The sequence below is a fragment of the Sceloporus occidentalis genome, unplaced genomic scaffold (assembly GCF_023333645.1).
Source record: "Sceloporus occidentalis isolate IW3139 unplaced genomic scaffold, rSceOcc1.0.p SCAF_7, whole genome shotgun sequence".
Classification (NCBI taxonomy): Eukaryota; Metazoa; Chordata; class Lepidosauria; order Squamata; family Phrynosomatidae; genus Sceloporus; species Sceloporus occidentalis.
Window position 1 is genome coordinate 13,109,940 of NW_028316987.1, and position 118,069 is coordinate 13,228,008.

The following is a 118,069-nucleotide window of genomic DNA, read 5'->3' on the forward strand; positions in this document are numbered from 1 at the left end:
GCTTTCAAGGTAAAAGACTTCAAGAGCATTTTACCATTGACTCCCTCTGTGTAGTATTAACAAGTACTAGCTATGGTGCCACTGCCATTGTCTGTGAAAGATCCTCTGCCAGGGTCACCTCTCAACACATGCACACACCATTATTGCTGATGCCCAGTAGCTGTTTGACACATTTACTCTGGCTCCTCAAGAAAAGCATATCTGACATTGGAGACCCTACCAGCAATGGAATACAACTGAATTGAATACAATTGTGATTGCCCTCTCAGGACCCTTGCATTTAGGGTAACAATGGACCTAGTGAGGGGAAGCAGCTGTCTTCTTAAACCTTGCTAGGTGTAGGTGGTATAAACCTTTGCCCTATCAATACTTAGAAACGCTTCCTTTCTAAAGATGTGAAAGCTGAAGACATTTTCACCAGAAAAATAGGGGGAAGTTAAGAATTTTTTGACATTGTCCTTGAATATTTTCTTTTATAATCTTCATCCTTTCCAAAGCAGGATGATAAGACCAATTAGCTGTACAAGCCAAGACATAATGGCCAGGTTAACCATCAAAAACAAGATACCAATAATAAAACAACAAGCAATTATATATAACTAAGAAAGAACAGCAAAACTAGAACAAGCTAACTGGCATGCCCGATTTAAAATTATCCAGGCAAATTAAAAAGTCTGCAACACAGCAATTAAAATAATACTAGTTTACATCGCAGAGAGGTTGTATGGAGGATCACTGCAACAGAGTGCACAGGAAATGCTTTACAAATGCATACTGTCCACCATTTCTCAGATGGGACATGTGTGGCCAAGCAACATCAGAGTGTGATCAAGATGGCAAAAGTTACAAATGAGGAAGAGCACACAAGCTAGGAGGGGCTGAGTTATTTTGGGGTACAAATATTTTATTACATTATGTTATAATAGCTTTTGCAAAAAGGCCAAAAAGCATGAACCTGGAAAGGTCATGATGATCTTTAAGTAATCTTCTCGTAAGTGGTCACATATGACCTGGTGGTATGTGTAAAGGATCCATGTATCTTAATGGCTGTGAGGATTGCTGCTTCCAAACCCCCTGCCATGTGCAATCAATGTCACGGCCATCAACCAAAAATATTCCTTTTGTAACTCTGAAGTCAAAACCATCAACCAGCTGGGAATCCTGTTGTCTCTGGGATTCCTGGAAAGTCAACTCAAACTGTCTCAAGTCAAGCTTGGCCCATAAATACCCCTGATTAGGCACTCCCATTTTGGTCCAGGCAAAAACTCTTGTCAGATTCAAGCTTGGCCCCTTAGTATTTCTGTACCAGAAAGCAGAGTACTGAGCTCTGTTCAGCTCCCAGCTTTCCCTTAGACTGGAGCCTGATTTCTGGAATTGGCAAGCATTGCCCATTGCAATCTTTGAATTAGTATCCATGGCCACCTTTTCATGTGTGTTTGTGTCCATATGTGTAAGTGCTTCGTGTGAATGTTGACATCCTTCTTGTGGTTCAAATAATAAAACTTAGTTATACTTAGCACTCTGGATTTGTCAGAACCAATAAACATCGGTTTATGTTCCAGCTAGAGTTACAATGGCCTTCTCAATGCTAAATTAATTTCCTCATTGAATACAAATTGTGGGTGCCCTCCCAGGATCCTAGGGTTTTGGGTAAGCTCTCAGTCCTATATATGGAAAATCATAGGCCTTCTTGGTGGCTGCTCTTAAACTATGAAACTTCCTCCCAAGGGAGGCTCAGTTGGCTTCTTCTCTGGTCTTTTTCACCAGCAGGCACAGACTATTTATTTAAGCAGGGCTTTGACTTTTAAGTGATTGGGGTAGAAAGTGGGCTTTTTAAATGGGTATGTTGTATGCTTTACTATGTTCTGTGTTTTTCACTGTTTCAGCCTATTTTATGGATTATTTGTTTAATAGTTTTTAAAAATATACATATTATATATTCATTTTGCTAGAGAACCGGCTTGGTATCCTGGTTTGAATGTTGGATGATGACTCTGGAGATCAAGGTTTGATTCCCTGCTTGAGCATAAAAAAAAAAACATTGGGTGACTTTGTTCAAGTCAGGACTCTCTCAGCCTCAGAGGAAGGCAATGGCAAACCCCCTCTGAAGAAACTTGTCAAGTGTCACCATAAGTAATGACTTTGAGGCACACAATGACAATGACAATATTGTGAAGACGAAGACTTTCATGGCCAGCATCCATAGTTTTTTGTGGGTTTTTCAGGCTACGAAGCCACGTTTTAGAAGTTTATTCCTCTTCTAGAACGCAGCCTCATAGCCTGAAAAACCCACACAAAACTAACTATAGTTTTAGTTATATTTTATTTAACTTAAGTTATAAGCCACTATGGGTCCCACATTGGGAGAAAGGTGAGATATAAAATGAATAAATGAATGAAATTTAGTTCCTGAACGTTCTGGGACTGTGGTTTGAAAAGTGACTATTATTTTAGATGAATAAAATGGTTAAAAGGCATCCGAAACAGAGATGTACCAAACAATGCTGTTGAATTCCTACTGCACTGGGATTTATTATGAATGCTGCTTAGCTTTGGGCCGCAAGGAATAACTGCAACTTATATGTGCTTGAAAGAGTCAGACTGATTCTCAGTTGTGTTAAGTCCTGTTTGAAGGAGCATCATTCTAAACTCAAGTTGCCTAGCAACTGTTGCCCAGAAGAACCGCCTTCTCGTTTTCAGAGCATCAGTGTCACTATATCTCTGCCCAAACTGAAAATAAATACGTGATTTCAGATCAGAACTAGAGGTGGGAAATCCTGTTACTGAAAAAGGTATGTATTCTTGGGACAAATAGAGAGGAGCGGTAGGTGGGCAGAACTGACCTTAAAAGTGGGAGTTGGATGTAACTTTGTGCGTATGGTTACCATGGATGGTGACATGAGCTTCAGAAATGTGTTTAACATATTGTCTGTTCCATCTTGGGTTTGTCAGCTTCGGTTCCATTATCATGAAATGGACACATCACGAATTCATTTCCAAAGGTCCATGTGGGAATAGTCTGGCCTCTGCCCTATACATGAAAGTAAGCACAATTAAAATAAATGAGACGTATCTTCTGAGTAGATGTATCTTTATAGGATTGTGTACAAAAAGATAGGCTACAATTTCTTTCGCTCAATCAGTCTCAAAGGTGCTACAAGACCCCTTTGCATATCGATATCCCAGACTAACCCAACTATGATATCCGCATTATACAAGGTGTTGCCTACCATGGTTTAGCCTTCGCCAACCTGGTATCCTCCAGATGTCTTGGAGTTGTATTCTAGCACATTTGAAGAGCATCGGTTGGGGAAGGCTAAACCATGGTGGGCAGCACCCATTCCTGTATAACGCAGAGACATAGCTGTGATAGTCTGGGATATCCATACGCAAAAGGATCTTGTATCACCTTTGAGACTGACTGTGCAAAAGAAGTTGTAGCCTATGCTTTCATAGACTTGGTCTACTTCCTCGGATGCATGGAGTGAACTGTGCCCAAGTCTACCAAAGCTTTGGACTACACCAAATGACACACCCAACCTATTGGCAGATTGCCTTGTACAGCAGCACTACTCAGCGTAGTGGTTTGTTGACTGGTCTATGAGCTGTCAGTGGCTGATCCAAGGCAAGTTCTCAGGAAAGAAAGAAAGAGAGTTGTAATCAGTGGGTACAAATATGGCACTGACCCCATGAACACTGGGGGAGAAACCCTACTGGTCCTCCACATACCTTAAGATGCACTGCCCCATAGCACACCATAACATCATGTTTAAGATTCGGACAAGCATGCTGGGTGTACACTGATAGGAATGTGTGTTCGCGTCTTTCTGTGTCTGAGGAGTAGAACAAGTCTATGAAAGCATACGCTACAACTTCTTTCACTCAGTGCCAAAACACACTGCAGAAATAGTCTAGTTTGATGCTGCTTTAACTAGCCTGGCTCAATGCTAGAGAATTGTAGTTTTGTGAGCTGTTTAGCTTTCTCTGTCAGAGCGCTCTGGTGCCACACAACCAACTACAACTCCCAGGATTCCCTAGCATTGAGTCACAGGGTTTTCTTGTTAAGTTTCTTCAGAGAGGTTTTGCCACAGCCATCCTCTAAGGCAGAGAGAGCGTGACCCAGTGGCTTTTTGAGCCTGAGTCGGGATTCGAACCCTGATCTCCAGAGAAACCAGGCTTTCTTGACAAGCTTCTTCAGACAGGGTTTGCCATGGCCATCCTATGAGGCTGAGAGAGCGTGACCCATTGGGTTTCCATAACTGAGTCAGGATTTGAACCCTGCTCTCCAAAGTCACAGGGTTTGCCTTTCCTATCCTCTGAGGCTGAGAGAATGTGACATGTCTGAGGCCATGGCTGAGCTGGCATTCAAACCCTGGTCTCCAGAGTCACGGGGTTTTCTTGTCAAGTTTCTTCAGAGCAGTTTAGCTCTTGCCATCCTCTGAGGCTGAGAGAGTGTGACCCAGTGAGTTTCCATGGCTGAGCCAGGATTCAAACCCTAGTCTCTAGAATCACAATATTTTCTGGTCAAGTTTCTTCAGACAGAGTTTGCCTCCTTCATCCTCTGAGGCTGAGAGAGTGTGACCTATTGGGTTTCCATGGCTGAGTCAGGATTCGAACCCTGATCTCCAGAGTCACAGGGTTTTCTTGACAAGCTTTTTCAGACAGGGTTTGCCTTTCCTATCCTCTGAGGCTGAGAGCGTGTGACCCAGTGTCTTTCCATAGCTGAGGCAGCTCAAACCACACAGCAATGCCTTTCAATGCACCACAAGGCTGCAGCCACCACATTCCCCTCAAGCAGCACCATCCTCCTCCTCCTCAGAGAGGCTCTCCCTGCCTCACACACAACCTTGAACCGAGGCAAGGCGGCGCAGCCATTGGCCGTCCCCTTCCCCAGGCGCTCTGCCATTGGTCGCCTCCCTCCTCGCCGGAGCCTAGCATGTTCGGTTGAGCCCTTATTGCAAAGGTGCCCAATAATAATAAATACCCCAAGAAGAAGGCTCTCCAGTCTCTTTCCCTTCGGAGGCGGCGGAGGAGGCGCTAGGCCGCAGCGCCTGCCCATCCTTCCTCCTCCCGTCCCTCTGCCCCTTCCTCCCGCCGGGGGCCTTGCGCTGAGCTGGGGCCCGGCCAGGAAGGGGCATGGCCGCATCGCCAGGGGGGCGAGCGGGCAGGGGCTGCCTTCGGGGCGGCGGAGGAGGCCGGCTCTGAGGAGGGTAAGTCAGGAAGGTAAGTCAGGCATCATGAGAGGGAATCATGGCGCTCCTGAGGGGAAACAAAAGAGCCCAGCGAGGGAGGAACGAAACTGCCCTTCTGGGGGTTGCCTTGTTGTTGCCTCCAGGGACATATAGATCCCCACCCGTTGGCAAGTTTCTTCGTCCACACTGGGGAAACAATAACCCGCTTTGGCACCGCTTTAACTCTTTCCGAACTCAGGGCTGTGGAATTCTGGGAGTTGGAGTCCCTGCTGCCCACTGCTTCCTTTCGGTGAGTCTCAGAGGTGCTGCTGCTGCTGCTGCAAGGTCTCTCTACATCATCATCATCATCATCATCATCATAGCAAATGCATCTGAGGAAGTAGGCTGAAGTCTAGGAAAGCTCCTGCAGTGCTACAAGATCCCTCTACTTAATAATGATAATAATAATAATAATAATAATAATAACAAATCTGAGAAGTATCAAAAGGTGCTACAAGATCTCTCTTAATAATAATAATAATACCAAATGGATCTGAGGAAGGAGACTGAAGTCTAGGAAAGCTTATCCCTCCAACTTCTTGCTTTCAGTCAGTCTCAAAGGTGCTACAAGATCTCCCTAAATAATAATAATAATACAGTATCTCTACATAATAATGATAATAATAATAATAATACAAAATGCATCTGAGGAAGGAGACTGAAGTCTAGGACAGCGCCTGCATGCTACAAGATCTCTCATAATTTCAGTGAGGCTCAAATGTGCCACAAGATCACCCAGTGCTACTTAATGGCATCCACCCAAGGATGAAACACAACCTAAGTTCGAAACACACAGTGGACCCTTGTTATCCACTGGGGTTTGGTTCCAAGATCCCCTCTCGATAACAAAATGCATGGATGCTCAAGTCCCATTAAATATAATGACATGGCAAAATGGTGTCCCTGATGAAAAATGGAAAATCAAGGTTTGATATTTGAAGTTTATACTTTTTTGGAGCATTTTCAAACCGTGGATGCTTGAATCTGTGTATTAAAAATCAGTGTATAAGAAGGGCCAACTGTAATCCATTTTGAGACCACTATAAGTGCCCTGGCTCACGTCCCAAACACACTACAGAAATAATCCAAGATTGCCCTCCTGCTCAGTGCTAGGGAATCCTGGGAGTTGTAGTGTTTGTGAGACCTTTAGCCTGCTCTGTCAGAAAGAGAGCCCTAGTGCCAGATCAAACTACAGTTCCCAGGATTCTCTAGCACTGAGCCAGGGCAGTTAAAGTGGTCTCAGAGTGGATGATTTCTGCAGTGTGTTTAGGATGACAGTCCTATAGGATGTTAGTTTAATCTCTTAAGTATGGGTGGAAATAGGGCAAAATAGGGGAATACTTCAGTTTGCTTGTTGTTGTGGGCCTTCAAGTCCTTTCCAGTTTATGGAGGCCCCAAGGGGAACCCATCATGGCATTTTCTTTGCAGGTTTCTTCAGAGAAGGTTTATTATGGCTAGCCTCTGAGGCTGAGAGTGTGTGACTTGTCTGAGGTCACCCAGAGAGTTTACATGGATGAGCAGGATTTGATTCCTGGTCTCCCAGTGTCCCAGATTCAGCATGGTGTAGTGGTCTGAACGTTGGAATAGGTCTCTGGAGACCAGGGTTCGAATCTCAACTCAGCCTCAGTGGATGGCAATGGCAAGCCCCCTCTGAAGAAATTTGCTAAGAAAGCCCCATGATAGGGTCACCATAAGTCAGAAACAACTTGAAGGCACACAACAACAACTTCCAGTGTCCTAGTCCAGTACTCAAACCACTACAGCATGCTGGCCAGTGCGGAGGACCCATTTATTTTGCTCTTTCTCAAAGCAGGTTTGACAAATCCTGGGAGGAGCATCAAGGAACCATACTGGAGCCTCCATGCTCAGGGACACACTCTGCGATGCTGAGGGGAGGAAGCAGTCGAGTCTCTCTCTCTGTGGCTTCAAGTCACCTGTCGACTTGTACTGTATTTCATAGGGTTTTCAGCCAGCGTGGTGTAGTGGTTTCAGCCTTAGACTATGACTCTGGAGACCAAGGTTCGAACCCTGGTTCAGTCATGGAAACGCACTGGGTGATCTTGAGTAAGTCACACACTCTCAGTCTCGAGGGAAAGCAATGGCAAACTTCCTCTGAACAAAGCTTACTAAGAAAACGCCAGGATAGTTTTGCCTTAATGTCGCCATAAATAAGAAAGGACTTGCTTCTCGTGAAGAATGATTGCTGTTGAAAAACAACAACGTTCCTTCAAGTCGCCTGTTGATTTAGGGCAACCCTATGGATTTCAGAGGGTTTTCTTAGTCAAGAATCCTCAGAGGTGGCTTTGCTAGTTCCTTCCTCTGAAATACAGCCTTCAGTACAGGGTGACCTTGGGAGTTGTTGGTGGCCTCCATCCAAGTACTAACCAAGCTTAGTTTCCAAGATGAGATAGGATCTGGTGGTTAGGTATTCAGTATGCTTGTTGACTTATGGCAACCCTATGGATTTAATAGGGTTTTCTTAGGCAAGGAATCCTCAGAGGTGGTTTTGCCAGTTTCTTCCTCTGAAATACAGACTACAGCATCTGGTATTTGTTAGTGGTCTCCCATCTAAGTACTAACCAGGGCTGATCCTGCTTCGAGGTTCAGACTGGAAGGATCTGGTAGCTTTAGGTATTTGTGTGTGTGTATATGAATTCAGATCACCTGTTGACTTAGGGCAGTGGTCCCCAAATTGCTCTTTAAGATATTTTGGACTTCAGCTCCCAAAAGCCACAGCCATGTTGGCCAAGAGTCTGGGATTCTGGGAGCTGAAGGCCAGAATCCCTTAAAGAGCACAGTTTGGGAACCTCTGACTTAGGGGGACCCCATAGATTTCACAGGGTTTTCTTGGTCAAGGAATCCTCAGAGGTGGACTTGCCAGTTTCTTCCTCTGAAATGCAGCCTACAGCACCTAGTATTTGTTGGTGGTCTCCCATCTAACCAGGGCTGACCTTGCTTATCTTCCAAGACCAGAAGGGATCTGGAGCCTTTTAGTGTATTTAGGCTCTCCTCCGGCCCTGTTTGTGAGGTCCCCAGAATCATTTGACTAGATCCTGTTGGCTCAGAGTGGTAGGCTGCATAGACCTTTGGTCTGATTCAGCCACTTAACTCTTTCATGTCCCTCTAAAGCAGTTTTCCCCGAACTTTGGTTCTCCAAATGTTTTAGCCAATAGCTCCCAGAATTCCTGACTGTTGTCCCAAATGACTAGGGCTTCTGGGAGTTGAAGTCCAAAACATCTGGAAGACCAAAGTTTGGGAAACACTGGGATAGAGGACATTCATGGTAGGTGCATGGATGGAGAGTCACCATGGGATGGTGATAGATAGAATGCCAGATTTGGGAAACTCGGGATAAAATTCCCACTCCGCCATGAAGATTATTAGTCAACTTTGGGGCTAGTACCATCTACACCACAACCCCATAAATTATTGAAAGGAGAATGGATTATAAATTTAGCAGATAAATGGACTGTTGTAGTTTTGATTGTAGTTCCATGTTCAAAGGCAGCATAACTCTGAATACCAATCACAGTGGGGAACAGGATTTCTTCCCTCCTTATCTCCTGCTTATAGCCTTCCAGGTAGAGTTTGGAAAAGTTCCTTTCTTGTCCCACAGTTCCCAACTCTGTTTCCAGGGTATCTGCTGGAATAGCCAGTATTGGTGTAGTGGATAAAGTGTTGGCCTTATACTTCGGAGATTTAGGTTGAAATCTCCACTGATCTGTGGAATTTATTGAGTGATCTTTTGGGTGGTGGTTGTGAAAATAAAGCAGGAGAAAGAGGAGCCATGGCTACCACTTTGAACCCTTAAAGAAAAGGTGAGATATAAATGTGAAGCTGAGGAAGAATTAATAATAGGCTGCTGTTGCAAAACAGATGCTGGGTTTGAGGAAGCCATATCTGAATAAACAGGTAGGGAAAGGTAATGGAACTGATCTTGGCTTTCCTGGTGAAGAGGTTAGGTGTAGGATGTGTTAGGTAAATTGCTCTGTGGGCTGGATTTTTTTAAATAGCCGGGATTGGAAAACTGTGGCCCTCTAAAATCTTTGATACTTTGAACTACAACTTTCACCATCTCTTACCATTGCCCATGCTGAATGGTGAAAATGAGATTTGTAGGCAAAAAATTCTGGAGAGCCAGGTTTCCCATTCCAGTTTTAAAGGGGGCAAAATTATAGAGAACAGAAAAGGCGGGGTGGTTATCAGAGAAAGGGTGGGGCTGGTGAAGAGGAAAAACTGGGAAGCAGCTACACGTTTGAAGGAAGAAATTGCAAAGTAAAGAAATGGAGAAAGTCTAGAAGTAAAGCCTGGAAAGAAGAGAAAGCTAGTGAATAAGCAGCCATTAATAAGGCTTACATTCAAAACTGTGAGGGTATGACTGAATTAAGGGGACTGGACAAGGAAATGGACTCCTTTGACTGGTTCATGGGTGCTCAGTTGGGGACCAGGAGAGGGGTTAAAAAGTGTAAAGATGGTTTGGTATGGTGGGAATGGAGGAAACAAATTCCTGGTAGGGGAGAAGAAAGGGTAAGAAAGGTTTGTTCTTGATATTATGTGCCTTCAAATCATTTTCAGGATGTTGTATGATGCATTATATGATGTTGTGTTGAACTACAACTCCTAATTTCTCTAGCCAACAAGTTGTGGTCTAATCTCAGGAAAGTTCTTCCAGTGTGAATCAGACAGTTCACAGTTAAGTACAATTTCCCCCTATTTTCAGAAGCACTAAGATAGGCTGAATCTCTTACATATTTTATGGTGTTTTTTTCAGGAGAATGCCTTCTCTCCTCTTCCCCCACTACCACTTGGGTATGATTTTGAAAATGCTCAGCCCCAGAACATGTTTCTACTGGCACTGCTGCTCTGTAATGTGTGGAATAAAGGCAGGGGTCCCTCTGAGCAGGTCTAGAGTATATTTTCTTTTCTGTTGAGCAACCTCTATATACAAGGGAGGGGTTAGGGTGATGGCATCAGTTTAAGCATCAGTTGGACTCGAAGTCTGAGGAATTGTTTCTGTGGCTTGGGAAGAAAATGTTTAAGGAAGATATTAATGCTTTTTATGCTGATGGATTTGAGTTAATATGGAGGGTTTGCAGTGGTGGAGGAATGAATGTTGGAGAAGAGCACTGGATTGGTGGAGCAAAAAAGCAAGAAGGTGGCGAGAGGAAGAACAGCTTTGTGGGATGAGATAAGCGCCGGTGAGTCAGGGAGCAGATTAAGGAGTGCATGGTACAAGGGTGTTGGTTGAGAGGCATGGTGGAGGGGAGAGTTCTGTAGTTTACTTAGAGGAGGTAGCAGTGGTCATGGAAAGCTATAGGAAAAAGTAGTCAACCTCACAGCCAGGATTTGGAGTGTGCTCCAGTCTGGTAAAAGCTACTTAAATATCAATGCAAATTAATAAAGCCTATTAAATCCACTACTGTTTGTAAGCCTATGGACAGGGATTGGGAGGAGATAAAATAGACTGGGGAACTTTAAAAACCTAAGGAGTGAACTGCTAATCTTCCTGCTGTGATCCTGCAGATGTGGCGAAGCATTTTCCTAATCAGAAGCCAGTTCTGCTTACAACTGAGACCACCACTACTCTGTCTCCCCCCTCCTTTTTTTGGCAACTGGGTCTAGACATGGGAATAGGGTGAGTGTATTGGTCTGATTCCAGATGGCTAGCTGTGGGAAGGCCTTGGATGTACAGAGGGATCCCATACTGTCTGGGGTTTCTTTGCCCTTTGTTAGGCTAATGAAGTCTGTGTCTGGTGTTGAAGGAATCCTTCCTCCAACAATAGGGAGCTGAAAGAGCCCCAAGTCATTGGCCATAGTTACAAGCTGGGCCCATCCTTTGTAAACTGGATTTTTTCCTTCCCACTGTTGTATTAAAACACAATCCATTGCTTTCCATAATTTACTTTGCCTCATTAGGTGCTGTAGTCCTTGTTCCCTGCTCCAAATGGAAATCCACCCTGCAACAAGCTATGCCAAATCTGGAAAAGACAAGGGATATCATAATTTATTTTAAAAACCTGGAACATTAGTAATCTACTTGCTTGTTTTGGATTCCCAGCCACAGTTGTCATGGGAAATGAGTTTTGCCTGCTTTCCTATCTAGACTTGGAATTAGGATGGGGGTACAAAGTGGTATGTGTTTTATTAGTATATTCAGCATTGGCAGAATGTTTGTCCCTCCCCCCCCCCCCTTATTTTCCTTTTCCCAGTGCAGAGAAAAGATTGCAGATTTTTAGAAGCCAGTATTCTTTTTTTTTAAAAAAAAACCAAACCTGCAGAGAAGTGAAGGAGGGAGAGAGCTGTATTTTATTATTGTTGGTGCCTCATTTTGAGTGACTCTGGTCCTAGTACAACATTTGGTTTGGGGAAGACACACATACCCGAAAACAGTAGATAACACCAGCCTGACTCCAAGGGTAGAATAAATTGAAAAGGTTTCTTTTTTTCTTTTAAAAAATAAGTGGACACACAAATGCAGGAAGCCAGCTTTTGAGCTACACTTATTTGTTTGTTAGACTTTGGGATATTTCAAATCAGTTAGTTCTTTTTGTGTATATTTTGTGTATATGTTCTCCACCTCACTCAAGAGCTTGATGTAAAGACTGAGGAACTCAGTCTGTAGCTGTTCAGCTGGACTAAATATCTCAACACAGTTTTCCATCTAAAAATGGATAAGGACTTGTTAATGTGACTTCTCTTTCTTCTCCACCATAATTGAAATGTAGATAAGCTGGGAACTTCCTTTTAGCCAAAGCCAGTACTGATATAGTACTGTTTTTGCAGAGGGTACATATTGAAGCACTCTTCTTTGAATATTGCTGCTTTCCTGAATTCATTTGTATTGACATAGACTGCATTTTCCCTTTAGGGCCTGGATATTTTCAGCAAAAGTGCGAGTGAGTCAGCAGATATTCCTAGATCTTGGAACTAACTATGCTACAGTTTTTGGAGGGTCCAACATGGTACAAATTAAAAAGAGATTGACTGTGCCTTCTGGGTGGATTATCACTGTGAGATGAGGGGACCACTCCTTTTTTCTCTCTTTTATAAACCCTTCTGAAGAGCTGTTTCTTCTCCTTGTTGTTTGTAGCATCTGTGGAAGGGGGTGTATACTTCTAAAGGAACAGGCAGATAGACAGTCTTGCCTTTTAGGGTGGTGGGTAGAAAGGCAGTGGACCCCACAACAAACTCTTTGTCTATTTTCAGATTTTTGCTTTTTCTCCTCCTTGGTCTTTCCTATATTTGGCAGATTGGATTGCTCTAATCTGTCAGATTGTTTTCTTCATGTTTACTGCATTCATTTTGCATATGCCCAATCTGTTAATGCAGTGCTGCCATTTCTAAGTACAGATACACTGGTATTTCGTGTCAGTTAATTTGCTTTCTTCTTTATAGACTCTTCTAGAATCCTGGTCCATTGAAGATGTTGGGAAATACACTTTAGTTTTTCTTCATGTGTTCTTGTGTCTCCTTATGAATTTACAGTGACAGCAGTGAGTACTGCACCTAGAAATGTAATGTTAAGAAATTGGGCAGGTATGCAAGCCAGTGGTGCTTTTGTAGGTGAAATTTGGTTGCTGGGTTGTGTTCTCACTTAGACCAACATATATTCAGAGGAAGGAACTGGACGGTCCAGTGCCTTTGGTCCTAAGTTTAACTAATGTTCTCTCCTACTATCAGCTTAGTGACAAAGCTGTTGACTGCCTGTGATGAGCACAGGCTGACCTGTCATAAGAACCTAAGAAGAGTCTTGTTAAACCAGACCAAAGGCCAATCTAGTCTGGCACTCTGTTCCCATAGCAGCCAATGGGAAGCCCATGAGCAGATGTGTGCAATAGCACCCTCCCGTTTGGGTTTCCCAGCAACTGGTATTCAGAGTCATATTGCCTTTTATTCTTTAGGTAATATATAGCCATCATGGATAGTAGCCATTGATAGCCTTTGTCACAAGTTGACATGAATACTCTTGGTCAGAATAATAAATTCTGCATCAAGGTAAGTTTGGCTTCTGTGACCTAGAAAAATCATGCAAATTGGTTTAACTTTCTCTTTGCTAATACCTGCTGTTTTGCAGAATGTGTTTTTGTTGTGCTCGTAATGGCAGGTTTGCCATTGTTACCCCACTGACACACAGTTGAGTAAGCTTTTTCATAAAGCAATCTAGCACCTGAGATTTTGATAGTTGTCCCTGCTACAAGCGCAAGGGTCAGAAATTTGTGTGGATGGTTGGATTTTTAATGTAACACTGAGATACTTAGGAGGCTGAATTAAGCACCCCTTACCACATTCTAGTTACTGTCTTGTACTCCCTCATAATACACAGCTCTGTTCTTAACCCTGTTCCATTCTTTAAAGAGCTGACAGGTTTCTGGGCAAGAGAGCAGTAAAATTAGATGTGTTTTAAACAAGTATAGAACCTGGTGAGTACTTAAAAACACTTAATAGATGATGATGATGATGATGATGATGATGATGATGATGATTCATAGGAAGACGGGAAAGTTGCTCATCCTCCACTTGGAAAGAAAGTTTCCATGCAAATCATTGTGTCCTTTTCTCTGTCCTCACATAGGGGGAACCCTTCCCATTTGAGCCTGGCCTCTGCTATGTTGCATTCTCAGCATCTTCTCCGTTAGCTTTTGCAAATGAAAATGGAGGAAATGACTTTGTCGGGCCTGGATAACAGCAAGTTGGAGGTAAGTCACCTCTCTGGAAAGAAAAACTTCTTGCAAAGATTTTGAAGGAACAGTGCCAGCAAAACCAGGCTGAAATGGACAGGTCCATGAACACCTTTGCTTAGAGGACCTGTAATCTTGGGAGCAAGGTTTAGCGTTAGGATCAGACAGGGCAACCCTTTATCCTAGAGCCTTTTCTTTGTGCTATGGTGTTACTAGTGTGACATTTGAAATAAGAGGGTTTTGTTAATACAGAGTTTAAAGTGAAGTGTAATACTTTCTTTGTCTGCAGTGAAGAAATCATTCATGGATATATTAGCTCTTAGTGCCACCCAAGCAAGAGATCATGTAGACTCAAATATTCACACTATAGCCCCTACCCAAGCTCCTTCTTTCAATTTTTATGTATTTGTTTATTTTTTGGTTGCCTTAGCCCAAAATTGGTATTTTTCACTCCTCTTTCTATTAGGCCTATTCATCTTTAATTAATCCTTTCTGTTCTTTTACCCTTTTTCTCCTGAGATTTGTACCTTTATAATCTCAGAGATTTGTAAAGTTTCACTTTCTTGTAGATCAAATCACAGTCCAGAGTTACTAGTAACTACAGCAAACTTCTGGTGTCATTAACATGCATATCCTGTTCTCTCCTTGCCTCCCCCTTTCTCAACCATAGCCTCTGAAATGGATCTTGTGCTTCTTACCTGATAATAACATTGCACAGCACTGGTTTGTAAGAAGAAAGAGGAAGAGAAGGACAAATCAATTAGACTTCTGGTTCCACACTACCAGTACCCTTCTAATCATGTTATATTGTACTTTGTTCCAGCCATGATGTTTTTATGTGGGTTTTTGTGTATGCTGCCTGGATATAACAGGCAATGTAGAAATATTTTTAAATAAATAAATGGGTTGGTACATTCATTGATAGATGTGATCAAAACAGGCTTTGATATGCATTCAAAAATTCAGATTTGCATTGTGATGACAAAAGAAAGTAGTTGAAGTCTGGACAGCCAATTAATGGTGGGTGCTTTCTGTGTTACCGAGAGCCAGAGTAATTGGAGGAAACACAGCTGATGCAACCCTTTATTTCAGTAGGATGCATTTGTGCCAATTACAATCAGCCCTTCTTATCCATGGATTTTTTATCCATGGATTCAAGCATCCACGGTTTAAGAATATTTTTTTAAAAAAGTATAAATTCCAAATAGCAAACCTTGTTTTTTCCATTTTACATGAGGGACACCATTTTGCTGTGCCATTGTATTTAGTAGGACTTGGGCATCCACGATTTTGTTATCCACAGGGGGGCCTGGAACCAAACCCCAGCAGATAACAAGGGCCCACTGTAATAGCTCACTACTATTTACATTTTGAGTTCTGGACTGAGATATGATTCTGGGCTTCAGCCCTGGGATGGAATATTGGCCCCTGTGGAGTCTTTCTCTTGTACTCTACTAGTCTTTTTTGTGAAATATCTTTATGCCACTACCTTTTTTGGTCTTCTTGCTTTCTAGGCTGTGGCTCATGATATTTACTCAGACTTGATTGAAGATGCTTGCTTGGGCTTGTGTTTTGAAGTACACCGGGCTGTCAAATGTGGCTACTTCTTTCTGGATGACACAGACCCTGATAGTATGAAGGACTTTGGTAAGTCTGCATTTGTAACCACTGACTGCTTTCTGGAAATTTTGAAGACATGGTACAAGCCCAATTTTCCCTGAATTTTTTTTCTGAAAAGACTAGACATTTTTCAGAAAAATAAAAAAATGCAATATTTTAAAAACCTCTTTACAAATTGAAAGTAATTTTGTTACTTAAGGAATATAAAATTCATTGTATATAATTTTGTTTGTCCTCAAATTATCGTGTTTGATACATTAAAAGTACTTTTCATCAGAAAATCATTACAAATTGAACTTTTCAAAGAGGTTTTTATTACAAATCAAACTACAGTGTTCCGAATTTTTGTTGTGCCAATTTGAAGAGCAGGCAAACAACAAAAATAAAAACAACACATCAACATTAGTAAAACAGAAAAATGATTTTATCTCCAGTAGTTTTCCATATTATCAAGCCAACATAATGCTCTCATTTCTGTAAAATGAACTAAGGGGCAAAACAGACCATCCTGAAGGAACAGCTTGAAGCCACCCCTAGGAGAGCCAAGTTGGGGCTGCAGCAACCGCACACTGTGGCTCCAATTTACCTTTTTGCCAGCCCAAAAAGAAGCAGCATTTTTGAGCTGGCAAAAAGCTGGTTGTTCCCTCCCCACCGCAGCTTTATGGCGCTCCTGCAGCATGTAAATGCTTTGCTGCCAGAATGCCGTTAAGCCAGCCCATGTGTTAACAGCCCGGCAGCTTCAGGGCACATGCAGTGTGTACACCACATCTCCAAGCCAGGAATTTTGAGCTGGATTGTTTTGGCTCTAAGTAAAGGAAGCAAAGACCATGAATTGTAGAGCTCTGATACTATATATCAATGATTCCTCAAACTTTGGTCCTTCAGGTGTTTTGGATACTTAACTCCCAGAAGCCCAAGCCAGCTTGGCCAACAATCAGGAATTCTGGGACCTGAAGTCCAAAATGTCTGGGAACTAAAGTTTGGAAAACCCTGCTGTATATAGTCTTGTTTTAAAAATTTCCTTACACACTTTTTAGAGAATGATTTTGGGGCAGTAAATATGTGAACAGCTTGTGTTAAACATTTTATTCCTCATTCCAAAAGAAAATATTCCATAATCCATTTGTTTAGTTTTTTTCCCCAGAAAAAAGCCTTAGGAAAAAACAGGGGCTATCTGGTCTTAGCTTTTAATTCAGGATTATCCCTTTAAAAACAGGTTATTTTCTCTTGCCTGCTGTAGCTTACTTTTGCATTCGACCTGATGCCCTGTCTTTCAAAATGAATGTTTGAATCCAGAGCACATAAGCTATAGTGTGGCAAATGCAAAGAACAGGTTCACTGCAAAAAACTGTACCTCCTGAAGAGGTAGCTTCAGATAGTTCAACTTACAGAAGCTTAGGTTATGTGATGGAGGGGATGCAGAAGCTCACCAGGACCACAGGCAACTTGACTTGGCAGGTTGCAGAGAGGAAGGGAGAAGCCCTTTTCATTCTTTGATATGTTGATAACCAAGGAACTTGTGCAGACAAGGTGTGCAATCTCTTTGTTCACCACCCTGTATGCACAGTGTGTTTTTGCAGCAGGTGCAGAGTAGTATTTACCAGTGGCCACTTTGACTTCCTTGAATGTGCATATCTTTCCCTGTCCTCTCCTCCTACTAAGAGATCCTCTCTTTCTTCCCTAATTTGCCTGTAGAAATTGTAGATCAGCCAGGGCTGGATATCTTTGGCCAGGTCTATAACCAGTGGAAGAACAAGGAGTGTGTTTGCCCAAACTGCAGCCGAAGCATTGCTGCCTCCCGCTTTGCTCCACATTTGGAGAAGTGCCTTGGTATGGGCAGGAACAGCAGCCGCATCGCTAATCGGAGGTGAGGACTGGAGAGAGAGTGGAAAGCAAGTCACAACTTTCAAAAATGAACAGGGCTAGGATAGGATTTCCAAGAGCCAGTATAAATGCAAAATATTTTAGACAGCTTTTGGGTTTCCAAAATAGCAACAGGCTATCAAAAACTCTTCGTGCTGGTAAATGTAATATCTGTGTTATTATTTTTCTTTCTGCAAATCATGATAGAACTATAAAAGGCCATGAAGACCTAGCCACTGATAGATGGAACTCCCTGCTTACCTGTGTTGGCTTCTACCTCCCCCGCCCATCTTGACTCACTCTTATTTAGATGTCCATAGGGTTTGCCTAGACATTTTCAAGATCAGTCTTGATGCTTTAAAAGCTGGCATTTTATTTATTGATTCATCAAGAAAGTAGAGGTTCTTGGAATGCAAACTTTGAACCCTGAACCAAATTTTATGCTTATGCAACAGGCTTCAGACATATGTGTGACTCAGATCAACATTTGTGATCATGATTTTTCCAAATCCAAATGATTTACTGTTATCTTCCTCTCCTTTTCTCTCCCTGCCCCCCATCATTTGTGATGTGGACAATTGCTGCATGACATCTCTTAACAGTGCTTTCAGTGTTGAAAGCATTGCTAAGAGATTTCATGCAGAGCACTTTAAACACTTTATAACAATCAGTGCTAAAATATATCATGAAATTCCACCAGCCCACACTGCAAGTTTCTTGACTTATATTTAACTCTACCTGCAGCATCACATTTAATACTAATACAAGAAGTTTCAATTTTTTACCTTGAATAAGTTTTTTTCATATCGTCTTTTTAGTATATTTGAGAGGATATTCCCAACCTTCGGTTTAGTAGGTCATGGTCAGGATTTTTTGGAGTTGAAATCCAAAGATTCAGAACTACTATTCTAGAGAGTGCTTGCCACATTTTTCTGCCTTCATTACTGCCTTATGGGAACTGAAAATATGCCATAGGACACCCCCAGAACTCCCTTGAAGCTATGCTTTATTGAAGAAAGCATCACTTTCAAGGGTTGGCTGGTTAAGAAAAACCCTACAATACTCTTGATTTCTTTTAATTGATTATTCTTTTTAAGTCTGGCCATTATTACTATTTTCTAGCCCTCTTGCTGGAACAACAATGACCTTTTAACTTTAACAGTTTAACTTTAACAGTTTATTAGCAGTTATTCATTATTAGACCAGTATCTTTGGCCCTGGACAGACGGGCCTATAGGGCACCCTTGTCACGTGCTGGGGTTGGCTGAGGGCACACTGCCCATACGTGTCTCACCCCTAGCACGTGACGAGGGCGTCAAAATTGCGGCACCCTGTATACACAGGCGCTGCCATTTTGACACGACGGACGCTTAGCACCCCTTTGTGACGTCATGAGTGTGCCATTGACGCACAGCAGTGTCACAATGGCGCCACAGAAAGAATCTGCTTTTAGCGGGTTCTTTTTGCCACACGAGGAAGCCGCACGGCTTGTCCGCTGCGGCTTCCTCGCACGGTAAAACAAAGCGCCACTTTTTGGGTGGTCTGTACCCCGCCAAAGTATGTTTTATTATGTATAGTCTACATATAATCTGATTTAATAGGAATAATAAGCAGTAAAAATTGGTGATTTTTTGAAAGATGTAAATCAAACCAGAAGCTAATAACTTTGGATTATTAATGTTAGAGAGCATTAAAATACGATTGCTCAAGCTTTCTAACATGTAAAATAATGTTTCACAGTATCAATATAATAAACAGGATTCAGTTTTTAAAATTAAAACATTGATGCAAAAGGCCTGGTTTAAATTTTTAAAAATCTGTTGTTGTTTTTTTAAACTGTTTCCTCTCCCCCAACTCTACCATTTCCTTAAAAGCTCATTTTCAGAGATGTCGTCCACCATGACTAGGCATTTTGTGATTTGAAAACCACTTCTCTGCTCAAACTCTCATCCCTCAACTGCACACTGTTCTCCTATTAATGATTCCTCTTGTCCTGTTCCTATAGGATAGCAAGTAGTAACAACATGAATAAATCCGAGAGTGACCAAGAAGATAACGATGATATAAATGATAATGACTGGTCATATGGATCTGAGAAGAAAGGTACGTCCAAGGCAAGGATTGCAAACTGAGGGAAATAGAGGTATATATATGCCTGGAGTCATGTGAAGGCTAATAGGAACAGCTATTACCAACATAAGTCTCTTTCTGGAATTAGAACTCATGTTTGAAGGATATGGTATCAGTGGCTGCTACTCAGGAGACCTAAGTGTTACCTCCAGTACCATGTTTACAGTTGGTGCAAAATGTGAAAGTGAAGGCGCTGTTGTTGTTCTTATGTCTCACCTGGAGGCTTTTCATTAGAATTTGGTCATCTAGTCTGAAGAGAATGCTTTAGATAGACCTGTAGTCTGTTTCCACAGGGCTTTTCTCATACCCTTGCCAACTGATTACTTTATTAGAAACTGGTGCTGATCTTTAGATGGAATGAGTGGGTTTGAGCCTGGTGGGTTTGGAAATGTAATCACCAAGAACAGCCACCTTTTTCCCTCCTTCCTTTTCCCACACAGGGAAAGGAGAGAAGTAAAGGGTTCCCAAACAGTTCAATCCTACCATCGAAACTCAGCTAGCCACTAGCTAGCTAGGCATCAGCTCAGAACACTTGGCTCCCAAAGCTGGAATTCTAGGCAGAATGACTGACAGATCTATCATACTTGGCTCTCAAGCTAGGGAGTGGGTGGAGGCTTTATTCTGGTGGTGGTACATCAAAACAGCTCTCCTTTTTCTCCTTTGTAGCAAAGAAGAGAAAATCAGATAAGGTAAGAACTTTTTTTTTAAAATGGGTATGGTTGATCAAGATGTGCTTTTATAATTTTGTTTTTCAAAAGCAAAGAGTAGTTGGCATCAGGGGAAACTCAACATGGACATCACTTTTACCTGTGAAGAAACTGGTTTTGTTCAGCTTTCATGATCTTGTCCTATCTGCTGGACTTGTCTTGCGAAGTTCTGAAATGACTCAATTGGAGGAAGATTTTAGTATCAAGAACTGGTTTAGTGATTCTGGAGTTCTTATAAAATAATGAAAGAGTTGTGTGACATCATTGTGATTGACATATTTATTATAGCTTGAACTTTTACTGAATACACAGGTGCATAAAGTGCAGTCTTCAAGCATACATAGAGTACTCAGCTGACACTTGCATCTTTCAGTATGTGGCTTGCCTCACATGAGTTCATTTCTTTTTAGTGCTGCTAGTACAGAAAAAGCAAAGGGGAAGGTTTCACATACACAGAAATATGCTTATAGAGACCAGCATGTTCAAACAGAAGTCCTTATTTGGAGTGCTCCACCTTGGATTTTGGATCTTAAATCCAATTCTTAATCCCATTTAGAGTAGCCTCATTGAAACAGTTTCTGAATTATGAGTCAATCTTATGTAAGTTCTTCTGGCTTCATGGGTTTACTGTAGGTGGAATTACCAATCTGAGTTTAGAGTCAGACTTTCGCCTGGATCTTTTTTGCAGGAAGGTTTTATCAGCATACTTCTATGTGCCACAGAAGTGCATTCTCCTGAGGCTGTTTCTGTGGCCTCTAGACCCCCACCTATTTTTGCTCCCAGATTTTCCCAAAATGCCTTCTAGGGTGTGTAGAGCAATGTCTCCATGTTTGGGGGTTTCCCTGAGATACATTTCTACTGAGTCACTTCTGTTGTTAAAAAAAGGGCCCTCCTGGACCCAAAATGCCTGGGGCAAAATTCCATGGCACAATGGCCACCAAACTCCTTAGAGGGCACTGGGGGCAAAAATTGACTTTTTTGGCAGACTAATGTGATCCTCTAAGGTCCCCCAGGGTGCCAGTGCTACTGTCTGTCCCCAATATTTGCCCAACCTGAAGTAGCAGGAGGTGTCCTCCTTCCTTTTACTGCTAGACAGTACACCTGAAGTGTTGATTATGATATGTTGTGGTGTGGGGGTATTGGGTTGGACATGACTCCATATAAGGGTAGTATTAAGAGCTGGGTACCTGGGATTTACTTTTGAAAACTGACTGTTTTTCTCTTTACCTCTTGTTTCAGAATCCCAATTCACCTCGAAGATCCAAGTCCCTGAAACATAAAAATGGTGAGTCTGTTGTAGGAGAATTCCTCATTTGTTGTCCTCACTTTCTAGATGTCTAGATTACAAACCAAGCAGTATTTCACAGGAAGCTTCACAGGCTCTCTCAGCACCCAGATTTTCAGTCAGTTCTTTTTGAGTGAGTTAGGCCCTCTTCAAACTGACCATTAAGTCCAGATGATGCACACCCAACTCCTCCCCCACAGCACCATGATGCTGTGCACCGCTGCACACAATGTGTGGCGTCCTAGCACTCCTCCGGCGCTGTGTCCATATGGTGCAGTGCCGAAGGAGCACTGCCAAGCCACAGCAATGTGGCTATGACACTCTTTCCAGGGCACAAAAAGAAGCTACTTTTTGTGGCTCCTTTTCGCGCCCTGGAAAGGCCAAATCAGGGCCACAGCGTGCAATTGCCTTGGCCTCAATCTGGCACGAAAAGGGGTGGTCTGTAGAGCCCCTAAATTTCTGAGGCTCTGCACTGGGAATGACTAATCTAACTACAATTGATGCAGAAATCCCTGCTTCTTGAATGAGGCAAGGCCAGGGCAGCAAATCATGCAGAGATGCAGTAGAGAAGCCCTTTCTGCTCTGTAGTTGGGCTCTTCATTTTTATTATTTTTTTTGGTTCACTAACATTTGTGTCACTGTACATTAATACACCCCAGCATTGTACAGGAGTTTGTTTTTAGAATGTGCAAAAAGGAATGCAAAAATAGAAAGCTTGGGTTGTGAATGTCAGTTGTGCAATACATAGTTTTGTCAGTTTGCAAGAATTTCAGCTTTTCTTTGAGAAAGCTAAAGTATATGAGGCCTACAGATTTCAGTGAAAAATACAACCAGTGTTTTCATCAGAAAATGAAAGAGTGTTTTTTCAGTACTTCTAGATGGATCAAGGACAGGTGGATTTGCTCTGTCAGATAATGAGAAAGAAGTTGAAGAAGAAATACTGGCATTTGACTGATTCATATGGGACCTAATGGGCTCACCAGAATGGTGACTGAAATGCCCTTATTTGTTGTATGGGAATATAGGTGAGGATTGCTTTGAGACATAGCAGTTAGCAGCTATTGTTCTGTTTTTATTTTTGTTTTTTTGTGCCAAGAGCAAAATATGGCTTTTTTTGTTGTCAGATTTTGAGATTGCCCTGGTTGTAGTCCGATGCTCAGATGGCCACATGGAATATATAGGTTTGCATTTAAGAACAAAACAGACTTTCTTGGTATGTGTTTTTATGAGTTCTGTGGTAGAGTGGAGGCCACATGTACCCCCATTTATATCCATTCTCTCTTTTTTTCCCCTCATCACCAGGGGAGCTGAGTGGTAATCCAGACCCATTTAAGGTGAGTCTATCTCAGCATTACACTTTGTGACCTTTTGTGTCCCTCTTCTGGAACCTCAAGGTCTTTTACAGCTGATCACTAGGATCTCAGTAGACTTTCAAGGTCTGTCAAGAGTGTCATAGCTTTCAAGAATATCATTCTTGAAGATTTGGTTCCAGAAAACAATTGCTCTGATTTTATGCATCACCTAAAATACCTTGGTCTCTCTATGTGTTCTCCTTTATAGTACAACAACTCTGCTGGAATAAACTATGAAACACTTGGCCCCGAGGAGCTTCGTACTTTACTCACTACGGTGAGTTCCTCACTGAGTTTTTTTCTGAGCATGTGGTGATACATGTTAGAGTGTGATTAACTGGCCTGATTAAAATGGCTTCCGAGCCCTTCGTTGTTTCAGGTTTTCTTGTAGTCTCTTCTTGGAGAGGTGATAAGACTATGAAGGAAAATTACTCTTGTCTTTTTGCATGTCCGTCTGACCTGTGTTGCTTTGGGCACTAGCATTCCTCTTTGTTGGTGCTTTCCACATCCCAGCTAATGCCATTCCTAGCCCCTCTTGACCTGACATGATCCACCTACCAGGTTTTCCATTCCCAGTTAGACTATATTGGCTCAAAATACCTGGTAATTTTTCTTTCTTCTCTTGCTGCATCCCCCTCCTGGTTAGAATTGGAGTCACTAAACATTTGTCTTTTCTCTAGCAAGTGTAATTGTACTGTTGGGAATTCTTCCACCTGTAATTGAAGCAGTGTTCCCCAATTTCTGGTAGCTAAAGTGCACTTTACACCCCCCCAAAGGCTTATTTTTAGAATGTATAGGAGTAAGAATTACTCACCAACAGGTGAGCTCATCCACTGTGTTTCTCCCCAAGTCACCTGTCTGAGTGCAATTCCAGATTGAGAAAAGGCAACCTGGAACAATGACTCATGCAGAGATCAGATAGGCAGCCTCCTCTTAGGTTCACAGGAACATTTCATTTAATTTCTCAAAGTACTCTTGCAGTTCCCTCAAGCCACTCTGAACATTAGTGGTAACACATTTTGCAGAGTAGATGTTAGCCTTCTCATGTCATCCTTTGAACCCTGGATAGAATTTTCCTTTTTGTTGTTTGTTTATGCTGTGTATCCCTTTCTCTCTAGCAATGTGGGGTGATCTCTGAACACACCAAGAAGATGTGTACACGGTGAGAGCAGCCCTTTCTTCCACTTTCTTGAGCCCTGTAACCTCTTTCAGTTCCTCTGCCAGTGCACCAGTTCCCAAGTCACAAGGAGAGTGGGAGGTATTCACAAGACTGTGAGGGTTGGGTGGCTGGGTGGGAATCCAGGCTGATTGTGTCTCATCAGAAAGAACATATGGACTTTGGGTTTTTTCACTGCCTTTGATTCAGAACTGTGCAAAATCTGCTTTAAAAGTAGAAGGGGAGAAAAAGTCTTAGTTCTGGTTGCGTGGGCTCATAATACTGCCTGCCAATTGAGTCTCTGTTGTTGTTAAAGCAAATGAAATTGCAGAAGAAATGGGAGCAAGAGGGCAATTCCTCCCCAATTTTTTTAAGCTAGACTTCAGCTTTCTTTTTGTCTGTGACTGTTTACCTCTCATCAGTTATTTATGATACATAAGTCCTTGGAGTCCCTTCCAGTGCTATGGCTACTATCTTAAAACAGAACCTGCATTTTTTGAATATTCAAAGGTTTGTCTGCCCACTCTTTTGGAAATGATAATTAACTTTTTACATGTGATTAAGCAAATGACTGTGTACATATCTGCTTCAGCTACTGTCTAGTGACAGATTCAGACAGGTGGGAGTGATGTAAAGGCCACTTTAAAAGCATTCTACCTGGGGTTTTTAACCAGTTAACTGAGCCTTACATCACTACTCCTTTGTTTCTCCAGAACTATGAGTGATTGGTGAAGGGTGCTTGCATTGGGCTTCATTTCACAATCTTAACACTGCCATTATGCTCTCATTTGATTATATTGTGCTAATCCAACAGATTGGAAACTATCAATATACATTCCCATCCACAAAAAAGCTGACACAAAAGATTGCCGTTACTACAGAACCATTGCATTGACTTCCTGCGCAAACAGAGTTATGGTCAAAATTCTCCAGCAAAAACTCCTACCATATATGGGGCAGGAGTCCCGAAACTGTAAGCGCAGGGTTCAGGAAAGGAAGAGGCATTAAGAACCACAACACAAACACATGATGGATAATGAAGGGCTTCAGGGAATTCCAGAAGAAAATCAGCATGTGCTTTATAAATTGTGGTAAAGCCTTTGACTGCATAGATCACAAAAAGCTATTAAATGATCTTTAAAGAAATGGGAGTGCCAATACGTTTGATTGTCCTGATGACAAAACTGTACTCAGGATGAGAGGCTATAGTTAAAACATAATATGGAGAAACAGAATGGTTCCCAGTTGGCAAAGGGGTCAGGCAAGACTGCATTCTATTAACCTGTTAGTTCAGTTTGTATGCAGAAAACATCATACAAAGAGCAGATTTAGATTCGGAAGAAGGTGGAGTGAAGACTGGAGAAGGAATATCAACAATGTAAGATCTGTAGGTGACTTCATACTACTAGCAGAAAACAACAAATGCTTGGAACAATTACTAAGGAAAGTTAAAGAAGAAAGTAGAAAGGCAGGCTTAATACAGTGCAGTAAAAAAACAAAAATAATGGCCACGGGATTTACATAAATTCCATCTAGACAATGAAGAACTAGTCAGCGATTTCTCATATGTGAAGTCGAAGGCTTTCATGGCCAGCATCCGTAGTTTTTTTGTGGGTTTTTTGGGCTATGTGGCCATGTTCTAGAAGAGTTTCTTCCTGACGTTTTGCCAGCATCAGATGCTGGCAACACGTCAGGAAGAAACTCTTCTAGAACATGGCCACATAGCCTGAAAAACCCACAAAAAACGATTTCTCATGTCTTGGACCAATCATTGACCAGAACAGACATTACAGTCAAGAAATCAGAAGATTAGGACTGGAAAGAGCAACTATGAAAGAACTAGACAAAATCCTAAAGTGCAAATATGTAAAACTGATCACTAAAGTAAGGGTAGTCAGAGCCATTGTTTTCCCCATTACCGTGTATGGATGCAAGAGTTGGACAGCGAAGAAAGCAAACAGAAAGAATATCAACTCATTTGAAATGTGGTGCTGGAGAAAAGTGCTAAGAATGCCGTGAACAGCCAGAAAGTCAAACAAATGGGTACTATCAGGCCTGAGCTCTACCTAGAAGCAAGGATGACAAATCTATGGCTGTTGTACTTTGGCCACATCAGAAGAAGACACAACTTGCTGGAAAAGACAATAATGCTAGGAAAGGTGGACGGTAGGAGAAAGAGGTAGACCATACACCAGTTGGATTGACTCAATAAAGAAGCCAGAACCCTGAGACTGCAGAATCTGAGGAGAGCAGTTGAGGATGAAGGGTGGGTGGGTGGGCTTGGAGGTGTCTCACTCACAGGCTCACTATGATTTGAAGTCCATTCAAGAACAGCAACAGCAACAAAGAGTAATTCTCCAAGTGATGCTAAAGCCAAATAGATATGCACTGCTTCTGATCTCTTAACAATGATTGAAAGATTGGGAGTTGGCCACAGGCCTGTGGCTTCTACCTCTCTCCCTTGAAAGTTTTGGCCTTTTCCAGCCTCAGTCAAAGTTATGGCAGTACATCTGCACTAGTGCCAGAGTTAGCACTAATAGGTTGGTAAAGACCAATAAATAATATTGATACAGATGTAACACTACATGCATACAGTAGAAGAATAGGAATGTGGGCTGTGGCTGCTGTGGATCTCAACCCCCCTCTCTTTTTTTTCACTCCCCCTTGAGCCCTTCTTATTTTAAAGAACTTTACAGTATATGAAAAAAATTGCCCTTAAAAAGGCCCAAACTACTTTCAGCAGCATTAACCTTTAAAACACCCTCCAAACCTTAATTATTATTTTTTCAAACATCAACTACAAACAGCTTAGGAGAAAAAACAGGAAATGAAAAACTGGACATAACTTTGCAACATTCTTGCCTTAGTCTCTGGAACATGGGGATGATCTTGCCAAATGCTTCAGGATTCCATGTTCATTGACTAATGGAGTATTTACCACAAATGAACTTCTTTAAAGTGGATTAAATTCACTTCTAATTAAAATAAGTTTATTGTTACTAAGACAAAAGTAGTTGGTCCTTGAACATGTGAATAATCTGCAAAGTGGCTTCCAGCCTTATTTCAGTTGCTCACTTTTAGCTCATAAGGAAAGGGATGGGATTTCTACCTGATAGAAAGACATTGATAAGCCTCTCAGTCCTTTTGACAGGGATCGTCAATGAATGTGGCTCACTGCATTGAAAAGAGAATATGCAGTACTCTGTATACCCTGTGCTGAAAACAAATGTTAAGTCAAATTCTGTTCCAAACACACACACACAAAAAAAAAAACCAAATTCTGCAGGATATATATAAATTGTGCAAATTAACTCATTGTCCTCTGTTAAGCCAGTGCATAAGTCCAATATCCTCTATCTAATTCTAGAATATTGTTGGTGATCAAAACTGATGTAAATCCCAGTTGTGTCACTGTACATACTTTTGTGGGTGTTGCAGAATGAGGGCTCTAGTACGTCCCTCCCTAGTGCCTCCACCCTGCATCATTATCACCTGGCCATGGTCTTTGCAGGTAGAGGCTGCTCCTTCCTTGGATGCACCCCTACAATCAAGCAGTGGCTGGGGTACAAGAGCTGTACTGGGGGGAGGCAGGGGCTGTTGCACATCTTACGAAGAAGAAACAAACTCCTTGGATCTTGAGGTTACATGGATATTGGCCTTTGTGTTTTAGCTAGCCATGAAATATCATTTAAAATTCCTGTGCCATGATGACAGCCTGTTCAGCACCCTCTTTGTGGCTACACCCAAAATTGTCCTCACCACCATGCCAGCTTCAGGTTTTCAGCCATGAGACCTAGCAGCTTACTTTCAGCTTACTTGGAACACTGAATTGTGTGCTTGCTTCCCCATTTTGCATTGTTGCATAACGTGCAGTGCTTGGAATTTACTACAGGGGAAGAGTGCTCATCTTTCCAGTGCTTAACATGTAGATTTGCCCTTTTTAGTAGCGTTGTTGAGAACCCCTTTTTGGAAAATGAATGGGTTGAGTATATTAGGAGATGAGGGAATGATGAGAAGTACCCATTTCTCTTCCTGTGCCTGCCTAATCTGACTTGTCCTTTGCCTATAGGTCCCTGCGCTGTCCTCAGCACACAGATGAACAGCGGAGATCAGTCAGAGTCTACCTCCTGGGACCTTCTGCGTAAGTTGATGGGATCGGGAAATTATAGTTGTGATGCGTTACACTCCTCCCACAATATATATAATCTGGTTAATATAATTCAACTGGAAATATTCTGGAGAAGAATTGTAGATGCTTTTTGCTCTCTCTCTCTTTTCTATAGTGTGCATAAAATTATACAAGTTGGGCAATGTTCTGTAACTTTATTATTTTACAGAACATTTAGTGTAGAAGCAAGGAGCTATCCCACATCCTTAGCTATGGAAAATCTTATTTTACTATAAAAATTCTGTTGCTCACAGTTTCAAGGATAATTTTGTATATTTGCACCAATGTAATTTTGGCAGATATACAGAGCCATACCTGACCATTTTTGCATTAAGACCATCCTTGTCTTAACATCAGCTCTCACAAACATGCCCTGTCTCTTTATACATCAGATATTGTGCCTCACACTGAGGAAATCCAAATTCTGCATACTTTGCTCATACAAAAAAATACTTACATATGCTTTTCGGGAGGGAGACATAATTTCACTTCTGTTTGACCTGAATTAGAAGGGTAAGGAGGTGTGAAGTGAACTGAAGTCTTTCAGTCCTGACTTCAAGAAAAGTTCTCAGTCTGTCTTTTTTAGCTTCTGAAAATTCATCTAGCATTGTGCAAACATCTTAAAACTTACCTTTTAACCACTAAGGGCTAGAAAATACTTTTTTAAGGAAAACAGTGTAGGTTATAGTTGGTGGTTCTGGTGACTCATCAGGTGCTTCTAAGAATAAAGGTATTTTATTCTCCAAACTTCTGGTAGTCAGGAAGTTGTTGTTTTTAATCCATGGAGACCACATGGATTGTCATATTCGATGATGTTTATAAAACCAGTTCTCCATCATCTTGTCTAAACCTTTGTTTTAAAGGCATTTTAGCAAGTTTCCATTGCCTTTTTGTAATTTGGTTAAAAATTAAGTGCACTGTGGAAAAGTATTACAAATTATCCTGTCTGTGACAAATAACTGGGCAACCCAGAGGAAATAACGGATCTGTAAAGTGGCCTTGAGTATGTGGCTTAAAGTACAGAAGTGCTAAGTGTGGCTGAATTCTCTCTATATAGAGAAGCCATCAAACTAAATGGGAAGAAAGGAGAAGAAGCAAGCATTGAGCTTTGTGAACATGGTTTGTTTGCTTTTGCTCTAGACACAATTTAAAATTTTAGTCAGGAAGCATCAGCAGTTCAGTTCTTGCTCCTTCTCGCCTTCTCACCCATCTGCTCCTTTTCCTAGCTCACTTCCTGAGACGGAAGGAAGCGTGGAGAATGACAGTTTTGATATGGCAGAAAGTCAAGCCCTCATGAATCGACTGCAGTGGGATGGATCTTCAGACATCTCTCCCTCTGATTCAGCCTCATCAAAAGCAAGTAAGAATATGAATGAGTGTCTGAGTGGATCAAGTCTAAATGGTGGTGCTTTGAGTCTGTCTTGATAGCTGGGGTAGTGTGAACTGTGTGTTGTAACAGATCTGGCCTGAAAACTTCATAAACCCAGTAACCTCTGTATATTAAATAGCACTCTTGCATATTTCCAGTCTTTCTATAATATATTAGGCTATTCAGAATATCAGGGCCAAAGTTACTGAAGATCTCGCTGAATTCTCTTGGTAATACATGAATACACAATTACCATTACATAAACACTTGATTTTTTCCCAGAATTACAGAATAGTGACATGATATTCAGGGCTACACCTGCCCTGTGACATTGGGGTGGTACACATAGGCATAAAGAAACGGCTTCTGATCGCGTTGACAACACATGGCTCAAACATGGCTGAGGCTGTGCTCCAGTCTTTCAGTCCAGAGCAAAAAGGAGTCGGGGTAACCCAGCTCCTGGTGTTATGGGTTTGGGCCAGCGGCAGCAACCTGCTTTAAAAGCAGGTTGTGCAGTTGCTGCAGTCCCAGCCCACAGGTGATCAGAGCAGCCTCAGTCTGCTCCTTCCTGGCCGGTCTGTTCCAGATCATAGTTGGATAGGAGGTTCAGTGAGTGCACTCCTTAGTGGTGGGTGGAGAGTTGGACTGGCAGTATGCAGTGGAAGAATGCATGGCTGAACTGTTTGTTGTGTATTAGTCATGCACAGATGCAGTGCAGTATTGCAGCACAGCTACACTTGCATAACTTTACCCTACTCGATCAGTGAATAGGATCAGGGCCTCTGACCTACCCATACCAAGCTGTTCAGATTTTGCCAGGTGTTGCCCATCCCATATTCTTTTCAACCTGATTTTCTGTATGTAAAGGCTACAAATGTGTTTGGAGGGAGTGTTTCCTTGTGTTTGGGAAGATTTGCTGGATTCCTCACTAAACAACCATCATACAGTGGACATCCACTTTGTAGAGAATGTCACCTGAGCCTGCCAGAATTTGTTGGCACTCCTTGTGTACATGTTCACCCAGAATCATCTGCCATGTTCAGAGATTCCACAGGGACTTGTCGGCAGATTAAATTCACACGGTATATGTTCCCTGTGTATCACAGAGAAGTGGGTAAGCTGGGCCCTCCAAATGGCATTAGACTCTTAACTCCTTTCACCAACAGTGAGTATGGTAATTGATTGGGAATGATGGGAGCATGATTCAGTGACATCTGGAGGGCCTGGGGTTCCCCCTCCTGGTGTAAGAAGCTAGAAATCTACTGTTCTATTATAGGCCAAACCAGAATCTGGCAGGGAACATACACAAGTGGGCAGCAGGACTAAATTTTGTGGTGCCTAGACCAGAACCAAGAGTGGGCAAGCCTATCTCTTTTGTCTTTTTCTCTTTCCTCTTCCTTTCCCTCTCCCTCTCTGCCACTCTTTTTTTAAAAACTCTTCCTTCTCACAAAGCAAACTTCTGGGAAGAAGTCTGGGCAGATCACTCTTATAGAGACCTGATCACTCGACTGAGGCTGAAGGTCACTTGAGTGAATAATATTATGATTATTGTCATGTGTATCCTCACTTTCTGATAACCCGCATTGTAAAAGAGCCACGCCAGATTTAACAAACAACGTGAAACTCATTAGTCAGAACTGTTGGTGACATATGCAGACATTAAAGCTGCATAAGACCTCTTAAAGTCATTGTACAAGGTGGGATCCAGTATTTGCTTTATTATCTGACCCCTCACGTGTGCAACAGCAACAGAATGGAAGGTAGTGCATGTGTGGGGGAGTGGAGGAGGCAGAGTTACACTTGGCAGAGCTTTGCTCTCCCTCAAGATGGTGCGAGACGTAGACAAAGGGTGAGTAATTGTGGAACTCTATCTCCCCAGGAGGCCTTGGAGGGCTGTACAACCACCATGGCCCTTCACAAAAATATTTTTAAATCCCCCCTCAACCATTCTCTAGGGAGCGTGGCATGCATTTTCTCCAAGTTTCTGTGGTGATTTTAGGCTCAGGAGAGGAGGGGGTTTTTTTGTTTGTTTGTTTTTTGGTTTGGCTGGTTGGGTTTTTTTTTTTTGGGGGGGGGGGAGCCTATCCCGGCTTTAAAATGGTCCAGGGGACAGTAAAACATGTTGAAAATGCCTCCCATGCTCCTTTTCAATGGAGACCGTTCACGTGTTGAGCCCCAAGACAATTAGGCAGTGTAATATCAAGGTGTTTACACTGCTGTAGTGACTCTGTCCCTGTCAGAGAAACACAAGGGAAGGGATTATCTAGAAAAGAAGACTGAAACTATGACAAGGGAAAGAGCAGAAGCTTGTACAGAGACTTACATTCTCCTTTTTTCTCCCCCCTCCCCCCAGGTACAAACAACTCAGAGTCCCGAAAAACCAAAAAGAAGAAACCGCACATGAGCCTGGTTGGAGGTGCTCCAGGAATGAGCTCCAGTAAGAAGAAACTGAAGCCTAAACCGCTTGCACCTCCCACTCCCAGCCTCTATGATGACATCAACTGAATAATGCTGGGATAAGAATACAGGGAGAAGGCAGACGTGCCTCAGTATGCTTCAGACCCAATTCATGGGAAAGGCGCTGGCAGTGTACTCTCATGCACTCTTTCATGTACAATTTTTTTTAAAAAAATTAACTGTGAAAGAGAGATGGCTGCATGTGTTCCCATCTTCTCCTCTCAAGCCTCCAGCACACATTGCACAGCCCTTTGTGTCCACTGGATGTGGCACGAAAGAACCAGACTGCTTTTGGGCACCCACCCTTTTGGGGGGAGAGAGGTGGCATTGGTTTGAGGTGGGGGCCTGGAAGATGGACCACACCTCTGCCAGTTGGAGTAGCCATTCTTCCTCCTCCCCCATGTTCAACATGTCTATTTATTGTGATGTTAGTGGATGTTCAATCATGATTATATATATGGTGGCATTGTGTCACTTAGCAACGCTAGAGACTGACTGGGCAGGTTTGGGAGATGTATACCTGTGTGTCTGATGTGGAAGGGAATCGAAGGGCCTGAGGAGGAATGAAGGACAACTGGTGCCCTTCAGTGTCCACCCTTTGTTCCAAGAGTCTGCTCCAGTGGCCTCCTTTTTGTTGTGAGAAGTGGCAAAAGATTTTGAATTGGCCTCTTCCTTTCTGAGCTTTTGTGGTGCTCAGTTGTTTAAAAGGCTGTTTTTGAAGCTACACTTTGCCCCCATTCGGCCTTCCTTATTATGGCCTTCCTCCACTTACTGAATCAGTTTGGGTGAGGCAGACAAGTTTGATCTGTTGTCGCTACTGTCATTATTGCTTCCTTCCCAGATACGGTGTGCTTCCTCACCTGTGGGATTTTGGAGATTTTGTATAAAGCAATACTACGAATGAACATGATGATAGATGGGCATTTCCTTCCAATGTATACATGTCAGGAAACTGGTACAGCAGTTGACTCTTAATTTGTGCATTGGGCACACATTTACATTTGCCCAACTGTGAAAGCCAGTACCTTAAGACCCATGTTGCTTTATACACATCTTGTACGTAAATATGATTCTTCATATACGCCTGAAAACTGGCTTTCAGTTGAAACTTTTCTTGAATTTTAAAATAGCTTTATTTAACATCCTACAGGAGGAATTAATTGAGACCGTGCAGAAGGGCTGTGTTGTGGTCTGCAGGTGTTAATCTTTAATTCTTTCCTGTCATGGTATGTGTGATGTTAAAAAATGATTTATTCTTAGTCAGGAAATTTGAAGAAATCCTGTTGGAGTATTAGAGCCAAACTTAAGGGAAAGAAGGTGAAGTGCATACTTCAGATTAGTAGTTATTTTTCATCTCCCCTTCATGTATCCCTGGCTTCAGTTTTATTCTTTTCTACAAACAACTGCAGTTTTAAATCTAGTGCCATAAATCATGGTGGTCCTAAATGTTTGGATACAGGCTTGAAATTTTAAAGCTGCTTCTGGAGCTAGAGTGTAACCAGTTTTCCATCTGCTCATGTGCTTTCCTTTTGTATCCCTTCCTGGATCTTAACAAGATTGAGAGTAGAAAGCCATGTGCTGCCCATCAAGCCCTGCAGAAGTCACACAGATGCTTGTGAATGTACACCAAGGGAATTTGTTGTGTATTCTTTTCTGCTCCCCATTATGCAGTCTCTCTGTATTTGTGTGTGTGTGTGTTTGGAGTGAATGGTTGCCTCCTACAGAACTACTGTCAGAATTGCTTGTACTTTGGGTGAGGCAACAGACCACTTTCATTAATGTGGTAATGGATGACAGCTTGTATGTTTGTCACTGAAAATCCAAAGATACAACGAAATCTAGCTGTGCTGGTTCTCTGGATTAGGGTATATAGCACTGCATCATAATTGAGTTCCCTTTTACCTTTCCTCTTCCACCAAAAATAGCCTTTTAGAACAGGTAATAGGTCTACTTTGGCTGCTGCTAAAATCCATAGGCTCAGGTCTGTAAGAGGCTCTATGTAGTTTTCACCTACAATCATAAAGCAGAGTAGTTTTGCCATATTCTGAGCTGTTTGTGTGGAGAGCCTTTAAAGCAGCCATGGCAAATGGGTTGGGGGGGTCATTTATGGCAGATATGGGAGACTATGGGCAGCAAACTCTGCAGGCTTTGTGGTAGTTTGGTGGATTTGGGGCAAAAATTGGCAATATTTGTTTAGTCTGGTGGCTTTGCAGACTTTAAGGGCCACACTTTCCCCATCTGCTCTGAAGGCTGTCTGCATTCCTCAGAATTCCATTGGTACCTTATATTGTCATAACTAGCCATTACATACGTAATAGCTTAGAGCTGTCCTATTGGCCCCTGAGCAGCTTTCGGCTCTCTCCTATCATTGCTGTGCCTGTGGCTGTTTAACCTGCTGCTGTACCACCTGTATTAGCAGTTAATGTCAGCCAAGAGGGTTGAAGTTCTTGCTTCCTTGTGTTTCCCTTGTGCTTTCAGAAGCTGTGTGGCTCAAACGCTGGCTGTTGTGTTTTCTTACATTGCCATGTAGATAGTGGATCTGTTAAACTTGCAAACACTGAAGGTGCATGCAACTGACGACAGTGAAAATTATGTATCAGATCTGGAAACTTGGTAATCTGTCCAGCAAGTTAACACTATTAAGTTTAGGTATTTTCCTCATCCCTCCTCCACACTTTTCGTCCATGAGCAAAAGGTCTGTAATACATAGTGTGTGTCCAGAGCCAAGGCAGACCTTCTTGTTTGCCCTGCAAGACAGGGACAGAAAGCCTCGCCCCAAAAATGGGACTAAGCTTACTTAGGTGAAACAAACCTGCAAAAATTAGGTCATGCTTGTGATCTGATCAAATCTATCAAACATCAGTTCAGTATATCTAGAAACTAAGACTTACGCTTTAGCAAGTATTTAAAAAAAAACCATGAACCAGTGTTCTGAGAAACCTTTGTTAAGTAAGTAATGCTGAAACTGGCATATTTTAAAGTAAATTACTGGATGGTTGGTGAGGAGAAAAGAGGTAGACTTGGATTCTAACTAGGATTAGTTCCCTTCAGTGCCTGACATCCAGTAGCTGGGCAGTTCAGACAACATATTCCTAAAACTGTTGGCCACTTTTGCTTACCTGTTGTAGTAGTGCATAAGTGGCCAGAATGGGAGAGTAGATCCTGGCTTTACCTCTGTAACTGCAACCGAAGCATATGGGAGTCATATTGTAGACACCTTTGGAAGTGTAGCAGCTGGGGAATTTTGAACATTGATTTAGCAGTGAGGAGGACAGGTCTTTTTTTATATATGGCTCTGTATCTGCACTTGCACCCTTTATTTTTTTTTAAAGGTAGGCCTGTTTCACTTGAAGAAAAAAACTCATTTATTCTATCATGACTGATGAGAGGTTTTTAATTTGTCAGTGATGACTTACGAACTGCACCTATGTGATATTTTTCAACGTGTGCAGAAAATCATTGGAGTAAGTACTGTACTGTGGTCTCTTGATTTTTTTAAAAAATGTTTTGTGTATGTAATCTCAGCTTGTACAGGTAGGTAGATAGGTATTCTTTAAAAATACTGTCAGATCTGTATTTTTCTTTTCCTGCCCATCCATGGATTGTGGCATGCCTGTGTAAATAAACTGTAACTCTGCTTGGTATGTCTTCAAGTATGCTTTTGACTGCTGGGTTGTAGAAGGTAACAATTGATAAGATTTTGAGGCAAAATGTTTAAGTGCTGCCTCCTGTAGCCGCCTCCTCAGAAAGCAGAAAGCACTGGACCTAAAGTCCAAACCTAAGATTTGTAATATCCCCCAAAAGACCAAATAACATGTAGACACTGGTTGACAAATTGTTGGTAACATATAGTATAGGTACAAGATTATGCCTCTGTATGTACTTTTTCAGACTCAAAGAGAATGCTTAGTGCTTCCTTCCACAAAGCCCCACCTTGGCACACAACAACAGCTGCTGGGTTGCCAAGACCAATTCCTGCTTCTCTTGATCACTGCGGAAAGAGCAGCTGCTTTATGCTGCATCCAGTCAGTGGCTCGGTAGACAGAGCTGTGCCCTGAAGTCTCCATTTTGCATGCTTGATAAATGCAGCAGGACGGAGGGAACAGTCATTGCCATTTCACTTGACATTGGTGGAGACTTACATGCTGCCATTGGTAATGGGATTGTATGTCCTGTGAGGCAAGAGGCTATGCTAACAGCATCAGTGCTGCTAGTAGGGTCTCCTATGTCAGACTGGCTTTTGCTGTGGAGCCAGATTAAATGTGCCAAACAGCTACTGGACAGCAGCAATTGTGTAGCAGAGGATCTCGGAGACAATGGCAGTGGCACCATAGTTAGTACTGCCCAGAAGGATGCATGGTAACCCCCATTAGGATGTCCTTTACTACAAAAACCCTGTGATGAGTCAATCCAAAATGAAATGAGATCATACCAGATGAGACACTGAAGTTGAATGGCACTCAGCAAGCTTTTGGGGTAGAGCAGAGGACAGCTGTGAGTAGCACTGTATGTAATGATGCAACTGGACTTGTAAAGATATATAATTTCAATACTAAAATTAGGGCAGTCCATGCCATTCTATTTTCCATGTCTATGTATGGTTGTGAAAGCTGGACAGTGAAGAAAACTGATAGGAAATCATCATCATATTATTATTATTGCACCATAAATTTGCATGGCACTGTACAGAGATTAATTACTTAATTAGACATTGCTCTGCCCTCAGGCTTACAATCTAAAAAAACATGACACAAGAGGGGAAGGGAATGGCAGTGGGGAAGGGAAATATGTCCAGCGATTCTCTCTCTGAGCCCTGGACCATGGCAGGTGGACTAGAGAGAGGGCTCACCTTCTTACTGTGGGCTAGGTCCAATGGAGCTGGGCCTGCTTCTCTCTCTCTGAGGCCAGATCGTATTATTTGAAATGTGCTGCTGGATGAAAGTTCTACAGATACCATGGACTGCTAAAAATACAAATAAGTGGTTCCTATGGCAAATCAAGTCTGAACTCTCCCTAGAAACCAATATAGAAATAGCATTTACATTTCTATACCGCTTAATAGTGAACTCAGCACTACGCAGTTTACAATCTGTAAGCCAGTTGCCTTCAACAAGCTGGATAATCATTTTACCGACCTACGAAAGGATGGAAGGCTGAGTCAACCTTGGAGCCCTGGGATCAAACTCACAACATCGTGGCTGCTGTACTGGCATTTAACCACTGTGCCACCGGGGTTCCTACTAAACTGAAGATGACTGAGACTGTTGCACCTTTATTTTGGGAAGACATGACTCACCAGAAATTACAATAATAATACCTGGGGAGGTAGAAGGCAGTAGGAAAAGATGAAGACTGCATTACAAGATAGACTAATCAGGGAAGACATGTTCCTGAGGCTGCAGGATCTGAGCAGAGTTGTTGACTGTGTGTCTTGAAGGTCTCATTCACAGGGTCGTCATACATCAAAGTTAACTTGAGGGCAGTTAAGAACATAATCTAGGCCAGTGTTTCCCATAGGAGTCAATAAGCTGCCCGCTCCCAAGGGTGGCGGAAAGGTCCAGGAAGGCAGCGAGAAAAAGAGGAACCTTTAGTCAAAATATTGGCACACAAGAAAGACAAGGGGAATGAACCAGCAGCTTTTAGAACCAGGATGGAGATGAGTTAAAGCACATGGTATTAGGGGGGAGAACCAGCAGCGAAAATTAGCTTTCACATTTGGGACCTTGTTTAAGCATTTGGTGCTTTTGCGGGACTAGGCTGGCAGGTTGGAGCTGTGCTGCAGCTCCTGCTTTCTTTTGTCAAGACAGACCAAGAGAAGAGATACCAGAAGAAATAATGTTGAGGTGGGAGGACTTGAAGCTGTGTGAGAAAGGCATGTCTCAGACTCAGAGGAAGGAACGAGAATATCCAGGGTTAATTCTTCAAGAGTCCTTTGCCTCTCGAATTGGCAGTTTTTCCTTGCCAAGGAGAAAAGTGAGAAGCTGGCTGTGCCCCATGCACCCTGGCAAAGAAGGATTGAGAGTCCTTACTTGCCAGGGAGAAGCTTCTCCCTTTGCACCCAGTCACCTTGTGAGCAGCAACTGAGCAGCTGGTTGAGCTGCAGCCAAGAAGCTTCTCACTTATGTCGGCTTTTGCGACAAGGCCAGCACAGCCAAAAAGCTTCTTGGTCACTGCTCAATCAACTGCTCTGTTGCTGCTCCCAAGGTGACTGGGTGCAAAGGGAGCATCAGCTAAGAAGCTTCTCATCTGTACCAGCCTTTGCAGCAAGGCTGGCATGGCCATAGGGTTCTCAGTTATTGTTCCCTTTGCACCCAGTCACCCTCACAGTAGCAACTCAGCAGCTGGTCAACAGGCCAGCCATCCTTTTGCTGTAAGGCCAGTGTGGGCAAGAGGAACAGGCCTGAGACACTACCGTATTCACACTTGAGAAGCTGAGGAGGCAGTGATGAGCTAGGCACAGCAAGGTAGATGCCACTGGCTGCTGCACAAACAGTAGACCTAATACCAAGGCATTTGGAGAGCTCTAGGATTGTTGCCTTAGAGAAAAGAGGGCAGTACCCCCCCCAAAAAAAATTGGGGACCACAGGCAAAGGCTTTCAGCCACTGTCCTAAATATGCAGAAATTGTTAAGATGGCATTTGTCTCTTTCTTCCTCGCTCCCCCTCTGGCCTTGCACATTTCTCTTCCTTTCTGAGGTCTGGACTTTTCCTTTCCATTACTAGGTAAAGCCTAGACACTGGAAAAAACCCAAAGGGCAATGCGTATACACCTTCAGACTCATTCCTGTACAAAAATGTATGCTATGAATAAAGGGAGGGGAAGGCTTGAAAAAACAAACAGTGCTTGGAGCTAGCTCAAAAGCCTCACATGGTATTAGAATGGGACATTAGTGCTCTGTTAAATCTCCTTATCCTTCTCAAAGTAAATTGCATGAGCCAAATAAATATGGGATTGGCAAAGTTAGGTTACCCAATCTGAAGAACAGTAGTTCTTGACAGAGAACTTGAATAGAATGTACAACAATCCTGCTCCCAGCAACAATCAGCAATGATGATGGGAATTATAGTCCCAAACAGTTGGGAGGGTACCAGATTGTGGAAGGGTGTCAGTACTTCTACACATATATTACTAATAGAATAATTTTCCAGAGATGGGTGGAAGGACCCACAAGCCCTCATGATGTTGGATACTGCTCCCCAGGTCCAGGCATGGTGTTGGCAAGAGGTAAATTCCAATTTTACCCCTCAAAGTTACTATATTCTGAAACATTTACATTTCCTACATGTTAAAAATCTGATATGGCATGGGGACAACTCATAATTTACAAAGGTTGCCTCATCTACTCAGAGCTGATTCATATTTGGAACAGAAGTCATTAACAGGCCTTTCTTCCCTTTCACCCAAAAGCAAATTTGGACTGATTGCACTGATGGGGGGTGAGAGCCTACATGAAGGGCTGTGAGTTTACAATGGCAAGAGCTGTTGCTGACATGACACGTGCTAGAATTGCAATGATGCACAAGATGTTCTATTGCACAATGGGGCACTATGACAGGTGGGGACATTTTTCCATGACTTTCCACTGCCATCCATTCTGGATTATCTCCCACCCTTTGTGCTGCACTGTTGCTCAACAGCCATGCTGCTCACACTTCTACAATGGCCCTGATGATGCAGTAGGACAGTGCTCCCCACCTGGGAATATGAGCCACACCTCAGTTTATTACACAATTGTAAATTGGTTTATGACATCACGGATCCCCAACAGGATACCAGCTAGTTTTGTGTTGTTGTTTTAACAAAAAGACTAAATTTCAGACTGTAGATGTCAAGCACAGATTTACTTAAGCCTCATTATTAGCAACCTTTTTATAAATGCCTTGATTTTACAAGCTAACACAGTAGTTAAAAAGAATATTTAAGACAGGTTTTAAGCAGGAGTGGTAAATTTACTTGGCACTGATAATCAAAAATCTAGTTTCCTATTCAGTTGAAGTTTTTATCTGTAACAATGAGACCTAGAAGTAGAACTTTTGCCCTTTAAATACAAGCTTAAATGTTTGAGAGAGGCACCCACAAACTCAAGGGAGCTGCTGGATGGGTGTGTTAGCTTATCCATTTCAGGTCTTCAAGTACTCCTCAAATGATTACAGCAGCACTTCTTTTACGGAAGACAAGATGGACAACTTAGTTCAGCAGTGTGTCTTCTAGCTCAGTGTCTCAGACAGTTGTAGTAACCTCCAAGGAGGTACTCTTTGGCTTGAATACTTTAAAATGTACTAAGCATGTTTAACACAAAGAAAAGGAAAGTCACAATCCCCACCAATGAACAGTGTTCATCACTCCAGATGACAGCAACCAGATTTGTCTCCAGCTTGACGGGGTGGGGACATGCCAGCATGCACCCAAACATAAGATGCATCACATGGCTAAAAAACTGGACAGAAGGTTCACATACAGCTGATACTTTGCCTCTAGCCAGCAAGAGGTGCATCGTGCAGCTGCCTTGGCTTACTGGATGTATTCCTTCATGGGAGCATACACAAATGATTGGGTCCTTGCTTCCTAGAGCAAAGAGCTGTTGAGAACAGTCTTCCTAAGATAGCTCATTAATACCTACTTCCAGCATGCACATCTTTTGTTGCATGGAGGAAAAGGCACATGTTCCAATTGTTCAACTCTAAAAGAAGATGGAAGGATACACGCATTCATGGTGAGAACACAAAGCCATCACCTAACTACTGTGTAACTGGTCACAGTGGAAAGGGTAGAAGATGGGACATACCAAGGTCATGCCTTCCATGCTTTCCAACACAGCAACAAATAAATTGGCAAATACTTAATCTGAAAGCCCCTTTGTTCTACTGTAGGGCTTAGAAGATGCCCAAGAGCATGAGGAAATGCTCCTAATTAGGAAGAAAAACTGTGTCATGTTTTTCCTAAAATCACAGGAGCCAAAGAATGTGAAGGCAATGCTTCTAATGACTGAGACCACACAATTGTTTGAGTAGGTAGTGGGAGAGTATAACAACCCATTCTGTCTTGCTCTTCTATACTTGTTGCATCTTCTACCTTCAGTCTTCAAAAGTCTCCAAGTTATGACTACAGAAAAGATTGAAATCAAGTAAATTTTTTAGATCAAAGAGTCTTTAAGAATTTTTCCTTCCATCAGTATAGAATGTCTAGACAAGTGCTTTCCTTGTTATTCACAAGATGTTAACAAGTGAAAGTACAAAGAGCAATCGAGTTTAAGTGACAACTGGGATCTCTCCCTCCTCGCCTGCTGCAGCTCATCGTCCATACATTCCAAAAACAAGAAAACTAAAAAATACAGTCACCCCAATCAAAGATACAGTGGCAGGGGCCGTGAATAACTGACGGTAGTTGATGCGGAAATACCACATGACTGCCAGCATCACCATAAAAACTGGAACCATCAAGTTGCCCATGCTCAAAACAATACCCCCAGCTTCTGAGGGTGGAGCTACAGTATCAGGAATGGCAGAAGCAGTGGTCTGAGAGAAATGGCAGTGGATCACACAGTTGTCCAGGATGTTGAGGGAGCGGAGAGTCCGTGCCTGGTCTTGCAGAAGCTGGCCTTGGTAGATAAACTTCATCTGATTTTCCTGGCCTGGGAAGTACTTGCTTTAAAAAGAAGAAACAAGATGTAAATACTTGGAATGAAAAAGTGCTTGTGTGATATTTTAGAACAAGCATCAGAGCAACTCATTACCCATAAATGAGAAAGTACATTGGGGCACTTAGAGATAGCAGCTATGACAGGTTAGGACTGATGAACAAGCTCCACCTAAATACAGTGCAGCAGTTCCCTCTAATAGCCTGCCTGAACCACATGGCCAGTTAAAGTACTCTCCCCCTCGATGTCCCAGGGGTAGTCAAGCCATTCTCCACCCAAAGGAAGAAAAGAAAGAGCTGGTTGACTAGTTTTTGATATGAAAAAGAAAACAACATCTAAAATGTAAAATAATAAAATCTTTATTTATATTTCCCGTCTCTCCCCATGGATTGAGGCGGGAGTACATAAGATAAAATCATCATTACAACAAAAACAGAGTTATCCAAAATTACATCAATTAGTTAACAAGACAAATTCAATAAATTAATACAAATCCATACCTACATTTGATTAATGGAAGATAGAGTGTTAACCAGGTTCAGCTATGGTGGGTCAAATGGATAGGCCTGCCGGAAGAGATCCGTCTTAAGTGCTTTCTTAAAAGCAGCTAAGGTGTTGATACGACGGATCTCTTCCGGAAGGTTGTGCCAAAATCTGAGGGCAGCAGCAGTAAATGTCCTGTCATAGGTCGATTTCAATCTGATTTTTGGGTACTCTAGTAATATGTTTTCAGATGTCCTGAGTGTGCAGGGCGGATTGTGTAGGGAGAGACGTTCCTTCAAGTAACTCAGGCCTGAACCATGTAGGGCTTTAAAGGTAATTACCAACAATTTGTTTTGGGCCCAGAAGCTAATCGATAGCCAGTGTAAAGATTTTAATATCAGTGTAATGTGTTCCGATCTAGATGTTTTAGTGATCAGTCTGGCCGCAGCATTTTGAATCTGTTGAAGCTTCCGGGTTTGATACAAAGGTAGCCCCATGTAAAGCGCATTGCAGAAATCTAAACAAGAAGCTACTAGCACATGTATCACTGTTTCAAGGTCCCCCTGGGCCAGGTAGGGACACAGTTGGTGTATTGATCGAAGTTGGTACCAAGCACTTCTGGATAAGCTTAGGCTCTGCTAATTTTCAGATAGTAAAAAACAATGAAACTTGGCTCCAGTACAGACATCCAGCAACCTAACACGTCTTCCGTATGTCAAAATGGCAGCGCCCTGTACAGATGGGTGCTGCCATTTTGACGCAACGGACGCCTAGCATCCGTATGTCACGGCACCATAATGATATCGTGAGTGCGCCACTGGCGCACTGTGGCGTCATTATGGTACCACAAAAAGAACCCGCTTTTCATGGGTTCTTTTTGCTCCCCGAGGAAGCCACATGGTTTGTCCGTTGCGGCTTCCTCGCGGAGCAAACCAGGGCACCAACAGACCGCCCTTTTAGGCCAGTCTGTACCAGGCCAAAGACACTCATATATATACTCACCCTCTATTGAAGTATGCATGTATTTACCTACATGATCTGACATCTTGTTCATTATAACCCTTCTCACTACATCCTGACATCCAGACAACAAACCTAAGAACACCACTGTTATATTGCTAACACAGCTGAATTCCCCAGGCCTAGCCTCTAAACCTGATATTGAAACTGATGGCATAGACCAGACCACCAGCAGATACAAAGGTAACACCCAAGATCCTGCATCATCAGACATAACAACAATGATAAAGCTCCATCATCATAGTTATGTCTGATGACGCCATTCCTCCCAAACCCACCTTTTCAGCCTGGTAGTCTACTCAACTGAAGGGTTTCCATGGCACTGCAGATCAGGGTACTGCATCATCAAGAACAGGTGGCTGGAGAAACCCCTCAAGGTCCACTGCAAATGCTTGTCTCGAGGCTCCCTGTGACCAGGAGAGCAATACAGATAACATCTCAATCTGCAGCACCTTGAAACCCTTTGATTGGGGTGCTGCCAGCATGAAAAGGTTTTGAGCATCATGTTTAGTCCTTAATGACCACAAACGTGAATCTGCAGCAGTTACAAGTTCATCTGTCCACTTTATGATCTTGTAACCACTCAACAGGACGCCAGCTAACCTATTGTGCCTCTGTTCACCTGCTGATTACACAGCTATGTATCAAACCTATTTTCCTCTTCCCCAGTAGCTACATCCATGTATGTGCCAAGAGTTTCCAAGCTATAGCTGCCTCTAAAGGTAAAGGTAGTACCTTGATATGACTGTCTAGTGGTAACCGACTGTAGGGAGTGGTGCTCATTTCTGTTACTAAGCCAAAGAGCCAGCACTGTCCAATACAACTCTGGTGGTCATGTGGCCAGCATGACTGCACCGAACGCTATTATCTTCCCACCGAAGTGGTATGTATTTATCTACTTGCATTTGCATGCTTTCAAACTGCTAGGCTGGGAAAAGCTGGAACTAGTGACAGGAGCTCACCCCACTGTGCAGCACTTGGGCCTTGAACTGCCAATCTCTCAACTAAAGGATTTCTGAAGGAAAAATCAAGGCACTGGGAAATAGTGTCTGCCTACAGTTTTCCGATCCGTTTCTTTTTCATTACACGCAAGCCCAAAACTGAGCTGGCCAGATACTTTGGGCAGTAGCACCAACATTTTTGGTGCCCAGAACTGATTCATGCTCAGCCCTAAGCCAGTTATTTCATGAAGATGGACAAGTTGAAAAATCAGAAAAACAGCAGTTGAACACGCAATGTAATGATTCAGAGTATGAATGCAGAGCTCAGAAAGCCCTAGTGCAAGTCTCACTTCCATTATGAACCTTCTGGATGGCCTTAGGCAAGCCAATATTGTCCTACATTAACCTCAAAGTTTGCTATAAAGAAAATTACTAAATACTCATGTATAAGTCTAGAAATTTTAGTAAAAAAAACTGACCCCAAAAATCTGGGTTGACTTATCAATGTATGTAAGTTCACCGAGTAGAGCAGTGAAAGGTGAGAGCTTAATCATCCTGAGAGAGTAATTGTCCCAAGAGCACTTAAAAGAAGCACCAGCCTCTTATACCTTCTCTGCCACAGTGCTGCTTCTGACATTTTCAAAATGCCTTGGTGGGGAAATGGCAGTGGTGACAGCTTTTTGCCACTTATCCCAAAGGAGTGCTGGGAGGAATTGGGCTTTGAAGGATTTAAATCAAAAATCTGTGCATGTTTGTCAGCTTTTCTGGGTTAAAATGATACAAAGGTATCACCTTAAACGCTACAATCACTGCTAACATAGTTATCATTTTCTCTCCTTTGCCTTTTTATCCTTTCTTTTTCTTTTTTCTTTTTTGGTGCATGTGTTTTCTTAGCCCCAATTGTGCCTGTTAACCTCCCACATATATCACAATATGTACTGTAGTTTCCTCCTCATCCACCCAGCCTTTAGGGTGAGCACAAACAGTTCTGCCTACCAGACTTTTGTGGCATCATTTTCTTTTGCTTCATCCTCTACACCTTTTGTTACGTGCCCTTAAGTTTTCCCCTCAACTTATCCATGCGTCCTATCAAAATCTGTTATTCTGGCCCCAAAATCTGCCCTCAACTTATACATGAGATCGTCTTATGGTTGGTTGACTATACAAAATAATGTCTGTGGAGTGCTGTGCACATAAATGTTATTTTTAGCAGCATATATGCAACTGAAAAGGTGACTCTGTATCAGGGATGGGCCTGATACAGGCCTGCAGACATTACTAGACTACAACTTTCAACAGTCCTAGCCAGAAAAGCCAGTGGTGAGGAATACTGGGACTTGGAGTTCAACATCTGGAGGACTACATGAGTCTCATCCCTGCTTTATATATTGTCACAGCAAAGAGGTTGTTCCAAATGCTTTTGTTTTCCTGCAAATGTAGTGGGTGGTTTTAATTATCAATGAACGCACAGATTTATTTTTGTATACTTTGGCCTGTTACAGACTGCCAAAATAAAGCTGCTTCGGGTCTCTTTGGAGGTATGCTGTTTAAATGATGCGTGCATCCTAAGAATCCGGAAGCTGCACCAAAGATGCACTCCAGTGCTTAGGAATGGAGTGTGGCTTTGGCGCGACCTCCGGACTCTTAGGACCCATGCATCATTTAAATAGCATTCCTCCAAAGAGACCCAAAGCAGCTTTATTTTGGCAGTCTGTAACAGGCATTTATATCTTATTTATTAAAGCTTACTTTCTGTCATGAGTTGAACAAATATGATGTACCTCTGCAGGTACTGTGTTTGCATGAATCCTGTTGGTTAATCTTAACTACAGAGGACCTACTGAAACAACTGCTGAATGATGAGTCAACACACTCATAAATACCATTATTTAATGAGTCTACGCTAGCCAGGGCTAATAAAAGGATTCATGCCCTTGACATTTATATTGTATTATTTGTTTACTGTTATTATTATGGTTTATGCTCAGACAAATAAAATTAACTTACAAAAAGTGCTATACATGTCTGTTTAGAAGGAAGTTCCATTCAGTTTGGTAGGACTTACTTCCACATAAGTTTGTACAGTCATCCCTCCATATTTGCGGCTTTGATATTTGCGGATTTGATTATTCACGGATTTCATTAATATGTTCTCTCTAGGACTGTCTAGGTCCTCCAGTGCAACTCTGTGGTCAACTTTAACTAAAAGTTGCACTGAAAGACCATTTGTAGCTACTCCAATGCCATTCTATGGTCAGTGTATGTTGGACATTGACCACAGAGTTGCACTGGAAGACCTAGAGATTCCTAGAGAGGTGTCCTCTCAGGTAAAAACAGTGTTTTTGTTATTTGCGGGTTTTCCATATTCACGGGGGTCTTGTTCCCCTAACCCTAGCGAATATGGAGGGACAACTGTATAGAAGTACCACCCGACTTTTAAAGCCCTGCATGGGCTGGCCCCGCCTTATTTATCTGAACTTCTTTCTCCTCCCATTCCCACTCATACCCTCCATTCTGGTAGTCATGGTCTGCTATCCCAGCCTAGGATCTCCACTGCCTCGTCCCGGATTTGTCCCTTCTCACTTGCTGTCCCTCAGTCCTGGAACCTTCTTCCTCCATGAGCAAGAGTCATCACTTCTTTAACCAGTTTCAAAACTGAGTTGAAGACTATATTGTTCAGGACAGCGTTCCCAGCCATTGTGTGATTGTTTATCCTATTGTTATCTGATATTTGCGTTGATATTTGATCTTTTCAATTTGTTGTCTGCTTATTTTTATCTAATTCTATCTTGTATCATTATCAATTGTTTTATATGTATTTTGTAGAATGTACGCCATTGGCAGGTTTCATTTTTATCCATTTTATTGTCTGTATGCACAGCACTGTATAAATCTACAGCGCTATATAAATAAAGTATAATAATAATAAATAATACTACTAATCTGTGAATTTCACATTTAAATTTTTTTCTTGCTCTCAGAAATGTAACTACTGCAATGACGGCATTTTACTAGATCAGCTACACTAAACTTCACAGGGGAAAAAAGTAAGAAAACATACCAATGAGGTACCTTCTATATCCAACGGCACTCACCTCTTGAGGATGCCAATGGTATCTTCTGGTTTCACAATAGCCACCTCTTCAGTGTCATTGAGGAATTTGAGGCGCACTTTGATAAGCCCTGGGTTTGGTTCATTCTCCTTCTTAGCAGGTCCTGCTTCTGTAACCCTCTGATTCTCCTGGGTATCAAGAGAAAAGGTCCTTGGGGGCTGACCCTGAATGTCCAACAGATGATCTAGGGTAGCATCTGCACTACTGCTATCTCCTTGCTCTACTGCAGGTCCTGAGCCAGAAGCAGCACCCTCATCAGCCTTCTCTTCGTCAGTTTCTGTAGCACCCGGGGGCTCTGACTGCTCCGACGCTGAATTCCCCACATAGCGTTCCATGGAATTCAGATGGATCCCTGATGAATTATCAGCAGCCACTACGGTTCCCAGAAGATGGTTGCTTCCATCTGCGACATATGTGGAAAGCCAAGCCAGGACCAGGGCCATGCCAAGGACCAGTATACCAACAACTACTGTCACCTCGTCCCCCACACCTTCAATGATGGTAACTTCAGGGGGCTCCATCTCTTGGCTTCAGCTAAAAGGGGAAAAGACAATGAGGGAATTTCAGTTCTGGAAGGTATTAAATGAAATGGAAGCCGATAAGGATTTGATCCTCATGTCTTACTGCAAGGAAATATTGAAAAAAAGTTGTTAAGGAGCTGTTTTTATTAAACAATAGTCACTAGAGTTTGGGGATATCTTCTAACAGGTAACTAGTTTACACTTTAGCCTGTCAGCCATGAACTCAAATAAGCCTGAGAGAGATTTCTATCTCAGCCACAGTTCTCCATTAAGTGTTCTGGGGTGAGGAGGACTACCAGTATAAACAGGGTAATGAACAAAATGTTTAAAATCTTTATCTTGCAATAATTAATTATAGTGAAGAATAAATAATGACGAAAATTATATAGCTTGGACAGCATTGTTAAATGCACAGTCTTTCCCACACATCATTTTGAAATCCTATACCCTTTTTAAATTAGAATAAACCAGGAAAAATTTTGGCCTATAAATTAAAAAAAGAAAAAGCAAAACGAATAATTGGGGCAATAAAAGATGAAGATAAATTAATAACAAATCAAAATCAAATTAAAAAATTATTCTTAAAATACTATACTGGAATATTTAAAAATTAGAAAGTGGATAGATTAAAAATAAAAAAAATATTTAGATAAGCAAAAAATAACCAAATTAACAAATGAACAAAGAGAGTATTTAAATAAATCAATATCAGAACAAGAATTATTGGAGGCAATAGGGAAAAGCAAGACAGGAAAATCTCCTGGAAACCGGATGGATTTGGAAATGAATACTTTAAAACTTGTGAAAAAGAATTAATAAAGCCTTTATTACAGATGATGAATGAACTCCAAAACGGACAAATACCCCAAACATGGACTCAATCCAATATAATATTACTACCAAAAGAAGAAAAAGATTTGACAAACTTAAAAAGTTAGAGACCAATGTCCCTGCTTAATTCGGACTATAAATTATTTGCGGCCGTATTAGTGGAAAGCTTGAACAATTTGCCCAGACCAAAGTGGCTTTTTCCCAAATAGAATGATAAAGGATAATATTAGAAATTATGAAATGCTAGAATACGATGTTTCCGATGGATGCAATGCAATGCAATTTCTGTAAACATGTTATTATTTTGTGCTGGCCATGTGCCGTAACAAATTATTTGCATATTAGAAACATAATAAACTTGATAGAAATTCATGAAAAAGAACAGATAAAAAATTGGCCTTAATCTTTATAGATGCGGAGAAAGCGTTTGATAATGTTAATTGGGAGTTCATGTTTGGAGTACTGGAAAAAATAGGAGTAGGAAAGGACTTTCAAAATTGGATTGAAACATTATATAAAAAACAAGAAGCTAAAATAATAGCGAATGGTGAGAAGACTGGAACAATCTTAATACAAAAAGGGGTGAGACAGGGTTGTCCTCTCTCACCACTTTTATTCATACTTACACAAGAAATACTTTTGAACAATATAAGAGATAGCCATCTAACTGAAGGATATAAAATGAAAAAAGAAGAATATAAATTAAGAGCTTATGCCGATGATTTGGTACTTACATTAGCAAACCCATTGGAAAATTAGCAACAATTGTTAAAAACTTTTAAGGAATATGCCAAAGTGGCAGGATACTGGATTAATAAGGATAAATTAGAAATATTTTTAAAGTCCTCTCTCATTACTACAGAGAAAAGCTTGGAAAAGCTTGGATACAGCTAATTATTGAGTAAGGCCGCATAACAGCATGTGTGTGCATGTGTGTATCTTCAGTGGCAGTTTGCCATTGCTTCCCTCTGAAATATAACCTAGTCCTTGGTATTCCTTGGCAGTCTCCCACACAAGTATTAAACAGGCTTCATCCTACTTAGCTTTCAAAATCAGACAGAGCCTTCAGGATATTTAAGCGTTTACCTAGATTTTTATGCTCAAGCACAGAACCAAACCTGCAAGACTAGTCTTAAAGCAAAGACCCGAAGATACATCTAAGACTACTGAAATTTATTGGGGCCTATCCCAGTGCTGGTCTTCACTCACAAAAGTACTGTTGGCCAAAACCTGCTAAAGAAGGCTGTAAAATAACCTGGAGCTGATTATCAGACATTTTCAAAGACTGCAAAGGTGAGGAGGAGGGGAAGGAAATCCCAATGGTACTGTCAGCTATGTTGGATTTAGGCCACTGAGACACAAAACATATCAACTGTAACAAATGTATTAGTCTTCAACTCTTCAGACTGTCATTTTTGCCTGCATTCTCTTCAGGTATCATTTATAAAACACTCAGCAATCATAAATGGGAGTTCCTTTCAAAAGTGCCATTCATTATTTTGTTAATTTGTTTTAATATTTATATCCCACCAGTTCAAAACAGAATGCTGCAGATGGCTCACAAAATGTAAAACCGCGACAAAATATCACAGTCTTAAGAGACAAACATTATACCACAAAGTCACACCAATCCAGCAACAAACCCATCTATCTTATTTTTAGAAATACCAGAACTTAAAATGGAGTAACAATCCCATTTTTACCATCCTTCTAAAGGCCATGACCAGTGAACTGAACAGTCTTCATAGGAGAAGGTGCCAGATGTTACCACTACTTTAAGTCTGTAGGGTCAGACCTAGCTCCACTCACTCGCTCTTAGCTACCTATATATAAAGGTCTACTGGAGAGCCTTATTCAGCCAAAAGGCTGAAATTTGAAACAACTCTTCAATCTGGACATTTTCCCACAAAGAATATGAAGAACAGCTAATTTCTTTTTAGGAATACATTCAAGTGCAATAATCTCTAGAGCTGCAAAATGCTGCTCAATTCCATGCATATGTTCTTCAGAAGAAGTGCAGGACAACAGACTCTAGGGCTGCAATTCTATTCTATCCCTATCTACTCAGGAGTTAGTCCCAATGGAACTTCTTCCAGGGATGTAAAGCAGAATTCAGTTCCATGCAACACATCCATGCAATACAATAGATAAATAAAGAGGGTGGACTAAATCTCAAAGGAGAAACATAGTTGTAAACAAGCAGTAACAAAAGAAAACAAGCAAAAAATATCCCCAAAGCACTATTTTTGAGATCAAATTGCAATGATACACTTGATAGACAAAGTACAGAACAGAGGTGTGTGAAAGTGATAGTCATATTTTAATAGATCTATCTGATCTATTGATTTGATCATTTGTAATAGATGTATATGAGTTTAAGGCACACCATTATAGTCCTGTAATCAAACACTTAAGAAATAAATGAAGTCTCTTGGCCTCTTCCCACTTTAACACAGTGACCACAATGTACCAAATTGTTATCACGGCTAAATACCTCTCTTTTTCTTCATCTGTTTACAACAATAAAAGAGCAGTCTTACAGTGTTGTCAGGATGCTAGCCACTGGTGGCTGACTGACACTTCAACAGTCCAATGACCCCTTGTTCAGCAATGATATTGGCAAATATACTGGAAAGAGCACAATAAATTCCCTCCCATATTTTTATCTGTATAAAAATATGTTACACACACATATATAAACCACTTTTGGCTATAAGGTCTGCAATAGTCAACTGAAGGAGAAAATGTAAACCTCTCTAACCCTGTCCTAGGCAGGATGCAATGGAAAGACACAAACTGCGGTGATCCACCCCACTATGATAAGATTGCTCAATAAGTCTTTCTGAATAGCATGTTGTATTTTTTAATCAAGAAAATGACCTCTTGGTCAAGAACCTAAAATCCTACTACTCTTTAGAACTTTAGGGACAACTTTACTATGTATAACAGAGTATTGTCTTATTCTTGTAACTCTTCCTAAATTAAATTTTTCACTGTCGCCTGTAAGAGTCAAGATAACAAGTGGTCAACATCTCATATGAGTGCTCCTTTAAATTCATTCTTATAAAGAACAGGTTTGTTTGTTTGTTTTTTCATACTTACCAAGGGCTATTTTGTTCTAATATTTGTAGCAGGAGATATGAAATTGTAATAAGGCTCTGGTTTTACCGCTGAAGTGTAACTACGACAAACCACATCCTCAAATCACATCTTCTTGCCGCCATTGGCCACCATGTCTAAACAAAAACAGAAACAACAACATCAGTGCAAGCTACATAAACAGTACAATTGAATGAAAGGAGTTTCCACAGTTTCCTTTCATAGCAAAACAGAATTTCTCTGTGGAATTGCCTAAGGTAGATAGATGAGTTACCAGAAACCTGAAACCATGCCGTTCAGAATTTGTTGAGCTCTTATATCTATAACCTTCCAGGGCTCAGTCTGAATTGCTAGCTTTATATAATATCCTGAGATGTCTTGAACTCTGTTTGGTGATGTGGGTGTTGTATTGGACTGGGAGACCGACACAAATAAACTCTTGTATCGTTGACAGAAGTTCAAGATACAGAATTTAAGCTAGCAGAACTCTTCCCACCACTTATCTATATGTCATGACATTTTGTAATTTCTTATTGTCATGTTAAAGAGTGAGGGGGGAAAGTGACCCTATATACCCATGTCACATTGGCATCTGAAGAATGATTTCTTTTGTCTTATCTAGCTTTAGAAAGAGCTGTCAATGTTGACACCCACAACTGGGGAACCTGGGACAGCACAACATGGCCATTAGTCAGGAATGATGGAAGCCGGAGTCCATCAATGTCTGGAATGCCACAGTTTCCCTATCCATCACCTAAACATATATGTGCCAAGGAAACACCACCCCCTGACTTAGCCCATAATGGTTTAAAGGAGTTAACCACAGTGGGAGAGGGGAAAAGATAGTTAAGGCACATATTTTGTCCAGACTTGACAAAGCAAATAGCAAGGAGCAATTGCCTCAGAATGGCAGCCATCCGCTTGACCATTACATGCAAGCCCTACCATCCTATCTAATAGGTTTTATCCTCCACCCTCAGTCAGCTATGCATGATATACAGATGGCTTCTCTGCCCTAGATTCCCAACAGCTCTTTCAAAAGGACAGCATCACTAAAAGAACTTTACAAATTAAAAAACTCTTGGCCAAATTTTGCTTTTCTTTCAATCATAGAATCGTAAGAGTTGGAAGAGACCCCAAGGGCCATCCAGTCCAACCCTATTCTGCCATGCAGGAACTCTGAATCAAAGCATCCCCAACAGATGGCCACTCAGCCTCTGTTTAAAGATCTCCAAGGAAGGAGACTCCATTACACTCCGAGGAAGGAGTGTCTTCCAGTGTCGAACAGCCCTTACTCTCAGGAAGTTGTGTTGATTTCTCCTTTTCCTGCTCCTACTATCAGCAACTCCTTAAACTTCGTGTCCAACTCTAGTTCATCTGCTCTGATGTTCCTATAAATCCATTAAGAAATACATGTCTGACTGGGGCATCAATACGCATTGTTCCTGCTATCCCTGAGCTGGTCCTCCTTCTATGTCAAGGGGGATGATCAACTTTCGAACCGCCTGAAAGATGCTGATGGACTGAAACGCCCATCCTCCCCACCATTGACTAGATCGGCCCAGGCTCATGGGAGCTGGAGTCCAACACCATCAGGAGGAACACAAGTTGATCTATATCAGTGGTTCCCAAACTTTGGCCCTCTATATGTTTTGGACTTCAGGTCCCAGAATTCCTGACCGTTGGCCAAACTGGCTTCTGGGAATCTGAGTCCAAAACACCAAGAGGACCAGAGTTTGGACATCGCCGAATACGTTGCTCCCACTCCACCAAATGCATCTGAGGAAGTAGACTGGCAAACATTGCACAAACATTTAAACAGGGCTTTCATATCACCTCTTAACCTTGGCTGCATCCACACTGGAGAGATAACCCGGTTTGGAACCGCGTTAACTCTTTGTCTGGCTGTTTGCTATGGAATTCTTTGCTTTGCTCCGCTCTGGGCCCCACAACAAACTCCAACTCCCAGAATTCCATAGCAAACAGCCAGGGCAGTTAAAGCGGTGCCAAACCGGGTTATCTCTCCAGTGTGGATGTAGCTCAAGGAGGGACTAAAAAGCCTGGCTCTAAAATGGAGGCAACATTAAGAAGTCCATAGGGTCCTGATAATGGAGGGAGGCAAGGAACGAAGCTGCTGCCACTCACCTTCCCTTCCGCAATCCTCTCTCTCTAGTCTTCCCTTTCAGAGCCAGAGACTAAGCACACGTCACCAGCGACCGCCGCCTACGTCACAAAGGCGCGCTCGCGGCCGCCATTTTAGAAAGCCGGTTGCCACGGCAACCGGTGCAGGCTGTGTGACGTCAGCGCCGCGCGCCTAAGTAACAACATAGTGGCCTCCCTAGGGTTTGATTGGCATCTCCCTACAGAATCCTGAGGGATGCTCTTTCTTTGCCCTAATGTGACTCATAAATCATAATTCCCATATATGTATGTATATATATATATATATATATATATACACACACACACCACTGAATGTCGTGCTAATAGTCGTGACATAAAACCACAAGCAAAATTAAAATTATCACTTCAAGTTACAATATCATATGTGCAACCTAAATGTGGCTCATAAATCATAATTCCCATATATATATATATATATACACACACCACTTAATGTTGTGCTAATTGTCGTGACGTAAACAAGTAGCGAAATTAAAATTACAACTTCAAATTGCAATATTGTACACGCAACCTAAATGTGTCTCGATCATAATTTCCATATTATACCACTGAATGTCGTGCTAATAGTCGTGACGTAAACAACTGGCAGAATTAAAATTATCACTTCAAATTACAATATTGTATGCACAACCTAAATGTGGCCCATAAATCATAATTCCTATATATATATATATATATACACCACTTAATGTCTTGCTAAGAGTCGTGACATAAACAACTAGCAGAATTAAAATTATCACTTCAAATTGCTATATCGTACATGAAACCTAAATGTGGCTCGTCAATTGTAATTCCCATATATATATATGTATATATATATACCACTGAATGTTATGCTAATAGTTGTGACCTAAATGAGTAGCAAAACTAAAATTACACCTTCAAATTGCAATATCGGGAACAACTTGAAGGCACACAACAACAACAACAACAACAAAATACAGTGTGTGTTGTTGTTGCTGTGTGACTTCAAGTCATTTCCAACTTATGGTGAACCTATAATGAGGTTTTCTTGAGAGGTTTCTTCTAAAGGAGGTTGCCATTGCAATCCTCTGAGGCTGAGAGAGTGAATGGGGATTCAAACCCTAATCTGCAGAACATCTTAAGGGTAGACGTGTCGGCTATATAGCAAATCCGATAACTTTATTGAGCCAACCAAAATGCACAATTACATGTTGCAAGCTTTCCAAGTCACACTGGCTTCTTCATCAGGCAAACAGGAGAAAGAAATGGAAGATGTTAGTCCTAGGCCTGCATTTTCTGTTTCTGGTCTTAGTTCAGATGGTAGGGAGGAGGGCTATCTGCAGGCTGGAACCTCTCCCTTTTTTGGCCATGGGGTCACTGGGAGATTTTCAAGTCAAGGAAACTTAATGTGCATTTGCAATTCAAAGAAGATGCTTCCTTGGAATCCAGCTTGTCTCCTTCCTTTGTGAAGCTGCAGGCTCCTTTGTAAGTAGAGAACACTGAATTTCTCATGAAGTCTTCATTATTTGCATCTGGAAAACTTTAGGTGGTCTAAGGCAAAGCATGACAATCAGTCCCAATACTGTATTAGAAAAAATTGCTTTACCTTTGTTGGAGGCAAAGGTTTGTTGAACCCTAGTCTGCAGTCATAGTCAAAGGCTCAAACCACCACGTTGGCTCACTCTCCTTCAACACACAACTGTCTGTCTGTCTATCTATCTATCTATCTGTAAGTAGTTGGCACAAATGTCTTGCAAAAAAAATCAGCTTTGATTGGCCTCTCTTCTTCAGTCCTTTCTAATTTGGGATTGGAGATGGCCTTTAAATCTCTCAAACCAGGACTGTGAGACATAGCCTTCTGCAATCTGAGTTATCGCTCCTGTCTAAACTGCTCGCCTATTGCATTGAATGTACATTGCATTGGGCCTTTCCAATTAGCTGACTACATTATAAATCTGACAGTGTCAAAGTACCACAGACATTTTTCTCAGGCCAGATGTAACTCCCCTCCCCCCCAACCAAACAGCTCCAAGGCAGATTTGCTGGGGTCCCTTACTTAGTGAGATGGCGTCCTTGTAATAATACAGAAGTTGAGTCAATTTAATCATATATTTTTTTGTCTTGTAGCTTTTACCCTGATTTACAGTGAGGCATTCCAGAAGCTAATTATTCCACTATTGAGAAAATTTGTTGGATGTTCTGTTCAATTTCATATCAGGTTCTTGGTGGAGGATATGTCCCAGAAGGTAACGTTGGGTGTTGCTAAATTTCTTTCAGCGGCAAAGAGGATTAGAGCTCTCTATGTGTTTTAGATAAAGTAGACAGCAATCATTTTATTGTTTTTACTATACTATTTATTCCTATTGGATGTTGTTTTTGATTTTATGTTTGTGTTTTCTATTGGATCTGTTGATCGTTCGTAATAAATAATGATATATATATATATATATATATATATATGGATGGGGGGGGGGTTTAACTAACTGTAACCAAACAATATATGTCTCCCCCTCCTCATTTTGGAGTACAAGGTATAGATTTGTAATCCAAACTTCTAAATTTAGGCTTTTTTTCCTAGTTTTCTTTTCATTTTTTGTGGGTGTGGTGCCCATAGAGCAGAAGACGAACTTCGGGCTTTTAGCAAACTGGTTGAACAACAGCAAAGTCAGAAATATGTGTTTTTTCAACTTGGCCATTATTTGGATCACAGAAATAAAGACGCAGCCACACTGCAGAAATAACGCTGTTTGACCCCACTTTAATTTGCATGGGTCAAAGCTATGGAATTATGGAATTTGTAGCTTTGTGAAATATTTAGCCTTCCCTCTCAGAGAGCTCTAGTGCTCCCACCACTGTTATTCACAGAATTCCATGGCATTTAATTCTATGGAAGTTCAAGTAGTATCAAACTGCTTTATTTATGCAGTATGGAAGCAGCCCACATCTCATTCTGTTTTTGTTTTTAAATGGTTGAAATGTCAATGAGTTTATATGCATGACAAGATTTGGACTGAACACTTCTCATCGATAACAACTTTAAGTAGACTAACTGATGCTACTAGACGGGCGCTGTTTCATATGTGGACATTTTGGCTGGAAATCCAAAGCAGCCACCATCCCCCCAAATTACAGTATTGCCAATGAGCATCCCCGACAAATGACCATCCCCGCCTCTGCTTAAAGACCTCCAAAGAAGAGACTCCACTACTCTCTGAAGGAGTGTGTTCCTGTTTTGAACAGCTCTTACTGCCAGGAAGTTCCTCCTAATATTTAGATGGAATCTCTTTTCCTGTAGCTTGCATCCATTGTTCTGGGTCCTGTTCTCTGCAACAGCAGAAAACAAGTTTGCTACATCCTCAATATGACATCCCAGGGCTATCATATCATCTCTTAACCTTCTCTTCTCCAGGCTAAACATATCTCCCTAAGTCTCTCCTATAAGGCATGGTTTCCAGACCCTTAATCATTTTTGTTGCTCTCCTCTGGACTCACTCCAGCTTCTCAACATCGTTCTTGAATTGTGGTGCCCAGAAATTGACACAGTATTCCAGGTGAGGCCTGACCAAAGCAGAGTATAGTGGCACTATTACTTCCCTTGACACTGTACTTCTATTGATGCACCCTAGAATTGCATTGGCTTTTTTAACTGCCGCATCACAGTGTTGACTCATGTTCAATTTGTGGTCTGCTAGGACTCCTAGATCCCTTTCACATGTAGTCTTGTCCAGCCAGGTGTCCCCCCATTCTATATCTATGCATTTCATTTTTTCTTCCTAACTGCAGTACCTTACATTTCTCCCTTTTAAATTTCATTTTGTTAGTTTTGGTAGTGCATACACACATCCTAGAACAGATTTGAGGAGCTGTTGAATTTGCAATCCACTGCTCCCATCAGCTCTAACTGATTCAACAACTTGTGAAGGTTAACAAGAGTTAGAGTCCTGAGGGCTTCATTTTTCAACCTCAGTTCTAGATGGCCACCCATTCTCCACCTCTTTTGGGGTGGGGTGGGGGAACATGATTCAGACACAGCGGTTGAAAAGGTTTCTTGGTAATTAAAAGTTTGGATATTGCTCAACAAGACAAGGAATGCATCCAGAAAGTCACTATTGGACATTTCAGACGTGTTTACATTTTAATCCCATTTCTACTGTAGGGTTACAGGCTGAACAACTCAACCTGATTACTTTTTGAGAATAGGTGGAAAATCTCCAGTGGAAATTACTGTAAATTCCTATTATGGCTCACAGCATTAAGTTTGCTAAACAATCTTCAGTAGTACCAGAAGGAGAAGAAACAATGGATGAAAGACGAAACGCTTCAAGCAGTTAAGGAAAGGCGACAAAGAAAAGCAACGGGAGACAGGAACAAAATCAGAACAATTAATGCTGCCATCAAACGATTATTGAGCAAGGAGAAAGATAATTACTACAACAATCAAGGCAAAGATATAGAAGCCAACAAAAAAATAGGAAGAACCTATTACACAAGATTAAGACAGAAATTAAAACTAAGGGGAGGGAAGAGGAACATAACACACAACCACAATGAGACTTTTTAAAAATGGAAACAATATACAGAAGAGCTATATAAAAAATTCAAAAGAATAAATGACACATGGAGAGAAGAGACTTAGAACAATGAATCCCAAATCTTGGAAAGCACTCCAAGTGAAAGGTGCACTCAAAATAATTGGGAAAAATAAAACACCAGGAATAGACATACCAATAGAACTGTTACAATCCCCAGCAACAAATTCAACTTCAGCTGTAACTAAAACATGTCAACAAATATGGAATACAAAGCAGTGGCCCACAGATTGGAAATGATCAATATGCATCCCTATACACAAGAAAGGAGACCAAAAAAGACAGCAGTAATTATAGGACCATGGCATTAATATCCCATGCAAGCAAAGTCATGCCCAAAATTCTGTAGCAAAGACTCCAATAATGTATGGTGCGAGAAATCTCAGAGGTGCAAGCTGGATTTAGGAAAGGATGAAGCACAAGGGTTACAATGGATAATGGAGTGCACCAGAGAATTCCAGAAGAAAATTCTTCTGGAATTTCTATGATTATATGAAGATTCACATATGCTTTATTGATTACACCAAAGCCTTTGACTACTATGGCTTGCTCTTTGAGGAATGCAAGTGCCCTTACATTTGATTATCCTGATGTATAATCCATACTCAGGACAAGAGGCTGACATCAGAACTGAATACAGAGAAAACAGAATGGTTCTCAATTGCCAAAGGGGTTAGGCAAGGTTGCATTCTATCATCCTGTTTATTCAACCTATATGTAGAAGATATTGTATACAGAGCAGGCTCAGAGGCAGGAGGAATGAAGACTGGAAGAAGGAACAAAACCTAAGATATGCAGATGACACCCATACTATTATCAGAAAACAACAAAGGCCTGGAACAATTACTAAAGAAAGTCAAAGTGCTAAGGTAGACTTAATGCTAAATACTGTATTAGGGAAACAAAAATAATGAGCATGGAAGTACTACATTAATTCATCCTTGATGACAGTTAACTAGAAATAGTAAAAAAAAAGTTCCCATATTTTGTATCAAACATTGATCAGAACGGAGACTGCATTCAAGAAATCAGTAGAAGACTAGGATTAGTAAGAGCAGCTATGAAAAAAACTAGACAAGACCCTAAAGTGCAAAATATAACACTGAATACTAAAGATCTTCCAAATCATTGTATTCCTCAACACAATGTATGGATGTGAGAACTGGACAGTGAAGAAAGACAACAGAAAGAACATAAACTAATCTGAAATGTGGTGCTGGAGAAGAGTGCTGAGGATACCGTGAATGGCCAGAAAGACAAACAATTGGGTCTTAGACCAGATCGAGCCCGAACTAACCCTGGAAGCCAAGATGATTAAGTCAAGGCTCTCATACTTTGGTCACATCATGAAAAGACATGACTCATTAGAAAAGGCAATGATGTTAGGAAAGGTGGAAGGTAGTAGAAAGAGAGGAAGAATGCATACTAGACAAATTGATTCAATCAGAGAGGCCATGGACCTTAGCCTGCAGGACCTGAGCAGAGTGGTAGAGGACCGGGTGTCTTGGAGACGTCTAATTCACAAGATCGTCATGAGTCAAGATCAACCCGCAGGCAGTTAACAACAAACTACAGCCAAATATTCATTTATCCAGAAGGCCAGCAATTCCATATGGCAAAACAGCATGCCTGCAGCACTGTTGTTTCTTACTGCAGGGCCCCAAACATTTTAATTAGTTAGATGTCCTATTATCTTGGGAAATGGAATGGGAAGTGAGTAAAAGGACAGACCAAGTAAGCACTGGTATGGTGGGAAAGGCAAGAGAGAAAGAAAAAGAGTAGTGGTGGAGGAAAAAAGAAATTTATTAAAACGAAAGAGGGAACATCTGCATGGATGACTAAAGAAACAGTGCTAGAAAGGTTGGGAAAGAATACCAAGGTATTAATAGGTGAGGGCAGAGAAAGAGCACATAAATGGGTAGGAGGGAAGGTATTTCATGTTAGACTGAGAGTCTAAAATGGGTATTTCTGCTAGTTAAAAATCGTCTCTATTAGGGACAGGGATGGGATGGAACTTTGCTGTACAGTGGGCCCTTGGTATCTGCTTGAGTTTAGTTCCAGGAAAAACCCCTCCCATGAATACCGAAATCTGTGGATGCTCAGGTCCCATTAAATACAGTGGCATAGCTAAATGGTGTCCCTTATATAAAATAAAGGTTTGGTTTTTTTGGACTTTATATCTTTTTAAAAATATTTTCAAGTTGTGAGTGGTTGAATCAATGGATGCAGAATTCACACATACAGAGGACCAACTGTATTTAAATGTGTTGTACAGATAGATTTAACACAAGTTGTTTGATTAGCATAACAATATGAGAAGAGCTATGAAGTAAATAAAGGAAATTCCATTCTAATGGTAATCAGCTGACAACACACCATGGGGTAGGTCAATTAATTAAAATCCTAAATATATACCTGACATAATTAAAGATAATTTACTTTTAATTCCATGTAAAATGGCAGAAGCTAGGTTTTTAGGTTCTCAATTATAGGCTGATGCTTGAGTCTTTCAATCCTAGGTAAAAGAGGTTATGGCTGCCCAGTGTACATTCCTCAAATTATTTTTTTAGATTTTACCATAATCTTAGTGGTAATAACAATTTACAGATTACAGATTTACAGATCTGTGGCCTTACAGATGCAGGAATGACTGACTCAAAGAACGGACACACATCATTTTGAATTCTACGTATTCTGTTTTTGTTGAAGCTAACACATATCAGCACATACTGTACATATAGTCCTCATCTCATCTGAGATAGCCCTCAAATGGGAGATTCAGGTAGTCTTGCAGAGAAGAAGGAAGTTTCAATTGGGCAATGCCCTGATGGCATCGTCTTCCCAACTGTTTCCGGACAGCACAGCGGGCCAGATGTTGCAGCGGACGAGGCTGATTTACCAGGCCAAGGGCTGAATCATAGAATACTTGGTGCTCCTGTTGAAAGAAAAGATGCCAAATAAGGCTTTGCATACACACACACCTCCCACCTGTTGTGAGGAAGCAAAAGCAGTAAGACTGGCAAGCACTGTAGACATTTGAATATTATAGCTGAGAAGCCTTTTCTTTGGGTAATGGAAGAATAGGCTTTCAATAGAGCTGTCTTACCCAGAAGGGATGACTGTCTGAAGATACAGCTCTACATTTCAAGATGAGTAGCTCCGGAGAGTTTAGTGTGGTAGGGGAAATACAGACAGGGCAACACTGGGTATAGATAATTTAAGGAAAACAGGAGAGGCCGAATTCATCAAGAGGAGTGAGTCCAACACAGTGGTGGAAGGTGAAAGAACAAACCCTAGTTCTTGCAAACAGCAGATGACCTGTATCACTTCAGGCTAAATGTGAGAGATGTGTTTGTAATATGATCTACAACTTCCCTTTTAGAAATCCATCTCTGCACAAAACTGTCTGGGAGGAATCATAGGCTCACAGAGTTGGCAGATATCACAAGGACCATTCAATCCAACCATCTGCAGTGCAGGAATACACAAAGTAGGTAGCTTTAACTGAAAGAAGGTAGTTTTGGCTTCCTCCCAACTTGTTCCATACATTGTTGTATAATGCCAGCTTCCATCTAAAAGGAGCAAACAGCAAGTAGCTATGATTGCAGAAGATGATTATGAAATGGAATAGAATATCTTACTTGCCACACTTCAGGGGACACAGACTCAACCCAGGAATCACAGGAGAGAATTCGGTCATAGGAATTCAGTATAACTTCCATAGTCCGAGGCGACAAGGCACAAAACTTTAGCATCTGAGGAAAAAAGCACCAAGCATAGAAAAAGAGAAATAAATTATACAAAGAAACATGTGACATGTGAGCATCTTGGAAAGAAAAGGGAATGCAGATGATCCCATGCAGTCTCCAATGGAAGTCTTGATCATAAACCCCTTATTTTTCCAATGATTAGAAATAAATATTTATTGTTGTGTGCCTTCAAGTTGTTTCTGAAAATATATACAGTTTACTGTTGTTGTTGTTGTTGTTTTAAAGAAACAAAGATTCTAGATATGAGATTCTTTGGGAACAAAGATAACATCCTAAAGCTGAAATATTTCTTCAAGTGGCCGTCGTCTTTAAGGCTGGTGCTACCAGTTTGAATGTGTGAAACCCTAAACAGGAAGAGGAGGGTATGTAAGTGTGAGATTAGGATTTTGAGGCACACTAGGATAGTGTCACCTTGATCCAGAAGTTAATTTAATTATTGAATGTGTACAACCCATACGAGTATCTGGTATACATTTGAAAAAGGAATATTTTGTACACATGGCATGTGAGCAACTACTTAGGAACTTACTGACTTCTGGAATCTGAGAAGCAGGGAGTGGCTGTAATACAGCCAGAATGTGGAGGTTTAAATATTATTCAAAAACCAGTTGGCTTTCTGCTCTCAGGTGTCCCTCCCATGCTAGCATGCCCACCCAGTCACAGTCCTTTCTTCCATTTGTACTGTGCTTTTAAAAACTCAAAAATCCAGAGCTTGAAGAACTGAAATTTATGAAGCAACAGAAGGTGGAATAATATTTTTTTAAAAATTCAAATTGGAAATTGTGAAGTTCATTATGAATTTAAGTCATCCATTGAAGCCCAGGGTACACATTTTAAGTGTGTGCCTAAACTGTCTTGTTTCCCATGTAAATAGCATGTGAAGCATACAAGCATTTCTTTTGCACCTCATCCCATGTGCCACCAGGACAGTGCTCTGCCAGTAACAGGGACCATCAACCCACTTGATTTCCTAGTACAGTGGTACCCCGGGTTACGAAAATGATTCGTTCCGCCGCCGCTTTCGTAACCCGAAAGGCTTTCGCAAGCCGAAAAGCCATAGGCGCTAATGGGGAAAAGCCGCGATTTGGTGTGAAATAGCGCCGAAAAGCACCAAAAGTTTTTTCGTAACCCGAAAAAACTTTCGTAACGCGGAACAGTTTTTTTAAATAAATTTTTTTCGTAACCCGGAAATTTCGTAAGGCGGCGCATTCGTATCCCGGGGTACCACTGTACTAGAGTGCTGTTGAGCTTCTTGTAATTTGTCTAAACGTACTGAGCATGTATGCAATAACCCTTTCTCAAACACTTAGTCCCAACCCCATAAGCACACCACTGCATATGCTCAGTATCCTCATCCAACAAACATTCACTCTTCTTGGGATGTGTATACAAAATATTACACATCCATAAAGTTAGCTACCAGCTTCAAGCAGAGAGTTTAGATAACAACTCCCAGAATTCTTCAGCCAGCATAGCCAGTGGCCATGCTGACTGTGGGATTTTAGGAGTTGCTATCCAAACAGTAAAAATCCAAGCTTTGCAGAAGTGGTGACTGATATAAGCAGGAAACCATTAAATAGAAGCAAGAGCCCACCCTTACCTTGGGATTGATAGGAGCTGCACCATGACTGAGCAAAATGGCTATAACCCTCTCAGGCTCTCCTTCCAGGTAATCTTCTACTGCTTGTACAGCACAGTCCACCGGTGTGTAACCAGCACAGTTGCTAACATTGACTTCTGCTCCATGCTTCAGTAGCAGCTCCACAATGCGGAAGTGGCAGTTGCTGCAGGCGTTGTGTAGAGGTGTGTGGTTCTTTCGACCAGCTACCTGGACATCAGCCCCACTCTCCAACAACCGCTTCACCACTCGGTAGTAGCGACCGGCTTCCTCGGGCCTTTCTGCACTGGCACAGGCTGCGTTGAGAGCGGTCTCTCCTTCTCGGTTTTTGTGGCCGATGTTTGCCCCATAGCAAAGGTAGAGCTTCACATGGTCTTCTAAGCCATGCTTAGCGGCCACGTGCAATGGGGAGGCACGGCGGTCTCTTGTGTTCTGGTTGACTAGAGCCCCATATTCTAGTAACAGCTGAGCACATCTGGAAAGCACAATACGTTGAACTGAAGAATTTGGCACCTGTCATATAATTCATACAACTGAGATTGGGTGTGGTATAATGGTTTAAGTCTTGGATTAAAGCTCTGGGAAACCAGGGTTCAGATCCCTGCTCAGTCGTGGAAACCCACTGGATGACCTTGGGCAAGTCACTCTCTCTCAGCCTTAAAGGAAGGCAGAGGCCAACCTCTTCTGAATAAATCTTGCCATTAAAAGCTTAGGATAGGGTCACCATAAATCAGACTTAACTTGAAGGTACATGACAACAACAATACACAATCTACCCACTGATGTCTATTAATAACGTTCATTTAGTTTTCAATAAATGTCTACATCCATAATTGCAGAGGTAGATTTGGATACATGCAACCCATGCTGGCAAAGAGCTCTCCTGTCAAACAGGTGGCACCTATGTGTTCTTTGTAGCTACATCTCTTCCTTTCTTATTCCACTAGCTTCCCTCATACGTCATCTAGGCCAGTGCTTTTAAAGGTATCTGAAGGGTAACTGGCATTCCTCCCCCATGTGCCAAAGACCAGAAGTGTATTTTTACTCATTGAACACAACTTCTCAGGGTCTCTCCAGGAAGTGGAACTGGATCTGATTGTGGACTGGCACCATTCCATGAACCACCAATGAATTACATTGATCTAGACTGCATGGTAGTGTTGAAATGTATTCTCAGGCTCTATTTAAGTTTCTCTTTCTATGTTTTACCCCAAACTATAGTGACCACAGTTTGCTAATATTTTTCTGCCAATATCCATGCAAACGAATAGTAGCAAATTATATAGTAGCTCACTTGATAACTGAAAGTAAAAAACTGAAAATATTTATGCTGATTAAAACTGAATTGCATATTTCAGTCATTATTGACCTTTTCATTGCAGAATTCATTTTATTGCAAGTTAAAACAGAGTACTATTCCATACCTTTGTGGGAGAGCAAATGCAGACAAAAGTGCTTTTGCATACATATATCCCATCCAAGTCAATAAAATCTTCACATCACAAAAGATTTCCACAGGTAAATGCTCAGTTTAGTGAGGAAAGGAATGTTTGGAGCCACTACTCTTCATTGTCTGAAAGTTCATCCACGGAGACCAAAGCTCTTACAACTGAATAGGGAGCTCTTAACTCAAGAGTAGGCAACTGGTGGGTCTGGGGCCAATTTTATTCCAGTGGGACATTCTGCCTAGGCTGCCAAGAAATAGAAGCTTCCAGAAGTCCCCTTCTGTTTTTGAAAAACAAATATTTTGAATATTAAGCAATGCAGGGGGCCCTGCAAGCAATTCAAAAGGTGAATTACACCTGCTGGGGGCAATTTCTGTCTTGAATTGCCTCCCAGAAGTAATCCCTCTCTCAGAAGCAATTCCTGGCGAGGCAATTAATCCCCATTTTTTGTGTCCAGAAAAAGGGTGGCTTGGGGAACATGAGGGCCAGAGAGGGGAAGGGGCCTATTTTGCCCACCGTATTCCTAAATCTAATGATGCTTTATTGATATTTCTTCAAGATCTACAGTTGGCCCTCCACATTTGCAACTTGGACTTTGCAGATTTGATTATTTCCAGTTGTCATTAATTTGTTCTCTCTAGGAATCACGTGGTCCTGCAACACAACCCTACCAGAGGTTGACCATAGAGTTGTGCTGGAGAACCTAGAAGCTCACAGAGAAAATGCTTCTCTAGGCATTTGTAGGTCCTCCAGCATGATTCTATGATCAACTTCTGGTAGATTTTGAAGACAGAGTTGCACCGGAGGACTTCCTAGAGAGGTGTTCTCTCAGGTAAAAAGAACAGTGTTTTTTTATTTGCGTTTTTTCCACTTTCACGGAGGTCCTTTACCCCTAACCCCAGCGAATGTGGAGGGACCACTGTACAGTTTTAATATCCCTCATCTCATCCGTCTCCCCTTAACCCCTCCCAACTCCCCAGACGTACGGCAAAGTCTCTTGGGTGGTGCACAAGTGCAGTGGGGCCAGACCCTCCTCTGAGATAATATTGGGGTTCGCAGTGTAGCTGAGGAGCAGACGAGTGCACTCTGCACGGTGGTTTTCACAGCTGTAATGTAGGGCAGCTTTCCCACCCACAACAGCATCGACTTCTGCTCCTTGCAGGAGGAGGTGCTTAACACAGTCCCGGTAGCCCCTGGCAGCTGTGATGCACAATGGCGAGGTGTGCTTCTTTTGGGGAGTGAGCACCCACAGCCCTGCAGAATCAAGGAGGAGAGGGGAGGGTTGATCAGGCAGGAAAGTCATGTAGAAGGATGAAGTTTGACTGTTATAGCATATCCAATCTGGTGTAAGAATTAGAGCAATGGTTTCCAAACTTTGGTCCTCCAAATGTTTTGGACATCAACTCCCACAAGCCCCAGCCTGCTTGGCCAACAGTCAGGAATTCTAGGAGTTGAAGTCCCAAACATCTCAAAGACCAAAGTTTGTGAACCACTGAATTAATGATGGGTTAGGAACTCAGGTCCAAAACACACTGCAGAAATAATCCAATTTGAGACTACTTTAACTGCCCAATCCTGGAAACTGTAGTTTATTGTGACACCAGAGCTCTCTGACAGAGAAGGATGAATGTTTCACAAACACTACAATTCCCAGAATTCCCTAGCATTGTGCCAAGGAAGTTAAAGCAATCTCAAACTGGATTATTTATGCAGTGTGTTTTGGACCTGAGAGAGAAATTCAAGTCTCCACAGACCCATGAAAATTCAATAGGTGCGTTTCCCCCCTTTTTTAAATGATCATTTTTATGTAACACATACCTAAAACAGTAACACACAAATAAATTTGATATATAAATCTGGAACTACATGCACACTACAAACAAAAATAACATAACATAAAATTTCAAGACATAACAATAAATCTAACTACTATACATAAACCCTGCTGACTTCCTCCTTCTCTAACCAATTATTTCATCTTCTTGAGTTCTACACTTTCTCCAGTTATATATCTACTTTTTTTTGCATCTTTTGTATAAACAATCTCAATTATTTTTACAAAACCTAAAACCAATGTATAACCTCAGAAAATTCAAAAGGTCTTTTGTACCATCAATGTGCTTTCTCCGATTGACCTACTTTGTGAGGACAAACTGGGGAAGAAAACAGACATATATACCACATGGTCACCCAGTTATGTTAGGTTTTCAATACATTTGGGGCTAATAAAGAAAATTCTTCCCACAACTCTTAGCTTGCAGAATTCACTATCACGGGTTCTGGTTGTAGGTGCCAGCTTTAAATTGCTTTTAAGGAAAAATAGTTTTTATGGAAGACAACCAATATGCATTCAAGTCAGCTCTCAGTATCCATGGGGATTGGTTCTGGGACACCCCCCCATGGACCCCAATACTCAAGTCCCTTATATAAAATGGCAAAAATTTGCAAATAAATGAGAGGTGAACCATGCTCAAATAATGAGTGCTGGAGACTGAGAATCAGTGAAATGGTGGGAGGCTACAGCAGGATATGCCTACACGTCACTGCATTAATGTGGATTCAGTGTGGTGCTCAGTGTGCAGCAAATTCAAGTTTTGCTTTTTGAAACTTTCTGGTTCCCACTCCTCAATTATTTTAAATCTGCAATTGGTTGAATCTGCAGGTGAAGAAACCATGAATATGGAGGGCTGACTGTACTTTACTGACTAACAGGCAAAAGTAGGTGCCCATTCCCAAGGAGCTTCCAAACTAAAGTCAGTCAGAGGGGTGAAAAATAGAAAGAAGCAAGGCTGACTTGGGAAGAATGGAAAAATAAGCCATGACAGAATAATAAAACTCATGCATTTAGAGGCAGTATTTAATTTTACTCCACAAGGCTCAACACAGAAGTTAATACAAATGGAAGAAACTACCAGACACAGAACACTGCTTAAAATAAGATCTTGGAAAAGTTATGATTTTGGTTTGCAACTCTCAGAATGCTCTGGCCATGCCTTGGCTATGCTGGCCTGGGCATTCTGAGATCTGTAGTCCAAAAAAATAACTTTTCCAAGCTCTCCTTAAACACAGATACCTAAACACCTAGAAACACACACATCTCCGGTTTTCTGATAATGGGGATAAACACCAGGGCACAGCTTTCGCAATCCTGCTCTGTTTGTGAGCTTCCTAGAAGCATTAGTGTATCAGATGCTAGACATGGAAGGCTGGATTGGATAGATAATCTGAGTCAGCTGGTTCTTAGATGTTTGATTAAGTGCCATTTTCATATATTTATAGACAGACGTTGTGCAAGTCACATGCTCTCAGCCTCAAAGAAGGCAATGGCAAACCTCCTCTGAACAAAGGTTGCCAAGAAAGCCCCATGATAGGTTCTCCTTAGGGTTGCCATAAGTCGGAAGTGACTTGGAGGCACAAAACAACAACAAAGGTTAATGGGGTAGGAACAAATACATAGTTCAACGTGGTATGTCTAGAATTATAGCGCCCAGTACACATTAAGTTCCACTCATTTCCAGTGAGTGTAAAGAACAAAAATATTATATGAAAACCACTGGTGATGGGAGTAGTAGACCAAAATGTCCAAAGTGAACCAAGCTGGAGAAAGGTGCATTTTTTAAAAAGACACCTGTGTCATCCTCCCATGTTAACTAGAAAAGATGTGATTATTAATCACATAAAGCAATATTTCAATTTGCCCTCACCCTACAAGTCAATTGACTGCAAACTCTCAAGTTTGCCCTCAGCTGACAAGTCAATTGACTGCAAACTCCCAACTCAAAGTGTTGGTTATCACATACCTTATACAGTTGGCCCACCTTATCTGTGGATTCTTTATCCACAGATTCAACCATCCATGACTTGAAAATATTCCCAAAAACAGAAATTCCAAAAAGCAAAACTTGATTTTGCTGTTCTGTATCTGGGAGACCATTTTACTATGCCACTTACTGTAATATAATGGGACTGCAGCACCAACAGATTTTGGTATCCATGAGGGGCCCTGGAACCAGACCTCAGTGGATACCAAAGGCTCACTATATGCCTTAGATCTGAAAGCACACATATTCCCATATGAGCCTGCCCAAGTCTTAACAGTCTTCATGGGAGACTTTCTCTCCATCATATCACCATTATAGGCATGCCTGGTGGGGACACAGGAGGGAGTCTTCCCTGGGACTGCTCCCAGTCTATGAAACAGACTCCTAAGGCAGGCTTGGTTAGCCCCTTTCCCTGCTTTCCTTTTGCCAGCTGGCAAAGACCTTTTTATTTAAAGAAACATTAAGCCTTTAATTGGTTGGGACAGAAGGATGTCCAATTGTTGCGCTACATATTTGAACACGAAATATATACTGAATGTGTTTTTAATTATTTTAAAAGAATGTTCAATTTTTTAAAAAAACTCTTTTTTTCAATGTTGTTTTAGCAATTTTGCTTTAAGGTACCATTGTAAGCCACTTTGGCAGAAAGGCAGGATATAAATTAAATAAATGTTAGATTTTTCTTCATACTATATTTCATTGAAAATTTCCTTTTTATTTGATTTTAACATTTAACTAAAAATGGAGAGAGAGAAAGAAACAAGGAACATAAATGAAATATTGCAGATCAGATTAGTATCCAACTATAAGGTGTTGGTCTTCAGAAACAAGATGAGAACAGTGGCACCACAACAGTTGTGTTACAAAAATAAAAGAAAAAGGGTGCAGAGACAGAAAGGAGAAAATAGTTACATATACTGGCTTCTCTCCACTCAGTTCCTGGGGACTACAATTTGGCAAGACAGCCGTGCTAAAGACTTAGAGACTCCAAGTGCTATTCCTGCTGCCTCCAAAGAATTTATAGGGCCCATACAGACAGGCCAAAATAAAGCTGCTTCGGGTCACTTTGGAGCCATGCTCCAGTCCTAAGGACTGGACCACAGATTCGGCACAGCTTTTGGTCTCTTAGGACGCATGCATCATTTAAATAGCATACCTCCAAAGTGACCCAAAGCAGCTTTATTTTGGCCTGTCTGTATGGGCCCATAGAATCCCACCTCACAAACAATAAAAACAAACAGCCAGTGCATGTATACTGATTTGAGGACATTAAAGGGAACAAAGTGACAGGAGCCTGTCTAGTCACAAACTATATATACTACTTTATGCATAAAAATTCTGATTTCACTAAGCATCCACTTTTTTGTGTTGCAAGAGGGAAAGAAACAGTTGCTATCTGCTCACTTTTCTCATGCAATTCTTAACATCTTAACTAATATAAACTTATCTTCTTTCCAGTATGGACAACCCCTTACCCAGTTCAGCTGACCATACCAGCTCCTCACTGAGGGTCTCCACAATCAAGTTGGCAGTGGCTTCGTCCTTAAAAATGCTTCGGACTCTTGCCAAGTCTCCTGTGTACAGAGCATTGTGGACAGCGGGATCCCGGCAGTACTGAGGGCGCCGGCTGGGGCTAGGGAGAGATAGGAGACTTCTGGTAACTGGCTGGTACCTCCGACTGGCGGACTGGCGATAGGCAGCCCTTCGCCGGTCTTCCCACTCTAGCATTTCTCGTTGCAGACGCAGGGAGCGTAGAGTCGAAGAGGTGAATACAAATGTTTCTTTTGACATGCTTCCAAATGAAAAGAAAGTCCCAGTTTTCTCAACAGCAGTCTAATAGATCCAGTCTAGATTAGGGAAGAATTCCTTGCTGCCAAGTGCAATTTTTTAAGCCTACTGTTACAACCAGATCCCTCTCACATATACAAAAAACCCCACGTGTGCTAACTAGGAGACAACCCAGACTTGCTTGGACTATAAATAGATATGAATAGTCATCATAGCAGCACAAACATTCACTCTCTCAGCAGTGTCATCTTCCTTTCTAGATCTCAGTGCAATTAACACATTGGTGGATTTGTGGAAGGAAACTGAGCAAAGGACAATAAAGCAAAGAAATATGGATGTTTGGAGTCCTTCTCCAATCCAAGCTATTGTATCAGGAAAGTCTAGCTGAGAAGGTGAAAAAGAGGGAACATACTGTCACATTTTACATTAACATTTTTATATATCCTGTTGCTTCAGCTCCCTATGGGGCTAGGAACTGGATTTAGGCCACAGATTACCAGAAAGAGCTGCAACACCTTGTGATTTCAGGCCAGCCTTTTAGAACCAGGGATTTTTCTACATAACTTTGTTTAAGAGCAAATCCGTTTTGGACAATAGGTATAGATTCCATTTTTCACATTTCCAAATAGATAAAGCAGAGCAGAAGGCATCCTATTATTCTTGATTTCTTTTCCCACGGAAATTTTTGGTTTTGGCAGAGAGAAAAGTATTCTCACATCATACAGATTGAAGTGATATTTTTATTCTGCCATAAAGTGGGGAATGTGTGGTCTTCCCTAGGATTTCAGACTAAATTTCCCATTGGCCAGATAGTCAATGGTAAGGAATGATGGTAGCTCCTGTTCAACAACTGTGTTTCCCACCATTACATTATTTCATTTTATTAGTCTCTGTTGTTACAAGCCTTCAAGTGAGCATCCAAACGTCTCCTTGGCTCCAAATTTGAGTCTGAATGCCACTGAAACCATTATATATAAGGTATGACCTGTTTTTCTGAAGTCTGATTTTATCCACATTATAGTTTTGTTTTATGATGTTAAGTTTCGTTATATACCATGAGGGGCTTTTAAAAGGCAGTTAATCTTTTAGACTGAGTGTTGGACTATGCCTCTGCAGACAAGGGTTCAAATCCCTGCTTGGCCAGTCATAATCTTTAAACCTCAGAGGATAGCAAAAGTACACCCCCTCTGAAGAAACTTGCCAAGAAAATCCCATGGCCTTAGGGTTACCATAAACTGGAAGCAACTTGAAGGCACACAACAATAAACAACCACCACCTTTTATATAATGAAGTCACAGCACTTCTAGACTCAAGTAATACAACTAACAAGACTTCAGCCAGCCTAGCTGGCATCAACTATATTGGCTCATGATTTCTGAAAGTATTCTGAAAAATAAATGTTTCCAACCTCTGGAATATCATAGAAAAGAGCTGTTTGCATCTCTCTATATTTCTATCTATGCATTCATCCCTTTTTTGGTTCTTTGAATTCCCAGTTACTATTTTCTCTCACCAGACCTTCCTTGGCAAGTATTCTTGTTTGCCCCTCACAGGGTGATAGTTCCATAAGAACATGCAAGCATTGAACAGCAACAACTGTGCACACATTTTGCAATAAACTCCTGAAACCAGGTCAGAGGAGTATATGCGAACAACCAATTCCAACACACTTTGACTGTACGTTAAATTAACTGGGAAACAATTTGTAAGAATTGACTACAAACTGTTGTTTGCCTGAGTGCCTGAAAAATGATCACATGTTGACATTAATATCATATTACTTCATTAGTGGCCTAATTACATTCATTGCAACATTTCATGGGGAAAGAAAATAAACAGTTTTTACTCATTTATTGCCATCTTCTTCTAGACTACCCAAAAAGACAAGATGAGTTGTTTTAACTGTTGCAACCAAATAAAGAGGATTAAATTAAAATTAAATTAAAAGGCAAAACACACTCAAGATCCTCCTTTCCCAAATGCATTTTTTACAATAATGTATCACTGAAATTCACTTACATAGAACTGTTTTTTAATGATTGTCAGCTGCCTATATCCCATAAGATTATTTACAAGACAGACTGCGTTGTGTCGAAGAAGGTACATAATATGGCACCAAAGCAAGCATCAGAAAAGATGACATTTCAAATCAGAGGAAAATGGCAGCTGCTTCACTTATTAAATTTCCATCATGGCTGGCTCCAACAGCCAGGCAAAGTGCAGTACAGGTAGAAGTATGTCCACTGTGGATGCTCAAGGCTGGATGAGCCCCGACATAACCTTTCTAGCAGATACCCTGTGGCTGGAAAGGCTATGTCTTTGAACAAAGGTCAAAAGTTACATTAAAAAAAACAACAACAACAGGTGAGAAAACATGCGTAAACAACCAACACTGTAGCAGGCATACAGTATCTATACAATCACCTGAAACACATCAGAGCTTTTCTTGTTCTATGAAGGATCTTCTTTTTTTCCTGACAAAGCCAATATTCATGCTAGAGACAATATCTCCAGTAAGAGATAAAAAGAAGTCAATGTCATGGGGCACAGGGCCACATCCTTGGTCTTCTACCACAGTGATAGTCTCATTTTCAGCTCCAGAAAACTGTTGTTGGTTGTTCTATGCATCCATGCTGGAGAAAAAGTCATCAGGTAGTTCTCCAAGAAGCTGGTCTAGATCATCTGCATAGACAGTATGAAAAGGCAGTTAAGTTATTAAGAGGAAAGAAGTTACCTCTGTCCACCATGCAGAGTCAACCATACATCAGGGATAAACAATGACCATGCTGGCTATGAGATTTTAGGAGCTGTAGTCCAAGGAAGAACTTTTCTAAGGGCCTGTACAGACAGGCCAAAATAAATCTGCTTCAGGTCACTTTGGAGGTATGCTGTTTAAATAATGTATGCATCCTAAGAGGCTGGAAGCCACACTAAAGCCATGCAGCTTTTGGCCTCTTAAGATGCGTGTGTCATTTAAACAGCATATCCCCAAAGTGACCCAAAGCAGCTTTATTTTGGCCTGTCTGCATGGGTCCTAAGATTTAAAGAAAAGAGGTTGGCTTGCCAGTTTTTGCCTCTGGTTCCACCTACCACTGATTTTAGCCTTGGTTAGTTTCTAATAACATACAGGTTGGAAGATTAAATGTAGTAGCACATATATGTGGCCAGTTAAGGCCAGCAATGGATAAGTTGTGGAAAGACAGAATAAAGTACTTAGCATCCTGGAAATCCTAATTGTTCTTTGGAAATTAAGTTAGTGAATTTGTTTGGGAGAGGGACTGGTAAGAAGCACCTAGAACGAAGAGAAACTAACCAAGGCTAAAATCAGTGGTAGGTGGAACCAGAGGCAAAAACTGGCAAGCCAATCTCTTTTCTTTAAATCTGTAATGTGGTAGAAGAGTTAGCAACATATTACTCTACATCTGGTTTAGAAAGCCCCCTGACAGATTCCAAATACTCTATTTTCCAAGTTCTGAAATCACATTGGCATGAACGATGACAGTGAAAAAAGCCAGGGAAGCTAACATCCATTTCTGTTTTATATTATAGTTACCTGAATCAGCTCCATCAGCCTTTGCAGATGATACACTCAAAACCATTTTGTTTGCTCCACAGGTCCCTGATACTGGTGTCAATGGTGACCCTTTAATTGATACACTCTGTATAGAGTTCTCATCCTTGGCCCATCTTTCTCCACTCCAGCAGTCTTTTGTGGTTGTGGGTGCTAGGGCATTTGTGAGAAGATCCTGCTGACATTCTGTTTCAGCCTGTACTCATAAACACACAAGCGGCAGATACGTCAGGAATAAACTCTTATAGAACAAAGCCACATAGCCTGAAAAACCCACAAAAAACTATGGATGCAGGCCATGAAAGACTTCGACTTCACGGCAGATACGTAGTTAGGTATTTGAATACTGCATCTGGATTAACTGGGGCAGGTTTGTTGTTGCTGCTGTGTGCCTTCAACTTCATTTCCAGGTTATGGTGACCCTAAGGCAACTCTATCATGGGGTTTTCTCAAAAATATTTATTCAGAGGGGATTTGCCTTTTCCTTTTCCTGAGGCTGAGACAGCGTAACGTGCCCAAGGTCACCCAGTAGGTTTCCACGGCTGAGTGTGGATTTGAACCCTGGTCTCCAGAGTCTATCCAACACTCAGACTATATATTTTGAATGAAATTTGTTCATAGTTATAGATTACTGTTTCACAAACACAGTGTGCCATCAGAAAGACAGCTACTATAAACTGTGATATTGCTGATATCTAAACGGTAATCAAAGGTGTGTACATGTTGAAACATGACAAACACATAATAATGTAGATTTGGTAACAGAAGTATGTATATACTGGTATATACTGGTGTATATATTGTACAACTATTGAAGCATTTTGCATTATTAGCCTTCATTTTACAAAATATTGTTGTGATAAATGGTATAGAACTTCTGTCCAGCATATTTCAATGTTTAAAAAAGACTGCTGCTTAATGGCTCCCACCCAAGTATGAAACTAAACATATATTCTATATCAGTAATGAACTGCTAACACAAACCTATACAACATATAGGATATTAATTGGTTACTTTAATCTCTTAAATATTGGTGGAAATAGAGTAAAATAGGGACTACTTAAATTTTCTTCTTGTTGTTGTGTACCTTCAAGTCCTTTCCAACTTATGGCAGCCCTAAGGTGAACTCATTATGGGGTTTTCTTGGTAATTTTTAGTTAAGGGATGGAATTTTAGTTTGTGTACGTTATGTACTGTTTAGGTATTTTATTTATTTGCTTATGTAAATCATTTATGTATTATGTATTTTTATGTAATTTTGTAAACCGCTTTGATTTTTTTGGAAAAGCGGTATATAAATAAATTATTATTATTATTATTATTATTATTATTATTATTATTATTTTCTTCAGAAGGGGTTTGCCATTGTCATCCTCTGAGGCTGACAGAGTGTGACTTGCTCAAGGTCACCTAGTGTGTTTACATGACTAATCCTGGGTTTGAACCCTGGTCTCCAGAGTCACAGACATGCGCTCAAAATTAAAATTAAAATTAAAATTTTGTGCTGAAGCCATGCAAGTTCTGCATCAAGAAAACCAAGTGTACAACCTATGTTAATTATGCAAGTTTACATAACCTCTTTTTTCATAATTTATTTTTTATCTATTGGTAGTGAGCGTTTCTGAGTCATGGGAGGGGGCAACCTGTTATGTAAAGAACACCTCCATCCACTAGAAATCTTATTCAGTTCCCTACCCCTTTCATGCCCTGCTTAGTTCACTAGGAATTCACCAGACTTTTTCCCCACAATAAAAACATAAAAATGCAGCATTTTAACTTGAATGTTGCACATTCTTTAACAAAACTGGCATCATTTCAAATATCAAGAACAAGCCTCTTTCATCCTTTTAAAGCACACATGTTTTATATCTTTCCAAGCAGGCTGACATGAAGAACTATGTCAAGACAGCTCTTTACCTGTGATGGCACCATCGCTGTTCCTTTCTTAATGTCTTGGAATAATGGAGGGGATGTGCCACTGTTAATTCCTGGTAGATATATCTTCACCAAGTTACTAGGTGTCACATTGAGGTAGTGGTTGCGATGGGATGGAGAGAACACACCCACCTGTGAAACCAAGTAGGCATCAACCACTTTTACTGCAGCACCATCAACTGTATTTCACAGCTCTGTGTTGACCTCTTAACATGCCTCATTTTTTCTAAGCAATTACAGTCTACCGTATTTAGATCAGGGATAGAAATCATACAGTCCTCCATATGGTGTTGGGACTAAAACTCCAGTATTCCACAGCTAGGGCTGCTGGGACATTCTGTCCAACAATATCTAAGGACCACATGATTTCCACCTGTGAGTAAGATGAAATTCTGCTTTTGTCAGTTAATCTTAAAATCATATCCATCAAAGAACAGGGGAACCATCTGGTTGTAAGAGCAACAACAGAAAGAAATACGAATTTCTTTGTAGTGGAGTGCAACAATGAAAACAAAAAAGGTGGGACCCATGTTCTACCACTGGAAAGCTAGAACACATAGCTGTCAGTGAATTAAATAAACTATCCAGCTTGTAAAAAGGGAAGGAAAGAAGGGGATAGTTAGAGTTCTGGCCCAATTTATTCAAACGGCTGTGAGAAAGTACCAGACTGAGAGCTGTTGTGCTCTTTATTCCTTGTCCTAAAAAACAGGTTAATCAAAAACTGCCTGTGCTGTTTCCAGAGGATGTACAGGCTTAGGTGAATCTGTCAATGAAAAAAGATCTCTGAATATCATTCAGGGCAGGCAGACAAAATACCCCAGAAAAAAATAATGAAATCTTGAAGAAGTACAACTATAACAGAAGATCTTACATACTGATTAAGTATTACTCATTGGCACTAGAAATTGCCATCTTGTATTTCTGGGTTACCAGTACCTGTTTTAGCAGAAGCACTGAACCAGCCTTGAATTCACTCTCTTTCTCTTCCAGCAACAGACGATGTATTGTGCCCTGCATTTCCCCTGCAGAACAGAAGATCAAAAAACTTAGGTACAGTAACATGGTGTAGCTGAGGGTCTGAGGCAGAAGCCACTAGTAGCATTCATAGCCCTTACATAGGACACTAAGACAGAAAGGAGCTAAGGAGGGGGGGGGGGAAGCATTCAGCCACATAATCTTCCAGTCATCCAGAACAATTACTCTTAAATAACTTGCCACCTGCTTAATGCCCCATGAGTCCATGAGGTTTATTACATCAATTGATGACTGTGATGTTGCTTGTTTACTGCCTATTATGGCCAAATAATTATAGAATCATAAAGTTGGAAGAGACCACAAGGGCCATTGAATTCAATCCCCTGCCATGCAGGAACACAGAATCAAAGCACCCCCGACAGCTGGCCTCTGTTTAAAAACCTACAAAGGAGGAGACTCTACCACACTCCAAGGGAGTGTGTTCCACTGTTGAACAGCTCTTAGTATCAGGAAGTTCCTAATGTTGAGGTGGAATCTCTTTGCCTGTAGTTTGAATCCATTCCTCAGGGGCCTATTTTCTGGAGCTGCCGAAAAAGAGCTTGCATCATCCTCAATATGACACCCCTTCAAATATTTAAACAGGGCTGTCATATCACCTCTTAACCTTCTCTTCTCCAGGCTAAACATTCCCAGTTCCCTAAGTCTCTCCTCACAGGGCACGGTTTCCAGACCCTTCACCATTTTGGTTATCCTCCTCTGGACACGTTTCAGCTTGTCAACATCCTGAATTATGGTGCCCAGAACTGAACACATATCCTATGCACAATAAAAGTCTGGAAATTGAGTCAAATGCTGACTTTAAATTAATAAAGGCAACATACAACTTTTGTTCCAAGTTATGGACATATTTACTCAACATTAGGAACTTCTTGATAGTAAGCTTTTGATTGAATGTATTACAGTGCATTAATTTTGTATTAGAAAATTTTTGGCACTTATAGATGTACATGTTCTTTTAAATTATACTTATGAGATCGAAGCTAGTTGAGTTGTCAACATGGTTAGATCCTGTATGCTTTTACTGTTTCAATATATACAGTATATATATAGGATAAAAAGATAAATATTCACCACCTATTATTCAAAAGTCAGAAAAATCTAGTGCTTTAGATATGCATGAACATGTATTTTATAGATGCCAATTTCAAGAAAACGTATTCTTGGAAGTATGCTCATCCTATATTAATGTATATGCCTAGCCCATATTCATATCCTATCTTTACCCCCTTCTTTCATCTCTTTTTCTTTTCCTTTTTAACTTTTTTGTGGCAATCATACTTTAATAATCTAATGAAAAGAGAGTACAAGATCTGACTGGCTGTCAAAACCAATGGAAAGTTGTAAACCAAAGATGTTTAGCAAGAAGACTGGGTTATTGACAGACTTCTGAAGAGCAAGGCACAAAACACAAGTGGCCATGGGCCAGCAACCACCAAGAAGGCAGTTTGGTCAGGCCGTTTTGTCTTAAGCTGTTTGATTTCCATTGTAACACACCTCTGAAGTACGTGGAAGCAAAGAAAAATGAAACATGGATCACCTGCATTCTGAAGCAGTCCCCAGGAGACTGTACCACATGCTTTTCTGAATCTTTGGATTAGTCTTTAGTAATAAAATACAGTATTTTGAGTAGTGAACCAGACAATAGCCATTTGTGAGCTGGGTTTGCCAGGTGTCATAAGCAAAGAAGAAAACACCTCCAACTGAGGCAGATAAGATCATTCCAGGTAATTCAAGACTGAAAGGAAGGTAATTTCCATCCCAACCAATAGACCAGAAGAATATGAGAACCTAAAGATTTTGAGTGCTATTGCCATTGATTCTAGCCAGCACAGCCAAGGAAGAAGCATCAGGAAGCCGCAGTTCAAAGACCTGTTCATCAGCAAAGTTCAAAGTTCATTGGACCACATATTTCCTCTCCCTGAACCAAACTGAAGTATTTTCACACTTACCAGTATGATCTTTGAATACAGCACCTGCATCAACATTGGTCCTTGTCAGTGTCTTAATCATCACTGCCATATTGGGAACTTTGTTCTTTGGGAGTTGCTTCAAAGCTGCCTGAATTGTGGAAAAGGAGCAAGAAAGACATACTATCTATCAAACATGAGGAGACAAAAAATGAATCTTTTTGTCTGAAATGGCTCTTTTTTATGATTTAAGAAAATACATTTGGTAATAATAAATGAGAGAATATGATAATATGGTGGGGACATTTTAGGGTATTGTTCTTCCTGTCTTTTGTACTAGAAGGGTACACACTAGAATGACATCTGGCTCAAGAAATGTTTAGGCTTCTTGACACCTCCAGAACAAAATGGTTGAAAGAATATAAGGTAACCAAGTATTGTTGCTTAGCAGCCACCGCCAACTCTCTTACCACTTCTATACAGGCAGAGATACAGGAGGAGGTATTCAGGGTTATCTAACAACCAGGATGTTAGTTTGTCCTTTGCTGTACTAGGCCACATGCAAGCATTGAGAGAGTGGCCTTGTCAAAAAGAGGTAGACGAAAGGGGGAAAGTGGTCTGGATCTGGAGGGCACAGTAGTTACCAACTTTTCCACTGTATTCTGGAAAAGCTCTACGTTTATGATGGATAATACTAATGCAGCATCTTCTCTGAGATCATTCAGTGCCCTAGCTCACTCTACAATAACCCTCTTATTCTAGTGCTCCTACAGAATTGGTAGAATTCCCACCCCCCCAAAACAATACCCATCTATTACCTTACGAAGCACCATAACAATGCTGTATGTCCTAAGGAAGCAGGATGAATCTCTCTCATCCAGTCCCAACTCGGTTTTCATAGCAGCCCAAGGACCTCGTTCAAATTCATCTTCTGTTCGATGTTGGGAAGTAGGTACTTCCTGGAGGCATAGTACACAACATCAGGTTAAGCCTTATTTTGAACCTATACCAAGCAATGCATTCACCATTATTTCCCAAATATATGCCTGTAATATAACCCATATCCCTTTTCAGAGCTTGGAAATAGTCCTGTTTTGACTAAACCACATAATACACCAGCCAGCATAGCCACTAGCCAAAACAGTAACTTCTCCAAGTTATGTCCCATAGGAACATATGAAGCTACCTTATACTGAATCAAATCACTGATCTATCTAGACCAGCATTGTCAAACCCTGACTGGCAGCAGTTCTGAGTTTCCGGCAAAATTCTTTCCAAGCATCATGGAACTTGGAGTTCCCTGGCACTTTCTGGTATTCTGCTGTCCAAATATTAACCAGGCCTGACCCTATTTAGCTTCTGTCATCAGACAAAATCAGGTACATTCAGGGTGATATAGTGAGGTTCTTGTTTGATTCCTGCTTTTTCCTTGCTCTGCTCACCTCACCACCACCCTTCTTAAAAGCTAATCCTGTCTTATACTCTTACATATACAAAATAGTTAGAATATATGTTGATAATTCCCTATAACTCCCAGAATTCTCCAGCCATATTGGCTAGGTGAGTCTAGAAGCTGTAGTTTGAAAAGGTATTTTTCCAGGTTCTGATCCAAAATATGGACAGGACAGAATAATTTTGGTTTCTTATGAATGTGCAAATGTATTCAATAAACAAATAATTAAATAAATAAAACTTTTATTTCTATCCTGCTTTTTGTTAAAACAATCAAAGGGGCTTACAATATTAAAAAATACAACAATATGAACAAGATATCCCCCTTTAACAAAGAATTAAACTCACCCATGACAGTCGAGTCCTGCTATTAAATAACAATTTTCAAAATGTTACCCTCACTTACCAAGGCCTATGTACTTAGTCAAGACAAACAACAGGAGTGGTGAGTGAGGATATAGTTCTAAAAGATGTTGTTTAATAGCAGGATTCTGTCATAGACGAGTTCCTCTGGGCCAATGTCTGGTAGCTCCACCCCACATGGCCAAGCACTATGGCAGCTGTACTCCAAACATCTGGAGGCCCCAAGGCTTCCCACTCCTGGTTTAGAATTGTCTACCTTTTTTCTTAAAGGTGATAAAAGATATTGAAGTCCAAATTCCAATGAATGTTTTGTCTACCAGGAAGAGGAAAAGGAAGAGTTGAATAAGGTGGTTACCTCAATTTGTAGCTTTGCTAAGGCCCCATGAGTTGGCATCTGTGGAGTTGTAATGAGAATCTCTTCCAGGTTTTTCTCATCAGGCTTTTTAATGAAGAGGAAAAAAACATATGAACACAGAAACTTGTCTGAAGAAACATATACAGAAGTAATCAATCAAGGATGAGTTTGATTTTTCTGTCCTAAATGAACACAGAAATTCTTAGGATGTTGAATTTAGGATGCTGACCAAATCCTGAACTCCCAAAACATCTATCTACACACCTGTTTACAGAAAGTTATGGTATAAAGTGGGCTGAAATTATTAGTTCAACCTCATGAACAACAAGATATCGGCTCTCACTTCATTTTGATAGCTCCCCAAGTAGAAGTTGTGGCCTTAGGAGAGGATATATGGCCTTCCAGCTACGGGGGTTTCTGGATGAGATGGATTCTCTAGAGCCACATCAATCTGGCTTTAGACCTGGCTATGGGATAGAGACAGCTTTTGTCTCCTTGGTGGACAAGCTACACAGAGAACTGGAGAGAGGGAGTGTGTTCCTATTGCTTCTAATGCTTAACAGCTTTTGACGCCACCAACCATGGTATCCTTCTGGGATGGTACTTGGGGCACTGTTCTGCAGTGGTTCCAGTCCTCCTTGGAGGAGTGAACCCAGAAGGTGCACAACTAAAACTGGTGTGCCAGCTGTGCCTATTCTATGAGACATCGGATCTGGCTACAGTGGCACATGCCACGATTACATCCTATTTGGACTTCTGGGCTTGCCTCTCGAAACATCAGTGGGTCCAAATTTGTTATTTGTAGTTTGTTGTGGCAACAGAGCTTTCTGACAAAGAAAGCTAAATATCTAAACACAAAACTACAAATCCCAGAATTCCATAGCACTGTGCCATGGAAGTTAAGGTGGTGTCAAACTGCAACAATTGTGCAGTGCAGATGCAGCTTAGGACAACCACATAGAAGAAATTTCAAAACAGAAAAAGGGGCAGGGAGAAGCTTTTATTTGTCTTTTGTAAATTTTGTGGCTACTATGAGCTTTTATCTGAGTTGGAGTGAGAGAAATGAAGATAATAACTGCACGTGAAAGAGTCCGTCTCACACACACTCATAAAAAGCTATGAGGAATGCATTTCACATCTCTCTACATACAGGCCACACATCATCCTATGTTTTGATGATCCTCTTACCTGATTTGGCAGAATGCCTGCAGGTCCTGGGAAGCGACGAATCTTAGCCCGCAAACCAGTATGGGCCATTGGCTGAGGCTTCTGGTTAGCTGCTGTGACCAAGCGAACAAGATGGTTGGTGACCACAGGAGTCTGGAGGTTTCCAGCAGCTACAGCTGTACAGGGAGGTTTCGGGGTGGCAGGTGTGTTTTCCACAGATGATGTTGGTGAACCATATGCACTAAGAAGCTGACCACCACTACTGGCTATTCTAGACACAGAAAAGTTCTGGTTTGGTATCCATGGTTTGGATTGTCCTGGAGGGGTATTTGCTGACAGGGAGGAGGAGCAGGGTCTAACCAAAGGTAAGCATGGGCTATTACACTCACCAGGAGGTTTACCCAGAGATGTTTGAAGAGACCTATGGGTCTGACAATTAGAGTTCAAAAGGGTATATGTATTGCTGCTCACTCCCAAGTTAGACTGGGCCATGCAAGATCCTATACCAGCAGACTGCAAAGTCAACTTTGAAGAAGCCTCCACTGGTTGGACATAGTCAAGGACCGCTGCAGAAGTTTGTCCCTCAGTTATTTTAAACTGTGAGGTCCCAGTACTAACAGGAGTGGTTGGAATCGCTGGATTTGCCACTCGTGGTTTCTTGGCTGTTGTTATACTGTTGTCCCTCATCTGCTCCTGAGATCTACAGTCAGACCTAAACAATCCTGGATGTGATCGTGTATAAGAGTTCTCAGAACCCATGGATGCAGCCAGCACATGCTCATTTTCATTCTCCTTGTCATAGTGAGCATTTCCAGCGGGGAGTACAGCTGGCTGTCTCTTCACAAATCTGAACCTTGTGCCTGTAGTGCAGCTTGATTTGCTTTCAACTGGTGAAGTTACCTGGTCCTTCCGAACATTGAAGCTGGCCACCAGAGATGTCTGGTTGCTTTTGACTTCACTGGAGGAACTGTGTTCCCCAAATCTGAGCCTGGAACAGTTTTCAACCTGCAAGGCAGGGGATGTAGCCACAGAAGGGCCAAGGGAGCCAGTGTCCTTAGCGACTGTAAGGGCATTGCTGGAGGCTCTTAAACCAGCCGACACGGGTCTCAGACATCTTAGGTTGGCAGGTGTTGGATCCAAGGCCTGCTTCTCCACATCCTTCACTGCCAACAGGAAATCCTATCAAAACAGAGGGACAAAAACTATACCATTAGACATCACCCCTCATCTTTGAACTGTCTTCCTGAGTTTTCTGTCCTGTAGCTCTCAGATTCTCCCAGGTGGTGATGAAGAGATCAGTGGATATGAAATATATGTCTGAGATCTGACCAGCAGCATTCTGCCTTGGCAAAATGCCTTCCAAAGTCCTAGATTCTCAGAATGTTCTCCTTCAGCTACCAAGGAGAAACTTTTGCACCTTTCGCCACACTCAAGTATGCTCATTTCCCACTATAAAGCTGTGATTTACACACATTCTCTTACCTCATCTTCAAAGTCGGCCTCCACAGAAAACAGCTTCTGTAGACCACAGGCCTGCGAAAGCACAATAAATTTACTTGCAAAACTGTCTGCCATTTATAAAAAATAAGTTACTACAGTATACTCTGTAACACCACATATGAACAGTGTAGAAAATATTTGCCCTCTTTCCTAATACCACAGAGTAAACTTACCTAATGAAGAATAATGGCAGTAGTTTCAGGATTACCCAATGTTATAAAGGGTGCAATCTCATGACACAATTGTACCACCTTCACTACACAATTATAGCATCTTCATATCTGTAATCCTAGCTCAAATGTTTAGACAAACTGGGGAAAGAAGCTGCAATCTATTCGCAAATGCTGTCTCTAGTCATAAATTAGTTCAGTAAGAAATACAGTTTATATCTCTTTTTTTTTTTCCTTTCGGGGTTCTTTCTTTCATTCATTCTCTTTTCAGGGGGTGTTTTCTGATTGTGATTTCTATTTGAAAACTATCTTAAGAAGGTCACATATTTCAGGATGATGAAAGTTATACTCTAACACAATGCTACTCAAAGCAGTGGAATGGTGCCAGTCCCAAAGCCAGTGCTAGTCCCTGGCAAACGTTTAGACAAACTGAGGAAAGAACTATGTCAGCCTAGCACAGTGGTTTGAGTGATGGAATACAACTCTGGAAACCAGGGTTTGATTGCCAGATAGGCCAGGAAATCCACTGGATGACCTTGGTCAAGTCACACTCTCTCAGCCTCAGGGGAAGGCAATGACAAACATCCTCTGAACTAATCTTGCCAAGAAAACCCCATGATAGGGTTGCCTAAGGGTCGGTTGCCGTAATGACTTGAAGGCACACAACAACAACAAATATGTAATATAGTTGTAAATAAATGAAATGAATTTATATTTATATGGGTGTTTTTAGCTTTTCTTTTGTAATGTCCCATTTTTTTCTTAAATTTATTAAATTTTGCGGTGCCTTGTCCATCATTATTGTTCTGACATATGGTCACCCTAAAACCCATGTAGATGACTTTGGAGTATGCTCATCCTTCCACAATCTCTGGGGTTATTATGGGCAAAGGGCCCCATGAATGTGGGAAAATGGCAAATAATAAAAACACTGTTTTTACCTGAGAGAACGCCTCTCTAGGAATCTCTAGGTCCTCCAGGGCAACTCTGTGGTCAACATCTGCTAGACATTGACCACAGAGTTGCGCTGGAGGAGCTACAAATGCCTACTGGAGTGTTCTCTCTAGGAATCTCTAGGTCTTTCAGTGCAATCTTTAGTTAAAGATGACCACAGAGTTGCGCTGGAGGACCTAGATATTCCTAGAGGGAACATATTAGCAAAATCCATGAATAATCAAAGCCACAAAATTCAAATGTGGAAGGACGTTGTGTATTCCAGATGAAGGAGACACAACCTGTAAGAACAACACAACCAGGGCATTAACACAAGTACACAGTACAAACACACCACACATTCACATACACACAAAGGGGTTTTGTTGTAACACCTTTGAGACTGAGGTCTAAAACCCACTGCAGTTTCAGACTGCTTTAACTGCCCTGGCTCAATGCTAGAGAATCCTGGGAGTTGTAGTTTACTGTGGCACTAGAGCTCTCTCTGACACAGTTTGGTGCCTCTTTAACGGGGCATGTTGTGCCACAACAAACTACCATTCCCAGAATTCCATAGCATGGAGCCATGCCCCGTTAAAGAGGCACCAAACTGGATTATTTCTCCAGTGTGGATATCATACAGCCCTGTTTCCTCAGATGCATTTAGTTCCTATTAACTCCCTTTTCTCCAAGACATCCCAGCCCCCTTTTTACCATTATATAAACGAGCCACAGCTTCTAGTGTTAATGAGGGGAAGATGAGGACGAAAACTGGACCCTGGGTGACCAAAAAGAAGCCCCAAATCCAGTCCCTCCTTCGGGCATCCTTTGCCAGGCTCCACAGGGCTCTGCGTTCAAACCATCCGCCCAAATAATAAGGAAAGCTCCCGCCCCACTGCGCATGCGCAGTACTTCTCCTCCTCAGTCCTCCATTACAGAACAGGGGGCCTCATGGCTCTTACTACGCATGCGCCGCGTTTTACGATGTGAATCTGCCTCTCTTCCTTGCAGTTGAACTGCGCAGGCGCAGCAACGCTTTTATGGGCCTATACTGTAAATGTGAAGAAGCATTCTCGCCTGAAGGCATTGTTGTTGTGTGCTCTCAAGTCCACTTATGGCGGCCCTATTTACAGTGTTTTCTTGGCATATTTCCTCAGAGGCGCCGGATTGTACGAAATGAAGTGATAAAACAGATATATTACCTCACACTTTACCTCACACTCCCAACCTTTTCCCTCTTTACGTGCAAATATATATAACAATACTGCGTCACACTGCAGAATTAATGCAGTTTAGCACCTCTTTTAGCTGCCATGGATCATGGCCCCATGCTATGGAATCCTGGGATTTCCAGTTTTGTTTCTTAAGACTGAGAGAAGACACAATTCCAAAACACACTGCAGAAATAATCCAGTTTGAGACCGCTTTTAACTGCACTGGCTCAGTGCTAGGGAAATCCTGGGAATTGTAGTTTATTGTGGCACCAGAGTTCTCTGCACAAAGAAGGCTAAGTGTCTCACCAAACTACAGTTCCCAGAATTCCCTATAATTGAGCCAGGGCAGTTAAAGTGGTCTCAAACTGGATTGTTTATTTCTGCAGTGTGTTTTGGACCTAAATATCTCACAGAACTACAAATCCCAGAATCCCATTGCATGAAGCCATGGCAGTTAAAGCGGTGTCAAACCATTATTTCTGCAGCGTAGATAGATGCAGCCATGGAGTGTCTTTTTAAGTAACAAAGATCAGAAAGGCTGAATACAAAGAAACCATTTATTTATTTATTTATTTATGAATACAGTTGGCCCTTTTTATTCACAGATTCTTTATCCATGGATTCTCTGTAGTGGGAAAGGGTCCCATGTAGAGGGAAAGCTCTCCAGTTCAGAAACACTGCTCTTAATGCATGGAAAGCAAAGGAATTAGAGATGGGATTGAAAACAGAATCAATGACTGGCCCATTTCACATGCTAGTTCAACACACTTGCACAACAAGTGTAAAATACCGCTTTTGGTGCCATGGCTCCATCCTGTGGAATCCTAGGATTTGTAGTTTTTGAAGATATTTAGATTTCTCTGCCAGAGAGCTGCAGTGTCTCACCAAATCGTGGCTGAAGTGGTATCAAATGGTGGGATTAAAGTGGTATCAAATATATAGTGTGAAAGAGATCATGGAGATCAATGTAACATGGCTAGCATGTAATTTAAAGATCTAAAGGTTGACTCAGCCTTCCATCCTTTCGTAGGTCAGCAAAATGAGTACCCTGCTTGTTGGAGGCAATTACTTACAGATTGTAAACCACTTGTGCTGAGTTCACTATTAAGTGGCATAGAAATGTAAATGTTATTGCTATTGCTGGGAGACAATTTTCTGTACCACATTCAACAGTTCTAGACTCTCCCTCTACCAGATGAACTATGAATACAAAAACAAAAAGGGGGTTACATCATTAAAGATAAAATCTCATAACTAAAGCCATTTTAGATGTGTAATAAATAGAAAAGGACAGTGAGCTCTCTAATAGTCTGATCTGCACTTTAGAAATAATGCAGTTTGATACCACTTTAATGGCCACGGCTCTATGCTATGGAATTCTGGCATTTGTAGTTTGTTGTGGTGCCAAAATTATCTGACAGGGAAGGCTAAATCTTTCACAAAACTACAAATCCCAGAGTGATCCAGCCTAACCCTAACCCTAAAGCTGCATATAAACGCCCTGACCCAGGTGCACATTGAAAAAGCACAGAGCTATTGTACACAATCTATCAGGGAGGCAATGCAAAAAAGTGAGTGTGACACTTCCAACGGATGCAATTACAACATACACAAACCAGACAGTCCAAGAGGGTGAAGGGGGCATGTAGCGGAGGTAGGTCTGCATGACTGTGTTTTGTTAACGTTTTACAGGGCACATCAATTCTCCAATGCCCTGCATCAGTGGCAGGTTGCAGGTGCAACTGTGTGGCTGATCAAAGGGCAGCCATCCAATGGGATGGCATCTAGCCAGAGGTGTGTTTGTGTGTTAAATGGCCAACACAGCATTGATCACTCTGGAAATCAGGGTTCAAATCCCCACTCAGCTGTGGAAACCTACTGTATGACCTTAGGCAAGCCTCTCAGCCTCAGAGGACAGCAAAGGCAAACCCCTGTGTACAAATCTTGCCAAGAAAACCCTGTTACAGGTTCACTTTAGGATTACCAAATGTCAGAAATGAATTGCAGGCACACTAGAACAGCAATATATTATTAAAGGTGCTAGATTAATTCATGGAGGATATGTCTATTAGCACATATTAGCAACTGCGCTTGAATTATTGGAGGGAAGGAATGCTCAGGCCTCCCCCTTTACCTTTTGTGGAGCCTTCCCTGTTTTAACAATCTACGGAGAGAGGGAGAGATCTAAATAAAGATATACCTATCTCCCCTTTCCTCCAATAATTAATGCATAATGGCTAAATAGAACATACTGTATGTTCAAATATTATAACTTAAAATAAACTTCTATTACCTGCCCCAATAAATAACACAGAAGTGGAGGGAGGGGATCAGTACTGAAGCAGAGGGATCAGATGGGTTGGGTATACTCTTCTCTTGAAAACCATATTACAAATTTTAAGAGAAAGAGTGTTATCACTTAAGACTGAACAGCTGATTGGTCAATAAGAAATTTCTCTTTGCGTTCTTTCCTAGAGGCAGTTTAATTCGATAAGACTATGAATTCCAAACACAATGTTGGTGTGTTAAAGCAAAAACTAAAATCCTATGATATTTTGATGACCATATATATATATATCACTAAAGACATTAATAATACAGTTATTCTACTTTCTCAAATAATGTTCAGTGAGAATTGTAGTTTTGGGGGTGAGAGTGAGACAAAATAATTTTACCAGACAATTCTTAGCATTCCCAGCATTCCTTAAGAAAAGCCACAGCAGCTTAAAACTAGAATCCACTGATGTTGTTGAGCATACAGCCTTCCATGTGGGGCACAACTTTCACAGCCTACTTCATCAACCACCTGGGACATCTTCATCCAGTGTTTTCTGTTTTTATTATCTAACTTTAGATTATTATTTTTTTAGAATAATCATGTCATGTCTTTTTAGATTGTAAGCCCAAGGGCAGGGAACTGTCTAATTAAAAAGATTGTATGTACAGCGTGTGTAAATTTACAGTGCTCCATAAATAAAGGTTAATAATAATAATAATAATAATAATAGAAGTGGAAGACACAGCCATCTTAGTCTGGATTAATCTGCAAAGGGATCTTGTAGCACCTTTGCGATTAACTGAGAGAATTAAGCTGGTAGTATAAGCTTTCACAGGCTTACTGTGTATACACATGTATAAGTCTAGAAATTTAGGTTAAAAAACTGACCCCCCAAAAAATGTGACGACTTATCCATGGGTCAGTGTAAGTACTGTATCTCAACTCTTATTTAAAAGAAGGAACCGTATCCTGGTGAAAAGCAAGAGTATAATACTGCACTGACACCTTCTACTCTCTCATCCATCCAGTTTTAAGAGTAAGCACAAAGAGTTATGTCTGCTGGGATTTTGCTTTGCTTCATCCTTTAGATCCTTTGCTATATGCCCCTAATAAATCGATGTAGACCTCGATTTATCCACGGGTCATAGCAAAATCCATAATTTTAGCCCCAAAACTTGCCCTCAATTTATACATGGGGTCGACTTATAGCTGAGTATATACGGTATATCTACTTCCTCAGATGCATGGAATGCAGATTTTATAGCTAGCATATGGAATATGAAGCCAGAATGTCAGGACTTTTTTTAGCACTACTTTATTCCTTTCACTCTTGCAAATAAAAAGTTACAGTCTTACCAACCTGAAAGAGAAACAACGGAATTGGAATACATCCACAAACTCTCGTCCATTGACAATGGCTTAAACAGAGGCAATGGTTTCCTGGCACACTACACACATTATAACTCTAGTTAATACCCCAGCCCCATGAGGGCTCTCATGGCCAGTTCATCACATCTCCTTTCTGGTTCCCAGCCAGCATCACACTAGTTCCAGTTACTCCCTCCACCATTCATATGGTTATCTACACATCTTGACTTTAGGCAACATCTTTACTCCTGTTTTTGTTCCCTCCCACACAGTCCTTAAAAGTGAACTTGTCATCTCATCATCATATCCACAGGTTCTGCATTTCTATTGCAGTTCACATATACAACCTGATAATTCATAGCTATACAACTCTCTTCTTAGGCACTTCATTCTATGCATCTCATAAAGTAGACTTAGGACCAGAACACACTGCAGAAATCATCCAGTTTGAGACCGCATTAACTGCCCTGGCTCAGTGCTAAGGAATCCTAGGAGTTGTAGTGTGTTGTGGCTAGGGTTGCCATAATGGAGGACCTCCAAACCGGGACAAATGTAGGACAAGGTTTGAAAATGTAGGACTTTTTTTTTTAATTTCCTCGCTAGGAAATTAAAAAAAAAAAGTCCTAGATTTTTAAACCTTGTCCTCCTCCTCCTCCTCCCGGCCTGGGAGGGAGCCTAGGCCGGCTCCCAGGCCGGGAAGGGCGCGGGGAAGCTTGGCATCGTCGCGATCGCCGCGGTGCCAGGCTTCCTCCTCCTCCTCCCGGCCTGGGAGGGAGCCTAGGCCGGCTCCCAGGCCGGGAAGGGCGTGGGGAAGCTTGGCATCGCCGCGATCGCCGCGGTGCCAGGCTTCCTTCTCCTCCTCCCGGTCTGGGAGGAAGCCTAGGCCTGCTCCCAGGCTGGGAAAGAGGCAGGGGCCGCTCCTCATCGCAGCGATCGCCGCGGTGGGAAGCGGCCTCCTCCTCCTCCCTGGCCTCGCGCAGGCCTTGGAGGACCCCGCGGCCGGAGCTCCGACCGCGGAGCCGCCTCGAAGGCCTCGCTGGGGCCCGGGAGGGAGCGTCTCCGCGGCTGAAGCTCCAACCGCGGAGAGCCTTCCCAGGCCTCAGCAAGGCCTTGGAGCTGCCGCGGGGGCTGAGGTGGCCGCGGTGGGCGGGGCCGTCCCGGTTTGGGCGCCAAACCGGACCGGGACCGGGTTGGCACCGCCCAAACCGGGATTGTCCCACCCCCCGGCGGGATATGGCAACCCTAGTTCTGGCACCAGAGCTCTCTGACAGGGAAGGCTAAATATCTCACAAAACTACTGTTTCCTGGATTCCCTAGCATTGAGCCAGGATAGTTAAAGCCTTCTCAAACTGAATTATTTCTGCAGTGTGTTTTGGATCTGTGTTAGCAGTTCATCACTGATCATCACAGCGTCCAAAACACACTGCAGAAATAATCTAGTGTGAGAACGCTTTAACTGCCCTGGCTCAATGCTAGGGAATTATAAGGATTGTAGTTTTGGGAGACATTTAGTCTTCTCTGGCAGAGAGCTCTGACGTCACACAATAAACTACAATTCCCAGGATGCCCTAGCACTGAGCCAGGGCAGTTAAAGCAATCTCAAACTGGATTATTTCTGCAGTGTGTTTCAGACCTATGTCTTTTAATTCTTACCAGTTGGCATTTGACGTCAGAGGAAAAGAAGGGCCTAGTTGTTTATTTATTTTATATGCTGCCTTTACCCCCAGAGTGGGACCCAAAGCAGCTTACAGCACGAAACCAATCAAAATCCACAGTGCAATAAAATAGCCATAAATAAAACCCATCACTAACACTTCAGGTTGCCATGCAAAACATCAGGAAGATACTCTTCTAGAACATGGCCACATAGCCCAAAAAACCCACAAAAAATATGGATGCCGGCCATGAAAGCCTTCGACTTCACAAATCTTGGGGACATTATACCCTCTCAAATGGCAAACCTCCTTGTAAGAAATATTGCAAAACAACAACAACCCTAGCATAGGTGTCTCTATACTGTAGAAATAATACAGTTTGGTACCACTTTACGTTCTGTAGTCCCATCCTATAGAATCTGGGATTTGTAGTTTTACAAGGTTTTAGCCTTCTCTGTCAGAGTGCTACAAACCCAAAACTACAAATCCAGGATTCTGTAGGACAAAGCCAAGGCAGCTAAAGTAATGTCAAACTGCATTATTTTTACAGTGTAGAATAAGATACAAGTTGACTTGAAAACACATGAGTTCCAGGTAGTATCTCCAATTGAGAGATTGCAGTTTTGAATTCAGATTTGAGAGGGGGAGGCAGAAATAAATAACTTATGTTCTTTAACATGAAAGGGTGCTTTCGCCCAAGATACTTAAAACACCTTTTCTTCCTTCATGCTCCATTCTGCATGCGTAATATGGATCAGAGGCAATTCTACCACAAAGCAAGCTGAGTCAGCCTCCTCAGGCAGGTATGTGTGTTGGCTGTGGTTTCATTTAGATTTTCCAGCCTTAGGGAATCAAATTCTTTTAAGATGACTCTAAGTAAAGGTACAGAAGGCTCATGTGAGAGGTATGTAAAATCAAGCACATGCTCTAGCCAGTTGTTGTTGTTGTTGTTGTTGTTGCTGTGTGCCTTCAAGTTGTTTCCGATTCTGGCGACCCTAAGGCCATACGTCATTAGGTTTTCTTGGCAATATCTGTTTTGCCTTTGACTTCTGCTGAGGCTGAGAGCATGTGACTTGCCCAATGGGTTTCAGGGTTGATTGGGGAATCAAACCCTTGTCTCTGGGGAGTTGTAGTCAACACTCAAACCACTATGCCGCACTGGTTTTTAGTGTGGGTTGTTCGGTACTACTAAAAAGTTTTTTTGTTTTGTTTTGTTTCTCAGCTTTGCCCATCTGCTGTTAATGTTTTTTACATGGCCGTTTGACAGTGGAACACACTCCCCCGGGGAGCGGTGGAGTCTCCCTCCTTGGAGGTCTTTAAACAGAGGCTGGATGAGCATCTGTCAGGGATGCTTTGATGGTGAGTTCCTGCATGGCAGGGGGTTGGACTGGATGGCCCTTGCGGTCTCTTCCAACTCTACGATTCTATGATTCTATGGATTAGAAAGCAACAAAATGCTATTTTATTCCTCATCTTTTATAGCTGCACTTACAAAATGAATCCTAGAATTGGAAGAGACCCCAAAGGCTGTCCAATCCTTTCTGCCATGCAGGAAGATACAATCAAAGCACTCCTGACAGATGGCCATAATATAAAAAAAGATCTTACAGTTCCTATTAAAAATTGAAGAAACAACAGACTTACACATTGTTACCTCAAATACTAAAGTGGATCACAATAAGGAATGCTCTAATCCAGCATCTAATTTCTGGTTTAATCTGCTAAAGGACCCATTTGTTTGTCTTTTTGGCTGTCCACGGGATCCTCAGCACTCTTCTTCAGCACCACATCTTGAATTAATTGATTTTCCTCCTCTCTTCCTTCATAACTGTCCAGGTCTCACATCCATACATGGTAATAGAGAATACAATGGCTTGTATGATTCTAACTTTAGTTCTCACTTCTATATCTTTTGACTTGAGGATCTTATTCGTTTTTTCATGGCTGCCCTTCCCATTTCTAAGCTGCATCTGCACTCCATAAATAACTCAGTTTGACACCACTTTTAATTGCCATGGCTTATGGAAACCTATTCATTGTAATTTGCTGTGGCACCAGTGCTCTTCAACAGAGAAGGCTCAATGCCTCACAGAACTGCAGTCCTCAGAATTACGTATAGCATTGAGCCTTGGCAGTTAAAGTGGTGTCAAACTGGATTATTTCTGCAGTGTGGATGCAGCCCTAGTCTTCCAAAGCCTACATCCATCTCTATGACTCTATGAGCCTTATCACACTAGATGGATCTTGCTCAGAAACAGGTTTTGAAAAGTAGAAAAAAACTGCAAATGCAGGACGTTTTTCAGACGCGTTTGCACCAAACAGCAATGATGCGAAAATAAAGTGAATGGAAAGTGGTAAAAAATGTCACACTTTTTATTTTGGGAAAGTTCCCAAAAGTAAACGGTGTCGGTTTTGTCCACTTTCCGTTTGCTTTATTTTCACATTATTGCTGTTTGGAAGAAACGTTGTCTGAAAAACATCTTTTCTACTTTTAAATCCCGTTTCTGAGCGGGATTCGTCTAGTGTGATAAGGCCCTATGGTTCTATCTGCTGGAGGCGGAAAGAGAGAAAAAGAAAAAAGAGAGAGAGAAATAGAGTACTGTATCTATCACCAATGGTAGCTTGATTTTTAGCAAGTCTTCTTTTTCCTTTCCAGGGCCGGCTGAGTGTTTTGAGGCGGGTGAATTCCACACATTCAATATGTGTAAAAACAGCTTAGAGGGCAATTTTCTACATTTGGGAAGCCGAGCTCTTTCTTGCAGCCTGGAAGGACCACGTAGGCTCTTTCTGCCAGACCCAACAAGCACTAGGACCTGGAAGAGAAGATTGAGTCATTTTTATTATATATATTTATATATATATTAAGGCAAACCCTCGCCTTTTGTCAGGACTTTTGTCTGGACACGCTTTCAAATAGTTTTTCCTGAACTCTTTCTACACAAAGCCCATCCTCACTCCACACTCGCCCAAAAGGATCCTTTATTATTTTAAAGTTTGACACGAAATACGAGTTGTTTAAAGTATGAAGAGATGGTAATATTAGATTGCGCATTCTTGTGATTCCTAGATAAAGCGGAGCGAAGAATTTATTCCGCTCAGAGGAGGGAAAAAGGTGGGAAAGCTACCAAATAATAAAAAAGAAAAACAGTCAAGAAAGGATTTTAGGAAGTCAGTGTTTGTTGAACTGCCTTTTTTAAAAGTCTGTTAGTTGGGATATGTAGTGTTTGTTTAACTGTCTTTTTAAAAACTCCCAATTAGTTGGGATATGTAGTGTTTGTTTAACTGTCTTTTTAAAAAGTCCTTATTTGTTGGGATATATAGTGTTTAACTGTCTTTTTAAAAGCTCCCTATTAGTTGGGAAATGTAGTGTTTAACTGTATTTTTCAAAAGCCTCTATTAGTTGGGATATGTAGTGTTTGTTTAACTTTTTTAAAAGTCCCACTTAAGTTGGGATAGGTAGTGTTTCACTGTCTTTTTACAAAGTCCCTATTAGTTGGGATATGTGGTGTTGTGTGGTGTGTGTGTCTTTTTGCCATATAGGGCCTTTGTCTGAATTTTGATATGGTTGAGTATCTTAAAGGTTTAAAATACAAAAAGGGGGAAGGTTTTTGTGGGGAATCCTCCTCCTGAGTTGCAAAGCAAGCCTTCCTCCCATAAGGAGGAGAGAGCAAAGTAAAGGCCCTGGGGCTCTTTGTGTGGGTCTGTGTGGTACCCAAGCTCAACAGGCCTCCTTTTTTACACGTCTACAAAAATTTGTGAGGGGTGGCTTGGTTTGGGATAACCCTGCCTGCCTCCTCAGCCTCCGCCCCATATTGCCTCCCATTGAAGCTCCTTTTCTCTCTCCAGACCCAGCCATTGAAGCAGCTCCACATTATGGGCTCCCTATTCAGCCTCCTCCTCCTCTGCCTCTTGGGCCTTTGGGGGGTCCAGGGTTTGGGGGACCCTGGCCCTTTGGAGGACGTCGTCATCGACAGGTACTACATCCCCAAAGTCTGCTTGAGAGAGGTCCAGATGGGGGACTTCGTTCGCTATCATTACAATGGGACTTTCCAAGACGGCACCAAGTTTGACTCCAGGTACTCTTCCTCCTCCTCTTCTAGGGATGGGATGCTGGCAGGGATGGATAGATGCAAGCTGGCCCTCTTTGCTCAGGGTTCAAGGGGCCCACTCTCCAGAACAGACCCAGGTTGAAGTGGGGCCCAAACTGTTTAGGCTCTGAAAGGGGGGGGGATTTTGAGGGGAGCCCCCTTCCCAGAAAGTTTGAGGCAGAGAGCAATTCACCAAGTTTTAATGGCCTCTCTCCTCCTTTCCTTTCTTCCTCCCTGCTTCTGGGATGGTTGAAATAGCTTTCCTAGGAGTAACTGCAGGAAAGCAGTTTGATTGACACCTCTCTCTCTCTCTCTCTCTCTCTCTCTCACACACACACACACACACACACACACACTCATGGTGTGTGTGAGATGTTTTATGTATATTTTATATATCTGTATTTATATAAAGCTGTTGCACGCTCTCACACACATGTGTGAGGTTTTAAATATATATATGTGTGTGTGTGTATAATATAAAATCTATCACTCATTCTCTCTTACACACACACATATACGTGGTGTGTGTGAGAGGTTTTGTGTGTGTATATATATATATATATGTATACATGTCACACAAAACAAACAAACAGCTTCAATTATATACCACTTCATACTTATATGTTTGTCTATCTATATAAACCTATCACGCTCTCTCTCACACACACACACATATATTCCTATCTATTAGTCTCTCTCTCTCTCACACACACACACACATACATATGTGGTCTGTGAGAGAGGTTATATATATATATATATATATATATCACACATGTGGTGTGTGAGAGGTGTGTGTGTGTGTATATATATATATATATATATATATATATATGAGAAACCTCTCTCTCTCTTTCTCTCTCTCTCTCTCACACACACCTTATCCATCAGTTTCTCTCTCTCTCTCACTCACACACACCTACATACATAACACCTATGTGTGTGTATGTGAGTGAGTCTGAATGACAGGGTCACCATAAGTCAGAAACAACTTGAAGGCACACAACACACACACACACACACACACAAACATGCATACAGGATGATTAAAAAAAGATGGTGCAAAACTAAAGCTGTTCCTAATCGGTTTTGCACCATTCTTTTTGAGCCACCCTCTGTGTGTGATACACACACATACACACACATATACATTTTATATGTTTTGAAATGGGAGGATTCTCCTTGGTTTATATGGTCTTGTAGTATGTCTGTCTCTTTTCATGATCTGGCCTCTTTGAGGCCTGGCTAAAAGCAATGAGCCCTGCTGACTGTTCTCGGATGCGGTTGCATGGGGCAATGGAGTTGCCAAGGCCGGCCTCCCATGGAATGGGAGAGCTGGAAGGATGGAGGGTTGACTTTGCAAAGACCCAGATCCAAACAAGCAGGCAGCCTGCCCGGGAAGGAAGGTGGGCAGGTTTTTAAAGCAGAAACACCAGGAATGGAGTGGATAGATGGATGCTTAACGTTGTACATTTGGGGTGACGGGCTGATGCAAAAGTGGGGGGGAAATGAAACCCAGTAAATCAATTACACTTCAACGAACATTGTTTCATTTGAACAACTCTGAATTCATATTTCCCTTTAGTGGTAAGTAATTTACAGCTCTATATCTTTCTGTGACCAACTTGCATTGTTGGCAAGATCTTCCTCTTGGGTGACAAGATGTTCACATGGTGGAAAGTGAAATTGTGGAACTCGCTGCCACAAGGTGTAATGACAGCAGCTGATAGCTTGCAGGGTTTTCAAGGGGGATTGGCTGAATTTGTGAAGGATGCAACCATCAATGGCTAGCAGCCAGAATGGTTATAGCTCCCCTCCAGTATTTGAGGTGGTAGCCTCAGACGAAGGCAAAGACCAAAACCCCTCTGAACAAATTTTACAAAAACTGCACACAATAGGTTTGCTTAGGGTCGCCGTAAGTCAGAAACAACTTGAAAGCACACAACAACAACAATTTACAGCTATGTTTTGGTACCTTTTGGGCAGATCCTGGAATGAGAAAATTTGGAAGACCTTATCAAATACAACATCTTATTAAATTCATCATGCATGCACCCAATTTCATAAAAGTCCCTTGTGTCAAAATGTAGTCTTGTCAAAGTAGGTAAAAACTAGAGAGATACATGGTTCTTCTGCACTTGGGTGCTCTCTTGGTTCAACCTCCATGAATTTTGTGCAATTTAATCTGAAGGTCTTGCACATCTTATCCTAAACATTGACAGAATTATCAGGGCATTCTGAAATTTGCCTCAAGTGTCAGCCTCCATTGCACTTCAGGCTTGCTTCTGCTTTCATATGGGATAGCCGTGTCAGCCAATGTAAAAGAAAAATGCCAGCCAGTTAAAATAAGCCATGAAAGGAGATGGCGTCCATGACAGAAGCTGCAGTTTTGGCTGTAGACGTGTCATCTCCACGAGGCTGCAGCTGCCTGTACTGGGGGGAAAAGAAGGAATGAAGAACATGATGGTTTTAAAAGCAGGATTTGGGAATTTAAAAATGATGATTTCCACTCCCACTCAGAATACACATTGTAGGGAGCGTCAATCCTGCAAAATGCATATCATGGTTTGTGCTAACGTTTAGTTTTCAAGATAGGATGGAAAATTCAGGCCCTATTAAAATCACAGTCAGATTCGGGAAAGCTATGCAGGCTGGTCCTTCCTTTCCTCCAGTTACACTCAGAATGCAAAGGAAGTTGGAGATCATGTTTCACTTGCTCCTTTCCATGCTAGTGGAATGCAATTTTTTTTTTTCTGAAGCAAAGGTTTACAGAATCGCCTGCTTAATAAACAATACAGCCATATCCCTGCTTCAGAATCCAATTTTTGTTAAAACAGTTGGGTTCTGTTTTTGCAATGCAACTGGAATTAACTATCGATCCTGTCAGAAGATTCTCTTCTGAATAGCCAAATGCATCCCGGAGGCAGCAAAGTTTACTTGCTCTCCCAGTTGTTACAGTTCTGATTTTTCAGTCCTGGTTGTCAACTAGTTTAACAGAGAAGATTGTCAGCTAGTTTTATTTTCAGGAAGAAATAGTAAGTCAACCTTCCTGTGAAATGGACTACTGTGTATACTCATGTATAAGTCTAGAAATTTTAGTCAAAAATTGACCCAAGAAATCTGAATCGATTTATCCATGGGTCAGTATAAGTACTATACTTTAACTCTTATATATGTAAAAAAAGGAACCATCCCCTGGTGAAAGGGAAGAGTGTAATCTGTTTTAGAAGCTGTCCCTTATACTCTCTCATCTATCTAGCATTTAGTGTGAGCACAAATAGTTATTCCTGCTGGAATTTTGTAAGTTCTTTGGCATTGTTTTCCTTTGCTTCATAAGTCCTTTGTTACATGCCCCTAAATTTTACCCTCAACGTATCCACGAGTCATATCAAAATCCATAATTTTGGCCCCCAAACCTGTCCTTGACTTATACACGAGGTTGACTTATAGTCGAGTAAATACAGTATTTGCAAGACCCATTTTCATAGCCATCAGTACCCCATGTTCCTTTGCTGCTTCTAAATTGACAAATTAGGTGTGAGGTAACATGGAAGGCCTACACAAAAGGCACCAGATCCATTCTGATCTTAGAAGCTAAGCAGGGTCAGCCCTAGTTAGTACTTGGATGGGAGACTGCCAACAAATACTAGGTGCTGTAGGCTGTATTTCAGAGGAAGGAACTGACAAAACCACCTCTAAGTATTCCTTGCCTAAGAAAGCCCTATGAAATTCATGGAATTGTCATAAGTCGACAGGCAACTTGAAAGCATGCACACACACACACACACACACAGAGGTGACATGGATCAGATTTGACCCTCCAAGTGATAATCCTAATTTTAGAGTTTTGGACATGTGTTTATATGTAGAGAATGCAATGAGAATAACTTCTTTCTCCTTTTAGCATTATGCTGATTCCAGCCATGATCCTGCCACTGTGGTGTAAAAACACCATGGATGTATGAAATTATTGTTGTTTAATGGAGTCATAGGCTACCTTTTAGCTAAGCCACTCACAAAGCAGATTGCAGCTAAGTCAACCAACATTCAATAGACAATGAATTAAAATAACAAACAGGAAGTAACATTTGATATAGTAGGAGCAGATAAAACTTTCAACATAGCACACCAAAAGTAATAAAGGCAGACTGGATTAATAAGTTTTTAAAACATTTTCCACATTCTGATCCATTGAGAGTACTATCTTCTGAGCTTTTTTTTTAAACCGTTGACTGTGTTGATTATCACAACATCTTATTATATGTTACTAGTCAAATTAGCTTTCTTAATTTTTCTTTATTTTTTAGTCTGACTAATTCAGCTCTCCCTTTCTAATAATGGTTTCCTCTCACCTCTACAGTTATGATCGGGGTGCTACTGTGGCAGGTGTGGCAGGTGTTGGGCGGCTCATCACAGGCATGGACAGAGGCCTGCAGGGCATGTGTGTGAACGAGAGACGGCATCTCATTGTACCACCTCATCTTGGTTATGGCAGCATTGGTGTTGGTGAGTGACAAGTTTCTGACATGGACTTGAAATCAAGAAAAGAAGCAGTATTGACATTTTTTTAATTGGGGAGCTATTTATCAACCCCAAATACCCGCACACAACACACACACAAATCTGAATGTTTCTCTAAATTCCTACCTTTCAGAATTTCCAGTTCCAATAATATTGCTTTACATGATTTTACTATCCATAGTGTTTTATCCATTTTTATCCCTTCTTCTTTTTGTGCACTTCCCATGCCAAGCACAATGTTCTAATCAAGATGGGCAACTTTGGGTCTAGGAGAAACAACTTCTGCCCCCTTGACTTTTTAGGGGCCGCACAGTTAGTCAGGAAGGGTCCCCCCCAATTCCAAACAGAATTGGTAAGAAAGCTACTTTTGTGTTTGAAAAATAAGTGTTTTTCTCATTCACAAACAATGCAATGGAGGGACCTTGCAAGGTGAAGTGTTTCTCTTAGAGATCTCCAGAAATAACCATTCCACCTTTTATTTTTGGCCGGAAAAAGGGCTAGCGAATCTAGAGGAATCAAGAACTGCAAAAAACAGACTTATCAGCCTCATGCAGCCCCAAAGCCAAATGTCATCCACCGTGGATGTAGATAGATGTTGCGGTGATGAGGAGAGTGATGACAATTAACTACTACTATAACAACAATGACATAACATGAAAGATGCAATGCCAATGGAAAGGAACCATGTTTTATAGTACCTGCCCTTTCCAGAATCCCTGAATTGCCCTCTGTGTCTCCATGATAATTTGTCTTATTTTCAATCCCATAGCTGGTCTAATTCCCCCAGACACCACCCTCTATTTTGATGTCATCATGCTTGATATTTGGAACAAGGAAGACAAGCTGCAGATCACCACTTTGTACAAACCAGAACGCTGTAACCGCACAGTGGAGAATTCAGATTTTGTGCGTTACCACTACAATGGTACACTTCTGGATGGCTCCCCTTTTGACTCCAGGTAGGAAGTGCTAAAAGAGTAGGGTGGGGAGGCTGGAGTTTGACTCAGAAGCTGGGGCAGAGGGCTCTTTCGCACTACATAGTTATAACAGCATGATCCCACTTTAACTGCCATGGCTACATCCTGTGGAATTCTAGGACCTGTAGTTTGGTGAGGCAGTGGAGCTCTCTGGTAGAGAATTTTAAGTACCCCTCCCTAAATTGCAAATCCTAGGATTCCATGTAGAATGGAATCATAGCTAATTTGGAGTCATAGTCCTCTAACAGTATAGTTTGAAAGGGCAGAGAAGGAGCATCAAGCTAAATACCATATATACTCAACTATATGTTGACCTTATGTATAAGCCGAGGGCAGGTTTTGGAGGCAAAAATATTGATTTTGATATGACCTGTGGATAAGTTGAGAGTAAAACCTAGGGGCATGTAACAAAGGAGTTAAGAATGAAGCAAAAGAAAATGATGCCAAAAAGCTTACAAAATTCCAGCAGGCATAACTGTTTGTGCGCACTCTGAAGGCTGGATGGATGAGAGAATAGAGGGGATTCAGTGCTCCCAGGATAGATTACACTCTTGCTTTTTACCAGGGGATGATTCCTTTTTTTATCTAAGAGTTAAAGTATAGTACCGTAAATAATAAAATATGGTTATCTGTCTCCATTGCAGAAACTTACTATTCCATATTTTCTTTCCCATTTCTTTGTCATCATGGGATCTTCACCATTTGTGCTGTAGCACAACAGAGACAACACGCACGGCAGAACGAGAGGGTAGAACTAATTCTATCATTTCATTCATTGGGGAGGGGAGAATGCCACTCTTCAGTGCTTCCCTACATAAAAACTCTTTGTACAAGTAGAAAATCATCATAGCAAGAAGCAGGCTAGTGTAGAGCACTCCTTGATGCACTCAGGATCAGCTTTACCATTAGGGAAAATGAAGCACTTATTTCAGTCAATAGACATGGGAGAAGGGAGTCTTAACCATGAGTTGGAAAACTTTGCTGCAGCCCCTAAAATAAGGATAGAAAATTACCATGGGCCAGAAGTCCACTTGTGGTTTATATAACTGAGTTTTGTTTTGTTTTTATATTAAACAAAGCAGAGTGACCCTGTAATCTCTTCAAGAGGTGAATTCAGACTTCTGGAGTGTTCCAGGAAAAGCAATTCACCTTTTCTTATTTTGGCCAGGAAAAGGGTGGTCCATAGAAGACAATGGTCACAAAACAACCTTGAGTGGCTGCACTTTACTATTCCTGCCCTAAAGCTAACTTGGGCCTGTTACAGACTGCCAAAATAAAGCTGCTTCGGGTCTCTTTGGAGGTATGCTATTTAAATGATGCAGAGTCCGGAGGTCGCGCCAAAGCCACACTCCATTCCTAAGCACTGGAGTGCAGCTTTGGTGCAGCTTCCGGATTCTTAGGATGCATGCATAATTTAAACAGCATATCTCCAAAGAGACCCGAAGCAGCTTTATTTTGGCAGTCTGTAACAGGCCTTGGTGTCTTCATAAAAGATGTTGCCTTCTTTGTTGTTGTTATTGTTGTTGTGTGCCTTCAAGTCATTTCAGCCTTATGGTGACCCTAAGATGAACCTATCATGGGATTTTCTTGGCAAGTTTCTTCAGAGAGGGTTTGTCTTTGCTGTCCTCTGGGGCTAAGAGAATGTGACTGGACCAAGGTCACCCAGTGGGTTTCCATCGATGAGCCAGGATTCGAACCCTGGTCTGCAGAGTCATAGTCCAACGTTCAAACCATTACATCATGCTACCCCTATGCCAGTGCTGAAACTGAGGTCAAGAGGCTGGATTGGAAGATGTGTCATAAAGTTACATATGAGCAGAACTATGAAATGTCTCCCTCTCACTCCACCTCAAACTCACTTTTTAGGTGCTGCAGTCCCTGTCCCAAGATCGCCATTGATTGATTGGTGAAGAATAGGGGGGAGAGGCAGCTGAGACCAGGAATCATCCGGGACTTCCCTGTGATTTTTTAGAAGTCCTAAAGGATGATGTCGATGCTGTGTGTTTAGCTATAGGAACATAGCTGGATTCTTCTATGTTGCTCCCCTATTTTCCACCAGGTCAATGGTGTGACTGTTATTTATTGGCTTTAGTATGGCCTCTTTTTTTGGCTGTGGCTTGTATTAGCAACAGATGTACAGGTGAGGAGTGGCAGGGGAGTATTTTCTTCTACTTCACGAGTTAATCATTTCCAAGACTGGAAATGACAATTTATAGATAACCTGCCAAAGTATGTCAAATAAGAGCCAAACAGCTGTATAATAGCCTGTGCAAAAGAACCAATAAAGCCCCAGCTGCGTTAATATTCTGGCATAAAACTGTAGCGAATCAAAGTGTTGTAACATTTTGTGTCCCAGTGTGCTTTGAAAGCAGTACAAGAATAATTCATTCATATCTGGTGTAAAAACAGAATTACATATTCATATAAATATTCAATAACATACACCGTATGGGTTGTACATTAATTATCGGAGGCAACCAAATAAGTAGCAATTTATGAGCTGGCTATATTGGGCTAGTGCTGCGGTGCCAAAGTTTCATTGTTCATTTAATTGTCTTTCCTGGTATCTCTTTCTCCAACTTCTTTGGTATTTCAGCTATGGAAAAGACAGTACTTATGACACGTATGTAGGTTCAGGCTGGCTGATCAAGGGCATGGACGAAGGCCTCCTAGGCATGTGTGCTGGAGAGAAGCGGAGAATAGTTATCCCTCCATTCCTGGCCTATGGAGAGAAAGGCTATGGTAAGTTGCTCAGATCCATGAGCACCATAAACACCCTCAAAGCCCTCTGTTCTGATATTGATGTCAAAAAAACCAATATTATGTCTGCTAATTTTTATTCAAGGAATACATTACTGCACATGGGCGGAGTATGACACAGAATCTGTTTTATTTAGAAATGAATACATAGCTGTATGGAATTGGGACTATTTGTGCTAGCTTTATCCCTGACCTCCATGAAGATATTTTTCTGGGAGGCCAAGCACATTTGGGCATATGCATTGGGCCTCTAGTTGTTGTGTGCCTTTAAGTTATTTCTGATTTATGGCAACCTTAAGGTGGGGGTATCATGGGATTTTCTTGGCAAGTTTCTTCAGAGAGGGTTTGCCATTGCTGTCCTCTGAGATTTAGAGAGTATTAGTTGCCCAAGGTCACTCAGTGGTGTTTACATGGCCGACTTGAGATTCGAACCTGGTCTCCAGAGTTTTAGTCAAGTGTGCAAATCACACCATGCTGGCTCTATGTGGGCCTCTAGACATACAATTTCTTGAAGGCTTGGAGGTGCCAGGAGAGAAATTATACACACTTATTCTTATGATGCTGCTGTTATTGACAGTGATGGTGATGCTTAATTTATTTTACAAGAAAATAAAGAATGGCATCTTCTTATTGAATAACACAGATGTAAGTCCAACTTGCATCTGCATGGCTCTTTCTTGGTTGTTGTGGACGTCAGAATCCTCTACCAGTGACACAACCTTTTACCTGCTGCTTCCTCCTTCCAGCATATCTATTTATTGGAGAGAAGGAAAATTGTAGGGAAATGACCATCTGTGTTTCTGTAGCTGGACACACAGCAGTGACATCATCCTCCAGGAATCCAGAGGACCCCCAGAAGATTCCAGAGGATGCCTGTTGCTGTGCATCCAGCTATAGGAACATAGCTGGACCTTCTTTGCCACTTCTCCCCACCTCTCCTCATGTGCTAGTTGTGGGAGGGGGGCTGCAGCAGCTGAAAAATGAGGATTTGGTGGGGGGAGGATTGACTTTATAATATGTCTCCTGGTGCAGGAGTCATTATCTGTATATGTTAATACGTAAGTAATTATAGTTTTAAAAAGCAACATCTTTTGGCTGAAATGAGACAAATTCAAATTGAACAATTGCATGTTATCACACGTGGCAAAATAAAGGCCAGAATTTCTGGCAGGAATGTGATACCTAGTGTTATATCCTTATGACTGTTTTTGTACTCAAGATCTCTACGTAGTCCTATTTAGGGGATATATAAATACTGTGAATTCCTCCAATCCCCACTTAGTGGGCAGCAGCCATTGCAACTGAAGGGGGTCTGTTCCCTTGTTGATCAGGAATCAGTTGTCTCACCTCACCCCCTCATGTGGGTGATCCCTGGCTTGAGGGTGAATTGCAATGGGGTCCTGCTCCTGTTCTCCTGAAGACTATTAATGGGAGGGGGTGGGAACATCAGTTAGCTGCTTCCTGATTGATGGGAACAGACCCCCATCAATCTCAGTGGCTGCTGCTCACTAAACAGGGATTTGGGGATCAGGACCATGGCATAACACTTCAACTACACTGGTTATGCCTTCATAACCCCCTAATATGATTGTGGCCATAGTACTATGTATAAGTCAAGGGTAGGTTTTGCAGCCAGAATTATGGATTTTGGTATGACCTGTGTATAAGTCAAGGGTAAAACATAGGGGCATGTGACAAAGGATCTAAAGAATGAAGCAAGGGAAACAATGGCCTGTTACAGACAGCCAAAATAAAGCTGCTTCGAGTCACAGTGGAGGTATGGTGTTTGAATGATGCATGCGTCCTAAGAGTCCAGAAGCCACATCAAAGCTGCACTCCAGTCCTTACGGCGGGAGCGTGGCTTTGGTGCGACTTCTGGACTCTTAGGACGCATGCATCATTGAAACACCATACCTCCACTGTGACTCGAAGCAGCTTTATTTTGGCTGTCTGTAACAGGCCAATGCCATACAACTTACAAAATTCCAGTAGGCACAACTGTTTGTGCTCACCCTTAAGGCTGGATGGATGAGAGAACAGGGGGTCAGTGCTTCCAGGACAGATTATTTTCTTGCTTTTCACCAGGACATGGTTCCACCTTTAATAAGAGTTAAAGTACAGTACTTACATTGACCCGTGGATAAGTCAACTCAGGTTTTTTGACTAAAATTTCTAGACGTAAACATGAGTATATACAGTATTTTGTTACGTTATTCCAGGCTACTGAACAATGATCTCAAAGGGACAATACTTTGAAAGTAGATTAAATATCACCCTCCTATCACCTCTTTGTGGCAATCAACCAGTGTAAAACATAGTTCATCCATCATCTGTATCAATCTGGCTGTGCTGCAGCATGAGCTGGACTGGTTCATCTTTTATTCCCTCAGGTACTGTCATCCCTCCTCAAGCCTCCCTGGTTTTTGATGTTCTTCTGGTGGATCTGCACAATCCAAAAGATGGCATCTTCTTGGAGCACCTGGAAGTGCCAACTTCATGCAAACGTAAATCTGTGACTGGAGATTTTGTACGCTATCATTATAATGGCACCTTGATGGATGGGACTCTCTTTGATTCCAGGTATGAGGGAGAAAAACTCAGACAGGGCCAGGAATCAAATCATGGACCATATCTTTCCATATCCTTTCTGGTGATATGAACCTGCCAGAACTCTTAAGATTTTCAGGGAAAGGCTTTCTCTTGGTCCCGCCACCATCATAGGCTTGTTTGGTGAAGACACGAGAGAGCCTTCTCGGTGGCTGCTCCCACCCTCCGGAACATCCTTCCATGGGAAGCTAGGCTGACCCCCTCCCCACTGGCCTTTTATCAATAGGCAAACACTTATCTCTTAAAGCAGGGTTTTAATATATAATAGCACCCAGGGAGGTTTCTTATTGGGTGTTTGTTTTTAATGGTTTAATATATTTTAGCATTTTGCATGTTTAATTTATCGTACTGATGTGGTGTTTTAATTATGTTTTAAAATTGTACTGTGTTGTCATTATTGTTGTTTTATGAGTTGCATTGAGTCCAATTTGAGAGAAAGGCAGTGTGTAAAATAAGTAAGTGAGTAAATAAATAACTATAAGAGAAGAGCAGAAATGAAAAACTGATGAGAGTTCTGTCTGCTGCTGCTTATGGTACCCACTTGCAGTGGGAGCTGCTAAACAGAGCAGAAGCTTCACTCTATGGTTTGCTTATGGTTTGGAAAATCAGAACAGAGAGTTGGCTGAAAACAGAAAGTTCACATTCTCTGCTGACAGTGGCCATTACTTCCTTCCCATTGTTTCTTTTTTTCTCCTATTCCAGTTACTCACGAAATCACACATATGATACTTACATTGGAAAAGGCTATGTTATCCCAGGAATGGATCAAGGACTACAAGGGATCTGCATTGGTGAAAAGAGAAGAATCATCATCCCTCCCCATTTGGCCTATGGTGAAAGTGGAGCAGGTAGGACAGAACAAGCAGATATGGGACATTTTTCATTGCTGCAAATGTGCAGGAATCTGTCCCCAAACTGGTCCTATACTATCCCCAAATGAGTTCCATTTTGAAACCTCTGCTCAGTTTCAGTGGCTCAATAAAACAAACATAATAATTACTGTTTCATTTTTAATATACAGGTGCTGTTGGGATCCTCTTTCCTAAGTTATATGCAAACAACAGGTCTATGGGTGCTCAGTTTATTAGCATCATCAAGTTATAACTCTTATACAAGTACAAATTAGACTATGGAATTTATCTCAAAGTTGCCCGTGAATCTCTCAATGTAGAACCTCAGTTGTCCCAGAACCAGCTAGCTGTGTGGCCCAAACATTTGTGAGGTTCTCTGTAACATTAGAGAATCTGAGCCAGTGGCAAACGGAGGGTGTTATTCTTACAGCTACAGATTCACTTGCAAGAATAAAAGACATTGGGGTGAAAAAGATGGCAGCGAAGGTCTGCACTGAGAACGTGCCACTTCCATTCACATCAGGGCGGCAGCAGGTGGATTCGCCCAGCCCCAATCTGGACCACCATGATGGTCCATAACTGGCCTGCTGAAAAGGAGATTTTTCTGCTCCTTTGCTGGCTGTTTTTGGGCTGGCTCTTCCTGAAAGAGCCACGACTGGGGTGGATTCCAGCTGTGTTTGGGGTGTGCGTCATCTGGACACCACACCGCCAGCACAATCTGATGACAGACCTTTTGGTCCATCTGTTTGAGACCATTAACTGTGTGTCATAGTTACCGGTTCTCTGTGCTTGATTCTCATGCCATTCCAAATAACATTTGGAGAGATGGAAACAACGTGAACCATGTGATGTTGCCCATGCCTTCCAACATACAGTTCTAGAGTTGTAAATATGTTTTTAGATCTGAGATAGGCACCCATGGCCCTCAAGATTTTTTAAGGAAAGCAATTTCTATAATCTTCCATCATTACCTGTGCTGGCTTGGACTGCTGGAAGTTGAAGTCCAACATGCTCAGTTCAGCTAGGGCTCAGTTCAATAACAATGCCCTACATGAACTAAATGGGTATTCAAGGGTCCTTTGCAAGATTCTTCCTGGGACAGACATGAAAATGTTCCTCTGCAGATGAATCAGTATGTAAAGCAATTCCAGCAGGTAGAATCTCTCAAAACTAGACAATGCAAAAAAGGAAACAGAAAGTGTCTATGAAGTATGGTGCCTTAGCATACTGGATGAGGTTCAGGAGCACTTCTCAAACAGTGTAGGGAAAACAAAATGTCTTGAAACAACCATAACTGTAAGATGACTTTAATGCATAGATACAGATATATATACATATGCCCATATGCACTCTGTCCATGTATCCATTCATCTCTGATCTTCATAAGTAATCTTCTTGTCTTCAAGGGAACAAAATCCCTGGCTCAGCTGTCTTGATCTTCGATGTCCATGTCATTGACTTCCACAATCCCACAGACTCTGTGGAGATACAGACAGTCTACCGGCCTACAGACTGTAATGTCACCACCCAAGATAGAGACTTTGTTCGCTACCATTACAACTGCTCCTTACTGGATGGAACCAAGCTCTTCTCCTCGTAAGTTGTATGCTGGGAGCTCAGTTTATTTAAATGTCTACACTGACTTCTTTAGGACAGAGTGACTATAATGGAAATGTTGAAACATAATCCATAAAATAAGCAGTTTTATAGCACATAAGCACAATTAAAAGATTTACTGTGTATGTCAAACACACAGGCCTATGCTTAATTTTACTTTTCAGTGTCAGAGGTAAAGCCTAAAATGATGGCACTGAATTTAATTTTTTCAAGAACTTCTTGAAAAATTCAAGAACTCATCTTTTGCATAGATTTTTAAATAAAATTTCTGCAGATGCAGAAAGACTGACTTCCTAAAACTATCAGTTCTTCCACACTGCAGACATAAAACAGTTTGACACCACTTTTAACTGCCATGGATCCATCACGTGGAATCCTGGGATTTGTAGTTTGGTGAGGTATTCAGTCTGGTCTTTTGGAGTGCTCTGGTGCCTCACTAAACTACAGATCCCAGGATTCTGTGGGTTAGGGTCATGTCAGTGGTGTCTATGCTAATTTTTCATGTAGTTCTTTTTTCCTTCTACCCATGGTTAGCAAAGCAAAATAAAGTACAGTTGGTCTGCTGTACTGGCAGGCTACCGACTTGTGAATTCAACTGCCCATGGATCACCACACCCCATTTTATTCAGTGGCAGTGCATGCATTTCAGCCCCAATTGATTAATATGGGTCTTGAGTGTCTGCATTGTTTCCCATCTGCAGTTAAGTCCCGGAACTGAACTCCAACAGATGGGAAAGGTCCACTGTACACAAAATAAAGAAATATATTCTAATTCATATAAATTTATATAGGTTGTCTACCTAGGGTTTTTAAGAAGAGAATTCTTAGGGGAGAGCCTTCTCAAGCAAACTTAATGATCTCTGTTCCCTGTTGACAGCCATGACTATGAACATCCTCAGGAAGCCACTTTGGGCACCAATAAGATAATCGAAGGATTGAACAATGGCTTGCTCAACATGTGCTTAGGAGAGAAACGGACCGTCATTGTTCCTCCACATTTGGGTCATGGTGAAAGTGGCGGTAAGCTATTTTGACTGCTTCAGACAACAAAAGTCCTGATCACATAGGACTTATGGGGGGGAAACAGATAATGGGTGCACAGTCCATTACAATTTCTGCATTAAAGAATTAATGCAGAATTAAAGCATTAAAGAAATGAGTGTGCCACAATATTTGAAAGTCCTGATGTGTGACTTGTACTCAAGACAAGAAGCTACAATTATGGTAGAATATGGAGAAATGGAATGATTTCCAACGTATTTTATGTATATTATAGAGCCAGAACATATATGTAAAGCAGGATTAGTTACAGAAGGAGATATAAAAATTGAAGTAAGAAACATAAACAAACCATCTGCATGACTACTAACAGAGAATAACAAATACTTGAACGATTACTAAAGAAAGGCAAGGCAAAAGTTGCAAAAACAGGTTCATACCTGATACTAAGAAAACAAAAATAATGATCACATATTATTTACATAACTTTAAAGTAGATGTTGAAAATATGAAAACAGTTAACGGTTTTCCTTACCTTGGCTCAGTCATTGAGCAGAATGGAGACTGCTGTTAAGAAACCAGAACAAGACCAGGTCCCGGTTTGCATGGGCCAGAAGGCCCATCCTCCCTTTGTGCGCCGTTCTGTTAAGATGACACATATATCTAACACCAGTTCTGGGGCAAATGGTCCTGACGATATCTGGTATGTTCCACAGCAGAACAGGAGTATAACACCTTTTAAATGTTTTTTTTAAAAACTTACCTGTTAGTCTGGATCTTTTGGCAAGGTCTGGAGCTCTCCGTTCCTGTATTGCAGGGGCATCCTGATGAGCTTTCCGGCATGTCCCCCACCACCAAGGGGCACTCGCTCTGAGGTCAGAATGATACTTGACAGCAGTTAACAACAAACATCTGTACTTCACCTTTGTTAAGAATGATGAGTAGCCTATATTTATAAAACCCAAATACTTAGAAATGATGACAGTACAGTCTAACTGTACCATTCCTGTTTCTGTAAGTATCTCTAGATGCCTCATAGTTAGATCATCCTACAGTGCTGATACATTCATCTTCATTTTTAGCCCGTGGTGTACCTGGCAGTGCAGTTCTCCAATTTGAGATTGAGCTTCTACATATGGAACCAGGGGTTCCAGAAGGTTATCTGTTTGTCTGGCACAGTGAGCCACCAGAAAATCTATTTGAAGCCATGGATATCAACAAGGATGGCGAAGTCCCATCTGAAGAGGTATGACTATTCTGTTTTAGAATGTGTGTGAATGTGCCTAGGGATAGAGGAGAATTTGACTATGAGAAGTGGGGAACTGGGTGCATTGCTAAATCTGCTTGCACTGGATTAAGAATACTTAGTTCCATATAATATATTCAGGAGTAGCCATGTTGGTCATTCAGCAAAATACAACAGAATCCAAAATCCACAAAAGAGTGAAAACTTTATTGGTCATCCAAATTTCACAAAATACTTCGTGCAAGCTTTCAAAGACCCACTGACTTCTTCATCAGCCAAAGGATGATAAAAATTATTCAGGAGAAGAAAGGTGATGATGGTAGAGTCACAGGCCTGCATTTTGTATCAGATGTTGTTTCTGTTGTAGTTTCAATTGTTCTGGAGCGATCTCAATGCAGGCAAAGACCATGTGGGGATCAGGGACAAAGGGCAATAAAACACAGGTAATAAATGTGAAGTCGAAGGCTTTCATGGCCAGCATCCATAGATTTTTGTGGGTTTTTCAGGCTATGTGGCCATGTTCTAGCAGAGTTTCTTTCTGACGTTTCACCAGCATCTGTGGCTGGCATCTTCAGAGAACTCCATTAGCAAGTGAATTTCTCATCTTCAATTCTTACAAGGACTTTTATTGTTTGTATTTTAATTCTTGTACCCAAGTTAATTGAGAGCACCATTATAGTCAGTTGCATTTCATAAAAATCTATGGGCAATTCCCAGTATTGGAATACTGCTAGAAAAACAATAGAATCCAGCAGAAACAGAAGAAGTCACAACTTTCTCTACTTCTGCATTGGTTTTGGAAATCTGAGCTATGAGGTAAAACAGAGCTGCAGAGGGAAGGGAAGAATCAAGAGTTTCTGCCAAGCCAATTTAGGCCATAAACTGAACTTTTACCTCCCATTTGCTGCTTTTGTTGAGAATAACCATCAGTTGGGGGGTTTGAAAATTGGGTGTTCTCTCCTTCAACTGTGCAGCAAAAAAGCAGTGTTCACTTGTGGAGCAACAGATCCAGTGATTGCTGAAAGAAGCAACAAATGGGAAATACTGAATATTTTGGTCATTATTTACATTAAGATATGAATGAATCAAGATCCTTTCTAATGCATTTTTGGTTAAAATAATTAATGCTCTTCCTCCGCCACACAGCTGGCCCTGGTGTTACTGGGCAGGGGTGGCAGTTCCACAGTCTGTAGTCCTCCGAGGACGCTGCTGGGCGTATTTGCTTCATACTCTATACTTCTTTCCTTTTGTTTCTCTCCCTGCATCCTCCTTTTCTTCCTTACAGTTTGCACTTTGTGTAGCCATAATTAAAAAGAATAAAAATAAAAACTGTAAGCCAGCATCCTGCATTGCAGTTGCAGATTTGTAACCTAGAATTATGGATCCATAACTGCTCTGTATTCACTAATGCTGTGTATCCACGATTGTTGCCTTACCACCTCTATTGTGAATGTCCCTCTAAATCTACGTAGGAGATGCACCGAATAATGGAGGGTGTTCTGCTGGCAACTAGGGCACAGCATAATGTTTCCAACCCCCTCCCATCAATGAATGAGGTTACAATGAGAAATTGCAACAGGGATCCTGTTTTAATTGTTGTAGCCTTGCTACCTGTCAGAAGTGGGTTAGAAATTTTATCCTTCTGCATCCCAATCGCCAGCAAAATAGGCCACCATTGCTCAGTGTGACTGTTGGCTGTTAAGGTAGGTTTGAGTGGTCAGGTCAGGAGACCTTACTTAGTTACACATTGTGCCTTATAGCACACTTGTAACTAAATAGGCAGTGTAGAATATGCACCTATTAAGTTAAATGTTATTCCCAGGTAGCATATTAGCTTCAGTGCATCTTAAATATCTGTTGGGAGTTATCTGCGGGTGAAATTGTGTAACACAGCCTCTATACTGAATACCAGTGTGGCACAATGGTGTGGATTAAAGCTCAAAACATATTGCTAACAATCCATTGTATATTTGTAACGTGCAAACACAATGCATAGAGATGAAGTTCATACACACACTCCCTGTGTATTTTAATGTGCTATTTCACGCCAAATGGTCCCACATACACAACTCCATTTGTGTTGCTATAAGCTGGATACATGCCCATTGTCCAAAAAATCAATCTTCATACGTAGCAAAACTTACACTTGTATATGTCACTAGAAGAAGATAGCCATTGTTGCCCATTACATAATTTGTTGTTGTGTACCTTCAAGTAATTTTTGATTTACCGTGACTCTAAGGTGAACCTATCACAGGGTTTTCTTGGCGAGATTTGTTCAGAGGGGGTTTGCCATTGCCATCCTCTGAGGCTGAAACAATGTGACTTGCCCAAGGCCACTCAGTGGTTTTCCATGGCTGAGTGCAGATTGAACCCCTGGTCTTCAGACTCATATCTGAATGCTCAAACCACAACATCATACTAGCTCCTAGATCAGTACAAAATGACTAGCCTTAGACAATGCATCATAAATTACTGAGCAAACCAGAAATAGGGACATAGTATGTATTGATGATCGTGTGGAAAGAACTTACCTTCTTCCTTCTTTCCTTTCCTTTTCACCCCTCAGTTCACAACATTCATCAGCTCCCAAATTGCAGAAGGCAAAGGTCGCATGATGCCAGGCTCTGACCCAGAAAAGGTTATCAATGACATGTTCCAAAATCAAGACCGGAACAAAGATGGGAAGATCACAGCAGAGGAACTGAAGTTGAAATCAGATGAAGATCAAATTCAACATGAGGAACTTTAAAAAAAGAGGGGACTCAGGGCCTGGGGCTCTTCTTGTTTTTAAAATACACCAATTTGGTGTATCTTTCCCTACACAGGGGTTTATTTGCTCTCTACCTCTATCCTGAGTTAGAGAGACTGGACCTAAGGAAGACAACACATTTTCTTCCTCTGTTGGTACCATTTTGCTTTTGATATTTTTTTTTGGGGGGGGGAGTATTTAACTGAGATTCTGTCTCAAGAAACCAAAAACGGAGTCAATATCACAGTTAACACCATAGATTTCCCAATCCACTGGTGTCTTTTTAGAGACCAATTTCATTTCTCCACACCCTTTATTCCAATATATTTCCTCAGATACATCTCCAGTGGGAGATAGTTTGGAGTGGAAACTATGGAATTGATTCATGTCTCCTGTTCCATCAGATCCAGGTGCTCCATTTGGGTACATTGGGTTCTCCTTTTCAAATTTTAAAAAAAGTCTTATTTGGGAAATTTAAACTGAGTGATAGGAATCAAGTAATTCAGTTTTGAGAAATTTATATTGCTTAGTCTCTAGAGGTTTTCAGGGAATTGGGAATATTAATTATGTTTTGTTCTGGCAAAACTAGCTATGGGAAGAAAAATATGGAGATAAGGAGCTAAATCTATTTGTTAGTCTGAACTAATGCAGAAGTGTTGCATCAATGAGAGTTATTAAACTAACTCTTTTAGAAACTTTGGTGATTCAGTTGGTCTGTTGTAGCTGAGACTAACAATTAGACACTTTCTCCACTATTGTTTTCCTGGCAGGGTTCTTGTATCTCTAAGACCTCTGAGAAAAGTGGATCCAATAGATACAATTTTTTTTCATTGCTGTATCTGTGCCAGGAAAGTCTGCGTGTATTGAATTTCTGCCATATTGAAGCACAAGCCTTTTAAAACTGCAGCATTTGGAAGAGCTTTAGAAATCTGAACTGGGTTGATCAGGAACCTTTATGATTAAAAAGTAAGTGTGGAGTACAGCTCTTTCGTTTCATCAGTTCTGCTTATATCCTTTTGATCCCCAATGTATTGGTCACCAGACATCAGTCAATAAAATCCAGATTCCTCAACCACCAGAAATCTTGGAAGCAAGTATACAAATAAACGGATTCTGAGTTCTCAATCAGATCCTTTTTTGAGGAGTGCAAGTCACTCATATTTGCAATCCTACTGATGCACACCTGCATGCTGCAATGTTTCTGTCTAAGTGCTTCCTGGATTTTTCTCTCATGTCTTCTTCTTACCTCAAGCTTCCTAAGGTGTATTGATCTTCCGCTGGAGATCCCCACAGTCGTAGAGAATATGGGCATATTGTTTAACCAATTGTGGCAAAGTAGAGGATGTTGCTGGTCCTCGCCTCAAAATATTAGGCTTGCCGAGACAAGAGCTTGAAGTGCTTTGAAGCCAGATTGGACCGTTTTCCCTCACTAAACCCCACTGGAACTAAACCCCACTGGATACCAAGAGCCCACTGGATACTGACATATCATATACTCCGACAATTCATGTATCCAAGCAATTCCTTTTATCACTTTTGCACAGCACAGCTGGACTTCCTGGTTGTCCTGGACATGGTAGGAAAAGAAATGATAAATCTGAGACTGAATAATTTCAAATAGCAAACAAAGATTTGTATTTTTTTTAAAAATGGTCATTCGAGTTAAAAAGATAAAACATTTCTGCATGTAGTTAGCTTCAGAAACTCGGCTCCTTTAAAACTCTCTTATGTGCTAGTTTTCTACATGCAGTGAATCTATGTAGGGAGGATTTAAAAACAGCATCTGCCTGTGGTTTGAAAGTAAGACAATCCAGAATATTACTTTCCTGTTCTGAACTATCTGCAGAATGGATGGTGATAACTGTAGAGTTGTTAGAAAGGTGACAGAATAGATTTGCTCATACATGGTATCTGTATTAGGATTCATCTTGTCAAACATAGCTTTTGTTTTGGCTCTGGCCCTGGATTCATTGTCCCAAAGCTTCTGGAAGGAATGTAGTCGTTTCAGTTTATGAGACCCTGAATCTGAAACAGGGAAGTGGAGGCAAGGCAGCGTCAATGTGCCTGCATCTCTAGACAGCAGTGGCCATACTGAAAAATTCAAGATTTAAGAGATTATTCTCTCTAGCTGAAGGGTGTAGCTATGGGGGGACAAAATGAGAACATTCCCCCAATAATCTGTCTTCCCCACATTGAAATTTTCATCACGTTTCCAAACTTATAGCATTACAGAAACTTAAAACTTCAGGTGAGCATTACAGTTCAAGCATCCAAAGGAAAGTTTCCAAGGAAATGCATGTACCAGAAATACAAGACTTCTAGATGTGAATGATTTTCAATTTCTCACTCTCTGCAATGATAGAAACTTTGGGAATGAATTAAATTTCATTCCGGGGCAGAATACTTACAAGGGAGCAGTGCCCTCATTTTGCTTCCACCTACAAAACTACATCCTGCCATATCTGCTGTAACCATCATTACTTATCACAAGATACTTTGAACTGTGCCTGTCTTTGGTGCTGACTGATGTTTCAAGCAGCATGGTAAACTGCACTGAAAGTCAGGATTTAAAAGTCAGATGAGGGAGGTGGTCTGTTCTGGCTTGAGCATTTCTCAAATGCAAGGCATGAAGATCTAAATATCCAGATATGGAAGAGTGAAAAATGAACTACAGCAAGCAAATTCTAGCCAAAGGTGTGAGACAAAATGGTTTCAGCAATTGTCTGCCTAGCACTGGGGGCTTTTAAAACCTCAAACTCTTAGTTTGGAAAACATGAGTTCTTGAACAGATCTTAGTCACTTATACATGTTCTTACCTGACTGCACTCTCTGAAGCCAACGTTTCCTGGGACTAGATAGTTTGGTTTATATCTCTGAATATTCCTGAAGAAATATCGATGTCATTCCTGAAGGCACAAGATCTTCCTGATCATCCTTGATAATTCAGGAAACATCCTATGTATCTGAGATGTTGAGCTCAGGGAGCGCTAAAAAAGGATCCCTTAAGGAGAAGCATTGCACTAGAACAAGGTAAGAATTGTGTGACTATCCAGATGTTGGTCTGCAATTCCCATTCTTCACTAGGGTTAATGGGTTGAAAACAGGAGAGCTTTGGTACATTTGATGCATAACTGAAGAGCAGTTGATTTCAGTAGGCGTTGCTTATTGTGTGACAAGCATAAGCATGTTAAAATTCCCTCTTCTATATAACCATTAAAAGTACAGGCACCTCTCCAGTTTTCACTCTGGTAACCTTATTGCTCGCCATTGGATACACTGCTATGGCTTCTGAGATTTGCAGTCCAACATCTGGAAGGCTGCACAGATACCACCTGTGCACTAGTGAAAAAATGGTTCAGATTACTTTTCTATGCATTTTAATTCCTGGGAAACAAGCCATTCGGCATAGGACTGAAGCCAGTACCTGGATACATTAAGACTGGAACTTGCAAGCTGTAACCCTCCAGATGCCGGGCTCCCGTCTCACCATGTCTCACTCTTGGCTATGCTGGCTAGACCAGAAGGAATCTGCAGTACAACATCTGGTTGCTCACCTTTGCTGCAGAAGCTGCAAGACCTCCAACAGTAAATCAGGAGTTGTGCCACTTTTACTGAAAAGGCAGCTTGTGAGATGTGTAGACTCTCCACACCTTCAAGTTGACCTTGGTTGATGGCACTGTTTATACTAATGAGATTTTGCCATTGCCTTATTCTTAGGCTGAGAATGTGATTTGCCTAAAGTAATTCACTGGGTTTCTGTGACTGGCTATTTTGCAGATCGTTTTTAGATCTTTCTATATACACATACTTTACTAGCAGAACAGATATTCATCATATTTGAGATACAAACAAGTATGTTCCACCTTGAGACCTACTGATCTGTGAGAAGGTGGGAGCTTTGTAATT

At 41.4% G+C, this 118,069-nt stretch overlaps 5 protein-coding genes across 11 annotated transcripts; 2 read left to right on the forward strand and 3 right to left on the reverse strand.

Moving 5' to 3' along the window:
- Window positions 1–2,771: 2,771 nt before the first annotated feature.
- ATXN7L3 (ataxin 7 like 3) lies at window positions 2,772–35,660 on the forward strand. Of its 5 annotated transcripts, none has more exons than XM_089531964.1 (14): window positions 2,772–2,792; window positions 13,804–13,927; window positions 15,424–15,556; window positions 17,225–17,396; window positions 19,398–19,495; window positions 20,189–20,211; window positions 21,469–21,514; window positions 22,639–22,695; window positions 22,817–22,848; window positions 23,075–23,143; window positions 23,985–24,028; window positions 28,092–28,163; window positions 29,417–29,550; window positions 31,913–35,660. In XM_089531964.1, exons 2-14 carry the CDS (start codon window positions 13,877–13,879, stop codon window positions 32,062–32,064), a joined length of 1,083 nt encoding a protein of 360 aa, XP_089388090.1. In that variant the 5' UTR covers window positions 2,772–2,792; window positions 13,804–13,876; the 3' UTR covers window positions 32,065–35,660. The 5 variants fall into 5 exon arrangements, with proteins under 5 accessions (XP_089388090.1, XP_089388087.1, XP_089388091.1 ...); XM_089531961.1 differs by lacking the exon at window positions 2,772–2,792 and adding an exon at window positions 4,982–5,223; XM_089531962.1 differs by lacking the exon at window positions 2,772–2,792 and adding an exon at window positions 5,246–5,481.
- A 2,534-nt stretch (window positions 35,661–38,194) lies between these two features.
- Window positions 38,195–55,435, reverse strand: TMUB2 (transmembrane and ubiquitin like domain containing 2). 2 transcript variants are annotated; one of them, XM_089531968.1, is made up of 4 exons: window positions 55,416–55,435; window positions 51,665–51,798; window positions 47,193–47,744; window positions 38,195–41,661 (listed from the first exon to the last, which is right to left on the reverse strand). In XM_089531968.1, the coding sequence occupies exons 3-4, from the start codon at window positions 47,729–47,731 to the stop codon at window positions 41,307–41,309; spliced, it is 894 nt and encodes a 297-aa protein (XP_089388094.1). In that variant the 5' UTR covers window positions 47,732–47,744; window positions 51,665–51,798; window positions 55,416–55,435; the 3' UTR covers window positions 38,195–41,306. The 2 variants fall into 2 exon arrangements, with proteins under 2 accessions (XP_089388094.1, XP_089388093.1); XM_089531967.1 differs by lacking the exon at window positions 55,416–55,435 and adding an exon at window positions 53,807–53,876.
- Window positions 55,436–61,071: 5,636 nt separating this feature from the next.
- Window positions 61,072–71,120, reverse strand: LOC149309210 (ankyrin repeat and SOCS box protein 16-like). Its single transcript, XM_089531971.1, has 5 exons — window positions 70,528–71,120; window positions 66,218–66,485; window positions 63,769–64,261; window positions 62,040–62,153; window positions 61,072–61,333 (listed from the first exon to the last, which is right to left on the reverse strand). Exons 1-5 carry the CDS (start codon window positions 70,841–70,843, stop codon window positions 61,148–61,150), a joined length of 1,377 nt encoding a protein of 458 aa, XP_089388097.1. The 5' UTR covers window positions 70,844–71,120; the 3' UTR covers window positions 61,072–61,147.
- Window positions 71,121–72,774: 1,654 nt separating this feature from the next.
- Window positions 72,775–86,155, reverse strand: HROB (homologous recombination factor with OB-fold). Of its 2 annotated transcripts, XM_089531969.1 has the most exons (10): window positions 85,945–86,155; window positions 84,110–84,160; window positions 82,649–83,806; window positions 81,461–81,544; window positions 80,109–80,249; window positions 79,333–79,441; window positions 77,285–77,370; window positions 76,331–76,480; window positions 74,395–74,608; window positions 72,775–73,523 (listed from the first exon to the last, which is right to left on the reverse strand). In XM_089531969.1, exons 1-10 carry the CDS (start codon window positions 85,945–85,947, stop codon window positions 73,462–73,464), a joined length of 2,058 nt encoding a protein of 685 aa, XP_089388095.1. In that variant the 5' UTR covers window positions 85,948–86,155; the 3' UTR covers window positions 72,775–73,461. The 2 variants fall into 2 exon arrangements, with proteins under 2 accessions (XP_089388095.1, XP_089388096.1); XM_089531970.1 differs by lacking the exon at window positions 76,331–76,480.
- Window positions 86,156–95,571: 9,416 nt separating this feature from the next.
- On the forward strand, window positions 95,572–115,145 carry LOC149309212 (peptidyl-prolyl cis-trans isomerase FKBP10-like). Its single transcript, XM_089531972.1, has 10 exons — window positions 95,572–95,821; window positions 100,194–100,339; window positions 101,124–101,313; window positions 103,928–104,073; window positions 106,482–106,671; window positions 107,401–107,546; window positions 108,956–109,145; window positions 110,044–110,186; window positions 111,248–111,411; window positions 113,981–115,145. Exons 1-10 carry the CDS (start codon window positions 95,619–95,621, stop codon window positions 114,161–114,163), a joined length of 1,701 nt encoding a protein of 566 aa, XP_089388098.1. The 5' UTR covers window positions 95,572–95,618; the 3' UTR covers window positions 114,164–115,145.
- Window positions 115,146–118,069: the final 2,924 nt, after the last annotated feature.

Excerpts from the sequence above, each read along its gene's own strand:
- ATXN7L3 (XM_089531964.1), top strand. The coding sequence starts at position 13,877 with ATGAAAATGGAGGAAATGACTTTGTCGGGCCTGGATAACAGCAAGTTG. Across the intron at positions 15,557-17,224 it reads TGATAGTATGAAGGACTTTG|AAATTGTAGATCAGCCAGGG; the intron begins GTAAGTCTGCAT and ends ATTTGCCTGTAG. Across the intron at positions 21,515-22,638 it reads GTCCCTGAAACATAAAAATG|ATTTTGAGATTGCCCTGGTT; the intron begins GTGAGTCTGTTG and ends TTTTGTTGTCAG.
- TMUB2 (XM_089531968.1), bottom strand. The coding sequence starts at position 47,731 with ATGGAGCCCCCTGAAGTTACCATCATTGAAGGTGTGGGGGACGAGGTG. Across the intron at positions 41,662-47,192 it reads ACCATTGGCATCCTCAAGAG|CAAGTACTTCCCAGGCCAGG; the intron begins GTGAGTGCCGTT and ends TTCTTTTTAAAG.
- LOC149309210 (XM_089531971.1), bottom strand. The coding sequence starts at position 70,843 with ATGTCAAAAGAAACATTTGTATTCACCTCTTCGACTCTACGCTCCCTG. Across the intron at positions 64,262-66,217 it reads ACCACCCAAGAGACTTTGCC|ATGTGCTCAGCTGTTACTAG; the intron begins GTACGTCTGGGG and ends TGTGCTTTCCAG. Across the intron at positions 62,154-63,768 it reads CAGCTCCTATCAATCCCAAG|ATGCTAAAGTTTTGTGCCTT; the intron begins GTAAGGGTGGGC and ends TTTTTTCCTCAG.
- HROB (XM_089531969.1), bottom strand. Across the intron at positions 77,371-79,332 it reads TGTATTCAAAGATCATACTG|GGGAAATGCAGGGCACAATA; the intron begins GTAAGTGTGAAA and ends TCTGTTCTGCAG. Across the intron at positions 76,481-77,284 it reads CAGTGCTTCTGCTAAAACAG|GTGGGTGTGTTCTCTCCATC; the intron begins GTACTGGTAACC and ends TTGGTTTCACAG.
- LOC149309212 (XM_089531972.1), top strand. The coding sequence starts at position 95,619 with ATGGGCTCCCTATTCAGCCTCCTCCTCCTCTGCCTCTTGGGCCTTTGG. Across the intron at positions 95,822-100,193 it reads GGCACCAAGTTTGACTCCAG|TTATGATCGGGGTGCTACTG; the intron begins GTACTCTTCCTC and ends TCACCTCTACAG. Across the intron at positions 111,412-113,980 it reads GCGAAGTCCCATCTGAAGAG|TTCACAACATTCATCAGCTC; the intron begins GTATGACTATTC and ends TTCACCCCTCAG.